The sequence below is a fragment of the Perna viridis genome, chromosome 11, assembly GCF_037379345.1.
Source record: "Perna viridis isolate PV_CMFRI_1.1 ecotype Kerala chromosome 11, ASM3737934v1, whole genome shotgun sequence".
NCBI lineage: Eukaryota > Metazoa > Mollusca > Bivalvia > Mytilida > Mytilidae > Perna > Perna viridis.
In genome coordinates, this window is record NC_142455.1 from 17,927,147 (window position 1) to 18,071,325 (window position 144,179).

The 144,179-nt window shown below is 31.9% G+C and overlaps 9 protein-coding genes across 26 annotated transcripts in view; 5 read left to right on the top strand and 4 right to left on the bottom strand.

The window, feature by feature from the left end:
* Nucleotides 1-6,486: 6,486 nt before the first annotated feature.
* Nucleotides 6,487-12,702, top strand: LOC148603183 (uncharacterized). The gene is made up of 6 exons (XM_088552631.1): nt 6,487-6,609; nt 7,084-7,503; nt 8,458-8,574; nt 9,683-9,838; nt 10,474-10,608; nt 11,260-12,702. Exons 1-6 carry the CDS (start codon nt 6,601-6,603, stop codon nt 11,290-11,292), a joined length of 870 nt encoding a protein of 289 aa, XP_088408757.1. The 5' UTR covers nt 6,487-6,600; the 3' UTR covers nt 11,293-12,702.
* Nucleotides 12,703-13,928: 1,226 nt separating this feature from the next.
* On the bottom strand, nt 13,929-39,637 carry LOC148603184 (uncharacterized). Of its 3 annotated transcripts, none has more exons than XM_088552627.1 (9): nt 39,369-39,635; nt 26,227-26,445; nt 25,158-25,292; nt 24,762-24,791; nt 23,573-23,728; nt 22,350-22,445; nt 18,511-18,646; nt 16,459-16,623; nt 13,929-14,866 (listed from the first exon to the last, which is right to left on the bottom strand). In XM_088552627.1, the coding sequence occupies exons 1-9, from the start codon at nt 39,393-39,395 to the stop codon at nt 14,769-14,771; spliced, it is 1,062 nt and encodes a 353-aa protein (XP_088408753.1). In that variant the 5' UTR covers nt 39,396-39,635; the 3' UTR covers nt 13,929-14,768. The 3 variants fall into 3 exon arrangements, with proteins under 3 accessions (XP_088408753.1, XP_088408755.1, XP_088408756.1); XM_088552629.1 differs by lacking the exon at nt 39,369-39,635 and adding an exon at nt 27,712-27,825; XM_088552630.1 differs by lacking the exon at nt 24,762-24,791 and having other exon boundaries at nt 39,369-39,637.
* A 2,044-nt stretch (nt 39,638-41,681) lies between these two features.
* Nucleotides 41,682-48,834, top strand: LOC148603185 (uncharacterized). Of its 3 annotated transcripts, none has more exons than XM_088552949.1 (7): nt 41,682-41,715; nt 42,062-42,179; nt 43,668-43,824; nt 44,275-44,484; nt 44,757-44,857; nt 45,420-45,575; nt 45,992-48,834. In XM_088552949.1, the coding sequence occupies exons 2-7, from the start codon at nt 42,066-42,068 to the stop codon at nt 46,052-46,054; spliced, it is 801 nt and encodes a 266-aa protein (XP_088409075.1). In that variant the 5' UTR covers nt 41,682-41,715; nt 42,062-42,065; the 3' UTR covers nt 46,055-48,834. The 3 variants fall into 3 exon arrangements, with proteins under 3 accessions (XP_088409075.1, XP_088409073.1, XP_088409074.1); XM_088552947.1 differs by lacking the exon at nt 41,682-41,715 and adding an exon at nt 41,734-41,821; XM_088552948.1 differs by lacking the exon at nt 41,682-41,715 and adding an exon at nt 41,848-41,945.
* Nucleotides 47,582-89,450, bottom strand: LOC148603186 (uncharacterized). Of its 13 annotated transcripts, none has more exons than XM_088552942.1 (22): nt 89,159-89,450; nt 81,237-81,341; nt 80,705-80,747; nt 78,676-78,754; nt 76,104-76,201; nt 75,549-75,669; nt 74,672-74,759; nt 74,066-74,154; nt 73,388-73,457; nt 72,861-73,030; nt 71,409-71,567; nt 70,589-70,851; nt 70,113-70,310; nt 68,801-68,861; nt 66,972-67,073; nt 64,075-64,359; nt 62,770-62,857; nt 62,420-62,446; nt 61,568-61,585; nt 60,780-61,154; nt 55,585-55,635; nt 53,530-53,574 (listed from the first exon to the last, which is right to left on the bottom strand). In XM_088552942.1, the coding sequence occupies exons 1-21, from the start codon at nt 89,300-89,302 to the stop codon at nt 55,591-55,593; spliced, it is 2,628 nt and encodes an 875-aa protein (XP_088409068.1). In that variant the 5' UTR covers nt 89,303-89,450; the 3' UTR covers nt 53,530-53,574; nt 55,585-55,590. The 13 variants fall into 13 exon arrangements, with proteins under 13 accessions (XP_088409066.1, XP_088409059.1, XP_088409063.1 ...); XM_088552939.1 differs by having other exon boundaries at nt 60,585-61,154; XM_088552940.1 differs by lacking the exon at nt 55,585-55,635 and having other exon boundaries at nt 47,582-53,574.
* A 30-nt stretch (nt 89,451-89,480) lies between these two features.
* LOC148603187 (transmembrane protein 177-like) lies at nt 89,481-94,606 on the top strand. The gene is made up of 3 exons (XM_088552952.1): nt 89,481-89,628; nt 92,311-92,508; nt 93,726-94,606. The coding sequence occupies exons 2-3, from the start codon at nt 92,323-92,325 to the stop codon at nt 94,464-94,466; spliced, it is 927 nt and encodes a 308-aa protein (XP_088409078.1). The 5' UTR covers nt 89,481-89,628; nt 92,311-92,322; the 3' UTR covers nt 94,467-94,606.
* A 2,711-nt stretch (nt 94,607-97,317) lies between these two features.
* LOC148603188 (BBSome complex member BBS5-like) lies at nt 97,318-110,413 on the bottom strand. Of its 2 annotated transcripts, none has more exons than XM_088552950.1 (12): nt 110,308-110,413; nt 106,782-106,864; nt 106,166-106,231; nt 105,834-105,883; nt 104,775-104,855; nt 104,400-104,446; nt 102,726-102,861; nt 102,033-102,128; nt 100,881-100,943; nt 99,626-99,760; nt 99,005-99,085; nt 97,318-98,686 (listed from the first exon to the last, which is right to left on the bottom strand). In XM_088552950.1, the coding sequence occupies exons 1-12, from the start codon at nt 110,355-110,357 to the stop codon at nt 98,561-98,563; spliced, it is 1,014 nt and encodes a 337-aa protein (XP_088409076.1). In that variant the 5' UTR covers nt 110,358-110,413; the 3' UTR covers nt 97,318-98,560. The 2 variants fall into 2 exon arrangements, with proteins under 2 accessions (XP_088409076.1, XP_088409077.1); XM_088552951.1 differs by having other exon boundaries at nt 110,283-110,367.
* A 2,118-nt stretch (nt 110,414-112,531) lies between these two features.
* On the top strand, nt 112,532-130,781 carry LOC148603189 (putative ATP-dependent RNA helicase DDX23). The gene is made up of 16 exons (XM_088552400.1): nt 112,532-112,639; nt 117,462-117,631; nt 118,299-118,421; nt 119,265-119,379; nt 120,434-120,575; nt 121,036-121,223; nt 122,448-122,624; nt 123,207-123,286; nt 124,182-124,407; nt 124,882-125,027; nt 125,745-125,922; nt 126,651-126,890; nt 127,378-127,529; nt 128,044-128,152; nt 129,262-129,436; nt 129,941-130,781. The coding sequence occupies exons 2-16, from the start codon at nt 117,465-117,467 to the stop codon at nt 130,165-130,167; spliced, it is 2,445 nt and encodes an 814-aa protein (XP_088408526.1). The 5' UTR covers nt 112,532-112,639; nt 117,462-117,464; the 3' UTR covers nt 130,168-130,781.
* A 1,348-nt stretch (nt 130,782-132,129) lies between these two features.
* Nucleotides 132,130-139,934, bottom strand: LOC148603190 (UMP-CMP kinase 2, mitochondrial-like). The gene is made up of 5 exons (XM_088552717.1): nt 139,203-139,934; nt 135,853-135,985; nt 135,042-135,243; nt 134,219-134,446; nt 132,130-133,282 (listed from the first exon to the last, which is right to left on the bottom strand). The coding sequence occupies exons 1-5, from the start codon at nt 139,815-139,817 to the stop codon at nt 133,159-133,161; spliced, it is 1,302 nt and encodes a 433-aa protein (XP_088408843.1). The 5' UTR covers nt 139,818-139,934; the 3' UTR covers nt 132,130-133,158.
* An 834-nt stretch (nt 139,935-140,768) lies between these two features.
* LOC148603191 (sphingosine-1-phosphate phosphatase 2-like) overlaps nt 140,769-144,179 on the top strand; it is an 8,420-nt gene continuing 5,009 nt past the window's right edge. Inside the window, exons 1-2 of the mRNA XM_088552545.1 lie at nt 140,769-141,513; nt 143,009-144,016. Coding sequence (XP_088408671.1) covers nt 143,384-144,016 — 633 coding nt within the window. The 5' untranslated portion in view covers nt 140,769-141,513; nt 143,009-143,383. The remainder of the gene's footprint in view (nt 141,514-143,008; nt 144,017-144,179) is intronic.

Here is a 144,179-nt window from a genome sequence, read left to right on the forward strand (position 1 = left end):
GTCATTTATAATATAAATCACGGAATAATTTATTTGTTCCTGCATTGCTTCAAAAATCTATCTTGTACAACTTTCAAGTAGCGCATTTGAAGTAAACCACTGAAACGGTAGGAGTGTGTATTAATAGGATCGAAACAGTAACATTTATTGTTGACAATGTAGGGAGCATTTATAAACTGTGTCCAGTGCAGGACATACATAGCATGCAAATGTTATTTAATCACCACCGGTATATTAGCGCCGAAATAGGAAATAGGGAGTTTTGGCGCTCTGTAAAACCTCGATTTAACCCATCATTTCGTTAGAAATTTCTGTACCAAGTCAGGACCATTGCGGTACCAGCTACTATTTTGTCTGATTTATTTTGGATTTGACTTGATTATTGGTCGGATAAGTGTTCGGTAATTGTATTGCTACCCTTATTTTGTATTGTTGTCAAGCAGTTTTTAAATATATTTTTAGCAATAAGAAATACCCCATATGTTTTACTTTTGTTGTAACATCCCTAGGATATGTGAATTTTCAGTGAAACAGGAAAGAGTGTTTTGATGAAATAAGAAAGCCTAAATATTTTTTTCAATTTATCTAACGTTAGCCTGTAAATGACGGAGTCTTAAAAAACTGAACTGACAGATACACAACGAGATCGTTGATTGCACTAGAATCTTACTTAATACTCTCGCATCGATTGGATACATGTATAAGAGTCTTTTTTTCAAAGTAACAATTGGCCATGGCGGATTACTTAAGTATGGTTAAAACTGCTGAATATGTAATTTAAATTAGTTCAATTAAGTCGATCAAATATGTCATACTTGTCTGATTACACAATGTTTTGTTTCATGTTATAATGTGTATCAAATACAAAGACTCGGTAAAGACATCTCAATGATTACACAATAAAAACCTTACTCGTAAGATTTGTGATAGCTTAACAGAAACATTGAAGGACACATTTTAACAGAGTATTTTTTATCTTTTAAAGTTTATCTGATAATACTGTTTTATACAAGTAAATAAATTATTTACACGAACTATGAACCTTATCTTCAAACAAGGAAGAAGTTCTATAATATGACTGGAGTTTAAAAAAAATGATAAGCCAATGAAACCTTTTATAGATACAAGGAAGAGACGTACATTATATCATGACAAAACCACAAACATCAGTACATGCAGGATTCAAATAGATAAAACAGGAAAATTTAAAGGAAGTCTCAAAAGAAATAAGGGTTGAAAAATCAGCATTATGTTATGTTACATATATACTACCACAGACGTCTGTCTTTTAATGATATCAAACGAGGAATACAGACGTGGCTTTGACGAAAGTTTTTGTTTTCGTATTAGAATAAGCATTACTTGAGAGGTCTGAAATGTCAAGTTAAAAATATGCAAACAATGCGACCAACCCTCAGAACACTCCCTACAAAAATTAAATAGGTTGTAAATATGAGTTTAAAATACCGACCACATTGTGACACTATACAGATATATTGGTTTATATGTTTTCGAATTATCTTTCCTTGTATTGATTTATTTCTATTTATGTATTGACATTTTTCAATTTGATCACTGTGATAACCGGTAGTACTCCAGGTAAAAATCATGCAAATTCTGTAATATGTGATACACCCCCCAAAAAGATTACACATTTTTGTTCTTGTTATGAAGTTCCGCTTTAGGTTTATATGATGAAATGTGTTATCATTCATTCTAAACTGTCTGCTCTTCAGAGATAATCCATATGGAAAATCCAACATTTTCTTTTGAATATTAGTCTCATTTACAGAGTAATCTCCCTTAAAGTTGAATGCAACCGTACATTATATATAATTTTTATCTCCTATGAACAAGGTTAATATGAAAAGCCACATGTTAATTTCTGTTTACTACAACATTTTAAACAAGTTATCAAATATTGTAGCCTTTCCAACCACGAATCACATTTTGCATGATTCTTATCTAGAGAGCTATTTATGGTAATTTTGCTTTCGGCACGACATAATCATGTCATAACCAAATAAAACTTCTACTTACCTAGTTATCAATTAAGTATGATTTTTGACTGATTATCACCAATTACCAACTTTTCTTTGCGGGAGATTCAAAAATCGAGGGCCCGGCTATAAACACAGATACTTATGGCAAAAATAGTTTATTTAATATAATGCCACTATAATTTGGAATAATTTGCCAATATCCATTAAAATAATTCTGAGAAATACTAAACAGCAGTAAAACAGCGTTTGCACTTTATGGCAAGTAATATGAATTATGTTTATGCTCTTTCTAATTTCTATTTTTATGATAACAGTTTTGAAATAGGGTATGTAAGTCTCGTTCTAGTTTCATTTTCTCTACCGGAATTTCCGATGTAGAACGTATTGAAAACCGAAGCCCGATCTGTATTTTATTGTTTACTTCCGGGTACTCGAAACTCTCTATAACAATGCAAAATCTTCTAGTTTATGTTTTTTTTTCTTATTACATTTATTATGTAGAAATATTTATTTGTCATTTTTATCGGGATTTTTTACACAGAAAGATTTTTGCCCTTAACACTGAACTCAATGCTCTCTAAATGACAAATCTCCATACTTTTGAATGGTAGAGTAGGACCCATTCTCGCAAAATCACGGGGTCACATGACGAGACTTACATACCCTATATACTTTTATATAAGTAATACGTGACTTTGTAATGAAATTAAGTTTATATAGCATTATTGGTTATTTCAGGCAACCAATGTACTTTTGAAGAGTTACGTAAGAATATACACATGTATATATTTTTATATATGATAGTGTGTATTACATTTTAATAGTTTTAAATTACTGATATATGCTTTATATTGTAATTATGATTGATGTCGCCTAAGTAAATTTGATTAATTGATTACTGAAGGATTTCTAATCAAAAGATATTTGAGTCACTTATCATAAGCTTCTTCCGAGATTTGTACGTCGAATGTAATTATGTTTTTGTTTTGTGTATAATTGCATGCTACAAAAAACGATATTTAAGACATGGGACAAACATGTTGAATATATATATCAGAGATGGTTTTGCATGCTCTTTTGTACCAATAATTAGGAACATATCCTTGCATAAATGAAACAGTGATATTTCTTCTTAACAATTGTGAAACTTTGAATTACTAAAATGCGTTCTTTTCACTTTCACGTTAGAAACAATCCAAATTTACAATACAGATCTAGGCTAGGAAAGAGATTAGATCTTTTGAAAATTATGGAGAATTCCCTGCATTATTTGTTTGCAATTTTCTGTTTCAAAAATGTTCTCACTGATAATTCAACACACTAACTCGTCACCCTTACTTGTGTGACTAAAATATTTTTGGGTAAATTGAACGCATTTCTTTAAAGTAGGAATCGACAAAAGTTGGATTTATAACCATCTATCTTTATAAGAAACACATTAGTGTCGCATTGATAGATGTTTTAGAGAAAAAATATCTTTGCACTTGAATCTGTTAAATCTCAAACTTTTTTTAGTTAATGTAACGCTTTAATTTCTAAGTTAACATTTAGATATTTTAATTTTACACTTACAAATATACAACTTCATCTGTGAATTGTTCGTTTCATACACTAAAATGTACATTTTTATCTCTAAATTTTACACTTTAATTTGCTAAATATTACACTTTAATCGCTTAACATTACACTTTAATTCGCTCAATATTACACTTTGTATCGCTATATTATACACTTTAATCGCTAATTATTACACAATTATTACACTTTAATCGCTAATTATTACACAATTATTACACTTTAATCGCTAACTATTACACTATAATCGCTAATTATTACACTTGAGTCGCTTAATATTACACTTTATAGCTGATCTACCCCGAATGAAGGACATCGTTTAGCTGGATCCTTTTATCTCAGTTTCCGCTATATAGATGACTTATTATGTTTAACAATCTTAACAATCCTAGTTTCGGGGATTTGATACATCGCATCTACCCCAAAGATCTTGAGATAAAGGATACCACAGACACCGTGAAGTCAGCCTCATATCTTGACCTACACTTAGATTTCGATGGTACAGTAAAAAAACAACTATCGACAAAACTTTACGACAAACGTGATGACATTTTCTTTCAGAATTGTCAACTTTCCTTTCAACTGTGGCAACATCCCTTCCGCACCTGCGTATGGAGTGTTCATATCACAACTCATACGTTATGCCAGAGCTTGCCGAAACTACGCAGACTTTTTGTATCGCGCTAGAATTCTAATAAATAGGCTTCTGGAACAGGGTTATGTTGCTACAAGATTGAAGTCATCACTACAGAAGTTTTATGGTTGTCATCATGAACTCGTGGATCGTTACGGTGTATTCATCTGCGCTATGAAAAGTGATTTGTTCAACGTGTCATGATTTTCCTTTCTTCTTCCGTCTACCCGGGACTTAACTTTTTATGAGCGGGTGTTTCTATAAAACCAGAGGACGCTTACCCTAACTGGTCCATACTCCCAGCTTTTAGTGGAGTCCTAGTTGCACATTTGCTTTTCTGGTCTTTGTCCCTGGATTACATTCTTTTGTTTACCGCTATTAATCTTTCAAATTTGTGATGCCCGCACCAATGTAGACCGCCAAATCTCTAGGAATTCTGATACAATAGACAATATTCTCCAGAAAAATAAGATATTATATGGGTCTACATTAGCGCAGATACTTGTATGTCGTGTTTAAAGGGTACTTTACTTCCAGGTTTTGTAAAGTTCAAGAAAACCAATTTTGACCAATGATTATGACTTAAATGTGCAGTACAGATGAGTTGAAAATGTAAATAATTAATCCTAGATTTAACACTATTGTCCATTAAGTCTCAATATCCATTTTCAATAATATAAGGGGTCCAATTTCTCCTGTAAAAGTACCTAAACCTTTCCGCAATGCTATGTTATTTCTATTATTTCCAGGTCCCCATAAGGTTAAATAGATTATAAAATGAATTGTATTCTTGTCCATTCATTACAAATTACAAGGTTTAAACTTTAAAACGTGCAAGTTCTATTTATTGCTGCCTTTGTTGCATAACTTTAAAAACAAAACTAAGACTACGCTTATATATTTATAAAAGATTATAAAACAATCTTAATTTCCAGACGCTGGAAAAAAAGATTGATTTTATATCATGCGGGAAAGTGTCCTGTTTTTCTTTAAGTGTGATTAGATTATTATCTAATGCTTTTAAAGTTAGATTAGATTTGATTGATACAGGATAGAAAATCACCAATGTTAATCTGTCTTTTTATTAGACGGTTCGACTTTCTGATGACTTGCAAAAGAAAGGAATTCTGAAAACCCCCGTAGACGTCGATAAATTTTGGAAAGATTTTGGAAGAAAGAGTATGGACAAAACTGATATTTTCCAGCGAGATCTGTTAGCTGAATGTTAGTAACCACTGAATTGATTTGCATGGAATAACTGGTGTAAACAGAAACAAACTATCTTGTAACATCCCTTCAGCACCTGCGTATGAAGTTTTCATATCACAACTCATATGTTATGACTGACCTTTTATATCGCGCTATACTTCTTACAATTAGGCTCTAGGACAGGGTTATGTTGCTACAAGATTGAAGCCATCACTACAAAAGTTTCATGATCGTCAACATGAACTCGTGGATTGTTACGATGTATCGCATCTGCACCATGAAAACTGATTTGTTCAATGTGTCATAGTTTTCCTTTATCTTTCGTTTACCCAGGACTTGATTTTTTTATGAGCGACTCGACGGGTGTTTCTAGAAAAGCAGAGGACGCTTACTATACCGGTGCATCTGGTCCATGCTCCCAGTTTTTTGTGGAGTCCAAGTTGCTCGTTTACAGTTGTTACTTTGTATGTATTATTTACTTTGTCCCTGGATTGTATTCTTTTGATTTCCGCTAGAATCTTGGTTCTCATGTTTACTCATTTAATGTCTTAACATTACACATTAGTCTGTATAATACACATCGGGATTAGTAAATTTTACATTATATCTATAAAAGTAATAATATCTACTAACAAGTCTTTTTTCAGATTAACACAGACATAGAAAAACGCATAAAAACATTCGGTTAGTTTTGTCAGTAAAATATGATTAAATCTAGCTTGCGATATTTGATGAGTCAGAATAATGCAAAGAGTTTCTTCTTATCCCACCCATGCCTTATGAAATGTTACAACAAAATTAATCGAGAACAATGTCCTCATAGAAAACAAAACTCGTTCAATGATTATGTTTTATAGTAGTAATATGATATATTAATCAGTGAAACGTTAAGACCGACTAGTTCTAATTAATATAAAATGCTGTGTTCATAAAATCAGACTACTGTTTGTTTTTTCCTTCAATTTGAAAAAAAATAATAACCCTGCAAAGTTTGAAGTTATAGTTTAATAAACTTGAAAAAAGGTAAGATTTTTATTGCTTAGAAAGTTAATTAAAAATTCACATCGGCGTTGAAGCAATAGGAAAGGGCCGCAAATATATTTTTCAATCACGTGTAATTAAATACCATGTTTGTTTTAGAGATATTGTATTTATTACCATTTTAATCTACCTTTCAAAATGGACGACGTGAGTAGAATACGTTTATGTTATTTACATAAATACAAAAAAAAACCAACACATTTGCAAGCAATTATTGTACAAAAGAAAAAAATAAACAGTTGCAGAAGGGGGGACAAGAAAAACGTCATGAAACAAAATGAAACATAATAGCATGCAGAACATACGCACCTTAAACAATAAGACAAAATAAGACAAAGCAAGGAACAAGTTCACGGTTTGATATCGCTCTAGAAGCATCTGCCGAGTTGCGTATGACATTCCGATTATTTGTATGAAAGAATTTCATTGTCAGGAGAAAGAAATTGACGTATTATAAAATATAGCTACAATTTACAAGAACAAACAAGCAGTTAAAACAATAATATGAATAATATTGAATATACTGCATCCTAAAAACTTTATACATATAGAATTCATGAGAAACGTTTGTCCTTAATTCATTTCAACAAGGTTTTACACAGGTATGTTATATATTTACAGGAATATGAGTCTGATTTCGACTCGTCTGCTCAATCGTCAACCTTAAGAAATACTCCAACAAGTCGATTGTCATCTTTGCGGACTTCACCAACCACTCGATCTCCATCACAGCGAACTTCACCAACAGCTCGTTCATCATCACAGCGAACTTCACCAACAAATCGATCGTCGCCCCTAAGTAGTTCTCCAATAAGCCGATCATCATCGCTGCGATCGTCTCAAACGAAGTCCATTACCTTACCCTATGGAAGTACTCATCACTGCTTTACTCGCTCTCACCGTGATTTCTTCTCGTCTGTCCGAACAGAATCGTCTACAAGTAGCTTTAATCCTGGAGAAAAGTACCAGCGTTCTTCGTTTCCAAATTTGATAGCAAGTTTAGGAAACAGTTTTAATCAACGACAAAAACAGCAGCAAAATGTAAATGCACTATTTTTTTTTTTTTTTTTTTTTTTTGTAAAAAATTCTATTAATCACTCAAGTCTTTACTTGTTCTCACTGAACTCATGAATACAAATCCTAATAAACTACACAATGTTACCAAATTAAAACTGAAACCTTTGATGAAAGCAGCTCCATAAATGATTTAGTTATAATGTCAAGATTTTAAATCTGCATTTTGATGTTATCAGAATCGTATTATGATCCACTTGCACCACTTTCAGCTAGTTCAGTTGAATTTCGAAGTAAATTTTGTGTGTATATTGACCATGAGAAACTATTAATCTAATGATTGATATTAGTTACAATTTAACTTTACAATGATATAAGGTTTCAATGTACATTTTAGCAAAACAAAAAGTATCTGGTAAAAAAGAGATGGCTTAAGTAGGGGTCAATTTAAAAATCAGACAGAAGGTGTTTTAAGCATGTATAAAACCAACAAATTTCCCTTTTATTTAAATGCAAACATGTGGAATCAACCTGTACCATTTGCATTGTCTGATCTTTTTTTAAATATTAATAATACTTACTTTCACGATAACGTACTGAAAAATAATTGTTAATGTTACCGAAGGGTAGTAGTAAGTGTGAATAAGTAAAACTCTATTTTAATATGCACATTAAATTGCAAAGGACATCGGCTACTTGGTTGACCAATTCAAGGTTGATTAGAATTTCAACAATCTACGTCGCATTGTACCTAAAATGGCAGATGTTTTAGGTTTATAAAAATGTGAACAACTAACGACATTGTGATATTAAAATCGAACCATTTCATGAAGTCAAACAATGAACATTTTTTTTTACCACATGCTTGCAATTAATGTCAGTTTTTATATAATAATCGACATAAATTACAAGTCTTTGAAAACAACTGAGTAACTTGAGTCTCGTTGAAATATTTCTGATTTCGAATATGTTTAATTTCAGAAATACTGTAATAGAAACTCAGATAGAAAATCTGGCGAACCAGAGGAGGACGAGGAAGAAAATGATGAGCCACAAAAGAAACTCAGCTTTGGTGAAGAAATAAGAAAAAGAAATGAAGTATGTATAAATTAAAGTCAAAATAATAAAATGAAATAAATCAAAATATTTTCAGCATAGGTCCAGTAAAGGACTAAACAGATTAACGTAACTACCGATCTGAATATTCTTTGATATACTGCAAATAGGCAAGCAAAATGTCAAATTCTGGAAGAAACAGAATAAAATAATCTCTGAATGTACAAAAAATCATAACTTCATTAATAGTATGATGTTGGTCGGGTTCATCGGTCTGAAAGGCGACTACAATTGACTCGCGAATCGAACTTTTTACACTTTATCAAGAAGGTATGATTCTGTTATAGAAATTTACTTTGAAAAGTCATAAGCTTTTTTGGAATTTTCTGACGATGTGCTGATGTAATCTTTAGTAATAGAGTTAACAGTGTAGTGTGATAATTCATTTCAAAATATCATCCTAACGGTTTTTGTTAAATGAGGAGGAAGGTGATCACATGAGCAACGTTTTTTTAAGAATTTAATTGACCATTCGTTACTCCAATCTGCGAGCATGAAATATAGCAAAGGATGCTTAAAGGCGTCACAATAAAATTTGTAACGTAAAAAGCTTATTATGAGACAGTCCGTTTGCAATTTAAGTACTCCTCCGTCTATGAAACAGGCAAAATATGTATAAAGTGTGGCACCTTAAAGAAAAAAAAGTCACAGAAATTTTATAGCATTAACCAAGTATTTATACGCGATAACATCCAGAAATAAACATCAAAGTGTTTGGAAAATTTGCCTTTTTAATATATTGATAGGTAAAATTTATTTGATATGCAATATGGAAAAATGGCAGGAAAGTTTTCCCGCGCTTTTTCCTTATATAAGCAGCCGAAAAATAACTACGTCACAGATGCTTCAGGATAAATTTAAATTGCTTTTCAGTTGCTTTCTAGATGTATTGAATATATTTAAGACAAAAAAAGACCAAATTGAGAAATATGATGTGCCACTCATTGCCTGATTCTTACACAGAATTGTACTTTAACAACAAAATGTAGTATATTCAGCTAAACCAAGTATAAATTATGACTACCGGATGAAATACATTTCAAAACAAGTAAATTAAATTTAATGATATGTTTGTTGTTTCCTTATATAGCACCAGTGGTCAAGGATAGAAGATGTTGTCAAAGATACAATGGTGAAATATGATGATTATTGTAAAAATCTCGTCATTAAGAATGAATTACAATTAAAAGAAAACCACGAGAGAAACCAAAAGCAAATCAACGAACTTGAGAAAATAGAAAAGAAGGTAAATACATTATTTTGCGATTGACCCCAGTTCTTGAAAGTTTTACGTATTACGTTTTAAACCCACGTGGTGCATTTAAGAATGATATTCAAATCATCACACAAAATTTAACAAAATCACTAGTATAACCCATGAATAAAACTATTTAAAATTGTGAAACCAACAAATTGGAAAAATACACAAAGAAATTACTGAACCGTACTTGCGACACATGATAGTGCAGTAGTTGTTGAGAAGTCGGCGATTTGATGGGTGTGCGCCCTAGCGGACGCAGATTCACAAAGTAGAGGAAAGTTGAGTGTCAGTCTCTCTAAAATTTAGGCATTGAGTTTAACATGATATAAAAACATCATTTTAAAAGTTTATGTTTAAATTATATTGTCAGATCGGTTAGATGTCGAAATTCATGTTTCAGATTGTTTACATTTTGCCTGATTTTTGCAAAAATTTGCACTTAAGCAGTCTGGATATTGTCCACGGTCCACTTTTATAACATCATACTGTCATTTTGAATCTAATAATAAGGACTAACATCGGTGCTTATAAACCTTAGGCTAAAGATTTAAGGATTGTTCAGTGTACTGATCAATGAAAATGACGTCATAAATTGTTTAATATTTTGTTGCCTTCCTTAGAAAAGGGAAGAACACATTAGAAAGTCTTCGTATGCAAGAATCTGGGACCATCATGCCAAAATGAGAGAACTGGCCGAAAGATTGTACCAAGAGAAGGTTGAGAAAAAGAAAGTAAGAACAGACCCTGAGAAGATGGTATGTTCCTGAAAATATAAATATGGGTTCAGTTATTCAAAAGAAATATCGAGGACATACTTGGTCTTATGGTTCGTTCTGACACTTTTTGTAAAAAAAAAACGAGTCGCCCATTTATATTTTGTTCATATTTATATTTTCAAATGCACTTTAATCACATATCTAACAGAAAAAAGTCCTATATAGCGTCTAAATACCCTATTACGTACAAAGTTGTTTTTCAAAAGACATATGCCGATGGATATACTTTTGGTACATACAAAAGTAAAATATCTTAATTAGAATCGAATCAACGAGAGAGTTTCATTATAATAAAAACGTATCTCACGTTATCAATGTACTATTCATTAATACAATACACCAATACCTTCTTTTTTCTACCACATAACGTTTAAAAGGAATAGACATGGTAAAACATAATGCGCCGTCGTATAAACTTGCACAAAAAGAAAATACAGGTAATAACAAAAAGCCTTCAACAAGTGTGAACACAGGTTTAAGTACTTTCTGAAAGGCCCCATTAACAAATATAATAAAATCCACGCTAACAAAACGATGGCGACAATTCTTCAAAATAAACTGAAAAGTCAAATTACGACACGAAGACTAGAACTAGAAAATTAAACATTTGTGTTGTTTTAATATTTACAGAGTGAAGATAAAAGATGGGATGAATATACATAAAAACAATTAACAGCATATTATTTGACTTTTCAAACATGGTATGCGTGATAACTTTCATTATTAAAGACATTATATCAGGCAGCTGTTCATACGTCTTTGATGGTTTGTAAACAATTTGCAAATACAGAGGTTTAATATTATTGCTGCTGGCCAATAAAATGTGGTTTCAAAATATAAAAAAACAATAAATTACCAAGGAAACTATCAAGAAAATTATATCAGCCATAGACATGACATTTTTCCGGTGAACCTATTCCATGATCTTCAGCAACCTGTGCTTGTCATTTACATTAATTAAATAGTTCATGATGCTGAGGGTTATTTGGCAATTTATGGACCCGTTAGTCTTCCCAAAATATAATATGGACTGATGCGTAGCTGAGATCCATTGAATTTTATGGGGCAACCAACCGGTCCATATATTGCCATTTAACCGAAAATGACATGCGTATTTGCTATATTATACTTTTTATATATTGTTTACTCTTAATCGTTAGGAAAATATACACAACTTCTTATATCATGATGAAGTATATACACCTTAAAGTATTAACTATTTTGTATTTAGGTTAAAAACGATGGTGCATTTGTTACGTTTCACCATATCCAGTCTTTTCTAAGTCACTTAATGTATGTTTCGTATGGTTTACGAAACTACAGATCACTGTAGATGTGTCAAACATCAAATATCGTCTTGACCTCGCTTTAACTGTTGATCGTAAAGTATGTTTCGCACTTTCATGACATTTTTACAAGTATTTGCCGTAGTATATTTCAAGTATTCAATGATACAAATATCGTTCAGGAGAGATGTGTTGTTGCTTTGCGTCTTAATGAAAATGTATTTCATTTCACACTGGTTTTAAGGCGGTTAGTCTTTTCTTATTCTACCCACTTTAGTGTGACTGCATTGTTAATTTCCAAATGTAACAATGGCACGCAACCGTATGCAATATTTTGGCGAAGAAGTGATTAAATTCAAATTTTTAGACAACAATTCTAAAGTATTGGCATAAATAAAACACATACGATATCGTAAAGAGTAATCAAGGGACCCGAGGTCGCGCGGTAATCAACAGAATATATTCCAAGGGTAAAGACTAGAAAGAGAAAATAGACAAACACAAAGAAACAAGAAATATCCAATCTAAAAATTCAATTAAAGAAAAGGAAATGAGAAATCTGGACTCAATTCAAAACTTGGAGCACAAAACTAAACTCAACGGCAGGAAAAATGTCCTCTGCTCTTTTCGAAACAGCCACTGACTTACTCATAAAATTCTCATTGAGCAGATGGATACGCCAGAGATAATGTTCCATGAGTTCATGATTATGCGGAATTACTTACTTACTATTATTGGAATATTTGCGATTATACATCAGATATCTACATGATTCTGTTTTAATGATCATTTAACTTGGGAAATATTTCATCAACAAGTAAATTTCATTTAAAAAATCGGCAACACATTCTTACAAATACCTACAGATTTATACCTAGTAATAACATTTCTGCTGTGAAATATACCAATGCCTTCTTGTAGATTGGCATTTCATTATATTTCTGTAAAATGGTTACTCTTATACTACATAACAACACAACTATTTTCAAGTATCAATGAAATCATACATGTTGTAATAAAAAAAAAGCATTTATTATGTGATAAAATATTTGCAACTCACCTCATACCAAAATCAGTTATTGTGAGGTTGCTGTTTTTTAACTTTTTGTGTAAGGGGATAGCGTGGCCCAAATCTAAAAACAATATACCTTGGCCCTGGATGATATCTCGCTGACAGGCCAGTGACAAAACGATTCGGCTATTGAATGTATTCTGTAGTCAAGTCGATTATCTGACAATCTTATGTACTTCCTTAAACATAGGTAGCCCAAATCGACAAACAACTTCTTACGCCACTAGCTAAGACAACTGTCCAGTACTGCATTGGTATTTTGGACGGGGGCTAAATGGTCCCTAAATGGGCTAAAGTTGATATTTGATTTTTTAACATATAAAGTGGTACTTGGCATAATTTTAGAGTAAAAGTCAATATGCTTTATTAAAACCCAATAAACTGTATTTAAAATGTACAATCATAGATCTTGACTTAAGGAATCTTTAATGTGGGAACAATAAAATCAAAATAGTTGAAATTGTCCTCATGCAGTTTCATTCTCGCTTCAAAGCCTTGTTCATATTTTCGTGTTTATTGTAGTCTACAATGCTATATCAAAGATAAACTTGGAGTCACTTTTTATTATGAGTGTTTCTTTCCACTCGAGATGGTAAAAAATAATATTTTCATAATGCAAGCTTTAGAGAGCGTGTAAAAATCATAAATTAAAAAGAGAGAGGGGGCACATTTTAGTAAAGAATAAACATGATGAGAAACTTGAATCAGTCTGTCCCATGAAATCTGTAGAAGACTTTGAAAAAGTAAAACGAAAGGCTCTCATAGAAATTTAAGCATCGCCCGGTGGTAAAACAGTCACGTGCATTTTCTGTCAGAGGCTTAGAATAGGAGGAAGATATGCATTCGCTTGTTATTTAAGTGGTTAATTTAAGGCAATGATTAAACATCTTCAATCAAAGAATACGAATATGTAGATGTATTTTTTTTTATCCAAAATAAGATTTAACTCAAACATTTTATTGAAGAAGACATACTCTATAAGACATTAGATTTATATACATCTGCCATTCCAAAACACACCTCTTTGCCTGAAACAGGAGGGGGACAATTGATTTTTTTCCTACAATCTCAATACGTTTTTTAATTACTAACAATGATCTACTGTAAGTAACTCATAAATATATTGCACATTAATGGACTTATTATCATATCTTCCAACAAGGATATATATATCATACGAAATACGAAAAACACATCGTTCCTTGTTGAAAAAAGATCCAATTATATGAGCAACTAAGTTTTAAGAAACCGCGTAGGATAGAAACAAATCAATGAAAAAAATCTTGTTTGAAGTATTCATTATTCATTTTTCAATCATTAAACCTGAATAGTTGTTTGAAATTATGGCGAATGAGAATACAATAAAATACAAATGATATATATTATCATTTTCAGAACGAATTAAATTAACGTTAAGAAAAAGAAAATGTTAGATTTTACCATGCATGATTTAACCTAAGGTAACATAACTAATTAGAACATATTTTTAAAAGCTAAAACGTTCCTGAATTGAGGCGATATTATTTAAAAAAATAATGTTCAATGGATGATCTACGGTACAATGGTGAAATATCGCTATTTTACAGTGTCTTGTCTTCATGACAATTATCCTTCATCTTATTACAATCAAAAAAGACTTCCTTCTTTTCGAAATGCAAATACTGTTTTAATGAATAAGGATATGACGACAGTTATGGATGCGAAAATGGCAGTTTAATTGTCCTGGGATGGGGTCACGTGATTTCAAATTACACTCAAATCACGTGTCTTTCATTACACGATCAGGTAACTGATGGAGTGTTTGCTAAATCAGATGCGGGACTAGGTCCAGTTCCAAATGTTGCTTTACTTTTGTTTGATCCTTTTGTGCCTGGAATGTCTACAAAAAAAATAATAATGTACAGCTTCGTTTATTCCAAAATGAAATGTCTTCATCATTTACGACCTCCTTGGAACTGTGAATTGTAAAAAGTATGAAATCTACAAATCCGTGTTCATGTTTACCTTTAATTATTTTTTTTTTAATTTTGTATTTCAATTCCATATTCAACTGAAAAATTATGTAATAATGCCATAATTCTGTGTCGTCTTACAAAAAGTACATATAAGTTGTTTATAATATTGAAATTAAATTTGCAATATATGTGATTTTTGTCTGTTTGTTATTTGTACAACACAATCAAACAAGTTATCGTTTCCGGTTGTTCTATGAAATCAGGGGTACATGTCAGGACCTTATCATGCGTGTATAATGTCCTATCAGTACAAAATTACATGCAGATTGCAACTTATCCGCTGATTATATATGTTTTATCTAACATCGGCGCATTTTAAATTGATAAATTGATAAATAAAACATACAGTGTAAAATGTCCACATCGAACCCTGAGTAATCCGAAAAACTGTCTAAAACAAATATTTTTGAAAGTTCCTTTACTCTTAATTTTGACCCATGGTAAACAGGATAAATTTTTAAGTACAAAAATTTGTTCGGTTTAGGCAGGTTTCACTGTATTTTGTTAGTGTGAATGAAGTTAAAGGAAAGAGTTAGTCAAAATCATTTTCTCATTAGTAACATCTTCAAACTCGTTTTTTTCTTTTGACTTACTCTTTGCTTTATATATATACCTACTGTGCTTCACCGTAGTATGTGCAAAATACGGTCTGTCAATGTTACGGATAATTAAAGGCATTAACCAATTTCGATAATACTGAATAAGAAAACAAGTATGCAAGCGGTAACTTAAATTAGCAAATAAGTTGTTTGAAAAGAATACTTTTATTTTTTACTCATGTTTTAGGTTTCATTTCTTCCCAAGCCGAAATGGTTTTAAAGTTTTACTTATGGCTAAATTCAACATGCACTGAAATCTGTTAAGAGCAGATTTTATGATATTGCACATTTTGTTGTACAGGTTAAATTTAACAGTGATTGTTAAGGATGTTCGCTGCTGTACTCAAGAATAACAAGGATTTCAAAGGGTTGTGAAATATTTCAAGATCTTTTATGCAAGAACAATATAAGAGGAAAATAAGATGGATCAGTGTGTTTGTTTTTGAGATGTAAGTATTTGAAACTTTGGTTGGAACAGGATTTCTCTATATTTCTTTTCCATAGGTTTTGTCTTTGTAGTTTTTATCGATTAAATACAGTAACGAAATATCAAGCACCTTATGAAAAACTTCACAAATAACATTTTAAGTCGTGTTTGATGAAATTGTGATTAAAAAATTCCAGGCCACTGATCAAAAATTATAAATGAAATGAAAAACAAACCGAGGAGTCCGAAAATCTCACAGAAATGGCTGAACATGACCAGCGAACATCCTTAAGTTGATAATATTAATGGTAATTGTTAGAAAGCTACAAATTTCAGTGCAGTAAATACCATACATATCACGCAGGGTTATATTAATACACATATTAAAATGAAGCACAAGTAGAAACTCGGTTGTCAAGCATTCGTGTACCCTCTGACGACTTTGCCTTCCTCTGACGTGACTTTCGGGTTGGAATTTCCGGAATAAGACTGCCGTCATGACTCGCGTATATCTTTTTTAACTTCTTTTTCTTCGCTTTGTCATCTAGCGACTGCAATGTTGTCTTCTTACCCATCCATTGTCGTGTATCAGGAACTACAGAAATGAGTGTAGATTTTTTCAAGCTAATGTTAAAACAAATTTTACATTTTTCAATATAATGATATAATAACCTAGTTCAAACTTTGTGAATGTGCATCATTGTTTCTTTATTTCTTGTACAATGTTTTCGTGATGTTCTTTTGTGTAAAGTGTGCTTTGTTTTTTTTCTTAATGTGTGGTAAGCAAGGGTTTTATGCATTTAATTGTCGACCATTGGATATATCATAATATGTTTATATATTCATCTTGATTTTAAACGTTATTTTTCGTACGTTTCGATTTAAAGATAAGGCGCTATCAATAGACAAAAAAAAACATGTTGATTTTGTTCTAGTATCAGTATATTCGTTTGAGGGCATCAGTATCCTATCGTCAAGTTTACTTGTTCAAAAAATGTGCTTTATTCATCGTAAAGTATCAAAGTTGTGCATTATTTAATTGGAATATTAGTCGAAATACGAGGAGCGGGATAACATTGTCATGTTGACCAATTTCATCGTTCATTTCCTTTATCTGTTTATAAACCCGCAACTGATACGTTGATATTGCCATATTTTTTAGATATAATATACTTCATACAAAAATCACAAATTTCTATTGGATAAGCATTATGTGTTATTTTTATCTATTCCTTCCACGCCCCCCCCCTCAAAATCGATAGGTAGCTACTATTTATCACCACGATATATCACCCTGATAAATCACCCTCATCATGATATATCTCCCTACTGACCGGAAATGCCTTTCCGTGTCCGTATGCCTATCCTTTTCATTTTTACTTAAAGTTAAATGAATACTGAAATATTTCATTTTTTGTTATTTGCTATTGTTGATTTTTCCAATGATAATATACTTGTTAAGTAGCACTCCAGCTAAGAATCATTCAAAATGTGATTCATGGGTAAAAAGCCTATATATTTTATATTTGATATTATGTTTGAAGTGCCATAGTAAACAGAAATTTATAGTCAGCCTTTCATATAACCCGTGTTCTTAGATGATAAGAATTAAATACCTAAGAGCAGGAAGATTTGAATGAATAATTACACATTTCATAGTAAAAACCCATAAAACAAATTAATTACAAAAATAAAGATATGTAGCCTTTTTGGAGTGTATCACATTTTTCAGATTTTGCATGATTCTTACAAAGACAGCTACTTAAGTATTGAAACAATTACACTTGGGTTTCTTAAAAGTGTGATGTATTAAAAAGGGTATTCAGTATAATATAAGACATATTGCCCGACTACGTCTTGGGGATATATTTACCTCTTGTGTTATTTCAGCCCCGTGCAACTAAATAGTGCTCAGAACCCTAGCTGGGGGTTAGGGCGCTCTGTCCACAGAGCAACTGGGATGTGTGCCCCAGGCGGTGGAATGGGGTACCCCTGGCGTGTTACATGCTGGGGTTGTCAGGCTATAATACGGAAAACCTGACCGCAAACCATAGTGATGCACCGAGTTGGGAAAGATGCCACGTTCCTCTTACGTTAAAGAACCCTACTGTGGTATTCTCCCGGAGTAGGAACAATAGGGCTCCGCCACAAGAGGCTAAACTGCCCGACCCTACCCACCTCTCCCTATTTCCATTGGTAATCAAAATTTGTCGACCCCATTGTCCTTGTGTCCCATCCCTTTTTCATTTCATCACCATTTCATGTTCATTTTATCATCAATTCCATGTTCATTGTCTGAATATAGCTGAAATATTGCTGCTCGGACGTTAAACCCCAACAAACAACAAACAATGTGTTATTTCAGCATGTCACTTTATCCTACAGGCAATATGTGTATATCATACAAAAATAATTTGTTACATGATATTGTGTTTCTCCTTACACCAGTTACTCCATGCAAATCAATTCAGTGGTCACTAACCTTCAGCTAACGGATCTCGCTTGAAAATATCAGTTCTGTCCATACTCTTTCTTCCAAAATCTTTCCAAAATTTATCGACGTCTAAGGGGGTTTTCAGAATTCCTTTCTTTTGCAAGTCATCGGAAAGTCGAACCATCTAATAAAAAGACAGATTAACATTGGTGATTTTCTTTCCTGTAGCAATCAAATCTAACCTAACTGTAAAAGCATTAGATATTAATCTAATCACACTTAAAAACAGGACACTTTCCCGCATGATATACAATCAATCTTTTTTTTTTCAAGCATCTGGAAATTAAGATTGTTTTATAATCTTTTTATGAATATATAAGCGAAGTCTTAGTTTTGTGTTTACAGTTATGCATCAAAGGCAGCAATAAATAGAACTTGCACGTTTTAAAGTTTAAACCGGATGATTTGTAATGAATGGACAAGAATACAATACTTTTGATAATCTATTTAACCGTATGAGAACTAAGAAATAATAGAAATAACATAGCATTGCGGAAAGGTTTAGGTACTTTTACAGGGGAAATTGGCCCCCTTATATTACTGAAAATTGATATTTGAAACTTAGTGAACAATAGTGTTAAATCTAAGAGTAATTGTTTATATTTTCAACTCATCTGTACTGCACATTTAAGTCATAATCATTGGTCAAAATTGGTTTTCTTGAACTTTACAAAACCTGGAAGTAAATTACCCTTTAAACACGACATACAAGTATCTGCGCTAATGTAGACCCATGTAATATCTTAATTGTCTGGAGAATTTTGTCTATTTTATCAGAATTCCTAAAGATTTGGCGGTCTCCATTGGCGCGGGCATCACAAATTTGAAAGAGTAATCAAGGGAACCAAGGTTATAGCGGTAAACAAAAGAATGTAATCTAGGGACAAAGACCAGAAAAACAAATGTGCAACTAGGACTCCACTAAAAACTGGGAGTATGGACCAGTTAGGGTAAGCGTCCTCTGGTTTTATAGAAACACACGCCGAGTTGCTCGTAAAAAGTTAAGTCCGGGGTAGTCGAAAGAAGAAAGGAAAACCATGACACGTTGAACAAATCAGTTTTCATAGCGCAGATGGATACACCGTAACGATCCACCAGTTCATGATGACGACCATAAAACATCTGTAGTGATGACTTCAATCTTGTAGCAAGTTCCAGAAGTCTATTTATTAGAATTTTGGCGCGATACAAAAAGTCTGCGTAGTTTCGGCAAGCTCTGGCATAACGTATGAGTTGTGATATGAACACTCCATACGCAGGTGCTGAAGGGATGTTGCTACAGATGAAAGGAAAGTTGGGAATTTTGAATGAAAAGTGATCACGTTTGTCGTAAAGTTTGGTCAATAGTTTTCCTTTGCCGTCGATTTCTAAGTGTAGGTCAAGATATGAGGCTGACTTCACAGTGTCTGTAGTATCTTTTATTATCTCAAGATCTTTGGGGTAGATGCGATGTATCAAATCCCAAAATTAGGATTATTATAGATAATACGTCATATATATAGCGGAAACTGAGATTAAATGATCTAACTAAACGATATTTTTTCTTTCGGATCAGATCAGTTATAAAGTCAGCCTCATGGGAGTGAAGAAAAAAGGTCAGCAAGTAGAGGAGCACAATTTGTTCCCGTTGAAATAAATGATCTATTTTGTACCAAATTTTGCAAAAACTTGAGTTTTTAACTATGTTGACATGTCATTTCAAACTTCAAAAAATCTAATATGGTAATGTTGTTGTTCTTCGTTAAGTCCTTCACAAAAATGCAAATTGGTAACATTCTATTGCCATGTTTAGAAATTCAGCTTGGTAGTGGCTAAACACATGCATTAATGTACCATGCCCTTTACGAAAATTTGATTCACTTGAATACATACAAATATTATGTTAGGTACGAAATTTTTCATATTCAGATAAAACAAAATTGACAAAAATATCTTCTTAACATATCAAAGTTGTTAAACTGTTGAAATTTTGTCCACAACATATTTGTTAAGTGTTTGGGGACATGATTTTCAACAGTCGGTGTACTAATAGGAACTTACGGCACTTGCTCAGGTCAACTTTTATTATTATCAGAATAATATAAGGCGAGGAGTGGGTCGGTTCAGCGTAAATGACAATAATTTAAAAAAAAAATGAACAGTAGCCGAATTTATAAGATAAAAGGGAAATTAATACAAATAAAATACATTTTAAAACGTGATAAAACACTAAAACACTGAGTGTCTTATCAGTTTATCTTTTAAATGTGTACACTGTTCACTTTACTTTTCTATTAAGATATAAAACGGTTTCCATATAAAACAAGGCAGCAGGTGGTAAAGGATAAATTTTGTTTTTTAAAATATCATTTATTCCATATCAAAAATACATCCTTTATCACAGTGAAATATTGGGTTTTGATTAACTGCAACGTTTAAAAAAAGATATGAATTACATAGAAAGCATTTAAATTTATTGAAAAAAAGGGAGATAACTCGTTAATTTTAGCAACACTTGGTTGCTTTGTTAAGAAACTTTAAAATCATTTTCTGAGCCACCCACTGCTGATTCAAAAAGAACTTTATATATTTTGACATAAATAAAATATATACATTACTTCGGAATTAAACAATCAGTGGAATATAATTTACCTTTTGCCATTCAAATCATAGGATTTCCACATGGACAGCCTCTTAATTACATTTACTGCTATGAAATCATTGAACAATTTATTCGATTATTTGTTATGCACAGCGTATCTATTCCAAAGAACCTGAGGTAGAAGACACTTAAGACACTGAGTGGTCTATTTCATATCTTGACCAAGGTTAGAGTTTGACAAAGGGCAAAAAGGAACGGATATTGTGAAACACAACAAATGCACCACAGTACAAACTAAATACAAAATTGTAAATACTTTTAGAGATCACTAAAAAAGCCCTTAACAAATGTAAGACTAAATGAAACGACACACGTTGTGGTGTCTTCTAATAAAAGCGATTTTCATTTTGTTTGTGAAAAAATGTCATCTGCTGATGAGTATGAAGTTTTTATATCACAGTATTAACGTTAAATCAGAGTTACCAAAGCTTTTAACTATATATAAGCAAGTCTCGAATGTCACTAACAGAAAAGACATGGTAGTCATCTTTACAAGTGCACTTGGTTCATACTCCAAGTTTTTTTTCTCTTATATATATATATACGTCTCAGAATGAGACGACTCTATTCGCTATACTGCTCCATCGGATCAAATTGATACAGGAGACAGGGAAGGGTCTGAAAAATTCCCAACGATATTAGAACTGTCAAATTTGTGAAGCAATTTTTTGGTCGTTCCCTCCGCGAGACTCGAACTCGTACTGCTGTGACATCTATGACAACACCGCCTTCACAAAGTCCAGCGCCCTAGACCACTCGGCCAACTAGGCTATATAAAAATATAGCTTTCGCTGGCCGGGTCATTCCTCCTCGTAGGATTAATCTAAGGCTGTAACTTAGTACACGATGTATGGTAGTACGGGACAGTTCATTTTAGATGTTATTATGTAGGAGAGAGGATCAAATTAATGATGCATGTCACAAAAAATCAATATTATACAAACGTCTCAGAATCTGACGACTCTATTCGCTACACTACTCCATCGGATAAAATTGATACAGGAAAGATATATAAACGTATAGAAAGGTCTGAAAAATCCTCAACGATGTTAGAACTGTCAAATTTGCGATGTCGATATATATGTATATAAATGTGCTTATAATGTACCTAATTATCTCGAATTTAATTCATTTATTTAAAACCAATACTAAAGTTGATATCATCCAGAGAAGGTTTTCGATTTACCTTAGATAAATTTGATTTTGGTAGATTTCGGACATAATCCCGATCATGAACGAATTCTTCCTTTGGTCTTTTCTTAATTTTCTGCTTACTTTTTCCCTGAAACAAAAAAAAAAACAATGAAATGTATTAGTAATATGTAGATTTGTTTAACAAAACTGGGTCACACATATACAAACCAGCATATATTACAATGCATGAGCATGCGAGAGCAATTTTATACTCTGCGAGGGATAATATTCCCCATAATAACAGCAATTACCCTTGTATTTTATATTCATAAATGTTTCAGACATATGAATAAACATAATGTATTCTTTACTGTTACGTGATATTTATCTCATCTATCAAAGAGGCTGTTTATAATAAAACCATACAAAACTGTCCAAAAGTGATTCTTGCAATTCACATATATCAAGTCCAAAATTAGGAATATAGTCTATTAATGTCCTAATCTAAACCGGTCTTTCAAATTAATGTATTTCAAGACTGTCAAATATAACACAATAAGGGTTCAAGTAATGACCGTGGATGCATTTGAAGACGTTGAATCAGCTAACTTGTTTATAACCAAAAATATATCTGGAAGTTTTAACAACAAAAATAAATGATCGGCACTTGCAATTTTATGTTGACACTTAACAAAAATGTGAAATTATTGGATCAAGTCATTTCGGAACTTTTTTTTTCTCGAAAATGATAATATCACTTCCAGGCAAATGCAAGAAATATTTCACGTTCATTTTCACGGCCTTTTCTATGGAATTAACAAGTCAATATATTTTACCATTTGATAAAATCCCATATTATAAAAGTTCAAATATAGTTTAAAATTATTACATAAGCGATTACAAAAGTCATTTTAAATTCAAACATTAAATTTTGCCTTATCATAAGATGTTTTGTTTTCTATATATTATGAATGTGAGTGACAACTATGCCGCGAAGTACATACATGTATATACTGCACTCGCAATCACCTTCAATGAATGGAATTATGTCCAGCGCATTATTCCTAGTGTTCATGTAATAGCCCTAAAATATGATAATCTGATAGAGGACAAATCATTTTCTGAACATTACATAAATAACTACCGCGAACTCCATTTTATTCACAGTTTCCTTAAATGTTTACTCAGTTTTAATTATCCAATACTGTATTCTCACAAGTATTCCGATAAATGCAAATATGCAGAATGAAGGGAAACGTGTCGAAAAGTGTTTACCTCTTCTTCTAGTTGTTTAAGTCGTTCCTCGAACATTTCGTCCCTTTTCCTCTGACGTTCTCTTTGTTTTTCTACTTTATCATTCAGGTTTTTTATATACGTGTCGTATTTTTCAATTTGCTCTCTTGCTATTGCCTCTATACGTATCGTACGATTCTGAATAAAAGAAAATATAATTCAAATATTGTTTATTCTTCCACAACTGCAAAAATAAAAGGTTCATTACACACATCAAAAACAAATTCTTAAGAAAGTGTTTTATTCTTATACCAATTCATTTGCCAGTGTTATTTTGATTAAATTAATAATTTTTTTTCCAAATGCTACATATTTTTTATATTTTATATTATGTCATAAATTAGATTCATTTTGTATATTTTTCTGGTATTTCATAACGAACCAACGAAATTTAAGGAAAACCTACAAATACTGCAATGTCTACAAATGGTACAAAAAGTAGCTTCAGTGTCGATTATTTACTACAAAATTGAACCAGAATCACTCAAAAATCACACATATTGTCTGCAATATATTCCTTAAATTCCACAGAAAGTGTATTTTTAAGAACAGACACAGGATTAATTCAAGATTCAAATTGACACGGACTAAAAAACTTAAAATTTGTCAAAATATTAATTTCGGGCCTGTTTATATAACAACTAACTACCTACAAGAGACAAGAACAAGTAATATCTATAAAGACTTGATACGACTGTATCTTACATTATGCAGAAATATACGAACTATATTTGTGAGAGTTGAAAAGAAAATTGAAAACACAACAAATAGAATCTGTTGAAGCAAAACAATATAAAAAAAGGTATTAAAGTGAAAAAATGCACTATTCCCTGAAGCATGTTTTTCACAATAGAATTATATAAAATGAGACATAATTATGTCGCTTAAGTGTACTACAAATATTCCACATTGTGGTGATGATAATAGTTCCATAATAGACAGTGCAAAATTGATCCCAATCACAATTTACAAAACGACAGTCTACAATACATGTATTTACTTGGTACACCTTCCCAGGCAGAAAGTGTGACTCAACTACATATACGTGATATAGCATGATTATTTAACAAGCATTGTTTCTAATAAAAAACTTTAATGTTTTCCATCAGCTACAAAACTAAAACAAACATATTCAACTAAAGCGCTAAATGATCCATCAAATTTTACTTACACGCTTAGAGTGCCTATCTAATTCTATTGGCTGCACAAATGATACGGATATTTTCAGACTTATAATATTATATAATATCATATAATATATATAATAAGTACAAAATAGTCCTTTTGTTATATATATATATAGGTGCATGTTACCAGTTAAAATGAACTTTCAATCAAAAAAATATTTCGTAGAAAGCTTCTTAAGGCGTTTTTCATATGACTATAGGAAAAAATGTAAAGGTGGTAGAAATCGTTTTATAGCTGAAACTACTTCAATTTTACGAAATTAAGCAAAAAAAATTAAAATCTTAGACTAAACTTTCCAAACATCAAGGCACTGAAGGCCTCGAATACAAAATGGCACCACTCAAAGTTTTGTTGTAAACCGTAATACAAAGACACCTACCTCCGTTTTAAAGCGATTCTCTACATGATCACCCCACTCTTTAGACTTTGCAAATCTTCTTGGCTTTTTATCCTTCTTCCGCCCAGGTCCTCTGTCAGTAAAAGGCGGTTTTACACGATTACCACCTTCAAGTTTCTACCAACGATAATCGGAACATATTACACTTAACTTTTAATGTTTAAGTAGCACTCCAGATAAGAAGCATGCAAAGTGTAATTCATGGGTAAAAAGCCTACATATTTTATTTCGTTATTTTATTTGAATTGGCATAGTAAACAGAAATTCACATTCAGTTTTTCATATAACCCGTGTTCTCAGGAGATTAAAATTATGTACAATGCACTGTAGATTTCAAAATTGAGGGAGATAACTCTGTAAATGACACGCAAATACAATTGAATCTACTGGAATTTCAATGTTGATTATCTCCTAAGTGCATGCAGATTTGAATGAATAATTACACATTTCATAATAAAGACCCCTAAAACAACTTAATTACAAAAATAAAAATATGTAGCATTTTTGTGGGTGTATCACATTTTTCAGATTTTGCATGATTCTTACAAAGACAGATACTTAATAACATATTATTAGTTTTTTTTTCTTTTATTTTTCACTGAACGTCTTTTAAACATTCATTTTACATACAATGATTACAACACATAAACAAAGTACCACTCCCTTCTTGCATTCAAACTTAATCAGACTTAAGGTCTTTAATAAAATAATGTATATGCTTTGTTATAGGCAGTGTATCATTAGAGTACTAGTAACCATGGGGACCAAAATTCGAGTATAAAATACAATTGATATAGGATCTTTTTAACATTTTTTTTATTATTGAATACAATTAATTTTGATAGTTTTCTTTGTATTTCTTATCATTGTTTTTGTGTTCCATACGTTTTTTGGCAAGATTTATTTGTAGTTTTCTCTTGATATTTTATACATTTTATTATATCTGTTTTTCCTACACATTGTGTTTGTTTGTTCTCCGAACTCAGGAGATAAAATTTTCCAAAACGTATTATTTTCATGACACTTTATAGTCACGCATCGAGAATCTTACCTCTTCCTGAATAGGTTCGTAAAGACCAAGGATACTTGGGAAGCTTGAAGTTGTCCTAACTTTGAAACTAGCTCTGCTTAATCGAGAAAAAGATGTGTATCTGTCTGTAGCTGTAGTAAAGCCAGAGTTAACTGAGAATGTTCCTGACACGGTGCTGGCAACTGTTAATCGTCCGTCCCCATCGTTACCGTTAAAACTATCAGGACCGTGATGCACCGGCTGGAAAGAGAACGTGCATAATATGATACAAGGTTCGATTTCCTTTTATTTTAACTTATCTTGTCTTATAAGTAATCCGTATGAAAGAGGTTTATAGATAGATTGAAGCATGATATCTAGGATATTGCCAGTTGTTTTCAATATAAAGCTTAGGAGAAAGATTTAACAGAATATGTGAGCGATTGTAAAAGATAGTACATCTCATTGTAACTTTGTTACTCAAGTACGAATCATAAGAAATAACTGATCAATTTCAATTTCTTTGAATCATTCTTAAAAACAAAGAAAATAAAAATATGTAAATCTCACATGACAGTTCTATATTAATTTAAGAATAATTGACTTCATTTAAGAAGTAACTTGCCTTCTGATTGAATTATAGGTTGTTTTTTTTTTTTTTGTAGTGTAACTGTGACGTTATCAACCTTTTTATGATATACTTATTAAATTTTGAAAATAAAATTAAATTATGTTGTAAGGAATTACCGTCATATTTTTTCTATCTATTTGAAATAACCTCAAAGCCCGTTGTACTCACTGAATATATGTGCACCACGTGATGAAGGTTATTTATTCATATTCAGAAAAAATGTAACAGTTACAGCCTTAATGTTGATAAAACAAAACAGGTTCCTCAATGATACTACTGTTCCGTTTACCGAGGTACAATTGCTCCTAAAGCTGTAAAAGCAAGAGACGTGACTACTTTGTCTAATTGTTACAAAACTGGATTACGAAGTTGCTTTAACGTATTAAGTAGCACTCCACATAAGAATCATCCAAAATGTGATTCATGGTTGGAAAGCCTACATATTTTTATTTTTGATATCGTGTTTAAAATGTCATATACAGAAAGTAACATGTTTTTCATATAACCCTTGTTCATAGGAGATAAAAATTATATAGAATATACTGTAGAATTCAAAATTAAGGAAGATAACTCTGTAAATGACACTTAAATTAACAGAAACTACTAGAGTTTCCATGTGGATTATCTCCTTAGTGCAGACAGATTGGATAATTATACCTTTCATTATATAGACCCATAAAGCAACTTAATAACAAAAATAAAAGAATGTAAAAAGGTGTATTACATTTTACAGAATTTGCATGATTCTTACAAAGATCGCTACTTAAGTAGTGTTTTCTATAACTACCTTACCATTTTATTGTCAAATTAGAACCGATTAATTAACCTAAAATAGTATTTGAGTAAAGTAAAAAAAATATTACTAGAATTAAAAAAAAAACTTTTACTTAACTTACCATAAGCACTTAAAACCAAAATGTATGTGCAGGTATATTTGCCTTTTTATAAATTTTGCTTTAAGCAACTTTTTAAACATAAACAATAAAAGCTGTCCTTGATCAAAGTGACCGATTTTTTTCCTTCAGTTCTTTTGTACTCTGTATATTAGATTTTTTTGCATGTTTCTATTGACGGGAAAATAATTCCCAATGTGCTTAATAGACTGGCAAATTAAAATAAAATGGCCAATGGAAATTACCATGACACTAATTAGTGCTGCAATAATGAATATGTCACTATGTCTGGTGATGCATTTCAGAACATTCAAGAATGATTGTTATTGTCTTTAAAGTAAAAAAAAAACGGTAAGGTATAACAACCATAGGTATGGTGTATATGTCATAAAGACAACAACCCCCACCAAGTGAATGAACACGTTTGAAAGATAAGACACTTGTGAAAACGTTTCTTTGTTTTAATATGCGCATAATGCACAACGACTTTTTAAGTAGAACTGTCGATATTTGATTCAGTTTTTTATGTGTTTATTTCCTCATCCTGAATTATCTTTTGCCCTTGCGGTCATACTTAAATTATCCGTGCTCAAATAAAAGATTTATTTTGTAATTATAAATTGTATAATTCTTTTTAACAGGTAATACGAAATAACCTAGTTTAAAATAGTGTTAACTGACCCAAACCCGGTCATTTCATGTCATCTGTTCAAAGAGTAAATACGCTCCTTATAACTTAATTTCTATTGAATTTCAGTTCAATATTGGGAATTTATTCGGATTTAAAAAGATGATGTAAATGACGTCACAGTACCGGAGAAGATAACACAAAATAATTAACTAGGTGTTCGCAAAGGAAGCTTGTTAGAAATCAGATTTTCAACAAATGAACTTGTTGGTCATTAAAATTCGGATTGATGTACGATTGTCACGGATATTATACTAAAACAACATTTTTTTGTTCCCAAATTGTTTTTTTACTTAGATTCTGTTTTATGCTTGATATGTTTTCTAAATAGAATTAGGACTAAATGTTATAAAACAAACCACAAAAAAAAAGAATACAACTTTTCACCACATTATTGAGTGAAGGTAATTTAATACTCAAGATTAAGAGTATTTCATTTTTTCTGCATATTGAAAAATTAGTCCGGACTGTACAACCATTATTGATTAACCAGAAACATACCTTGCATGTTACGAAAAAACGCACTGAGTTTCGAATATAGCGATAAAAAACTCATAAAACTGATAAATAAATATAAGTAAAGCCGGGATATCCATTACAGTATAGACCACTTTGAATACACTAAGCATACCGTGTTAACGCACATTGACCAGTTCACATTTGAGGCAAAAAAAAGAAACACATAGTTGAGGCTTTCATTAAGAGTGTATGCGGTTGTGAAAGAGTAACCACCAAAAAGAAGTATTGTAAATACAAGGACACTGCTTCTACGATTCAAGGTGAAAGAGTTGCAGAATACTACTATAATATTTGATGCATTTTTAAGCTGTTGTCGTGATTTGTTTATTTCTTTACCATACAAAAAATTATCACATAATTGCAACGTCAATTGTAAATCATTTTAATATGTAGTTTCTTACAAGACGAATGACGGTACGACTTTATGGTTAAATTTTAACTAATACAAATCAATATCATGAAAAAATCGTTGGCTACGAATCAGTCAGTTAACTTCTTATCAAAATATTAAATCTCAAATTTCATTCATATATGAATTCATTCACAAATAATTATCATTTAAGCGAATTTTTAAACTGAACTGATTAGCCGATATAATCGGACAAGTAATTCGAGATCTTGCTATCGAATGACCTATTCGTACTTTAACCCCTTGAACTGTTATTCAAAACCTTTGGGGGTACGCGATAAAAGACTGTCGTAAACGCATTATGACGCTGCACTTTATATTGTCTCCGGTAAAATTAAAAATGCTGGTTTCAAGACAAAACTTGCAACGATATTTTTCATAGAATACATATGAACAAAGATTTGAATGATTATGCTAGCATTTTTTCAATAAATACATAATTGAAAAATGTAGGAAAAATGAAAATAAACATTATCATAAAATGCTGTCAAAGACATAAATATCTTATTCAATACTACTTATCATAGTGTAAATGTTAATTTCACTTTTACTGTTTGCCTATATATTATAGTTGGTTCCATTTTTTACACATACAATTCAGTTTGAAAGAGTAATCAATGGAACCAAGGTTATAGCGGTAATCAAAAGAATGTAATCCAGGGAAAAAGACCAGACATGGAAAACAGACACACACAACAAAGAACATAAAGTAACTAAAATCATACATACAAAGTAACAAAAGCAAATGAGCAACTCGGACTCCACTAAAACCTGGGAGCATGGGCCAGGTGCACCGGTAGGGTAAGCGTCCTCTGCTTTTCTAGAAACACCCGCCGAGTTGCTCATAAAAAGTCAAGTCCGGGGTAGACAAATGAGGAAAGGAAAACTATGACCCGTTGAATAAATCAGTTTTCATGGTGCTGATGGATACACCATAACGATCCACGAGTTCATGATGACGACCATAAAACTTCTGTAGTGATGACTTCAATCTTGTAGCAACATAACCCTGTTCCAGAAGCCTATTTTGTTAGACTTCTAGCGCGATACAAAAAGTCTGCGTAGTTTCGGCAAGTTCTGGCATAACGTATGAGTTGTGATATGAACACTCCATACGCAGGAGCCGAAGGGATGTTGCCACAGATGAAAGGAAAGTTGACAATTCTGAATGAAAAGTCATCACGTTTGTCGTAAAGTTTGGTCAATAGTTTTCCTTTACCATCGATTTCTGAGTGTAGGTCAAGATATGAGGCTGACTTTACAGTGTCTGTAGTATCCTTTATCTCAGGTTCTTTTGGGTAGATGCGATGTATCAAATCCCCGAAATTAGGATTGTTTAAAGATAATACGTCATCTATATAGCGGAAACTGAGATAGAAGGATCTAGTCAAACGATATTCTTTTTTTCTGATCAAATCAGCTATAAAGTCAGCCTCATAAGAGTGAAGAAATAGGTCAGCAAGTAAAGGAGCACAATTTGTTCCCATTGGAATGCCGACTGTTTGTTGAAAGACACGTCCACCACACTGGACAAATATATTGTCGATTAAAAATTCCAGCATTTTGTAAACATCTTCCTCTGTATATTTGGAAGATGATTTGGAATTATTTCTTACAATGTATGAGGAATCTCTACCACGATCTATATATTTGAATCTAGGTGTACCATCTTTTTTGGAAAAACAACGATGTATAATGTTTTTAAGTCGGGATTTTAACTGAGTATGGGGAATAGAAGTATACAGTGTTGAAAAATCATAGGTTTTAATGCTATTATATTTAGATAATAGTCTTGAACTGATTGTCTCCAAAAGATCTTTCGAATTTTTCAGGATCCACATTGAATTAATACCACTACGGGAGTAACAAGTGTTGTGGTAGGACTGTAGACCCTCTTTGACAGTTGTGAGTATAGAAGTTAAAAGTTTTGAAAGAGGTTTGGTGGTACATTTTGCAGATCCAGCTATGAAACGTCGTGTGTATGGATTCTTGTGAAGTTTAGGAATCCAGTACATAGACGGTAAATCACATTCATCGTCCTTGGTAGAGAGACCAAAAGAGGATAGCACAGATTTATGGTTTTCCACAATCTCTTCTTTGGAGAGAGTGGTAGCAGTATAGGTCTTATTACTGCTATTATTTTCTACGTCTACCTCTGATAATAAACATTGGATATAAAACGTTTTGCAGACAAAAACAATGTTGTTTTGGACTTTGTCTGCTGGTATGACAAAATATTTGTCATGTATAGTGGACTATGTTATTGCTACATCGGGGTCTTTGAAAACTGATGTAGCCTTGGCACTAATTGACCTACTTAAAACTTTCATTCTTTTCAAAATTAAAGACCTCATGGCCTTTAACCAATCTTTTTGTTCTCGTTTTATCCATTTTCTTGCATAGTCCTCGACGACATCCACAAGAACTTTAAAGTTATAATTCCAATTTATGGAGCGTGGTTCACGGTACTTGGGACCTTTAGAAAGGATATTACGGAGAGATTCGTTTTCGATAATGGTTAAATCTCCCGTAATCCATAACGACGTGACCAGAAGGACCATATTTGAATGGAGAGCTTTTGCAAGAACAGTCAGGTGGTTTAGCCTTGAAGTCCTCAATCTCGAGGTTCTGCAATAGCCTTTTATAATTGAAAATTTTGGATGCAATGGGTGAAGTATAGGAATATGAAATAATTGGTATGGATTTGTCTTTGAAATATGGGGGAATTTTGTTGGTAACGTTTTTGTGATGGAGGATATTAGCCAAATTAATTGCATCGACACCTTTGTTGACAAACGGTAGTGGAAGAAATGATCGTTTTTCTTCATCTTGACTTTTCGCACAAACTGGTTTAAAGAGCCTGTGGAAACCAATATCCAAAATGATGGCAACTAGTCTGTATAATGATGAGGTGGGGTCAGAAACAGGAGTGTCAAGACTTGTATTGTAAAGGGAGTGTAGTATAATGAGAGGTATAGAATAAAGTTTGGTTCTAATGTGATGAAGTCCAAGAGGTTTTTGTATGAAAGGAAGGAGACCATCTATGGAGAGACATCATGTAACTTAGGTGACGTATAGTGGAGATGGCCATGACTCCTTTCCTGTCTTGGATTTTTGTAAAATAAATTCATCACATTCATGCTATTGTTATATTGGCTTGAAAGGTTTCATATACTTTTGATGTTGTCATTGCATCCGTAAGGTATTGCAGTACCTAATCCATATATTAAGTTTGTTGATTTGCAACTTAAGTCATCGTGACTTCTTGTATGGAAGGTTTTGTTTGTAAGGGAACTGGAAAAGTAAGGGTCGGTTATAAGAATGTTGCATGTTTTACAATTTTTAATAGCACATTTTGATATGGTACAATGTGGTTCGTCATCGTTGTAGTCAAATATGTCGTTTAAAGTGAACTTCAGCATGAAAATAAAATATTATTGAGGATGGTTGTTTGTGTTTATGGCTGTTTGTGCGTCTTTAACTACGCAATTACCTAATTAGGTAGTGTTTTAGTATATAAGACTTATGTAAACAATACTATAGAAGTTCATTAGACTGAAAACTCTTAACTTTCAGATCATGTTCTACTTGTTTTTTTACTGTAATCTGTTATAGTATTTTTACACATATGAATTTAACAATTTACGTAAAGTACAATATCAATATATGTGTATAGTGCAATCTAAATTAATGTCACTATGCATTATACTGATATTCTTTTCTCTTGATATATGCAAAAATAAACATACACACAAACGAAAACCTTTAAAACATCATGCTGTCAGAACAGTATAAGCTATTTACACTAAGTTTGCGCATTTGTATAATTGTGATCTTTTCTTTCTAAACTACTTTTCATGTATCATCATTTCAGAATAAATGGTAAACCTGAAAATATCGGTATAGACCTGCTTGCGCTTTTTTCTAAGCAGTCTCCGTAGGTACTTACGCGGGGTAATTCCTAATCCTTAAAACCATAACGTTTTTTCAATCAAATTGTATACGCGGAAATTTAACATATTAGAATATCATATACTCGAATTTCACAATATGAAATAAAAAAAGGAAAGGAAAAGCTTCCAGCATATGACAGGTGCATTGGTATGGATTACATGCTCTTTCTATCGAGCTCGAGTTATATTTATCAACATATCGTACTGAACAACAATATATTTTATTTTTTAGACTAGAGGCATCGTACTGCAGTACTATGTGCAGTAGTTCAACACCATTAAAAAGGTATAATTCTGGTAAACTTTGTAATAGTGTTTTAAGGTCGTGTTATAAATTTGGTGTTACACTCAATTATACCACGAACTGTCAGTTATAAAGTATTACATGGCTAGGTCCCATCAGGAATATGTGATTGCATATATTTGATTTGTACATTATGAAAATCACAGATTCGTGGATACCTTAAAGACGTAAAGTACATTCAATACCGCAACATCAATATTGGGTTTTTATTTGTTATTTTTTTATCAAATAAAAAAGAACATTTGTTTAAATTGTTGGTTATTAATAATTTAATTAAAATATCAGATAACTCATCATAAATGAAAGAGAATTTTTAACATGAACCGTTCCTACCTGATTTTATCATGGTAAAATGTAAATGTCAAATATTTTATTTAAACGTTAATTAGTCCTAATGAACACAGACCTAATTTACAGTCATTGACTATGTAGGTCGTTGTATGATCCTATCCATTTCAGGATATAAAACTATGAGCATACCCAACTTGCAAAAAAGTATAAAGTTATAAAGGTGTCCTCTCCCTTTTGTATTTTCGACTTTCGTCAGTTACCAAGAGGGGTGCCCCTCTCATACTCGTTACTCCTCCTATTCCGCTGGGGTGAATTTAATAAAAGTTTCACAGAATCTTTATTCCAATTTTGCGCCATCTATTTTGTACTTTAATCCACATTAATTAGGATATTAAAAGTGCATATTATCAACTAGGAGAGTGGTGTGTTATATTTTCTTGGTTAATGATGTATGAGTTACTCAATAGATAGTTGAACACTTTTCTGTTGCTCTCCATGATTTGTCATTGAATTCTATTCATTTTTTTCATTTGTTTGAATTATGTCATTTGTAATTTATCATCATTTTGTTAGTAAAAATTATTTATACTAAGAGCTTGTTTTTCAGTACCTTGACAAAGTGTGTTCACTGTTCACTGGCGGCGCCAGGGTTTGCTGAAAATGTTAGTGATACTCAGAAATTTTTGTATTTGCTTTTTTTTTTATTTTTTATCTAAATACGTGAATGAAAAACCAAATTATGTACGCAGGACATTCTGTAAGATCAAACAGAAACCATCATATATTTGAAAAGATGTAACAATGATGTTTACGCTCTTGTACGGTATAAATTTCGCATATATACCCCATTACCATTTCCTACAGAAAAAATCCTTATATCCCAGAGAATCCCCATTGCATTTTAAAACTAAATTCATTAATATATAAACCATTGTTTAAATATGATTAAATATTTTTTTCTTTCAAATAACAATTTACAACTTATTTTCCCAAACTCCTCGCTCGTAATCCTCATCCACTTTATGAAATCCTCATACCAAAGTACCCAATATACTATGGAATGGAAAGTGTACCCCTTTTAAGTTATGTATTTGAAAAGAACGCAATCCAGGGACAAAGACCAGAACAATTTAAAACTTATTTCCCAATCTCCCCGCTCGTAATCCTCATCCTGTATACGAAATCCTCATTCCAAGTTACCCCATTTATTATGGAAGGAAAGTTTACGAATTTTTAGTATCGTATTTGAAAAGAACGCAATCAGGGGAAAACTGACACATACAACAAAGAACATAAAATAACCAAAACAATACGTACAAAGAAACAAAAGCAAATGAGCAACCCGAATTCCACAGAATGAATAAATCATTTTCGCATTTAGGTTCGTGACTACTTGATGCTTTAGTGGGCTTATTTCCTTATCTGCACAGCCCACATACAAGTTTACATCTATTGCCTTAAATATTTATTCTACTCTATCTTTAAAAAATAAGTTCCTCATAACTGATTATAAGCACTTTAAAATGTTGTTAGGTATGTACAATTTGTAAGTGTTTTTTCTTCTGAATTGACATCAAACGGTTAATTTTATAGCAAAATAAATGTATTTCAAAGTATTCATATTAGTGTATGAATGATCCATCAAGTCTTTGCTATATCATAACTACAAATATGTATCAACAGGATCGAAATCAGTGTATACGTACATTTTTTAAATTCGTAAGCAAATCTGTAATTATATGATTATAATAACTAACGCAGATTTTATATATTGACCCTAGTTATAGTCATATGAAACGAGTTTGGAGTTACAGAAAGTCTTGTGCTCTTTTTTACTCGATTCTTTACATATGGATGTAAACAAAAACTTTTATATAAATTCAAATAAGAATAAATGTTTCACTCAACACATATTCACGCACGTGCACGATCATGTTTATAGTAAATATACTGGCTAATTGACTTAAATGTTATCCCGATAATAGTCGATAATAGCCGATTTTTGTACCAAAATAAACAACAACAAAACGTCGTGTGTCATCGTAATGTCACACGTGCTACAAGTGGTTTCAGTCGATGATCACTTTTTTATGACAATGCACAAGTTCTTGATGAGTTACAAAATGAAGATCATGACACATAATTTGAATTCCCGTCATGGAAACATTATTTAAATAAATCACAGTTAATAGCTTCTTTCTTTTGGAAAATTAACAACGAATCATTGTAATTTCTTGCTCATATGTTTAAGTGTTTGACATTTCTTCACATTACCTAAAAGCAAAGTAAAAGCCAAATAATTAAAGCAACACCAACTGCGTAAGCATTAATTAAAAATCGTTAGTATGCAATACGATACCGTACACTGAAGTTAACTTTTAGACAATAAAGAATAACATGTATTATTAACATGGGAGAATCTAATGTCTTTACTTTGTTACTTTGTATGTATTATTTTAGTTACTTTACGTTCTTTGTTGCGTATGTCTGTTTTCCATGTCTGGTCGTTGTCCCTGGACTGCATTCTTTTAATTTCCGCTCGGATCCTGGTTTCCTTGATTACTTTTTAAGTAATTTTTTTTCTTGAAAATTTTCTAATTAAACTGCTTAACTTGAATAACTTATCGAGGGTCTCTACCTAGGTGTTATTGCATTAAATTTTTAATTTATTTTTTTTTTATTTTAAACGTAGGTATAGAGGCTTATTCTTTCAAAAACATTGTTCAGTTCAGTTCAGTTCCGACTTTCTCGAATGACAAATAGACCTGCATGGCTGCACTCGATAATCATATGAACATATTGACCAGTCTGCACTTGCTAACTGTCTAAAAAATGTTACGAAATATAACACGGAGTTGACAAGATCTATAATGGAGATATAATATTATCTTTTAAATGAATTAAATGATATGTAGTTCACACTTCAAGGGTGATTTAAGAATTTGTTGACTATTTAAACCTTCATTTATTTACTATTATTGTCTTTATATTATATTGACATACCATAGACAACTCAATGCACCTGAACAGATTTACGACAAACAACGAACGTTGGTTCTCTTTTGTTCTCACTAGTTAATTGGTTGTACCAAATACTTCTCAAGTGAACGTATATAGACGTTTTTTTCATAGATGAGGGGCTGTCTTAAATTAATTTATCATCAGATTCTGTTATATATCTTAAACTAAACAATTATATCTCTACTTATATGTTATGTTATGTTATCCCACTTAATATGTGGGATAACAAGTTTTAAGGGTTTGGGTTTAGTTCAAATATGTACGTCAACCGATTGAAATTGCCTTATATTTTTAACAGTTTTTAATGCGATAAGAATTCTTCCATTGGGAATTATATTTCGATATATGAAATTTTCTCTTGGAAAACAAAGTGTTTTAAGCCAGTTTACATTTACCACATACTCTTATGACCTAGTATTTAAGATCATTTATTGCAGTGTATTAAATGTCTTTTTTTCTCACATTGATATTGAAGAATCGCTCTCTACTTAACCCTTCAATATGTCTTAATATTAATATATATATATATATATATATATGTTTTTAATAATAAACATTGTTATTAATCATATTTTTTATGATTAACAAACATTTGTTGTTACTAAATGGATATATGCTCCCAGTTTTTTGTGGAGTCCGAGTTGCTCATTTGCTTTTGTTAGTTTGTGTATGATTTTAGTTACTTTATGTTCTTTGTTGTATATGTCTGTTCCGTGTCTGGTCTTTGTCCATGGATTACATTCTTATGATTACCGCTATAACCTTGGTTCCCTTGATTACTCTTTCGTATAAGGCAAATTTATTTTAGTATTACAGAAATCCATTTTGGCCTAATTGATTTAAACTTTGGATTTATACTAGATCACATACAATGTATTTATTTAGAATACTAGATTAAAAGATTAACAAGCCTACGCCGTTATTTGTGAAACTTTAATCAGATTTCCTGTTTAAACTTGGCAAACATTGAAAAGAAAAATTACATAAAAATGTTTGATCAATAATTAGCCTACAAACCTCTATACGTTTGATAACCAATAGTAGTTATGCAATAAATTAAAAGTTACGCTGACCTCGTGACCACACAGGCTAACCGTAACATCAGCATATCTCTATGATATTCAGATAGATCAAAAGTGAAGTTTGAAGCAAAGAGACAGAGAATTCATATTGTAACTGTTCTTATTTTGGCAACAGATGATTTCAAACATTATAGCATGAAGTTATATCGAAAATTACCATGTGCCATATTTCAGATATGCATATTTGCTGGTAATTGCTTTAGCGAATAAGAACCGATCTTAAAAGCTTATACTTGCCTAAACAATCAATAACGAACTTGTAAGTAATACCTTTGTCATTAGCCATTAGTATATATATAGAAATTATTTGCCAATTTGTTTTTTTTTAACCAATTCATTGGTGTACACGAAATAGCACGGTTACTCTTGAAAGCGATGACCAAAGTATTTGAAACTTACAACCCATGTGAAGAGCATTTTTTTCCGATATTGACAAGTTATCTTAACATAGTTTTAAGATCTGCCAAGATGTTCTCTCGAAGATCGATATGCATGCACGAAATCAAATTTTGAAACATTATAAAACACGTCAAAATATCATAAACTACATACACACCTTATATTTCTTCTGTACAGTACAATCATAACTAACAAGACTAAAAGGCTTTTTCGTATGTTTGGGATTGACGAAAACTCATTAAAACTTGTAGTTGAATATGATTTTTAAATATGTTTCATTATGAGTTCTTAAATGACAGCATGATGCAAAAAAGACAAACTTTACAATACTATTATGTGGTAAATTTAGTTATATACAATCCCAGTCTTTTTAAGTGAGAAAACAAATCGTTGTATTGCTCAGATCATACGTTTAACTGCACAAGAACTGGCAAAACAAGTTGGAAACGTTTATTTAGTTACACGTTCTAATCGAGAAACCAAGGCATACGGAGTGTAAGATGTTTTGGTTAAGTATATTAATTCACATTTTAAAACAGTTTATACTTACTTTACTTCAATGGTTTAAACAATTTAATTTTAACATTTTTTTTTCAGATTTATGTTTTAAAGAATGCCCATGTAGCATCCATTCACATCCTTTGATGTGGATGGCACAAAGTTAATTTTATCCCATTAGTTTGATAAGTGTGATAAGTTTTTGTTTGTTTGTTTGTTATATGTTTCCAATGTAATATTTAACTCATTATAAAGTCAAAGAACAGGGTTTTTTCTGTATCGAAAGGAGATGACTCAGAATACACGTTCAAAGTTTCTTAACTAATCAGTCTAAATTAAGACCAGATCGAAGACTTATTTCCCAGTTTTCTTAAGTTTCTTTTGCTTTCAATGTAAGTTTTTTTCATTTCTTACAAAATTTGAGTTTGTGATCTTTAATTGACTACAATATTTTGAAGAAAAAAATAATTGGCATAATGTAAATATTACTACTTACCTGTCTTGATACCTCTGCTGCTGACATTTTGAAATGATGTTAGAATCGTTGTATTATACACATGTTTGTCCTTCCGTTAAGTCCATACATACAAAACGGCGCTACAAACAACAACCACGGTCAGGGGGAAAACTAAAAACAATTACATTTGTGCAATACACAAATTAGGATTAAAAGATTTCCAAGATTAATCTGCTTTTCGATAATCCACACCAAAATACAACGTGGAAAGTTCGTTACTAGAGAGTTAAAATATTTATTTGAATGAGAATTATTTCTTTTGTTCTTACACTGCTGATTTAAATATCTTTTAAATTTTCATTATTTGATCGTTCATTTTGTAATTTGATAGGTTCAAAGTTAACAATAAGGTTTTAAACAGATATTAATTAATTTTATTTCACGAGCTTCATCAATAATTTAATATTGTGCAAATATCATATTACACGAAACAACATGATCCTCTTATTCGGTGGACGAAAAACGTTCAAAAGGATTTTTCTGAACATAAATCAGGATTTTCGCGGATCTCATATTAAGCCAACAGTTATACCTGAATTAACGAGTCAGCGTTCTATCCTATTCATATTGTTAACAAAATTTGTGCCACGAAGGGAATACTAAACTGCTGCTCATGTGCTTAGTCCCTCGTGTAATATAAAGGTATTCCATTCAATGTTTCATATTTACGAATGAAACCTACACTCACTGTATGCAGTAAATTATAATAAAAATGAAGCTACAGATTTAATTTTTAGTACTGTTTTTCATGAAACTACCCGGTATAGTATTTAATTAGTAATGATAGTGAAGATTTTCGTGATTATAATGATTATTTTTTACTTAGTATCTCCAATTAAACAAATTGAAATGCAAATATATACTAGTATTTTACTGCAGCTTTAATTTCACCATTGCAAATACATTATACAATGGCATGGCAGAGACCACAACCGATATAAAAATGATTAAAATTCAAATACCATGGGATCATGTTTTATCTAGAAAACTCAGCTTCAAATATTAATCAACTTGCCTATGAACGTATACAATTTATACAAATGGTTCGAGTAAAAACTTCCATGGGCTAACAATTGATTTGTCAATGTTTCGTATATTATCGCAGTCATTATACGGTATACATAGTGATATTATGACTAACGGTCGAGTTTGTGTTTAGGACTTTTTTTACCAGATTGAATACAGGTGTATGTGATAGTTAAGAGATTTCTGCTATTAGTAAATATAAGAACGTTTTGAAAAAAAACTGCTCTAAATGAAATTTTGGTTTTGGTTGGTGTTATTTTTCACTTTCTGAGTATAGCCAAGATTTTAACGGAAATCAAAGAATGTAATCTAGGGACAATACTAGACAGGGAAATCAGACACACAACAAAGAACGTAAAATAACAAAAATACTACATTCAAAGTTACAAAGCTTTTCTAGAAACACCCGCCGAGTTGCTCATAAAAAGTTAAGTCCAGGGTCCAGAGTAGACGAAAGAGGATAGAAAAACTTTGACACGTTGAACAATTCAGTTATCCTGGTGCAGATGGATACAACCTAACAATCCACGAGTTCATGATGATGACTATAAAATTTCTGTAGTGATGACTTCAATATTGTAGCAATATAACCATATTCCAGAAGCCTAATTGTAAGAAATCTGCGTAGTTACCTCAGGCTCTTGCATAACGTATGAGCTGTGCATGAAAACTCCATACGCAGGTGTTGAAAGGATATTGCCACAGATAAAAGGAAAGTTGACAATAGGGAATGACAAATCATCGCATTTGTTGTATAGCTTGGTCAATAGATTTCTTTTACCATCGATCTCAAAGCGTATGTCAAGATATGAGCCCTTCCTTTTGTTGATCACAAAAGGAATTTACTATTTTGTATTTATGCTTTACGCTGTGAATTTTACCTTTCACCATATCCGTTCTTTGTTTTCTATTACACCCTGTACTTAGTGTAAACTATGTAGAATCATTTTGAATTAACGTTTAAGTGTTCGCAACCTCATTTGCTTTCTGTAGATTGTTATAGTGATTATAACTAATATCTTTAAATACAGCTGTTTAAGACCTGATTGGTTCTCAATATTTTACAAAATTTGTAGCCAGGGAAAGACAGTCTGTCTGCTTGACCCTATTTTCCGTTCAAATGTTTTGGTAAATCTCACTTAGCTCAGCTCTAAATATTTAAATGAACCATAGTCACACTAAAGTGGAAAGTTTACGTCAATTAACTCACTTGTACAATGAGAAGCTTAATTTCCTGGACGCCCTATTGAATCAATCGATTTAATGCAAGGACATTTTCTCGTGAAAAGAGATGATTGTTGTAAGTATTGATACACTTCCGCGTTTTAGTGAACGCCTCATTATCAACGCTTAACACAGGAAGTTTTTTTAATTTTTATTTTGGTTCACATTCGATAGCGGTACATGTACGTAATTATTTTAGAGATATTTGTTTTTTCACTTCTTTCAGCATTTTTATTCATTTCGTGGCACTGTATAGTTGCTTTCATTCTTAAACATTGGATTCTGTTATTTCTGTACATATTAAAGGTATATTTTAATTATAGAATTAACTATTCTATTGTTCTAGTAAAAAGGGCTCCAAAATTGTAATGCGATTATTTTTATCTTTTATATGCCTTTTATTTCTAAAGTCTACTTTTCAGTAAAATGTCGGCATATGACCCCGCCTTCGTTGAAATATTGAATCTAAGGCATAATGTGGAAGAGATGGAGTTATCTGACATAAAAACCAAACTAGAACAAATTGAAGAACTGATGAAGGTATTTGACAAGATATGAACCATTAAGGTGGTGCGTTGACTTTCAATGTCAGGGTATCAAATTGACCGTTTTAATGTTAACGCATTCAGAGAAGCTATTTTCATAGAATTGTTTATGCCATGCAATGCCATAGATCTTTTCAGGATCTGTATTAGTATTGCGATAACTGCAATGTATTAGAGGATTTGATGGTATCAATTTTGATTTGCCGTTCGCAAATATAGGTTTGATGTCTCTGCAATCTGGATATCTCAGAAGTATATATGAAATTAAAAGTACATGTATGTCTAATTTTTTGTTAGTAAATGAAGATACAGACTCGTTGGGGGTCATTTATAAGTATACACGTGAACAAAAATATTGATATCTTTACAATTTAGTAAAGGGTTGTATGAGCACCGTAGGTGTGCACAAACATATGTTGTAGTTTATATACACTGAAATCAACACATTTGGCTTCTAAGACTTAAAAATGTATGAAAAATGAATATAATGCGGTTTCCAATCCTAATTTCGGGGATTTGATACATCGCATCTACCCAAAAGAACTTGAGATAAAGGATACTACAGACACTGTGAAGTCAGCCTCATATCTTGACCTACACTTAGAAATCGATGGTAAAGGAAAACTATTGACCAAACTTTACGACAAACGTGATGACTTTTCATTCAAAATTGTCAACTTTCCTTTCATCTGTGGCAACATCCCTTGGGCACCTGCGTATGGAGTGTTCATATCACAACTCATACGTTATGCCAGAGCTTGCCGGAACTACGCAGACTTTTTGTATCGGGCTAGAACTCTAACAAATAGGCTTTTGGAACAGGGTTATGTTGCTGCAAGTCATCACTACAGAAGTTTTATGGTCGTCATCATGAACTCGTGGATCGTTATGTTGTATCCATCTGCACCGTGAAAACTGATTTATTCAACGGGTCATAGTTTTCCTTTTTTTGTCTACCCCGGACTTGACATTTTATGAGCAACTTGGCGGGTGTTTCTAGAAAAGCAGAGGACGCTTAACCTACCGGTGCACCTTGTCCATGCTCCCAGTTTTTAGTGGAGTCCGAGTTGCTCATTTACTTTTATTACTTTGTATGTATGATTTTAGTTACTTTATGTTCTTTGTTGTGCATGTCTGTTTTCCATGTCTGGTTTTTGTCCCTGGATTACATTCTTTTGATTACCGCTATAACCTTGGTTCCCTTGATTACGCTTCCATGTCTGATCTTTGTCCCTGGATTACATACTTTTGATTTCCGCTAGAATCTAGGTTCCCTTGGTTACTCTTTCTTCCATATTTTTCAAAATAATGACAAATCAAAACAATAATAAAGAAGGGTATTTTTGTCAGTGCTACTAGACACACCACTATCACTGTCGTCGATGCCATCTCTACCACAGTCATTATTTTCAGCATGGTCATCATCATCACTTTTATCATTTTCGCCATCATCATCATCATCATTAAAAATCAAACTTTACAGACCAGAGACACATTCTGTCTAAATCACACGACACACAGTTCTCGGGAAGTAGAGGAGCTAACCAAGTTCACTATGAACCACCCCTGGAGCAAACTGTTTGATGAAGGCAAAACAAAATTTAATATGAGACCTTCCATGCTGTCTGGAGGTGTCACAGGTAAACAAATCAAGAGAACTAGAATTCAGCAGTACAATTATCTTCTATTGTTCCTGGTAGTATTTGCATACATTCTTTTTCCAAATCAATTATCTTTGTCATATAAATTTTAATCAATTTGTTTTAACGTTTAACAAACGATTATCGGAATTTTAGAATGATATATGACGTCATATACCATTTAAATTAATACAGCAAAGTATTGTGACGTTTTACGTGAAAATGAGAAAAAGTCATCTCATTAATGAAATATTACAATGCCGCCATCTATATTATTTATAAAAGTTAGTTGCAATGAATAGGTGATCCGACGGATACACAAACGCAAATCAAAAGGTTTATTAAACAGAAATAAACACATCATTTGTTTAACGGCATTAGTTTTACTCAGGATATCCAATGCAATGATTTTTTTTATCAAGGCCGTTTACTCTGGTATATCCATTATAGGGAGTTTCCTTCAGTTCCTTGTTAGCGTATCAGGAGCAAGGTCTATTCTGGAAGTTGGTACCTTCACCGGGTGTAGCGCATTAATGATGGCAGAGGTGCTTCCTGTCGATGGTGAAGTGATTACATGTGATTTTGATCCATATGTAAATGGTCTTGCACAAAACCTGACTGCAAAATCACCTCACGGTTCAAAGATAAATTTTTGTTTGGGTATGTAACATCAAATTACAGTTCCTTATGAAAAAAAAAGAAAAGAAGAGAAAACTAAAACGTTATTATGTGATAATATCATCACGACTGGATGAAACATAAGACGAAATTAAATGAATTGTTCAATATTAATAATACAAAATAAAATCTTAGAGAATACCGAACATTCATATAGCGAAATATTCCATAATTCATTTTGTTCGTCTATTATCAAACTGATATAGCCTGAAATTTCGAAATAAATGACTGATGTTTTAAAAATTCCTTTTCAGGTCGGGCAAATGAAACGTTACTGAAATTTGCAAAGGAGAAACGAACTTTTGATTTAATATTCATTGATGCCGATAAGAAGCGTTATACAGACTATCTTACGGTAAAAACCAATCACGGTCTTCTTGTTTTACGCTTATAGTTAAAGTGAAAATTTAACAAATAGTGGTGTCGCACTTATTTTCATCTATTCATAAAGAAAATAGTGGTGTCGCACATGTTTGCATCTATTCACAGAACACGTAGGGGTGTCGCACATGTTTACATCTATTCACAGAACACGTAGGGGTGTCGCACATGTTTACATCTATTCATAAAGAAAATAGTGGTGTCGCACATGGTTACATCTATTCATAAAGAAAATAGTGGTGTCACACATGGTTACATCTATTCACAGGACAAGTAACAAATAAGTAGGTTATAAAAGGATACAGAATAAATAATGAATAAGTAAAGCTTACGGATATATAGGAACAAGTCACAAACATAAGGAGTTTTAGGAACAAGCAACCAAAAAAGGAATGAGCAACCAATACGAAGTGTGTAATCAACTTTACGAAAAAAAATACGAAAAAAAAAAGAATATCATTATACAAATAAAATGAAATAAACAATGAAACAAACAAATATAATAAAAATTTATAATAGAAATGTTTATATTATAGATTTCCCTAGATTCTTTACTTGCAAAATCTGGGACGATAGTAGTTGACAATGCTATGTTTTACGGGACAGCATACGCTGAACAACCAAGGAAAACATATGGAGATCACACAAGAAAATTTAATGAAGAAGTAAAGCAACGCGATGATATCTTTTATGTAAGTGAGCATTTTATTTTTTAACAAAGTAAAAATGCGTTCGGTAAATCTGAATACGACATCTATAAAAAAAAACCAAAAAAAACACACACACACACACACACACAAAGAACACGAGTGTTCTGTGCAACCTGTCTTATAAATGGTAACACAATCAAATCAAACTGATCTAACCATAATTTGAAAACTTATCATTAATTCAAATGACTCGTGAAATAAAACGTTACCTCACTACCATGAATGTCATATCTTAAGACAGGCGTATTAAATGCTTTTGAGTTAAATCAGAATTTAAAACAATTTCGAATTAAACCTTGTGTGAATGGTTTTTTTTCTCTTTTAGACATAATAAAACAATTCCCTGCTGCTATGGCTTTGTTCTAATAACAGATACAACAGTTTCATTTTTCTCCCAGGTTCTTTTACCAGTTCGAGACGGCATTATGTTGATCAGAAAGAAGTCAGATATGGGGAAATGACGATATAATCTTTTTTCAGTTCCGAACGTAGCATTTTTCCTATATATAAGAGGAACCAATTAATGAATTTATATGTACAATGAGGGGAAAATAGATTGAAAGTGTAAACAACTATTAACATGCAGATTTGATTAACATTAGTAGTATCAAAGACCGAAACTTTTACAGAGTGCGGTTGGATTTTGAATTATACCTTTTAATTTTCTTTTTTATTAAATTAATTGATTTTTGTAACGGCTTTGGATAGAGTAAACGTGGATCTCGAATCCCCCGGACCTACTTAATTTTCAAGATAATTCGGCGCTGCATAAGTAGTAGATCATAACGCTATACCTTATATATAGTTTTAAAAAAAACTTTTGTTTTAGTTAGTTTTTTTTTTTTTTTGCTTATTGTACGGTTTGTCATTTTGTGTTATCACTTTGATATTTGTGGTGTTGTTTTTTTTTTGCCTGAGAATCAGTGTAGATTGTTTTGAAGTTTCCGTCCGAATTTGATTTTTACCGGTTTTTTTTTTTTGGTTTTTTTTTTGTACACGTAACTGTTTTGGATCCCCCCGGTTCTCCAAATGAGGACGATAATATACCAATTTCAGACTGGCCTGATGTGTAAACATCGCAGTTTGGCTCAATTTTACAGATCTTTCATAGTTAAACGTTTTAAGTAGAATTATTATACCTGCACTAGAGAATTAAATCGTTTCAAGAAGTCTTTCCTAGCATCATTCTTGGTGTACAAACCATTGTTAAGCATATGCAAAGATGTATGCCAAAAGGTGTTTCCAAATATGGTTTCAATTGTAACTTTCAATTACCGCAGTCATCTGTTGAGCCATCTGGGCCAAACACAGACTAGATCTTTTCTTGACGGCATTGTCAAAAACTCTTTAATTTCAAACATGACACCTGTGGTTTTAAAGGGATCGTCTTTCACAAAAAAAGTTTCACGCATGTTTAACATATGTAAATCACTTGTTTAACGCAGGTTGAGAAACGGTGAGTTAAGAATCTTTCTTTTAAACTGGTCCACTTAAAAGTAAAAAAATGGGTTTCCAGGCAAGTATTTAAAGCGAGCTTGGTAATTTAGTAGTAATCGAATATTGTACAGTGATCACACTTGGATGCATTTATTTGCAGTTTATAGTTAAACATTTCAAATGGTAGCAAACAAATGTTGACCAAGGCAAAGCCATGGCAACTGTCAATTATTTATGTGTTCCTTTTTGCTTAGCCTTTCTGACAACAGAATAAAAATTTTGTTTTTGCCAACAAAAATGTATGTCCCCCTCTCCCGTTTCTATAGTTCGAAGAAGTATAAATCCCTCATAATTCAGTGGGTGAGATGAACACCATAATCACACAAGTAAGTCCATGTACATAATTATCATGTCATAACTACCTACAACAAAGTTTCAGTAAATCTGCTGTTGTAGTAGTTTTGAGGAAGTGTGACAGACAAACAGACAGGGCGTTAATGATATATCTCCCCACCATAAAGGAAGGAGACCTACTTATTATGAACAAAACAACATACTTTATGATTTATTTGCATGATAAGAAATCATAGCACAAACATAACAAGCGTAATTATACAACATAAGGCAAGGAAGGATATCCATCACATTCTATAGCTAGTGTAGGACACAGGTAAATTCTATCTATTTAATGATCATAGTCGTATTAGGTAATAGGATCCCCCCCAATTTTGGTCAAGATATGAAATTCTCAAGTCCTAATTTTTTAACATATGAAGTCCTATTACTTATAATTTCAGTATAGCTCATACATCTTATTAAGGAGGTGTACCTAGGGTAAGGGACATAACTATTAAAAATCATTGGAACGTTTGTATTCAGCATTTTATATCAATCTTATGTAAGCATCTAATTAACTTGGATTCATTTTATTCTGTGTCAAACGAAAGCTTAAGAGGCTTTGGTGAAATTGAATATAATACAAACATATAACTGATTTCATGAGTTATGTCCCTTACCCTAAGTCTAATACCTCCTTAAACTATGCTGTTAAGAGTATGAAAAATGACTCGACTGGCTGTGGTTGACGTTAATGTTAATATTGGACTTATTAATCTAAAACAGAACATACATACTATTGTGCATATGGAAGAAAGGGAAAACCTGTTAACTATGTTGTTGTAATGTGTATAATATGATTAACATAGTATAGGGTTTTATGTCCAGTATTGAATGATGATTGTAAGAATGGTTTTGCTTATTCCATATACACCACTGAAATTTGTCAGGAAAATCAAATATAAGAAGTTGGCAGCCATATCAGGTAAAAAAGTGTACACGACTTGAAAAAGGTGTAGCAAATGCACATTATAAACTTTAGCCAACAAATTTCATTATTTTTTTTTTACTTTTTAAGACACAGATGAACATCATTTGACAGTACCTGTTTTACATCAAGTATTATATGCTTTGAATTTATCTGATGTACATTAGAATGAAATTTCATGATAATAAATTGTTCACGACAAAAACTATGAATTTGAATGTGAAAGAAGTATATTTTCCACACAACCTAGAAATACAACCACCTTCTTCACAACCAATACGAATAAAATGTTTCCATAAATTCAAAATATAACACTAAAGAAGGCACATATATTTAGAAGGGTATCTCACTACAAATAACATTAAAATCAGAATTTCAAGTAAAATTTAAATAAACAACCTAAAAATAGCATCTGTAAAAACAAATCTTAAAATTTAACAGATTTTACAGAAAAACGCAAGGATACAAATTAGAAAAATATCAATATTGCTATAGTTTACTTAAAATTTATCTTCTACTTTTGTATAATATTACATGCACAGGATAATAAAGTTCAACATATGAAATAAAATATTAGTTACATGAAATACATTGAATATACATTTTATTTTCAGAAAAAAATTGTGATAAAAAGCTGAATTGGGCATCTCAAAAGGTATTCTAAACAACAATTGATTCAAAATTTGCCAACCAACTTTTCTCTTTGTTTCTTTAAAAAAAATTACCATTCATGCAAACTGACAAAATAATTTCATTCTTTGTTACTTATTGTGTTACCTTCTATATGTTGCTTCTTTATCATCCTTCCACTTAATTTTTTATCCAAAGTATACATGTACATTATTGTTAAACAACTTCTTATGTCAAAATATATTCGAAATCTGAAAATGACTCAAGAGGTTGCTCATTTTATCATTGTTTTGACTTTAAAACCACACATCATTAAAAAATCCATTATCAATTTCAATCATAGCAATTATTGTTCTACCAAAATCACTGTGAGTTGACCATTGGTGTTTTGGCCTACCTGTAGCTAGTGTATCATTTCTGCCTTTTATCAAATTCATGTACATGTAGACTGATCCTGTGACAACTCGAGAGGTGAAAATGTTGGACCATACCATGTATAAAAATAAAGGGAGGCAGGGTGATTTTATTATAGTAAAACCGCTCTCCTGTGAAAATTGATGCTTCTACTCAAAACACAATGCAACCCCTTATTTTAACACATATGTCAATATAACATTTGAACTTTTTAAAATGCATATGGAGCAATACCAATTTTCTAGTTTAAATGACTCAGCTGTACAGCTGAATCAATACATTATCTACAGGTAAAATAAAACACACATTGTCAACTCAAAGCAACATTAATATTAGTTACAAGGCAATGAATAACTAAATTTGTGCCATATAAAGCAACATTATATAACACTGGAATTCTGTGTCAAAGAACTAAACACATTCACAATTCTAAAAATCTCAGTAATTATTGTCTGTTTAATTCATTAGTCAGACTTGTATTTGTGTTCAAAATTAAAGGCTTTCTGATTAATTTTCTTGAATAACCTAAAAGACTAGAATTGAACCTATTATTTTGATGCGTAGCTAATGACTAGTTTCCACCTTCTTAAAAGAACCTGGGTTTAAAGTAATGATGTACTGAAAGCAAAAGACCTGCTTTCACCATTGGTAAAGCAGATAAAATAATTTCTACTGATTAAAAGATTTCTTATACACTCTTGAAGTCAGTGATATGTTTGTATCCTATTCAATTTCACCAAAGCTTTCCAAGCTTTCCTATGAATCAGAATGAAATCTGTCCAAGTTACTTTGATGCTGACATGAGATTAATGTAAAATGGTGAATACAAATGTTCCAGTGATTTGTAAGAGTTGTGTCCCTTACCCTAGGTCAACCTCCATAAATAAATTTGATCAAAAGGCTAGTCCTATTATACATTAGATTGAGAATAATATACATCAGTAAATAATCTTCAATTTTCACAATTGAAAGACAAAACAGGATGCAAATAATTTCTCTACATCCTAGTTTCTTTCATTTCTAAAGTATTCAAACTGCTTTAAAAATATCTCAAAAGATATTAAAATCATAATCAAAATACACGGTTTTGATAAAATACTAAAGCACATTTATAAAATTCAAAGAAGTAATGCCTCACAAAAAAAGCAATAACTTTTATCACAACAAAAAACAATAGCTTACAGTGTATCAAAACCCAAAAAATGTGCATCAATTTAACATCAAAATACTAAATCTACTGACTTTTTTCTTGATAAAAATTCATATTGCTGTGACATGAAACCAATTCATACATCCAACTTATCTTTACAGAATTCTCAAGCCTTGAAAATGACTGACAACCATAATTACACACATGTAGTACTTGTAGATACAATAAATGACTTTGTAGTAACTTATTTACAATGAATTACATGGTACAGTGAAACCAGCTTTACCCAAACCATGAACTAGAAATCTGTTATATCTATCTGTGGGAAAAAACGGAGGGGAATTAGACTGCGTTTTGTTAGAGGCTCATAATGAGAGTGTGCACTTTGTATATACATGTACAGTAAATGGCAACAAAAACAAGAAATCTATAAGCAATGGCTCACTAGTGATACCCCAGCTTTCAATCATGACATAAGAAAGTAAACAAACTCCTTGGTAAACAGGAGGTAATTGTTGAATTTATCAGAAAATAGATCCCACCATATGGCATACCTACAGGAAGAACATCTTAGAAATTCAAACTGCTGTGATGAGTAGTTGCTGAGAAAAGTGTGACAAATAAATTTCAACTTGCAAAAAAAAACCAAAAACAAAGACAAGGATAAAAATGTATACCCCTCTCCTTCTAAACAGGGGTATAAAATTTTCAAAATACTACAACTAACAGGTTTCACTGTACAAGTAATATTTCTTTGTTCATGAATAGAATACTGAGAGGTGATATTTACAATGACATTTATGTTTTATATCCAAAGCTACATTAAGGTACAAGTATAAACTTAACAAAAATCACCAAACTATGTATATATATAAATAATATTGTGGAAGAATTATCAATCATCAATTTTTTATGTCAATGTGAAACTTCACTTGATTTGTTAAAGTCATACATTTTTTGGACAGCAAATGAATAAGTTATGAAGAAATATTAATGATTGAGCATAAAAAATCTAAAAGTTTTAATTCTTTCACAATGTCTTGGTTAATGATGAAAATGAAATTGATACATTAAGCCTTATTTACCCCTGCAATTCTACCTTTGATTCCCTAAATATAAATATAAAAACATGCATCCAAAGTTATAACAAAGTCTAAATACTGGATATGAAAAACACCATTGCACATATTGAAACTCACAACCATTGAACAAATTACTTAGATCAGAAAATTTATAAACTTCACATATTTATAAAAAAATAATCATTGTACTTTGCCTTTGATAAACCACATTAATAAAAAAAAATAATATAAAATCGGAAATCGTTACCGCAAAATGCAAATGGCTGATTATTGCAAATAATAAAAACTTGGGCTATTTAACATCTTTTATATATCTGTTGTCTGTTCCACAAAGAAGGTGCAAGTGTAATATAATTAGTTATCTCTTCAAAACACTATTTTCCATTGGGACGTCATCATGCAAGAATAATTTTATCGTGAGATTAACCACTGAATTTTAATCCAGATTTTTTCTCAATATTTAAAAAATCAGCAGCAGTTTTTGTAAAAGTGACAAATATAGCATTTATAACTGGGAAAATATTCTCTTCATTTACAATACTTATATCTAATGTCAATCAAAGTGTCTTTATCTCTGATATTAGTAAAGCCAAGTGATTACCTTCAGTAAAATTTTACTTCTGCTATTTTCTTTATAGGAGACATTTAAGATCTAATAACAAAAGTTACACTAATTCAAGTGACTAACAATGTGAAGTTTTTCAGAACAATCTAAAAATACACTTTTTTCAACAAAATATGTTTTAAAACGGAACTGCCTTTCTAGTACAAAAGTCATCACATGATTTCAACACTGCTCTTTAAGTGTACAGAAACAGTATTCAATATTGCCAACAATAGGACTGGATCACTTTTGACACAATTAAAAATGACTGTTGACGAATTCAGAAAAAAATAGTTGATTCATTAATAATTAATTTTATCTTGTATTTATTATCTGTAACTGTTAAAAAAAATTATAGACTTAAGCTTAAGTGTCATTTCTTTGTGATTATGGTATTGTTCAAATCAAAGAATACTGTTTAATGCACATTCAAGACTGTTAAATACCACAATAGACTTATACCAAGGAATGATATGCAATAGTAAAATCACAACGCTGAAACATGATAAGTTCAAATTGGGTCTAAAAGTAAAATTATCTAAAATTCAAAGGAATGTAACGACACAACTACAGTACCTGTTTACACCAAACCTCCGTGGAACTGATGGAACTTATCGGTTAAAGGAGGAGTTTCTACGGGTTCAAAAAATCAGGTTTAGACAGGTCATCAGTTTACCCAGGGTTTAATATACACAGGTTTTACTGTACTTAACATGGGTATTTTCGACCTGTGATAAAATGGAAGTTACAACCATAAAGGATATTATTGCACTAATGATTGGTATAAACCTTCCTTGTCGAATTATTCCAACACACCCAGACTCAGTGTAGGAGTATCTAAATGTAGCAGTATTTAAATGGCTAGAAGCAATTACTGTCAATACACTTTGATAAATACAATGCTGAAAGTTTACAATAAGGAGATGGACAAGTGTACTATCTTTCTTTCTTCATTTAACTCTCATTCCTAGCTCTACAACTAAATCTACTTTCTCTTTCAAACAAATCCTCAAACTGTCTATCAATTCTTCATACATTTCACTGTGTCCAATCCATTGCTTAAATACATAGAATTTCTTACAAAGATCAGATCATAACGTAATTTTGTATCAGACATCAGTTGTTAATGTTATTTTCCTCTCTACAATCTTAGGTTTAGTAGGTTCATTGGAAGTTACATGCCACGGAGAAAGTTCTTCTCCGTTGACGGAGTTCTTGTGTGAAGATTCTGATTTCCTTGTAACAACAACTTGCGTGACAGTCGTTCTGGCAGGTAAACTTTTTGTACTTGATGTAGATGGATTCCGTGATGAAGACTTTGAACTTGTGTATGATGATTCCTGTAATAATTAAAGAAACAATTCAGACATTTTTTCAGTTTTACTTCGAGACCTTTCTGAAAAGGTTAAAAAAGATTATTCAGACTTGTTAAAATACTTACCCTGCTTGAATTTCATCTGCAAAATTGAAATGTCATGGAAATACTTTATTTTGTTAATAATGCTACCATTTTTATAATAAAAAACAGTATTTAAAAAATCATCCACAAAAGAATCATTTAATTATCCTAATTTCAGTTTATCTCACCCAAGTAAAAATTTTTCAACTTTTCAAATTTTATGTGCTTTTTTATCCATGAAAACTAATACTTGCAACACATCAAACTATACATATGTAAATATATGCTTTCTTTTATCTATAACAAATAACACCTTGTATAATTTTTGCAGCAAGCACCATTGAAGATAGTAAAAAAAATGAATACATATCATGATAGTGTAATATAGACTAGTGAATAATAGTTATCTCCCTTTAACCATGAAATTTTTTGTATAAAAATATAAATAGAAAGTAAGCAGGGCAAGGTTGTTCAAAAGATTTAGCCCTGGACAATGGTTATCCACTGGATAAGTCAAGTGCAATCTATACAAGTAATCTACTGGATAAGCCAAGTACGATCTGTGCAAGTTATTCATTGAATAGGCCATGAACAATCTATTTAAGTTATCCACTGGATAAGCCTAGTACAAGCTATACAAGTTATCCACTGGATAAGCCAAGTAGGATCTATGCAAGTTATCCACAGAATAAGCTATGTACGATCTACAAGTTATCCACTGGATAAACATAATAGCCAGCGCAAAGTGAGCTGAACTGTAATGTGTGTGTAAGTGAAAATATCATTCTTGAGATGGCCCCCAAGTGGTAGCTATCAGCCTAACCTGAATAGTTCCAAACTCAGTAGAAACAGCCTTAAAATGGAATCATAAATTTACACTTATCTGGATCAATTAACAAAAATAGATAAGAATTAATTTTTATCATCGAAAGTATACAGTCGTTATCACTGCATTCCCTTATTTTTGTCCTGTATTATGAAATATTCATGGAAAACTTGGAAAAAGGTTAATGCTAATAAACTATACCAATATATTATGCCACTATATCATAGCCCTGATAAATGTAAGTTAGAATGGAATGGTTAGCACAGTACTGGTTCACATACAAGGTGATTTATCCAATGAAAAATTAATAAATAAATTGAAAAATTACTTCATAAAATAAAACTTTTTGAGGGATGTTGAAGAAGAACATAGTCTTTCTCATAGTTATCTGCATGTCCGTGTTAAGCACTAGCAGGAAGCCACATAGCCAAATGCTAGTTTAGTTTGAATGTGGCTAATATTAATTTTGAGGATGGCCTATTCAAGTACATTAGACATTAGCTAGAACATTTGTTTCAGCCTTTATTTTCATAACAGTATGGCTAGTGCAAGTTTTCTTCTACCACTTACATAGCACCATCTACAACATCTTAAGACCAATCACATTTCCTTTTCTGCATGAAACAAGCATAACAAAGAACACATCTGTGCAAGGATATGGTGAACTTAAAATAACGTTTCTGTATCTTCTAGATCCATCCCAAGCTCTTGGGGAATCACAATTTCAACAGCTTAGACCTGCTGAATTAGACGTGAACATTTTGTATGCATATTGACCTCATCTTTCAACAGGTTGCATCTGCTCCATATGTATTGACTACAATGAGCTACAAATTCTACATTTCTTATCTATTCAGCTGTAAACTACGTTAAACCATAAACTCCTCAAAGTAGGACCATTTCTTAACCTTGGTTCCCTTGATTACTCTTATTAAACAATTAGAGAATAAGTTATTTCCTGTTTATAAAATAAATACATTTTAGATGCCACTATACCAAAAGTGGATATTATAAATTAAAAAAGCCCTCTATTTATATAGAAATCCTCTCCTGTGACTAGACAGTTACTATGACCTTAGCCATACAACATTAAAAGCACGTTAAAACAACACCAAGATACTGTACCAGTGTCTATATGGTCGTTTCTATAGAGATGTGAGGATGATTGGATTTCTCCTGTAAACAAATTAAACTTCCGTGTTGACATCTTGTTATAAGTTATTTATCTGCAACAGTTTCCTTCTTACATTGTTCTGTCTGATATTATCTATCTCAGGCTATTGCCTTCAAACTAACATTGGAAATTTCTATTGAAACTACACCCAACTGACTGTGATGTCGCAGAGAAACAAAAAAAATATCAGTTTTGAATGAATGTCAAGACAGAACATCACATCTTGCTTTATCCGGATCACTGTAATAGGTTCTGTCTCGACTTCAAAACTGCTATTATTCTGTACTTCCTTGTTCCATCTGAATCTTGTCTGATATGGTCAAAATAAACATGAAAAGGTTTTATTCTACCCTATCAGACATGTTATACATGTTTTCAAAAGTATTTGCAATTTTTATCAACCTTCAAAATAACCATAAATCTAAAAAATAAAAAAAATTAAGTTTGAAGTTTTCACAATCCTTTACCAGACATACTATACATGTCTCATACAGTACTTTTATTATTTTTCGAGTCCTCTTACTTGCATTATTTGTTTTAGATCCGATGATAATTCTCTTGTATTTATTCCTTATATTAAAGATACTTTGAGCATATAACTAGAAAAATCATTATTTTATGAATTCGGACTAATTCATACTAATTTGAAGGCCTTTCAAAATCTGAATTCATGGAATTCCCAGTGCTACTTATTTAGGCTCAATTATGTACATTCTAAATTGATGTTAATTTCAAACAACAATAATTGAGGGAAAAAAATTTCAAAGTGAAAACTGCTTAGCCAGCACTCCACAGTATTGTAGAACGGCCTAATTTTGGTCTTGTAATCTGATGCTTTATAACATTTATCACTTTAAAAAATTGTCAAGCATCTGTAAATCTATATATCTAGAAATAGCTCCAGCCAAAGCCTTCAGGATGCAGCAAAAGTTTTCTAGAAAAAATTTCCCACAGCAAATAAGGTTACCATAGAAACCATGCAAAAATATGTGAAAATTTGCAAAAAAGTTCATAAAAGCAGGTTTAAAAATATTAAATTTCCCGCAAAATATCTTAAATTTTTATTTCATCCCCTGAAACTGTCCAAACTTTTTCCTTCGAAAACCCCATCCTCATATGGGCATCGACGGTTAGATTTTGAGCTGTTTCACTTTGTAATCCACTTATTAAATTTTAAAATACTTTGAAAAGTCCCCTTTTTCAGAAACTGTTTTATCAACAATAGATTCTTCATTTTTAATCACTATAGCAACCATCGATTTCCATTAATATCATTTTTCATCCATAGCCAAAAGTGCGAAACTAAACTTAACTGTGGTGTGCTGGCCTTTAGTGTGAGCAACCTCTTATGTATTGAATAATAACACTAATACGGATGTGATATCACAATACAGAATCAGTAAATGCAGTTATATGAATTGCATAGAGGATGAATATCATTTCATATTGACATGTCCTACATTTAGGTCAATTAGATGTCATTTTTTACCTAAATATTATTGTTCATTGCCTAATACTCATTGTTACAAGCAAAATCATGCAGTTTAACAAAAAAACTAAGTCAGTATCTAAATGTGGCTTGGAAACTAAGGGCTCAAACTATATGAAGCTTATTTAGTATTTCCACTATATTTAGATATAATTCATTCATATTACACTACACATTGTTTGTTCTCTGTCATATTTGTCATATATGTATAATATGTTATTTGCTGTAGCATTGCTTTGCTGATGCAATAAAGTATTCATCACAGAGATCCCTACAAATAAAATACTATATCACTATGATCTGAAAAACTGAAATGAAACTGACACATACAAAACATGAAAATCGTGATTAAAATGAATTGATAAAATGATAAAGTGACAGATGAAAACACTTGCTACATCAATACTAAAGATAGCATAAAACAAAATCACATTTTTAACTTAATCAATTTTCATAAAAATTAACCTTCCCACAGTTAGAACTTGAATCTGTAATTATCATGCATATGCATTAAAACATTCTCAAGATGCAGAGATACATGTGGCAGTTAACAACCAGTAATTATTTCGTGCAAATTTTCTCATGCACAGTCTATTCAGGTCCATGAAAACACGAACAGAATCAGAAAACATGCAGAGAAAGTCTAAAATTAGTAACACAGTCACCTAACATGCAGGACTAAACTAAATAAGTCATGGTATAATTGGGAAGAAACAAATATCGTATAACTTGCATCATAAGTTTAAATAACATGAGTCGATAAATTTAACCCAAACTGTTAATCGCTCAATAATTTATGCAGTGGCCAAACCAGCGGGGGACTAGGAATTGGAAACTGCCCCACCCCTTTTTTGAAAACTTATTTAAATTTGTAGAAAGTTTTGCCAAAATTGAAAATCCTTCCTTTCATAATCTCTGGATCAGCCCTGTTATGAAAAATGGACAAGGTCAGAAATATTTCACTCTTTTCCACTCAATACTAAAAATGAGAATTCAAAATACTGGCTTCTAATAAGGATTAAAGCTTGAATTTTTACAAGCACAGAATTCATAGCATTTTTTAATATGAGAATTCATGAAGACATGTTAATTCGTTTAGTATGGGTACATAAAAACATTGAATAAAAACAACACTGCAGATAAGTTACTAAAACTAGACATCTATTCCTTAACATTAGAGATAAAAGTTTATTACATATTTTATACTAATGCAAGCAGTTTTAAACATTTGAACAAATAAAGCATCTAAACGAGCTAAGTATAGAAATAAAATCAAATTTGTTCTGTAACAAGCTTTCTGATTGGCTGGATCTCTTCGAGCAAACCAGGTTAATTTGTATAACCTGTTCAATACTTAGAACCATTCCTTAAGATAAACAATTGTGGCAGTGTTTGTTCCAGAACTCTATTTTATCATTGTTTTACCATTGGTTTGCTATTCATGTCACATAAATTTCAAATTGTATTCTTTCATATCATCTTATTTTGGTTTGATTTTCATATAAGTAGAGGGAAGGTAGAAAAACGGTTCTTCTATACCGAGATGTGCTTTGAAATTTTGATCCTAATTTAGTTTGATAAAAACAGGAAGCCATAAACAACTCTTGCTGAAATTGATTGTACAAAGTGGTTCACAAGACAACAAGTGCAGATCTGGAAGGAATTCTCATAAAAAAAGGGACAGCCTGGTCAACAAAAACACTATCATCTACAAATGACCTAACATCACTCAAGCTGAACTTAGTCTAGGGTTCTTCAGAACACTTTATCCAAAATGGTTTAATCATAATGAAGATGTGAGGACACTTTAAGTGTTGGGACAGATTGATATCTTTTTTGTCCCTGTTCTACTTTGCAACAGGGAAAAATAGATAAAACATCTGCATCCAAGAAAATGGGAAAACATTTACCCGGTACATGATTAAAATGGCACCTGTATTTTAGTAAATAACTACAAAAAAATGGCTCATTGAGTACATTCTTAGTGCTTAACTAAAAAACCCATAACATTTTATTATAGTAGATTCAGTTACATCAGATGTTAATGGTAGTGCTATCAAGTAAGTCAGTGAAAAATCAGTCAAACACTTCGTATACCTCATTTAATCATATAATTGTCTGTCTCCTTACACCAATCCTCCTCTTCAAATGAAAATACAAAATTAAATTGTAATAAATCCCCATAAAGGAAACCACTTACTCTGTAATTGAACCATGACAATTTTCTAAATGACCATTTTTTGTGCACATGGGTAATTTTCATTTAATCTGTTTTAACATAAACTATAAAAACATGTTGGAGGCACCCCACTTTTATAGAAAGTTGAAATCCAATAGCAACCAAAATTGCTTACAATGTACATGTATGCTCCATCTATCTAAAACCGAAGACCAATTATAAAATTGATTCATCCAATGGGAGTCAAGATGATTGCAACAAAATTTGGACAGAAGAACAAAAACTTGGACAGGGTGATTCCAATATATCCTCTCATTGAACAGGGGTATTAGAACTTGCTTGGTCTGCATGTAATCACATGCCCTGGGGTTCATTTCTGTGACATAAAAAAGCAGGTAAAAACAGTAAACCATTCTCCATTGGCACAGTGTTATAACAAATACATAATGGCAAGGTCAAAACTAAGTAAAACGTGCAAAAAAAATAATAGAAATATTACTTTTGGGTATGTCAATCAGGATTTTTTTTATCTTGAAAGAATTGAGATATTTGAGTTTTCCTGCACTATGCATTCATTCTAATGCACTATTGCATCTTTCAAAGAAAAAATAAATATTGCACAATAAAACAAAAAAATGCAAGTTATGCAATCCAATGAGGTTAACACAAAGAGTTAATATCTATTTAATCTGGCAGTTATGATTTCTCTATACTCTAAGATTAAAAGCAATCTAATTTACATGACTAACCCCATGCATACAGCAAGCAAATCAACCATAAAGAACAAACATGCACTAAATAAATAATGGCTAACAAAACATTTAAGATTCTCAAAAATAAGAAAAGACATTTAATATAATCTAACTTCGTAGCATTTTCTTTGCGGTTTTAAAATATTGAACCAAAAAATTACTTTTGACATTACAATATGCTTCATTTACTCTTTTAGTCCACACCATCATATTCAGTTTTCTTTTTCAAGAAAATATTTCAATTCAAACTTTAATTTTTATAAATATAATAAACATATGGAAACCTTTTTCGTTTTGATTTCTGTTTCGCAGGGATGATTTTACAAGGTCAACAAATAAGGTGGAAATTGGCAAATTCTGAAGTAAATATACAGTAAAACAAAGAATCATAAATCCGGATTTGAAATCACGGAATTCTACTAAAAAAGCAGAAAAATATCATGTCTGGTTTTGAGAATCTTAAATATGCTAAACAACACAAGCACAAAGCAAGCAGGAGTAATGGACCTGAACAGAAAGGAGAAAACTTACAACATTAACTTTAGAAGGAATCCCTTTCTCCGGCTTCTTTGTAGTTTTAGGACCTTTCCCAGCCTTAGGTGAAGTAGGGGGTGTGGCCATCTTAACTTTATTTTCCAGATCATCTTTAGCTACTGTTTTGTTTTCTGGTTTTTTATTATCAGATATTTCAGTTTCAATTATTTCAGAATTTTCAGAAGAATTTACCGAAGATATCTTTCTATCTTTTTGTTCTTCTTGTGTTGAATTGTGGGGTTTGGGTGGAATAGCAGGTGCCCCTTCTGAATCTTTCTGAGAATTAGATAACTTGGTTCTTGGTGCAGGCTTGGGTTTGTTGCTTTGCATAGTAGTGCCATCTTCATCCTTTTTAGTTGGAAAATCTATTATTATCTCCCCTTCTTTGTTAGAACTTTGTCTTGGAAGAGTGTTAGCACGGGCAGGAGGGGGAGGGCGTGGAGGGACAATTTTTGGAGAATCAGGAGTTGAAATCTGTATGGCTGGGCTGGAAGGTCTCTGTAAGCCTTTTCCTGAATCAGATGTGTGCTGGGTTGCTGAAGTGCTTGTGAAAGCTTCATCCGTGGTCTGTTCCATAAAAGCAAAGAAACAAACAATGAATGATAAAAATGGAAAGTACAAAGCACTGCACACTTCTTTTTTCTTAAATAGCCCTTATTTTTTACCTTATTAATGTATTCAACCACTTAGAAACATTAACATTCAGAAAAAGATGATTTAAATATCAAAAGTTGATGAACAACCTGACAGGTCATGATTACTAATTTTAAAATTCTCACCAGAAGGTGTTTCTACTGGCAGTATCCCTAAAAATTTTGCTTACTTTTAAAATATATTAATAAAAATGTAAATTCATTTGAAGTGGCATGTTTTAATAATGTAGAATTTGGAAGTTGAATGATATCAATGTGCAGTTTTTTGTACTAATTAAAAATGAAATCAATGGGAGATTATAACAGGAAAAGAAAGAAGACATTTACTCTAGTCCTGCGATGTTTCTACAATGAAATAATGATTCAGAGTAAAAAAAAGCCCTCAAGTTTTGCCAAAAAAAAAATAAAAAAAACAATTTCAGTATATGTTACTATAACAACAAAAATATCAAAGCAAAAATGACCAACCAATTAAAAACAACAGTTAAAAACAATATCAAACCAAGCATGTAAGATCATTCCAACAAAACTTGATCACTGTTCTCACAAATGTCAGGGGTCCTATGTTCACTTGTGTTTGTTTGTTACCTGCCTACTGTCATTTATAATACATACTAAGGCATAAAATAATATTGTGCATAGGTTGTGTCTCCAAGAAGAAAAACTGGATATAAGCAACATTTTTTTTGTTGTTGAAATTTTGACATAACTATGTGAAAATGGAATTGTCGGTAAAATGATTTATCTCTGGTTTTGGTGTCTACCAATTTTTTTTTTAACAACGACATTAAAGAAATCTCCTGATAAGCCACTTGGATCACTTAGGAAATTATTAATCAAACAGAAGCAAACTTTTGATTGGTTATTTCTTTGTATAATAACTAATCTTATATTTCACCTACAGATGTCACTGCTAATTTTTATAAATGGGGCTAGTCCTGGTTCGTAATGAAATAAATGGACACAGGATCCCAACACTGTAAGAATGCTTGGTCATGGACAGACGAATAATATATTGATCACCTACCACCAGTGAAATAAGGTGTAGTATATTCAGTGATGTTTACTATACTACTAAATCATATATACAGGTACATGTATTTCAAAATAAAAGAAAACAAACATAATGTAAGACCCTTCAGAACACATCCGACATTCAGTGAGTAAAATTTTATTTACCATGTTGACTTGATATCCAATATCATCCTACAGTTTATAGAAATTAGATTTTATTCTCAATTCTCTTATTTTTTATTTTTTGCAATTGGTAAATATCAAATAGTAAATCTTCCCTCAGTTAAACATGCTTTTCAAAATTCAAATTTTAAATCTTGATAAGTAATATTGATAAAAATCTCAATATTAAACTTCAATTTGATATAGATGTAGAAAAATTCATACGCAACATTACATATCAAAATATTTATTCTGTTGCTTTCGGATTCCAGATATTGATAGGGCAAGACTGGATAGAACTATATATATGCATAAGAACATTACATAGGAAAAGAAATACAATAACACCTTACCCCGAATGGAGTAGAAGTGGCTGTAGTCAGGAACACTTCATTATGAGCAGTCGATGAACTCAGATTTCTTCTCCTATTATTTTCAATTCTAGACAAATAAATACATAATTACTGATAATAACTGAACAATAAGGATGAATACACATCTTAAATAATATGACAATGTGCTTGGTATGTATTTTTGTATATTTCTTCACAGAAAGGGATTTTCAATTTGAGGTACTGTAAACATATAATTTTTGCAGTTTCTGACAAATCATCATGTTCATGGGTATTAATTTTCATGGTTCATAAATTTTTTCAATAGTGTCGACAGCGTTTGATTCCTCTCTTGATCAGTTATTTTACCATAAATATTTCAAAATAAAATAATGACAGCCGATATTACAACACTAACATAAGTCCACATATATAGTTTCCTATGGCTATTTTAATCTAGCAGTGTATCCTTACATAAATTTAAAAAGAACTCACTTAATTGCCCAAGCTGTAGCTTATTGTAGGGATAAACTTTTGACACTTTAATTGCATGTTCACAGATTAACTTGAAAGTTCTCAGCACAGATAAACTTGAAAGTTCTCAGCGTGTGTATATAATGGTAATCTTTTATCAGTAATTACCTGCAGTGTGTGTTTAACACTTACATTTTGCTATTTTTGTGAATAGAATGTTTGCACAGTATTGATTTCTATTCTTTGAAGTGCCAGGTACTCTATGGCCCCTGATACAAATCATTATATAAACAAGATCATGAATTTAGAAATTATAACCCACATGCTTTTACCTTATACGTTTTTATAATAGACTTAGTATAAGTTCATACTTGATTGCACTGAATGATATGACCCTTACGAAGTTTCCATTCAAAATTGTGGAAACCAAGATTATAACTGTCAAAAGACTTGGTAATGTGAAAACAATTTCATAAGTACTTATTTTCGCTTTCTTGAGGCAACCAAAATAGCAAAATTAGTACACCGTGAAAATTAGTACAATGCAAAAATTAATATGTTTACCGTAATCATTTCACTAATTTTGTATCATATTAGTAAGCTTCAAATTTACTCAAACATTTGTAATTATTGTACCAACTCTGGGTAATAATATCATCTATTCTGTCTTACAGTAGCATTCCTAGGATTTTGTGTTACAATATTAGCACCCTTTAGATATGAACTCACCAATTCTGTCTAATAGTAGTACCCCATGATATAACCTCACCCATAAGGGTGTTTTAGAAGCACCCATAAGATATGTACACATTTAATCCATGTTATAGTAGCACCCCTAAGATATGAACTCACCCATTCTGTGTAACAGTAGCACCTCTAGGTAAAGAGCTGCTATGGACATGACTCTCACTTTGTGAGATCCTATCTCCCATGTCACTCCGATGGGAGACTCGCCTGTCTCCACTGGTAGATACTCTTGCGCTACTATCACTACTATGAGAACTTCGAGAATCACTATGAGAAATTCTAGCATCACTTTGTGAATTACGAGTGTCAGTATGAGAACTCCTTAGTTCAAGGGGCTGTGCGGCTCTCTTTGGAACCGGGGGTCTTTTTATGGCAATGTTCTGGATCATCCTGAAACAAAGTTAGATAGGAATGCATATCTTAATATGTTTTATTATTTTAGAAAACGTCAGTCAAGATGGCATCAATATCAAAACCAAAACCTATGGTTAGGTAAAAAAATTGTCTTGTTTCCAGCTACCAGCAAAAACAGAGGGTAGGCAGGAAGGGATATTATTTTAATTTTTCAAAAACATTTTACATTGAGTTAATGGAGAAACAATCTTCACTGTAACATTGCTAGAGCCATAATGGCCATACAATGTTTAGGGTAGGTAGGGTAGCAGGAAACAGACATATTATTTGTTTTGGCCTAATGGCAACATATGCATAAAACATCAAATAAAAATTAATACACAAACCCAACATCAATTAAGAAAAATCACAAGTAACATGATGTGAGAGAAATTATTTTCTTATTTTCCTGCAATGTTTTCATGCCTTCTTTACAGTAATAAACACTTGATTTGAGTCATTTTGCTGCATAAAAAACGTCCACTTAAATGAAATAAAACTGAAATAGTCCTGTCATCTCTAGTCGGAAAGCATGCCCAAATGCTTAATATTATATATCTTCAGATAAAATTAACTAAATAATTGCATAATTTAAAAATTAACAACAAACATGTGATAATAGGTGCAAGAAGACTCAGTCTCTACATCCATAAATCATAAGTGTGTAAAAAAAGAATTAAGTGCGCTTCACTCAACCTTCTGTTAACACCACATTCCTCCCCAGATAGGCCTGATCCAGATTTATCTTCTATTCTTTTTCCAATATACTAGTTTAAAGATCAACAGAATTGAAAGCCCTATCATAATTCAGGCATTTGGATTAGTCAAAATGCATTTTATGGGCATTTTTACTGGTTTGTGCAATGCAGTTCACAAATAAAGGAGTTTAATTTGTAATTCTATTATCTGCAGACAAATTTTGATGGAAAGCCTAATCATTAATGATTCAGAATAGAAATCAACAATATAAACTTGACAGTCAGTCACATAAAATCGGACAGCTAAAGTATAAGCAAAGTATTTTGCAAAGCCACTAAAAAATTTGAGAGAAATCAAAAGTAAAAAAAATAGTTTTGAAAACTCTTAATTCCTTTATGAAGCAGAAGAAAATTATGTCTGATTTTTACACATGAATTGTGATGTATCCTGTTTTTGTCACCAACTTTATAATTTAAAACCCTGGCTGTGGCATTTTCACTGTATAATATCTGGATCAGTCCTGTTTTCATTAGTTGTTAATCATTACCTTCAGATCTATGCATATATGTTAGATTTTTTACTCAGAAAATCATTTCATACAGTGATATACCCAAATACACTTAATATAATAAAACATCTAAATGAATCCAACCACTCAGTATTTTAATATGATAGACAATAGCTGTTTCTAGATTTTAGTTGTTTTAAATGAAACAAGCAAAAATCAACTGTATTACAGCTTTCTAAGAATTAATTTTTTAGGGCAAAGTTGTATCCGTAACTTGAATCAATCCAAAATTAGTACATGTAAAGAAGTGTAGTACAAAAAAAGTGTTCTTGACTCAAGACAGTATGTGAGCTAAGCAAAGATGATGAATTAAATTTACACAGGGCTTGTGAAAATTTCAGACATGTTTAAAAGTACAATAGAAATTGCATGAGAATAAGTGACCAACTGCTACTCATTGCATTAACAGAAATCTAGGATGGCACAAGATTTAAAGTAGCCCATACCTCCATATAGGACTAACTTGCCTTATAATTATACATGTACTTCATTTACAAGTATTAAAGCTTCCTTCATTCCCAGTTATATAATGTTTGTTTCATGTCCCTCTATAATTGTACTTAAAATGGGTTGTCAACAATTTTAACTATTTTATCAGATTCAAAATTTCTTTTTTAGCACCTTTTTCATGCAAGACAAATACTCTGTCATTAAATAGTAAAATGAGTATATTCTAAAAAAAAAAAATTCTGTTAACAACGAAAATATATATCTATTAAGATGTGCTTTTTGAAAAAAAAAAAAGTAAACAGGAAGTTGGACACATTGTCATGTTAAGTATACCCCACTCATCCAGAAGGCTGATAACAGACAGCAACCGAAATTGTTTGTAATGTACGCACCATCTATATAACCATATACCAAATTTGAAATCAATCCATTCATTAGAAGTTAAGGTTATTTTAAGAAAATAAGAATGGAGGGCTGGAACGATGGAAAGAAGAACGAACAACGTGATTCCAAAATACCACCCACTGAGTGAGAAACTGTGCAATGTGAAAAGTGAACTACATGTATGTAAAATTAAGGGAAAAAAATATATTAAAACAACACTGATGCCAACTTTTTACAATGAAATGATATCTTCATTGGAAAAAAAGCTTTGATGCATGTCAAAACTTGAGATGGAAAACACACGTACAGATGCACACACTGAAAATGAACATGTTCATCATCATCAACTGTGTTAGCTGGGCATAAATAAATACAACAGTATAAATGCAGTGTTGAAATATATTATTTTTAAGCAAAATAAAAATAGAGTTGAGATGCTATAGGCTACAACGTTGGCTTGACCTGTTAGAAGTGTTAGTATGTGTACAGTTACCATGACAACATATACCTTTCTTGCTGTTCATTGGTTGTTTTAAGTTTTTTATCATTCAGATGAACTGTCGGTTTGACCTCAAGGTCATTGGCTTCGTGATCACTCTCAGAGTTTATGCTGTAAGCAAGGCAGTGATAAATGGTATGGATGATACAGGGTTGAGGCCATACTCATAAGTTTTTTTGATTTATAACCAATTTGATTTTTCAATCTTTTAATTTCTAGAAAATTATGGAGTTTGGGACAATTCTTAAATCAGGTATTCCCTGGAATTTTTAAGATTTTGCTTTTCAAAAATAATGCAGAATTTTTATTACATATATATGTAATTAGAATTCTAAATTATGGCTAAATTTTAAACAGCTCCAAGATTAAATAGAGATCCTAAAGTTTTTGAAATATGAATAACCAAAACAAGAAAATATGGAAGGAATTTTTGTTTGGTGTCTCCTAATGCAAATGAAGTATATGTAATATAAGAATATAGCAGTGTAACATTGGTCAGAATAATCTATCAAACAAAAATCAAATTGGTTTAAATATAAAAATACTTTACCAATAAATCAAAACAGCTCACTCATTTTTTTTTTTTGGCAAATCATGACAATGATATTCAGTATTACAGTATGGCCAAATCGCGAGAAATCTTCATGAGATTTTAATTTTCACTACATTCACAAGGTTTGAGGAGTTATGAAAATAAAAGCTCATCAAATTTAAGTCCAGATAATTAATATATAAACTTAATTCCTGGAGACCGGAAAAATTAAGACTATGAAAATTTAAATAATACCCCTATTCATATAGCCAATCGCGAAATTTTACAGCCGCTAAAATTACCCACTCTATTGTAACTTCCTGGTTTTTTTTTTCATGACAGCCAATGGCGAATATTTATTAAGACTTATTGTTCCTCACAACCAGAAAGAAATGGAAATGAGATGTTTGCTTTTACTTTATTGGTGTGGCCTATTGATTGGTGTGGCCTATTCTCAAAAGAACACAAAAAATGGTACAATTTTGTCTTGTCATGCTTAGTTTTTTTTTATTTGGTTAATTAGACTGACACTTGGTAAAAATCATTCCATCTCAAAAAAGGAAATAAATAATAAATACTTCGGATAAAAAGACACTCTTTTATCTATAGAAAAATATTTCCATCAGATCCAAACACCATATTTCAAGTGGTATATGGTGTGTAAACTAAGGAGCCTAAGGATCAAGAAATAATTTTAGGTGGCTTAAATACAGAAATATTGGTATAAATATTTTGGGGTTTTCACATCAGAAAAAAAATCTTTATAGAAATTCCAGTAATATAGATAATCTAAATAAATCTTTTATCAAAGATGATATTTTAAAAGGAGATATACATGTAACCCAATAAAAATACAACTAAAAAATCTAAATACAAATGTTTCATACCATCAAAATTGTACAAGACCCCATTTATAAAGTTAGTCGGACTACCACTTAGAGAATACTTTAAATAAAAAAAACTAATACTAAAAAAAGAAGATTTACTCATAATTCCATCCTTTAATTTGACAGATATAACAATTTATTTATTAATCAATTTCAGTAAAAATATAATTGAGAAAACAATTATTAGGTAAGCAATTCAAGCATGTTATCCTTTCTTAGCAAATAATGTAAAGGTTTATGAAAATATTCAAATTATTTAAACATTTTTTACATGCATATCAAAGTAAAATGCAGCTAAAAATAGAATAAAATTTGAAAAAGCCAGTTTAGAAGAGCTTTCATAAAAGTCACGATTATGGCTTGGCTTAATTTAGCTTAGCAAAATAAGCCACAGGATTACAAAGGGAGATAACTCATACCTATTTCCATCTAAATCATCACTCAGTTCCTCTTCTGATTCCTCTTGTTCATTGAGCAAACCTAACATAGACAAAAAGGAAGTAAAACCAGAATATTGACTAGTCCTTTAATTTTTTATTGCACAAAAGCATGAAAAAGTTGAAATAAGGAAAATAAATATCTAAGATTTTATGCTACAAAAAAAACCTCATTGATATCTTGCAAACAATTTAGATAGGTATCATATTAAGGAGATAGACCTAGGGCAAGGGACACAACTCATACAAATCATTGGAACATTTGTATTCAGCATTTTACATCTTATTCATGTAAGCATCAAAGTAACTGGGACTGATTTCATTGTTTCAAATGAAATCTTGATAGGATTTGGTGAAATTGAATCTGATACAAACATATCACTAATTTCAAGAGTTATGTCCCTTACCCTATGTCTACCTCCTAAAAAATTTGTGGAAACTAAGAAAAAAAAATGTTTAATAGATAGTCTAAACTGTATACTAACACAGTTGCAATTCAAGTCTCATACACACAACATACCAGATTCTTCAGGACCAACAAACACAATAAAGAATAAGCCAAGTCAGAAACATACAGAGTAAAAATAAATGACATCTAAAAAACAGAATTCTGCAAGTCTGATATAAATGTTAAACTATTCGAAATTAAAGAATTATTTTCTAACCCTGCATAGATGTTAACTTTCAAAATTTTTAAAGCAAGAGATCTCTCTTTCAAAATTTTCTCATTACTGGAGATTTGCCGAGTTTTTTTCTATACATTTCTTAACAGTAATTGAAGTAATTTCTAATGAAAATTCAAATAAGACGGGAAGAATTTCCAAAAATACTGCTCACTCTCCCAGTTTGATATGGGGGCATAAGTGGGATAATTCTAAATTTTTCATGTACTATAGGGTATGTAAGTCTTGTCATGTGACTCCACGATTTCATGAAAATGGGTTCTCGTCTACCATTGAAATGCATTGAGATTCATCATTAACATAACACTGAGTTCAACATAAAAAGCAAAATATCTTTCTTTGTAAAAATACTATTAAAAAATGACAAATATTTAGTTATACAAGATAAAAATGTTAAGAAAGGTATAAAAATAGATGATTTTGCATTGTGTTGCAGCGCTTTGATTTCCCGGAAGTAAACAATAAAATGCAGATTGGTCTTCGGATTTCAATACGTTCTAAATCGAAAATTCCGGAAGGGAAACTGAAACTAGAAAGAGACTTACAAACCCTATTGGGAAGCTCCAGCCAAAAGCGGGACCATATGAACATTTTACAATAGTAAATAGTACCTTGTCTTTCCTCCTCCATTTTTGCAGCTTTAAGTATATTGCACTTCATTTGATCAGCTGGTATTGTTCCTGCACCACCAGGATATTTCACCTGATTGTTTTTATTCAGGTTGACATTAACATCAGTCTTTCTGGCAGGTACTTGAGGTGGATTATCCACTAATCCCTTAATTCTTGCCTGAGCAGCTTCTGATGCATCTACAATAAAACAAACATTGCGCTTTTACATATGTTCTGATGTTTGAGTTACAATAAAGTATCATTTGCTAGGGATGTTAGTGTGAAGTTTCGGGATTTTTTTTTAGAATAAAGGCTTATAGTTCAATAATAACAGTTCTCTTAATCAGTGCTTGTTAACTCAATACGTTAACCCAAAACTAAGGAAAGCTTAAAATGATATTTATTTTATCAAAAGTTCGTCTCATCTCTAGCACATATCAACGAACATTAAAGTTTATGATGTACTCAATTCTGACCTTTGAGAGATACATCATTATTAATATTGTGTGATGCAGAAGCTGTGGGTCCATCTCCCTTCACCAAGGTATCCAGTCTATCAACAGCATTAGCTCCTTCTACTGGTACCTTCCCATTAGCCACAGGAGAGTTGGGCACCAGAGGAGTGGTCTTAGCAGTGGGCGAAGATGGAGGCGTCGTCACTGATGAGCTTGAAGGTGGTAGTGGAGCCACTGGTTGTACTGGGACATTAGGATTCACTTCTACAGCTAATCTCTTTTCTCTAAAAGTACATTCATTAAAACATCTTTAATCAAAATGTTTCTATTTCTACTTAAACTTTAATTTAATTTTTACTTTTACAACAAAAAAGGTATTTCTGAGGTTTTTGATGTATGATGTTCAAGTATATAAAAAAAGACACTCTTATTTTTTTTTTTATTTCAGTACATGTACTAATCTTTTTGCACAGTCAAATTAGTAACTGTGTGAGTATTCATGTCTTCACAAGAATTAAGTACTTCTCCATCGAAGAATCAGGCAAAATATGTATAAGGTGCAGCACATGAAGGAAAAAAACACAGAAATTGTATTGCATTAACCAAGAATTTATATCCAATAATCTCCAGAAACAACAAAAGTGTTAGTAAAATTTGCCTTTTTAAGATATTGATAGGTCAAAATTTAGTTAAAATGCACCAGAATGGTACTTACATATAAGAACATGAAATTCATAGACTAGAATAAACAATAACCTAGGATGTTCAGTGTGAACACTTCAAGGACTCCGAATCATTGAATTTAAATTTTAAAGAATTCAAAATAATTGTCTGGACTTACTCCTTCTTCCTTTTTCTTTCAGCATCCCTCCTCATCTTATCCTCACGTTCCTTCTTCTCAAATGAGGGTCTCCTTGAGAATCTCTGGCTAGGTTTCCTCTCAAACCTAACGCTCCTTCGAGCACGGCTCACTGATGATGCCTGGAATTCTGTTCTACCACTAAAACATGAAACTATTTATATTAAATACCAAAATTAAGAAAATTAATCCTCAGCATCGGAATTTTTTGCACAACGAAAACCATAAACAAAGTGATTTGTAAAACACACACAGAAAATTCATAATTTATTAATAATACAAACAAAGCAGATGGGTTTAAACTGCAAAAATTTAACTCTATTTTAACTTTTCCCATAAGAAGTTAGATTTTTCCAAGATCACATTTATCTCTAATACAATGGAACTGACATAATTAATGATCATTAAAATTCTGAACATACAGTATACTTTAACTGAATGATGGAGGAAATAATAGTTTTTATACAGATAGCAGTGATTTTTCGAATGTCACCCTGAGTAAAATTTTTGATAATTCACACTGTGAAATAAATTTGGTAATTACGCTGACTTTCTCCTGCAAAAATGTCATTAAACAGATATCAATCACAATAACATTTCTGTAGAAAATGGTCAACATCAATAATCCAAATAAAATCACTTGTGCCAAGAACACCAAACACTTAAGTAGAAGTCTTTACAAATATCAGAGAGGATGTGATTCATGCATGTCAAAAACCAACCGAATTCAGTTTTATTTCTTGTTCAAAAACTGTTTATAGATCACATAACCAGTCTTAGTTCTTCATTTGGGGGTTGCGCTTTTGAGATAAAATTTATATAGATTGTACATGAAATTTGCACTTTGCAAGAGTTATTGTCTTAATTTTGTTTTATTTGGTTGATTTTAGTGGTAGAAAAATGTATGATATTCTAAAAAGTGCAGATCTGAATGCAGAAATAATTATCATTATGTGAAAGTATAACATATATAGACTGAAAAAAGCATCGTTTGTTTCGTGGGTTTTTCTACTTCACTACTGGCAGTGTCTGAATTTTATGTGGACTGGTATTTAACTCATGCATGGACACTCGTTGAATGTAGGCATTCTTTGGCACACAGAATCATATTATGGTTACTCGCACTTTCTAATCTATTATCCTATCAATCAGAAGACCGGAAATACAGAAACAAATGATGATACTAGACTTGTACTGTGAATCAAACCGATTTTGGACTGAAAGATTTGTTAGGATAAAACAGGTTTTTCAAAAACCATTGGAACTAATATGAAGGGACCATACGATGCCTGGTTTACACAGATTACCGAAGGTCTGGTTCAGGCAGGTTTCACTCAGTATTTTAAAATAGTCCTCTTTGTATTAGTAAAGAGCAAAATTAGTAAACATTTCAATAAGATGTGTTCTGTATGCCTTGACATGAAGACTGTTTACCTATATCTGAATCTGGAGCCCATTCTGAAGAAGTTCTGTCTCCCTGTATGACCTTTGACAGGCCCTTTAAGTCTGAAGAAGGCATGATGTTCTACAGCACATTTCCATAAGTGTTTACATGCCTTCTCACTTGTTAATCTGAACACAAATAAATGCTCCTGCTGGTGACCCTGAAAAATTGATAAAATATGGTCTAAAACTGTCAGAAACTGTTTAATACTGCAATCCAGTCTTCATGTTGTGCTTTTTGTTGGTTTTTTAATACCTCAACACAGTTGCATGGACATTTGTGGTACATGCTTAAACACATTTTACCCATTTCATATGTGATAAGTTACCATTAACATTAATCATCATTCTTGAAAACTAAATAGTTCAATAAAAAAGTCATGGTTTTCTCGGCTGGCAATAAAAATGGAAATCTACAATAGGAAATGTTGAATACAATATAAAAACAAGAGCTGTAAGGTTAAAATTCTGAATCAATAAAGCAGAATTCAAAATGGAATAAAATCAATTAAACACACCTCATCATCATCTTCCACCACTATTAGAGTCAGTTTCTTTCCCTTGAAGTCTAATTTTGTCATCTTAGGCCTGTAAATAAGGTAACAATACCAGTTATTGTGATGTGATTTTTAGATCTGTATACAACAATTCTTTGAGTTTTGTAATATTAAGTGTCAGTCTCTGTAAGAATCAGGCAGTAGGTGAAACATGGTATAAAAAAACCAACATTTTGATAGTGTAATTTGACTCTTTGTACCACCAGAATCAAGGAAAACAGACAATATTTTCCATATCATACTGGACCATTGAATTACAATTTCATTGAAATGCACTGAAAATGAACATTTCAAGGGCAGATAACTCCATCAAAAACCTCATTTTTCAAACATTCTCTTGAAAATTTCTGAGCAAATCCAGTAATGCAGAGATCAAATAATGGTACTTTCAAATTGAGAAAGCATCCTTGAGTGAAATTACACTGTCAAATTGGTGGGATTTGACATGCATGTTTCTGATTTTTCCCATTTTGCCTGATTCTTACAAAGACTTACACTTAAATAACTAGTTTCTCTCCAACAAATAGAGATTATTTTGTTCAGTACAATGCCATATGTTTATTAATTAAATATTGTATATTTTTATAAGCAAATCATGTAAGAATTACACATTCATACATTTATACACGATTAACATACCAGAAGAAGAGTCCAATTTTCTGTGAACCTTCAAACACTAGTACACCTGTTGGCGTCAGTCCCAGTCTATACTCCATACCATCTCTACCCTAAGAATAGAAAAGTTTAATTAAATTTATCCTTTATATAGAAATCTTGATTCTATAAGAAATTTTGTACCACAGAGAAAAAGCAAATAAATGCATCTATTAATAAAGAAGGCTGCAAAGAACTGATGGAGTAGAAACATAAGCAAAATAAATAGTACATTAAATTCAAATGAGATTAAGTTATTTTTTTAATTTCTGATTTCATATTTTTCAGATAAAAATAATTTAGGAATATTTAGCATTTAACTTCACTTTTCAGACACATTTTCAATTTTCAAACTATAATTTAATATTCACAATTAAACATTTTTAAATCTTACATATATTTCAGATCACAAATCTTAAACATTCTTTCCCCATACAATAATGAAAAAATTGATTTTGTTTCATCCAAACTTTTTTTTTTAATATTGTTCAACATAAGTGCTTAGCAGTAATTAAAAAGAAATTGAAAATAAACAGTAATGTTATATTTTCAATATCAAATGTTTTTCATAATTTAATCAAATAATCTCACCATAACAATGTGCATATCCACACCATACATTTCTAAATACTTGGCTTTGTTCAGGTAGTTCAGCTCTGCCTGGGCAGGATTCTGTCCTCTAAAAATGAATAAATATTTGTCAGCCTTTTGACTTACTAAAGGGGGTTTTAACATCCTTGACTATCCTTTAAGGCTTTGTTTAGACAGTGTCAGCATTTGTACTTCTTACTTCTTTCCAAGTTATCAATATACTACCATTAAAACAATATATATTTTAAAGTGTCATAGTCACCAACTAAACTTTTAAATACTGGCTGAACACTTGTATCCAGTATGCAATGAAGACAATTAAACTAGAGAGATTGTGAGCTAGCTCACAAAGAGCAAACCCCTGCTTCAAATGAAGTTTGATACTAAAATAACCCCCAATTGTAGTCCTCTGACAGTAACTATATTCCTTCATAAAAATCTACATATGCCAAACCTTCCTATAAAATTCCATTAAATCCCCCTGATCATTTAACAAGGAGTTGTGCTTACAAGGTTTTTTTTAAAACATTTAAAATCTTTAGGTTGGATTGTCTTCCTTTGGAGTCCTCAGACAGTAACTATATTCCATCATGCATGGTGAGGTTTAACACCATAAAGTTGGATTATCTCCCTTGTGAGTCACCCAACAGTAATTATATTACTTCAGGCAAATGTAAATATCATGTCCAAACTTCTTATCAAGTTTCATCAAAATCCCTTAATGTGTTTAAAAGAAATGTGGACAGACAGACAGGCAGGCATATGTAAATATATATAAAGAAACAACTTCATTGAATGAAAAACAATAAGCTACAAACAGATAAATGCACTGACATTAACATTATACCTTAGCATCACTGTTGTATGGGGTACCTACTTGCACATTTGGTAATTTTCATAAATAGCAATTTCTAAGTCTTCTGACTGATGATGCATAAAACGAAATTCTGATATGTAACCTGGGGTGTGTATCTCTGGTTCATAATCTCCAAGTTCAGCTGAAATAATAAAAGAAACTTTTACAACCAAAGGCTGCTTTGCTACAAAGTTTAAGTATATCAATAGTGCATGTTAATAACCATTCACATTAAATATAATACAACCTCTTTTCCATAATTTTCAGCTATTTCAGTCTAATCACTAATATAGTTTGTTAATATATCTATTTATTGATTTTTACACCAATTTGAATAGTAAGAGAAAATATCAATACTGGAAAATACTTGTTGGGTTTGAGAGTGCTATGCAAGCTATTCATTCAGGATTTTATAATATATGACCAAAAAGTGTTAGACTCAAGACCAGCAAAAAGCAAGAACAAAAGTCACATTTGCCTAGCTTTTTGTCCATATTGAATTACAGGGCAAATATTTGGCAGTGCAAATATTTTCTCTAACTATCCATAATAAATTAAAGTTTTTAAACATCTCACATTGCAAAGCATATGCCGCAAGTTCAACAGCCAAATCATCGGGACAAGGCAGCTTTCCTGACAGGATGTCCTGTTTCAGCTGTAGAAAAAACTGGTACCTGAAAAGAAAACAAAAAAGTGAATAGTGAACAGGTCAAAACCAAACCACTTTTGCACACTGAAATTGACAGATGTTTGTATGATGGGACTTAAAAAAGTGTTTAGACAGGTTTTTAAATTATTCAGGGTTCAGTTTGGACAGGTCGCACTGTATTCAATGATTAAACCTAAGAAGGAAAACAATGATACTTCAGTACTTCTCTGTCTAAGAATCAGGCAAAAGGAGTAAAAGGTATAGCACATGATGTAAAAATACACAGAGATTTTATTGCATTATCCAAGTATTTATACCTCATAACCTCAAAAATTACTGTCAAAGTGTTTGTAAAGTTTGCCTTTTAAGATATCAATAGTTCAAATTTAGTTGAAATGCACTATGAAAAAATGGCAGGAAATTTTCCTGAACTTTTTCCTTATACAAGAAGTCAAAAAATATTTACATCACCAAAGCTTCAGTATAAATTTAAATAGCTTTTCAGCGGTTTTCTAGATGTATCTGAATAAATTTAAGGCAAAAAAGATCAAATTGAGAAAAAGGATGGGCCATTCATTGCCTGATTCTTACACAGAATGGTACTTAAGAACACAAAAGCAGACTCTGTGATATTTACTGTGTAAATAATTCAAATGTTGGTGTAAATTTTTGTGGTTTGGCAAATTCCTTTGATTTTTAGTGTTTTAAACATGTTTATGTCATTGCATTAACTCAGTTGTCAACAAAAATTACATTTAATGATTTGAAATTTGATAACCTGATTTGGGCAAACATTGTTACAAATATCATGAAAATTGGTTCCCTATGAATAAATAATACACTTGTAATTAAATACATTCATGCAGTATATAAGAAATTATGAAAACTCATCTCGCTCCAAAATGAGTATTGAAAAATAATAAAAATGTTAAATAGGTCACTAGCATTCATAGTAGATAAGAAAACATTTGTTTTTTACAGAAGTTTGTCTTAAATTAAGAAATAAAAATCTAAAACGATATCGTCAATACATCCTATGAGAAATTTCTACATCAGTGTTCTAGCCAGGATTTGAAAGTAGAGGGGCGCAGGTAAGAGGGCACTTTAACGCATAGCATGTTTTTTCTTCCAACAAAAAAGGGACATTGATTTTGTATGTATGTGTTAAGTCAGTAATTTGTATTCTTATTGCTTACCTGCCAACTTTTGAAAATGAAGGTCGCATCATAATTTGAAAACTGAGTAAATTTGACTGCATGATTAATATGTGCATGACACCCTTATTATATTGAAAGACCTTTCTCAGACGCTTTTAGAAAACAAATACACTTTATACATGTATAACATCTATATAAAGGTGATTAAGCTGAAAATGTATAACTGAAGCCTTAAGTTCCCCTATGAAAGAGATAAGAATTTTGTTCCAATATGGTCAGGTTGTTGTGTGGACAAAATTTTGTCAAAGTTCTTACAGTGAGGCAGCATGTAAACTCATGGTGGTGATAAGGGCAAGTGATTCTTTACATTTCTGACATACAAGTACTATGAGGCGAAATGAAATGTTACAAATATAAAATATTGCGCCAATTAAATATCAAAATCTTAAGTAAATAGAAGGAAATATTATTTCCTATAACTATTGCAATTACAACTTATGGAAAATATCCTTTCCTGCTGAAGATAGAGAATGTTTTAAAAATATTGAAATTATAAGGGAGGTAACTGACATTTTGAATTAACAAACAAGTGCAATATGTTTACATCAGTAGTTCTTCAAAATTTAGACCTGTTAACTTGAAAATATTTGTAAAATTGATTGTGCAGTAGAAATCAATTATTAACCAAAGATTGGCTGTCCATAAAATTGTTATAGATCCAATTGGGATTCATTTTCTACTTATCATCATTATCCGATAACCCCGGTAAGTTGATTTATCACCGATAATTACCGGAGGGTTAATTACAACAGGATGTAGTTAATGAAGGTGATACTCCTTAATTGGCTTGGGGTAATTTATTAACAAAGAGTGGAAATCTTAAAGGGCCATTCAGACTATTGTAAATGGGCACTAAGGGGGTACTCAATAGGGGCAGTGGGGCACAAGCATGATAGAGACAGGGCGCTGTGCCCTTCCATTTTGCCCTAGCTAGGACACTGTACATATTCAAAAGTTCACTCAAATAGATTTCAAATTTTCTATTAATAATAATTACATGTACAATTGTACATATTGGTAGTATTGTACATGTACTTAAAAAATGAAAGAATAAAAACAACTGAAACATTGTTTAACTAGTACAATATGCTCGTGTTTCAAGTTCATCACGCTTATCAAAATTAACTTCCTTTTGTTTAATCAAGCTGATACAAACATATATCTATCAAAATATTTACATAGACATTCTAATAAAGAAGATGTCAATGTATTATTTTATGGACGTGATAATTTGACGACATATCCTAATCAGTTTGTACCTGTCACCTGTCCCTATAATTACCTGGTCAATTCTTCATGTAAGTTGTTAGGCTCTGATGAATAAAACTTCACTTTAAACCGTAAGGTATAGGGTGGTCCAACTATAACAATAAAAAAAATTGTCATAATGGAGACTTTAGTGTAAACTTCAAAATTGTTGTGACATTTTTATTTTAATAAATGTACTATAATTCATCACAATAATCAAAGATCTAGGTGCAATTGCATGTACAGAACAGAAAGAGAAAAACCATGTCATAGTGGTGTACCACCTTTAGAGTGGCAGTAAATATCTTTTCAGCCTTTGAAGAAATTTTTATGTATTTTTCTGCATTTAAAGTGTTAGAACTTACCACTCACAAATAAAAGAAAGTGACAAAAAATCTGTTACAGAAAAAAAAATATTGAGAACCACTCTAAAGTGGTACACCACTATGTCGGTGTTCAGTCACGGTATATCTCTCTGTACTGTAATCCAAATATCACATTTTGCTCTGAAGTACATGCACAGTGCACATGCAAAATTGCAATGACAAGCACAATCAACAATTACAGTGTCTTGAAATATATGTAACTTTTTGATATTATGTTAATTGAATGTTGCAAGAGTATTCTTTATACCTTATTAGAGGAGTAATAATGAACACGTCCATTTGATCTTCATTTTCCACTCATTTGTTTTAGTTAAGTTGTGTGATGTTTGAGACAAAAATGTGTTTTATATATCTCACTAAGGTTTCTAAAACCTTGTTATCATCAACAAAGCATTCACTTATGGTGTCTAATTATCTTAACAATTAGTTTGCATGTTTTTACAGGGTCATTAAACCAAGCTGTCAATAGAAGATTATTCAGACAGCCTACAGATTTGTACATCATAAAAATAATGTTTGTGCTCTTATAAACAAGATGTTTCAGGCTACTTTGTGCTAAAAAAATCTCCACTTAATCATTTCTATCTCACTAAGTAATACAGTAAGCAGGAAGAAGATAAGCAAAGAACCCGGAAATGGGAGACACCATTCAAGTCACCCATACCAAAATATTTAAGAATTCCCTCTAATAGAAGTTGAAATCTGTTACAAAAAATGGACGGATAAGGTGAGAAGTTGAAATCTGTTACAGAAATGGATGAATAAGGTGATTGCAATTAACCCCGCCCCACCCAAGTGGGGGTAAAATTTCTTTAACATTGTAGTTCCATTTTGTTTACAGAAAATGTTACCAGTATATTAGATATAAATTCAATTTTACGGTTTTTAAAAGTCCTTTCAAAGGATCTTGATAATAAACAATGGTGTGACTATATAAACTCTACTGACAATGATTGTCACATGATGCATATTTATACAACACTTTTACTCCAGTATCTATAGATAACTAAAAATGTACCTGTATAAATGTAAACCATGAATCAGTGACCTCAAAGGTCAAGTGTCAGGTTACAATACTTTGTTTACCTACCTGGAGGAAAATGTAACTCCTACACCTCTGACATATACAGTATGTACAATGTGGTTCTATAATATGATGTATAACAGACTTTCTACTTTATCAATGTAGGGATATTGTGGTGCATGTTACTAGTTTATCTTTTACTATAAATATTGCATCCACTCATTATCTGACCTAGGTTTTATGCTACATTGTACGTACAGGTTTATTTTTATTGATAAGTAAAAAACTGTTTTCGAAAATGAATAAACATTTTCAGCTTTTCTACATTTTAGTTTGAGTCTTTTTATTTAGATGTTTCTTCAAATTTTTATAAAATCTTTCCATAGGAAAAGCATCACTAACATTCTCTGTGTAATAGGAAATATAATTCTATAATGATATGCATCTCAGAATATATAGGTTTTACAATGCAAGTGACCAGAGTTATTTGCTTCTGAGACTGTAAATAGCCAATAACTAGTATATAGATATGATTCTCAATCTAGGCAGGTAAAAGACTGACACAAACGTCCACTGAAATTTGATAAAATGTCTGACATGGGCTGTCAAAATTTCAGGACCCTTGGATATCCTAATGAAAAATATGGACTTACTTTTGACCTGTTTTTTAATTGGCTTTGTCACATCTAACCAATGCTGAAACCAGAAACATTAAATATTGTAATAGATAAAAATGACATAAAAGACAAGAATATACAATAATCTTATTTTATCATTTTGATATTTTATTGTATTTTCTACACAATTTATTACTATAATAATTTTATCCAAGATTTATTACCACCAGTAGCTTCAGTTGGTTTCTTTGGACATGAAGTGAGCTCCCCCATTGAATCCTTAATTTCAAATTATTCCCTCAAATATTCTTTTATTCCTATATTTTTACCCTTAACTTTATGGCACAGATTGCCCATTACTATATTTTTACCCTTCACTTTATGGCAAAGATTGTCCATTACTATAATTTCATCCTATGCTTTATTACAACCAGAAGCTGCAGCAGGATTTTCTTTTTTGACGGAAAATCTGTGTCCTTCCCCTCCTTTTAGAAATTAGATTTTTGGCATCCCATTGAAATTTAAAGGATTTTTCTTCACATTAGAAACATAGATTGCTTGTACCTACATTGACATTATGAGGGTCTGTGTATTGCAGTCCAAAATAGTCCTTTTCTATAATGTCTAAATGATAAAGCACTTGTTCCATAAGGGCACTTCCTAAGGCTCGTTTCTGAAAAGAAATAATAATATACATGTACATAAGGACACTTCCTAAGACTCGTTTCTGAAAAAAAAAGATGCTATGCATGTACAAAACAGCACTTCACAAAGCATGTTTCTGAAAAAAATAACACTATACATATAGAACTGAACCTTATTCAGGCTTGTTTAATGAAACATAAAAATATGCACATGTATTTGAGAATATCAATGAATTTCCCATTTACCGATAGGTCTGGTATACAGTCTATACCAGTGGTAATAAAATGTGCTATAGGGTGTAGCTTGATTCATCAAACCCAAATTTGTAAGGACACTACATGTATGTTTTGGCTTGATACATTTATGAGCTTAGATTGTGAATTTGTGATTAAGACTTTATCACAGGCATCAGACAAATACGAAACAACCAATTACTCAAAGAGTAGCCATACAAGTAAAAATACAGGAAAAATCATGATGTTACAGCTTCAACTTGCTATTTTTTGCAAAATGCTCTATTATACCCACTTTTATATATAAAAAACATAATAAAAAGTGTGTTTTAGGCTTGTTTTGACCTCTTTATTTCCAAAACAGCTGAATCATAAGTTTCTTGAAATTTTTAGACCAGTGTACCACACTTTCAAATTCAAATGGTCATATCAAGCGTCTACATGTACATGTATGAGACTGACAAACACATATTGATTGGGAAGGCATGGGTCCTGATAGCCCTACATGCACTTACAAATAAATGTACATTGTAGCCTTATTTAATAGGAACTGTAATTCTCTCACAGAACAACTGAAATAAATTACTATGTGGTAGATAGTACGTAACACCAGAAAGATCATATATAAATGACCCACATTCTTAAGAAATTAAACCTTGTTTTTTTATGACAACTAATGAACCAATTGACTAATCCAATTGTAAATCTATAGTGTCAATTTCACTCTAACCTTGTAAGATTTCTAAATGAATAGCACTTTTAAACATTTCTCTTTTTCTAAATTTTGAGACAAAAATATGTTGTAAACTCGAATAACTATGTGCATTATTGACAAATAGTAAGTTAATTTTGCTTTATTATGAAGTGGAATCCCACAGTATGATATACATGTACCTATGTGAAGTTTCTCTCAAACTATCAAAGAGCTGTGATTAGTACATTTGTAGGTATAGGGACAACTGCAACTTACATGTAAAAGATGCATACAGTTCTACAGACAGACACTACATGTATGCACAATATACAATGTATATGTATTGCCGGCTAATGGCTTTCAAAATATGAGGTATAACAAGAGGAAAGGCTTTCCAGTCATCAACACTTATTTATTCTATAAGTATGAATACCAGTACCAGTCTTAGTCAGAATTACAATAACACTAGAAATATCAATAATCAAATTTATATCAAAGACTCTAAAGATTTCAGATGTAAATTTGATTTCATCCAAACTTAAGCCGTCTCTACCTACATACATGTGATTACACCATTTCAACCCAATAACTTTCCCATTTATCGTGCCAGTAAGAAGACAAGCCTAAGATTATACTATTTGCTCACACCAACTCAGAAAACTTTATTCAAATTCCTAATTTCAATTAATATAAGTTTTAATATTTTCGGTTTTAAATTTTCCTTTGAGTACTTTATCAGTACTTAAACCATAATAATGTTTGTCTAATCCCATTATTACCCATTACCAGTCACTGACCACAACATAAACATTAAATGGACCACATATAACACCATAGTACTGCTGTGTTCAAAAGCAATGCAGGACCTAGGCATATATATAGGAAATAAAAAATTGCCCAATTTGCAGCGCTAATGAAATAAAAGGACATTGAGACATGTCAAAAGATAAACATTCCAAGATTTTTAAAAGAATAATAATTGTAGTCAAGAGAAGTATATGAATGGGACAAACATTATTTCATTTACTTTAAAAAAAAATAGCAGTATATGGCACAACTGTATACACTGTATACATAAATGTAAGTCAAATTATTTCAATTCAGCAAATGTAACAAATTTTAAAATTTCTTAAACACGTGACATGCAAAATATGCTTCTAAAAAGTTTTGAGCCACCTTGAATATTGAAATGAATAAAAGGTACACATTCTTGACCTTTGTTTTTTAATCTTGATTTAACAGACTTTACACAATTTTCAAAAAAACAGTCTTTTAAATTGACCATCAGCCCGACTGTCATGGCTTGTAAAAATGCTGGTGGGCTTGCAGAATTTGGCTAACATGTCAATGATTAATAAATAACTTCATTAAATTTTTTTAGCTTGTTGTTAGAATTTTATAAGTACATGTATGGCAAAGAATGAATAATACAGATCTTTCATCAAATCCACTTCAATGGAATTTCAGCTTATGCCATACCTATTACATAGCACTACTCCACTGGAAATCTGCCTGACACTTATGCCTGTACCTAAAACCTAGCACTAATAATCTTATTATATGATTATCAATTAGCCACCCCTTTGATCTCACACTGTTTGTTTACCACCTTGTTAAGAGAGCATATCAATTTAAATAAGATGACATAACTTTGGTCATGTCCATTTCACTATTGAAAGTCTGTCAATCACCAGATTGGTAATTGGCAATTTATATGCAATCATATGTAATCATTTCATAATTTTGCTTGTTAAATATATCTTTATTAGATACTTGTGATATCTCAATTTTTGTGCTGATTTACTGAATACTTTCTGATCATACCTATAAACAGAGGGGGGTTCAGGGGGTTAACCAAGCAAAAAGGCCTTAGAAATTGTTATAAACAAGCTTTAAATTGGTTAAGCACTGAAAAAGTCTGAAAAATTTCATCCAAATAACCCCTCTCTGGATTGGCACCCCTCCCACTAAAAGAGTTCTGGCAAAAGGCCTGCTGAGTTTGATTAAATTATAACATACACTGTTGTAATTTAGTAAATGTACACAAAATACAATATCAAAATGCAAATTGACATGTAAATGTACCTCAAATATTGCATAAACAGCTAACTAGTAACACCTGCCCCACAGCTCTATAACATGTTTTTATTCACATACATGGAGTGCATAAATGAAATCATTACATGTACATGTATACTAAAATTTAACATAATACCACATTGATGATCACAATGATAACCATATGTTGGCAGTATATATCTGTAAGGCATCAAATTATGTGACAATTTCTGCTGTTTGGCTCTCTTTTGTTGGATTATTCAACACATATTTTTACATGTGCATGTACATGTATGTAAAAACACTATGCATTCATAAAGTAAGATTTTTTGGCAGGTCTATTTATTTCTTTCTAATTTTTACCATTTTATTTCTATTTCAAGAACCTGTGGTAAAAAATTATCTCAATTCAAAAAAATTGCTTGTTCTTCACCACTGATTGATAGATTTTATATGCTTTATATTTACATGTACATGTATGCTTTCTATGTCCTTAATTATAAGAATTTTTACAGTCATATACAGGTCATTCCAGATGTTTCTTCCCTGGACTCCACTGGGACTACCAAAATGAATTGTATAATCTATTTTCTAGACTAACACTGATTGATGTTTCAATTCTAAAGCTTTAATATCAAACCTTAAAATCTTTTAAAGTTACTGAAACAACAACAAACAAAGATTCCCAGGTGTTGCAAAAAGGATTGTTCTTTTAAACCTGCACTTAAGACCACAAAGAAATAGTATAAAGGGTGTTAATTTTCCCAAATAAACAGATGAACTTGATCTGCATCCTTGCTACACCATGATTGGATATTACAAAGGCAGCCTATCTACCGCTGATAATAAACTGTTCTTTATTGTTTGCAATCCTATACAAAATGTGACTGTACTTCACAAACCACTTACACCACCATGAGGATGTTATTTTTACCATATAAAGCTATCTTTCATATTAACTGCTATTTTGAACAATACTTGAACAAGTATGTATCTATTTTAGTGTTGCTATGGCTTTGAAAAGGGCAGGGTAATCCAGGTTCAAAAACGACAATCTAGCAAGTTGAAGAAAAATTTAAGGCTCATCATGCAAGCATTAATTAGCAGGAGTAGTGAACTGCTGAGCTCAGATGCATTTACAAAGTGAAGTCATGAATACATGTACTTATGAATGTTCTGCAAAAAACTCAAAAGTCAAGGGACAAAGACATTTAAGCAAACAAAATAACAGTAGAAACAAACAAAATGCTGCATGCTACATCATGCTAAGAATACCCCCACTAAACCATTTCAGCTGAAGCTGCAAAAAGGAAGATAATCAACGGAACCAAGTTTATAGCGGTAATCAAAAGAATGTAATTCAGGGACAAAGGCCAGACATGGAAAACAGACATACATAACAAAGAACATAAAGTATCTAAAATCATACATACTTTACAAAGTAACAAAAGCAAATAAGCAACTCTGACTCCACTAAAAACTGGGAGCATGGACCAGGTGCACAGTATAAGTCATAATGAAAAGCAATTAACCAAATATCTAAGCATTTCCTGTAATATAATACATGTACATAAACATTGTAAGCTGGGAAATACATGTATGTTCAGAAAATTTCCATTAATTTTGTACATTTTGTACCACCTGAAAAGGGAAGACACAGTACAAGTCATCATGCAAAAGCAATATATCAAATATCTAATTCCCACCAATAGAAGCTGAGAAATCTTAGAAAAAGTGTAATGGACAGACGGACAATGTAATTGCAATATAGCCCAACTGTTATGACTGAAGGTGTAATAATAATAAAAAAAAATAACCGACATAAAAATAAATAGACATAATTACTGCAGTCAAAAGTTTGATCAGAAACCAGAAATCCAAAATATACACACAAGTGAGTGGAAGAGAAACATACATGCACATGTATATGTACAAGTAGATTCTATAAAAAAAAAGAATAGTAATACATGTTGAAAGTGCACCTCTTTATAAGGTTAAGCAAGCTCTGCCATTTTAGAAAGACTGCTGAGCCCATTAATGTCTGGTTGAAAGGAAGAAATGACATAATCAAACTATCAATGTTGATAAAGATTGAGTGTGCAAGTACAAATGTATATCATGACGACTTTTTTTTGCTAAGTCACTGAGACTTGACATAACTGTCAAATGTCAGCATCTATGGTTTTCATAGGATAAGATTCTCTAAGGTATATCCTCAGATCAATTTCATATAATAGATAGTACACTATATAACTTTAGGCTACCAGCTGTGTATCTCTATTTGAATTTTAAAACTTATAATCACACATGGCAGGCTAACAATGACAATGACTTCAATAACCTTAATTGTTGGTTAACATTTTTCAATATTTAAGATGATCAGGGAAACGACATAGCCACCGACCCAAGTCCCGTTCAGTGACACCGATTTAAAGGGATAATGATATCCAGGCAGTACTTGAGATTTTTCTCAAAAAGCCCATTATCAGAAAAATCTGACATTGGTAAACATTCTATCCATAACAATTTTAAACGCAAGTTCATTATCTGATTGAAATTTTGGGAATGAAATTTTGAAATCTATGTATCTGGTTCAATTGCACTCAATTAAGAAGAAAATGAAACTTTAAAACGGATACTATGTCCCTTGATGGAAATCAGAATTACCAAAACACCATGGACAGAGAAAGGCAATTCTATAAACTATTCAGTCTAAATTAAGGAATCAGGATAGGACTATTGATAAAATTAAAGAATAAATGGCTAATACATTTTTGTATATTGGTGAAACATACAGATAATTTTCATGTACAATACTACATGTACATGTATTTACTTATATGCATTTTTTTCATCAGAATTTAGATGTAAACAAGCACTATATACAACAGGTGAAGATCCTTGCCAGTTAAGTACAACATGATACTTCATTATATAAAATGTATGTACCTTACAAAGCTTAAAGAAATTCAAACAATTTGCATTATGTACATTAAGAGTAAATTTACTTCCAACTTCTGTACTCAATAACATTACATTTGTACATGTACACACTACACAAAACATGTACACTGTAACAATCTAAGTAGATGTACATGTATAAGGTTAAAGGGCATACAATGATACTAATTTGACTCTACATGTATTAAAAGAGATTTGAAACTCCCAATCACAGTGTGGAGTCAAATGGCTTATACAACAGTTTTGTCCTTTTTTGACAATATCAGCAGGATGTCTGCCAAGCTAAGAATATGGACTAATGCATTAAATATTTTTTTCCGAAAATTCAAAAGGCAAATTTAGCCCTAATATATCCTTGTAATGGACAAATCACATTACTTGTTTTTTAGCCTATTAAGTCTTCCTTATTTGTGCTCACTACAGACTGTTTTGAGTGGATGCAGGCAGCCTGTGGCCTGCCCTTTTTGATGGGTTTATAAGTAGCTGTCAACTTTCTCTAAATAGATAATAATCCTCAGATTTAATACATGTATGTGTTTTCAAATTTTTCTCTACTGTACCATGCACGAGAGTTAAGACCTAATCTCTACATCAGTTAAAAGGAGAATTTTAAGTAATTTCTATTTAAAAAATATTTTGTCTATGTAATCAATTAAAGCCACTTCTCCCTGTCCAAGACAAATGCGAGAAATGATCACAAACACGAAGTTTTTGCTCATTTCTCCCTCTAGCAGAGTGTCCTTTTAGACCTGGATTAACATGCCTCCTAACACTGATATCTATTTCTTGTTGATCAATAAGGAAAAAATATGTCTGTTTATGGTTAAATTCTTTAGGTATACATGTATGTACTGGTAGGTCAGCATTTTCATTTCATTTTTTTCCCTGTAATGTTCACCTTTATTTTAACCAAATCATTAGACTCTTAGTGTTGTCTCATGCAGATGTTAATAAAATCTTTGCAAGTACAGTGGATTCCTGTTAAACATATAACCTATTTATAACCTAATATGCAATTAACAGTTATGCTATTAAGTGGAATCAACCATATTATTAATAACTTTTTTGTGGTTGACCATACTACCCAGTCTAGCTTCTGCTTAGACTGGGTCAATCATGAGCATTGAAGAATGCGGAAATGCCATGTTGTCTCAAACACTAAAAGGACTGATAAAACATACTTGTGATTTTCGCTGAAAATTACCTATCATTTATTATTTTATTTTTAGTTAATGGATAAAATGGCTAGGAGGTTGGGGCAAAAAATTGGATTAGTCAGGTACATGTACATGTAACCTCATACTGACATTTCTCTTTCTAGGCCTAACATTGAACACATAGAATTTTCACTGTTGACATGATATATTTAGTCATTATTCTCTTCCACTGTGTCACTCTACATGTATATACATGTAAATGTAACTGAAACGCAATTGCACTTAAAAAATCATTAAATATATTTTGTCATGTACATGTAAGCAGGGAAATTACACTACATATACATGTATAGCATATTAGTGTTGAGATTAGTGTAACTCAAAAACTACCACAGGAGTTAGGTGGCAGAGTGGCTATGGCCCAGTACTTGTAATCACAAGTTTGACACCTCAGTGGAATCGAGTCCCGAATGTGACCAGGTTTCCAGGTATCTACCCCAGACTGGAATATCTGGCTTTCCTCCCCTACAAGCCTGGTGAACATGCAAGAAACTCACACTACCAAAATGGTCATTAATCTGGTTGGCAGTTGAAAAGCTCTACAGAGCCTATGTTAAGATAATGACTGACTTGTACACCTATGTGTATAATTTCACCAAAGTTAAATAAAATACCATCTGAAAATATAAGTGCATGTCAGTTGTTACTACAATATTATCTAGACGACAATGAATTCACTTACAGGCAAATCAATTGTAAAATCAGTTCCATCTAAAAGCATTACTACACATGGTATAACATTTTTCTTCTTGGGGTGTCCGATTTCTGTTCGCTTTATACCCCTGCCTGTCCTTCGACGGGACAAAAATCGGAAGAACTTCGACATTTTCAAGGTGAATGTCAAACCAAAGTTAAAATCATCGTAAAATCATGTCAGTTGCTAAAAGAAGTACACTATGATTCAAAATAATCCATTATTTTGCACAAAATGAGTCATTTCTAGGTTTGTAAACAGTTGCCTTCTTTATATTTTTTTGCCGGAAGTAGTAAATGAATTTAGCCTCGATATCAATTCAAGATGTCTGCGCCCATGTAACATTCTAGTTCTCAGTGAAACGAATTCTAACAAAACAAGTCCTTGTCGATGATGTAGAATGACAACTTATCTAGATCACACAATGTTTATCAAATGACAAGCACAGGGTTTTAAACGTTAGTTTTGAACTTTAATATTTGTCGAAATGACAATTGTGCGAAAGATCTAGCCTTTGGCTTTTCTATATCCCATTTCATAGTTTTGACCTTGCTGAATTTGTACATGGTTTTGAAGATACAGTGTATCTTGTAATATAAGGCAGGTGTTATCTGAAAGAGGACTTAATCATAAGTTAAAAGTTTCCTGTTTATAAGCTGTGACTAAGGAATTTTATAGTAATCTACATGTACTATATAAAGTTTTGAATACATGTACATGAATTCACACTGTCTGTGGCCAGTGTGGGAGACCTGACAGGGTAGTCAAGGACGTTAAAAACCTTTCACTCATCTGAATTCACACTTGTCATCTTGTTTCGAAGGACCCCAGATTTGTTTCCGAATGACCTTCTGACGTCAATGAAACAATGTAATTTTAAATTGCGATCTCATTAATCATTGAGTTGAAGGAGAATTCAGCACAAAAACAATGGGAAAATATATTATTTTAGCCAATGGTGTCCACAAGTGTAAATACATTTATATTTTTTAGTCTCATTGGCATTGCTATCAAATGTGAATTGTTTGGTTTTTGTTTTTGTTTTTTTTTAAATATGAGGAAGGCAATGGCCTTATGTGCAAGCCAAGTGTTGGGCAAGAGTACCAGGTTGCCTTTTCAACTTAGAAGACTTCATGCTATTTATCATTTTGCCAATTTTATTGGAAATTTTCATCAGTAATAAGTGGGAGAGGGCAAAAGGCATTCCAAATATTAGAAAATTATTGGAAGAACTGTTGCAGGCTCCATATAGATTGCAGGGTTTTATCAATATCTGCATTTTAACTACTTCTGAACTTTAATATATTCCGATGTAGTGTTTTGCTTGTGAAAGTTCAGAATGATGAATTTTTATGCTTTTAATAGCAAACTTCACTGGCTTAGAAGACAGTGAAAAAAATCATAATTATGGAAATGAAACATAAATTTGTCTTGGAGCAATCTAACCATAGTCATATATAAAAATGTTGGAGTAGGTGTAAATTTACGATGTACTTTCGGGAAACACACTGTTTTCCCCATCTTGCATTTTTTTCATCCTAAGTATATCAGATTCTATATGTTTATTATTATGATTTTCGGACTTCTCTATCTTTTACTGGTAAATGTACTTATGTTCTGAAAAGACGGATCAAAATTATTGTTTTCAAAAACTTAGTATTATTTGAAGGTTTGCTTATGACTCATAGTATGAGGGACAGGATTATTTATATTGAACCTCATCAATATACACACATTTAAAGTCACATTCAAAACTGGGTATGCACAATTGAAATACACTACATACATGTATATTTGTACTTTAGCATGCATGAAAAGTAAAAGTGACTGGATCTTTCTTTTCTAAACTACTCTCATCATGTTAATAGTTGAAACCCTGAGTGGGAGATTTTGAAATTAGACCTTACAATAGTAGGTTTTTGCAACTACTCATGTTTAAAAATTACATACAACTTTCTAATGAATTTTGTGTGAATTTTTAATCAGCATTATCATCATTGCAACTTTTCTTGAACTATTGAACATAATTCCAGGAAACTTGATTTATAGTAAGGTAGGTCACAATATGCATGATATGTAGTTGTGCAAAATCACCAGGAAATTAAAACCCTCATTTTTTGCTGGAGCTACCCCCTTTAGTTTCCAGAAGTGAAGACTAAAGCTTCTTGTCATAAAAGAGTTTTACAAAAATTGGTACATGTATGTAGTAAGGCCATAATATGTAAATGTGCATATAAAATCCAGGAAAATTTCATGTTAAAATTTAGTGGGAGTTATGTCTGTTTGAACTTAGATTTCAGAAGTACATATACATGACTTAATCATCATGTCATTATAATTCCTTCCAAACTGCAGCTTCATAATAGATTTTCTGGAAACTTGGTACATGTATATATTAAGGCTTCAATAAGTAGTTGTCCATATTACCAGCAAAAAATATTATTCCTCTAATTTTTTCTAAGTTACAAAATATATGCCTCTCTTTGAATTAAACAAAAATAAAGCCCAAAATGTGCTTGTCCACAGTGTATGTGAAATTGGTGTAGAGATTACGGGACTGAATCTCATATTTCATACTTTTCTTCTCTTTGGGCAACAAAAAAAAACAATATGCTGAAGACATTTTCACCAGACATTTTCTGTCGGTATGTGGTATTTCGTTTTCACTGGCCCATAATATTTCAGTGGAAACTTTAAGCTGTCATATCTACTCATTGAGCCACACAAAAAATTCAATCATTTGAAGCATTTAGAAAGGATTTTTAGTTCAACAACTCTATACTAAAAAGTTCTGAAATTTTAGCCATTGTTGTGTTTGAGGAATTAATCTTTAGAAACAGGCAAATCTGAGTTTGAATTACCTTTTGTAGCCATCTTGTTCAATTTAACAGAACCAAAAAGTAGCAGACCTTCATTTTTATTATTATTATTATTATATCATACCTAAGTATAAAAAAAATGTGTCTAAGGAGTTGATCGCAAAATAAATCTTTAATGATGAACGAGCCCTAATGCCAGATGATAACTTAATTTCACACGGACACGTAGTCCAGATGAGCTAATAGGACTTAGTAGAATTTTTTATTATGTAGTACTAAGTTTAGAATTATAGTTTTTAACCAAGTCTTCTTCCTTTGCAGAATTCATAAAACATGTCTGTACTAAAATCTGTACAGAAAGGGTGGTTTATGTATGCTGGAGTAGCAGGCATTTGTGGATATTCTGTCTATACCATAGTTGGCCCTATGTTTCACCTTGGACGTAAGAAATTAGAACTCTGTGACCAAAATGGAACACCCATCCCATTGTCTTATGGCTTATCACGATTGAACATGGAGGTTTGTAATTTGCATAGAAAGTATCTTCAAGAGAGAATTACATTAACTTAGTGACCTTCCATTTTACATAAATCAGATTGTTTACATAATATTGGTCATGTTTTCACTAGATAGACCTGCTTCTGAATATTTCATTCCAGGCAGTTTGCTTTGAGTTTTTGCTTATTTAATTGATGACACCATTTCAACATATGAATCCAGAAATTAAAACAAATAAAAGGTGAAGTTCCTGGCTATTATCTGCTCATCTTTGCTTCAATTTTGCACAAAAATTAACAAAATTTCCTGACAAAGAACAAGTTATTCAAACCATCCCTGGATCTGCCACTGATTCCAAAAGTACTCTTTATCATTTTTATGTGAAAGTACAATGTATATGTAAGAATCAGGCAGAATAGGAAACATCAAAAACATGCATGTTAAAAACCCACATATCTGACGATATACTTTCACTTAATAAGGATGATTTTTTTACATGAAAAGGCCATTATTTGATCTTTGCATCACTGGATTTGTTCAGAAATTTTTCAGTAGAATTTTAGAAAATTGAGATTTTTTGAGTTATCAGTCCTTGAAATGTTCATCAGTTTAATTAATTCAATTTTCTAAAGTGGTATGGAAAATCTTCTCCTATTTCCTTGATTCTGATGGTGCAAAAAGTCAATTTACACTTACAAAATGGTGGTCTTTTCATACCATGTTTCACCCACTGTCTGCTTCTTACAGAGACTGATACTTATAAAGCATGAAGGGTAAGGAAAGATATTGGCTTGTTAGTACTGATGACAAAAAAAATATTTTTTCTCTTACATGTGATAGCAGATTTACTTTATAGGATATTAAGTAGTGCTCTAAAAAAGAATCATGCAAAATGTGATTTTGAAATGTTATAGTTACCAAAAATTAACATGGCTTTAAGCTTTAAGGTCTATATGATGAAATGTAGTATCATTCATTCCAGTTCCACTGGTTTTTCATATCACCTGTGTACTTAGGAGATAAAAAATATATAGAATGTACTGTAGAATTCAAAACTAACACATGTTTTGTTTTGTTTTTTTATTCATTAGTGCACTGTAATGTCCCTTTTCATGACTAGTTTCCTGCCCTTTTTGAAATCCTAGCTGGAACACTAACTTATAGAAGCCATGCCTAGTTTTATCATGGTAGCCATTGAACATAGATTACGTGTACATGTATATGCTTCTTACTTGTAGGTTATACAGAGAATAGACATGGACTCTAAAGTGTTAGCTAATTACAATACATTCATTTGTAAAGGTAATATGCCCACACACATAGGATCATTGCATTCAAGAGGAGGCTGTGTTGTAGGAATTCCACAGACATTTAATTGCCAGTCTCCTAAAGAAGCTGATTGTATTGATGAAATATGTAAACATTACAATACATCATCAGACAAAATTTCAGAAATTCTACCTAAGCTGTCAGAGGCATTGACTTTTAGTGAAAATGCAAAAAAGTTTGCCATTTCAAGAGAACTGTATTCAGCTAACACTTATAAAGGTGTAGCTCATTGTGTGTATTTTGTTGGAACAATACAACTTGGGTATACTGTGTTTTATTACTTGGAAAAATTTGTGAAACCCAACTTTATAATGAGGTTGTCATATTTTTTTGTTATAGGATATGCTTTAATAAGACTTTATTATGAAGTTACTAGAGTTTATAACTATCGCCATGAGAGTAGAATTGATGAAAAATCTGCTAAAATTGGTCCAGACTTTGCTTCAGGTGGTATTGAATTTTATGAAAAATGTGATCAAATTGAGAAACTTTTTTTACCTTATCAAGTAGAAACAAGTCAAAGGGGCAGTTTTATTTCTAGTTTTTTTGGACAAAGTAATACTCATATGTCTCCAGAATCAAGAAAAGCCAAACTTGAAGAGTTTGTGAAAGCTTCTAATGAAGAGTCTTCTGAGAAAAATGATAATTAATTTATACATACCAGTATTTTTTTTCTTTAGTTTCATTATCTGTATGAATACAGAAAAAAAAGTTGTGAGCGTTAATATGAATAATCTAATACAGTATTATTTGCTTGCCTAATGAGAAAATAAAATGATTTTACTGAGAATTGTAATTTTATCTTTTCCTTATTACACGTCATTGTTTAAACTTTCTGGTTGGCAAAGAATCTGTGTTAAGCAATAAACCCTTTAATAGTCTTGAAACTCTAGAACATTCTATATTTGATTATAAATAAATCACCGCTTAAATTTTTAAAGCTGTTTGACAAATGCTGAATTTCTGTGACACATACCTGTTAACATATGAAACAGTTCATGTGGTCTCTACTGCAGATGGATAGTGATTGAATAAATTAATTATAAAAGTACACATATATTAGAGAAATTTGTAGCATGTGTAGATATGTGTTGTATGAACATATTCCTTCTAATCTAAAATACATTTAATAAACAAATCATTCTATAAGAGCACCCAAAATGCATTGATAGTAAATTTACAAATGTATTGATGATATACGGTCACTAACAGTGTGTAACACTTTGGCTCCACCTACTTTCCTATTTCCACACATGAACTATCTGTTTATTGTAGCATGACTATCAGGGGGCCATAATGAAATGTAATAAACACATTGTAAAATAACCAAACTTGATTTTTAAAGTGATTAGATTGCAGAATAAAGACAATGACAGTATATTGACTATAAATAATAAAAAGCTTTGCTGAACACAGCATGATAGGACTACAACCAGTTAACTTGTTCACTTGAAGCAAGTGTGGACACAATATTATTTTTTGACACAATAAAGATAGGGACTTACAGTCCATAATATGGACACAACAACTCATTTGGACACAATATTGCACAATATTTAAAAAATCAATTTCAAAATCAGACCAGAAATAAACAAGCTATAGTCAAGAAATCAGAAAAAAAACTTGTTTCTGGCCCCTTTGTGGCCTCTAATTCTTACTTGGTTCACGTGTCAACCCCAAAAATCAATCCCAGTCTCCCTTTAGTGTACAGCACCTTGTAATACAATTTCAAAAAGATTCATTCAGTAATAGTCAAGTTATTGTGTTGACATCAGGAAAATGCACCCGATTTCTGAAAAGTTCAAGTCTTTACCCCAAAAAATCAATCCAAGTCTATGACCATTGTGGAATTATAGACTATTGAGGAACAATATTGTAGACTTTCGTATGCTTTTATTGGAGTTACATAGTTAAATTCCATGAAATGCTTGTTAAGGCCATCTTTGACCCCCAATTCTAAACCAGTTGGGGCCATAACCCCCCAAAATTCAATATCAACCGTTCTTTTGTGGTTTAGAACCTTGTTATAAAATCTAATGAAGATCAACCAACTAATACTCAAGTTACCGCAAGAAAACCAGGTGTCTATGGACGATCACAGCACCATACCAGTTAACAACAGCAACTTTTTTGCAATCATACAAGGCAATAAACAAAATTGGCACAAACTGGAAAAAATGCTTGGCAAAGGCTCAATTTTTACCCCAATTTTAAGCCTTATATATAAATCGGTTTCACACCAAGTCAATACACTGTTATTAGGTATATAAACATGTACATTTGTATGTGGTACATCTATATAGCAACTAGATTTTAATACTGTGACAAGTAATTAAGTAGCACACCAAATAAGAATCATGCAAAATGTGATTCATGGCTGGGAAGCCTTCATATTTTTATTTTTGATATTTTGTTTAAATTGTCATGATAAAAAGAAAGTAACATAGTGTTTTTCATATAACTCTTGTTCTTAGAAGATGAAAAATATATAGAATGTACCATAGAATTCAAAATTAAGGGAGATAACTCCGTAAATGACACTAAGGTCTCACTAACCACTTCTAACGTTTCCATTACTTTACATGTTAAAAAAGTAATTTTCAAAGTCTCACTGTGAATTCCCAGGACAAATGACATCTTAAAGCTGCATACCGTTGCGAAGCTTGGAAAATAAGGCTTCCAAAATCATTATGCTAATGGTACGATGATAGTAGAAATTCTTCACAAAATTTACTTGAATAAATAATACTGAAAATCCACATTTTTACCTGTTCTGCTAACTGACAGCATGGAGGCATATTACTCACACATGTAAACAATATTCATACACTTTTGTAGTTAATTACATATATGATTTTAAAGTACACATTCTCAGCTTTATTTTGACTACTTTTAATCATAATACACACAAATAATGCACTTACAATGCATATGTCTAGGTTCAGTGTGTTTTTGGTACTACATAGGGGATGGCCATTTGACCCGGAAGTGGTTAGTGAGACCTAAAATACAAAAGAAACTGTTGGATTTTCCATGTTGATTATCTCCTAAAAGGAGAGTGATTGGAATGAATATAATAAAACATTTCATCATATAGACCTATAAAGCGACTTAAAAACAAATAAAAATATATAGCCTTTTTTTAAGTGTATCACATTTTACAGAATTTGCATGATTCTTAAAAAGACTGCTACTTTAATTCAAAGTGATCTTCATGAAATGATGTTTAATCTTCAGGAATTTATTTGTCTATGTAGTGTTTCATTTTTATGTGCACATCTAGAATGGTTTGTATTAATGAAATAAAAGTTTTGATAAAGTTTAACAGTGCATTTTTTTTTAATGGAAAAACAAGAGAATTTTTTTTCTGTTTTATCCTACTGTTGTTGTATTGCTAAAAATCAAACATTTGCTACTAACTGAAAATACTTTAACTACCCAAACTTACGTTTTGTGAAAAATACTTCATCAAACCTTATGTTCCAAATAATAAGGCAATAATAATATATATAATATATTTTAATTGCTCAATAAATATATCATCGACAAGAAAAATAATAAATATTGACGAAACAAAAATATCACAGTCAATGAATTGAATTTCCTTTTAAGTGACAGTTTCTCTTTAGCCACATTAAAATACATGTATTTATTATAATAACAAGTAATGATGATTGTAGTTAGAAATCAAGATTTAATAAACGACTGTACTGAAGCAAGATATATAAAATATCAGGGTATTTTAAAATAAAATACAGTCTATGTGTGTATGAAGCATAAGAACAGGGTATATGGGAAGCCTCACTGAGCATTTTCTACACTCTTCATACAAATGTAGACTTTTTTTTACAATACCCTAATATTATTTTTATCCTGCAATGAAAACACTTTAAAAATGTTTTGATATAGGTAGAGTTTGTTTAGTTATGATGAAACCCTAATGTGCCCAGCCGAATTGATTTCATAGTTACACTTAATGCATGGGGGAACCCTTGCTTCATAGTAAGTTTAGGTAATTATGGGGGTTGCGCATGAAATGTGGGAAAAAATGTGCATGTACAAAATACAGCACAGCTGTATTCATCTCCATGTATTTGTATATAAGGACCATGATTGCAGGATAAATGACAGTCCCCTTTTTTAAGTGTAACTCTGAAATAAAAATTAAAAACCAGATGGAAGTTTCTTTCTATGATATGAAGAAAAATTTTAATACCAAAAAAAGGAAAATTAATCAAAGTATTTTCAGGTTAATGTACAAAGTGTGGAAAGATGGACGGACTACTATATATCATAATATTTCTGTCAAAAGACAGAAAAATTCAAAAAGTAAGTCATGAAGGTAATGAAAAATTGATGACACTGAGTCATTTAGAATAAGTGGAGTTCCAGTAACTAGACTGCTCTTCTCAAAAATTGGATCAATATAATAAAATTTAAAAAAAAAGACTGTAAGGAAACAAACAAATAAAAAAAAAAACAAAAACAAATATCTATTTAGAAAAATGAGAAAACTCAACAAAGATGATGAATTTGTAAAGGAAAAGAATCTATGGATTCTTAGTATGTGAAAAACGGGCTTCCAATAATTTTATATACATATTACATTTCACTTATTTTTAGTTTTCTCCTTATAGCATTTTTTAAAGACAACATTTCATTTTCATTACAACTAAAATACGATATTGAGACAATGTACTCATGGGGCAAAGTTCATTCTGGTAGTATTTTTGACTAAAACAACTCATGCCATTACGTCCCAGAGTCCCTGTAATGTAAATCCATCTCGAAGTTTCTCTACAGCTAGACCAAGTTCTTCTGAATATACTGGATCCCTGTCTTTGTCCTTGTTACCATCAGCAAAGTACGCCTGCAATCACGAAACTAATGTCAGTAGATGGTAGTAAGATTGTGCAAGTGAAATGTCACGAACGAAGATGCACCTAGTGTCATGCTGAGTACATGTATACCCCAACTTCTTAGAATACTTTCCCAAAGGAATCTGATATCAGAAAACAACCAAAATTACTTAAAATGTATGCCCCGTCTACATAAAGCCACAAACCAAATTTGAATCAAATCATTGCTGCAAAACGTATTTGTAGCATAAAGGCTAATAAACACAACACAATGAAATTTTCAGATCTGTGAGTTTACAATAATTTTTTTTACAGTGTCTGTATCTTACAGCAAATGCATCAGAGGATCCACCTGTATCTATCTCTACATCATCTTGTACATTCTCTACTGTCAGATCTTCTCCTTGTAACTGGAATATTATGATATACCATCCTTCATACATAAATCTAAACTTAACTGTGTATTGGAGAGTCAGCATTACCATTCATTATTTTGGTCTATACCCAACTTACTCCACCCCATACACAATAATTACTTGATTTATGAACAATCCAGAGACATTATTCAATATATCACTATACTCTGAATTGTCATCCTCTATCAACGTTATATCACCCTATGGACCAAACTTATTTCTCCACAAATTTATCATTGGTATGAAAGTGTAAAGAAATAAGTAAAACAAAATATGATATGGATGTTTTGGTGATATGACTGTTACAAGGTTATTAAAATCTAATTACCCAACTCATCCTTGATCTAATGCAATGAGTATATACAAATGTTTATATAATTTCTAATTTATTTTAAATTTTAAATTTATCTTAAAGACTAGTTAATGTCATGAATTATGATAAAATACTAACTATAAGGAAAGAATTTGATAATATGAATATAATTATATTACCAGTTTAATGCAGACACAAAATTTGCAATAAAAAATTATTACCCTCTCTTCTGTCTCAAACTCTATACCAAATATAGGACATGAACTGTAGACTCTGTGTAAACTTTGGATCTCTTTCACTGTACCTTGGAGCTTCTCAGCTGGGTCAATTCTAAACCCTAACACATATCCTCCACTCTGTAATATCAAAATATAGTTTTACAACAGGGTTGATATTAGATTTCTTGCAACACATATATCCTCCACTCTGTAATATCGAAGTATAGTTTATAATAGGGTTAATTCCTATCTCTAGCAACAGGTATCCTCCACTATGTAATAATTATCAAAATACAGTTTACAATGGGATCAATTCTAAACCCGAACACATCCTCCTCTCTGTAATATTTATCACAATACAGTTTACTATCGGGTTAATTTAGGTTTCTAGCAACACATATTCTCCACTCTGTAATATCAAAATCATATTCTCCACTCTGTAATATCAAAATATAGTTTACATAAGGTTGATTCAGGTCTCAAGAATATACACCCCTCTTAGCAATATCTTAATACTGATATACATGTATATGTAAATTATCATACATCACATTACAATCCATATCAACCCCCAAGATTAGCATCAAAGCACCTTAGTATTAGATCAGTGTCAATTCTCTGTCAAATACTGAAAGAGTAATCAAGGGAACCAAGATTCTAGCTGAGATCAAAAGAATGTAATCCAGGGACAAAAACAGACATGGAAAACACATATATACAACAAAGAACATAAAATAACCAAAATATTATATACAAAGTAACAAAAGTAACTGAGTAACTCAGACTCCACTAAAAACTGGAAGCATGCACCATGTGGACCGATAGGAAAAGTGTTAAATTTGCTATCATCGTTTATTCAAAATTTATCTGAAAATAAGGTTCTATTATGTCTGGTCCATGATATTTTTATTTGTTTTTCTCCCTTTTTTCTTATAAATTTCAAATTTTGTAATGGTACATTGATCTCTATGGTTCTACCTTCTAGGCTAACATTAACACATGTTTATGCACAGCTACCGTACATTATTTGTATGTATACCAATATTTTGTAAATTGTATTATGTACTTATGTGTCTAAACCAATCATTATATATATATATTATACATGATCAAATAATATAAAGAATAAATTTCCCTTGATTAATCACACAGCAAAAAATGCATATGTCCTTTACTTGGGTATAGCATTGGAATAACTATTTCAATGCTATACCCAACTAAAAGACATATGCATTTTTTGCTGTGTAAATGGACTCACCTGTTGAGAACTTTCTACAACTAATGCCAATCCAAACTTTGAATCCCTGATCTTGACAGTTTTCTGGAAAAAAAACCAAGTGCATATTTAAATTAAACCTATTCTTGTTGCTTAAGTAGCCTAGAGTAATACATCAGTCAATTTAACAAAAAAGGGTCAAACTGATCATAATTTATGCATCCAAATGCATTTTTTGATTGTGACCTCTTTACTAAGAATCAACTTTAAAACATAGGATAACTGCACTATTAGTAGTATTTTACCTAATTAAACAAGAAAATATTTAACAAGATTAAAAAAAAAGAACCTCTCCGTCCCCCACATTGCCAGGGAAAATGATATCTTCAAGGTGCAAAATGCAAAACTTGGATAATAAGGATTTCATAATCATTACATTAATGGTATGATTAGAGGCATTTTTCACAAAATTGACTTGAAAAAATGATACAGAAAATCTTTATTTTTTACTGTTTCTTAGTAATTCACAGCAGTGGCAAATTGCTCCAAAATGTTCATACAGGTTTGTAGTATATGAAAAATATGGTAACGCATTATCAGCTTTTTTACTACTATTGATCAAAATTCTGACTACACAAAGGGTGGGCATTCAACCCAAAAGTAATAAGTGAGAGTGACGGAGACCTAAAGCCTATATTTGGATTATCTTCCCTTGCAGGGACAATGATTATCTTTTTGAATGCACATCTAATTCTACAGATTTAGCCTAGAATTACTAAAAAAATCATTAATATTAATTGTCAGAGCAGTTTAAATATAGATATGTTTTTGAGATATCATTAAACATGTGGATCTATAAGTTTCATTATCTCCCCTTGCATGGATACAACACTAGTGACTAGTTATGTACTCTTAATGCACATCTAGCTTCCATAGAATTTCATAAGAATCCATTGTGTGGATTAGGGGCTGTTGTGCTTACAAAGATGTGTGGACAGAAAAAGAGACAAATGGATGGTTTGAAAATAATATAGACAAGACCATTCCTATATACCCCCAAACTTTGTTGAAAGGGATTGTACAAGATAATAAAGTAATCTATCTTTCTGTTCCATCTTCAATACAATAAAACAAGCAAAATTTATGGCTGAAATATTGTATAAACATTTATCATATGACAGTATGTTTACTTACCATCTGTAGATAAGGTATACTGACATTAAACGATTCATTGATGTTGGCATGCCATACTAATCTCACATTAGTTATAAAGAATGTTCCTAAGTTTCCCTGTAACATGCAAAATATAAATATATATGTCTAAAGAAAGGTTATCTGATACAATAATACAAAAAACTTGCAAAATGAAAACCAAAAAAAATCACTTAGTTAATCGAATAATTTCAGTACATGTAATGACAAATCAATACCTCAATCTAACAAAACTCAGATTGGGCAACAAGTAGTGTTGATGATACCTACAAAATTTGAAAATTAACATGCCAGTCCTTTCCTTCAAAATTCTCAATGACTAGCCCAAATAATAGAGAACTGAATAGAATTCAACTAGCCTGAAACAAGAGATGTACACATCATTTCACTAGCCCGAATCAATTTTTACTTGTCCCAGGCTTTGGGCTAGTGGGTAAAGGCCAGCACTTACATGCTAAATTTTGCGGTAAAATCTGAAAAGGCAGCGTAATGAAATATTTTGCAGTGTTTGGTCTTGACTGCAAGAAACATCAATGATTTTGAATTTGGATCTTTCTGGAGCATTTTTACAAATAGGGTTTTGAGTCAAACTTGACAAAAAAAATTGTTTTAGCAGGACAGTGGTCAAAATTCTTATTTTGAACCCTGATATGGTAGACATGAATCAGTAAATACCTGATCACTTGAAAGATTCCATACTCCATTAACTTTATCATATACTTGTTCCTGTGGTAGAAGACGTAATTGTTTGTTGTGAATCAGTGCTCCTCTTAACTTTAGATCTCTGTATAACTTTGATGTTTCATATGCTCTGTCAATCACAACATTTACAGAAAATACAATTACAAATTACATGTACAAACTGTTCCATTGAAACACAAGAAACAGACAGAGAGGTAATTTTTCAATTTATAGAGGGTAGTTCAGTTGTGGAAACTCTCAATAAATTGAATTAAATATATAGACTCAACTTGAAATTGAGGTACTTTGTTTTCAAATTATAGAGGGTGTCCAGTTGTCATAACTCTCAATAAATTGAATTAAATATATAGACTCAGCTTTAAATTGCTTGGAGTCCCAAGACAAAAATATGCCTTCCACCAGTACCTTACACATGTATGTTTTAATGGAAGTCATAACTTAAACAATAAAATAGGGCATCTAATGGAGCATTAAATGATACTGCCATGTTTTGTTGAATTTAACATCCATGGATACAGGCTAAATTACAAATCATCACATAAGAACAAATTTCAATTCGAACTTCAATGTTTATCAAGACTTCATTATTTCCAAAAAAACTATCTTTCACCTTTTCATTCCAATTACTTGAAAAAAAAATTAACTATTCCTATTCCAAAAAAAGAGAACTTTAACTAATGAAGAAAAAATAAGTGGAGATACAAAAAAAGAATTGAAACATAATACCCAAATAGAACCAACTTTCATAATTCTTTAACATTCAAAGAAAGATAACTCCAATTAATCAAACAAATTTCGAAGGAATAGCCATAACTTTAGTGTAAATGAAATACAAATTTCATATTGATCTGTATTTTATGATACTATATAACTATACAAACTTTGCAAAAGAATAATCAACATCTTCTGAAATTATTATCTAGAAACCCTTCATGTGGCAGGATATAAAAACTAAAGTGCTATTGCATCATTTTTTTTTAAATTTAAGTCTTTTTGGATGTCCAGATTTTAGGATAATGAATTACTTTGACATGTGTATGTCAACCATTTAAGAACCACTACCATTTGTTCATTCTCTATTTATAAAATGATTTTTCTAAGCAATATGTACATTGTGTATACAAGCAAAGAAATGGCCATTTACATATATAGACTGCAATGTGTGATTTTGTTAACTAAAGTCATCAAAGACCTATTGGATTTTTCTAAAAGCCATGATGATGAACTAAAATAAAAATTAAATTTTATTAAAATCAAATGACCATCATCTCTGAATTCTGTGTCAACTACACTATGGGTCAGAGGTTTGGAAAGACAAGTCTAAATTCTGGTGTGAGACCACAATTAATTCCCTTGTGTTTTCATAGTATATGAATATAGAAGGTACCTTCTTCATTTTTTCATGTTTTTACTGGAAACTTATTTGCTGAAGTTTTTTTCATCTGCTCAAATGTGTATATTGAAATGCACTTGAAAATTAATTGTTGTCTCATGCTTTCTAAATCAAAAGTACAGTAACTCTCCATGCTTTGTTTTGCTTTTTTTTCAAGGAGTCTTCATGGTAAGTAGGCCAGTAAATCATTCACACTTTACCAAAATGCATATATGAACCTCAATAGAATAATCAATATAAAGTATGTTTATAACCTGTGGACTGCAATCACTGTGGTGAACAATCGTGGTGAACCAGGGATCTAAAGGTAAAAAATCATTTGATTTTTTTTTAACATATCATGCATTTACCAACAATAAGATACAGTTTTGAATATCAAGATTTTTTCCATAAAACTCAAGTTCATATTGTAAATTTACTTTTCCACTATAAATATATGAGAAAATTAAAAAGGTTTTATAAAGATGCCATGTAATAAGATGAATTTGCATACTGCAATATTGAACATTTCAAAATATTACATAAGATTTAATATTTGTTTTCTTGATGACGTTTGTTCTTCTTTTAGTTGCTGTTAAATTTTCAGAGATTTATTTATGGACTTAACTTTTCACTTATACCTTACTTACTAAATTTGTGAAAATGAATTCAAATCTTGTATTATTGCACTTGGTTAATACATATAATGCTTCAGTAGTCCCTCTTAGTTTCTGCAAGAAAATAGTTTTATTAAACAAAAACTGTGAGAGAATACATGTATATCTTTTAAGGAGGTAGACCTAGTGAAAAAGACACAAACTTACAAATCATTGGACCATTTGTATTCAGCATTTTACATAAGTCTCATGTAACCATCAAAGTAGCTTGGACTGATTTCATTCTGTTTCAAATGAAAGCTTGATAGGCTTTGGCAAAATTGAATATGATACAAACATATCACTGATTTCAAGAGTTATGTCCCTTATTCTAGGTCTACCTCCTTAAATACTTAAACATAATATCAATATAAAATAAATAAGACCACTGACCTATATCCCTGCCTCACAAAAGATACTATGACCATGACCTCAAAATGAATATTTTTTGTGGTGAGTAAAGCCTCTAGCTAATAACAACTTGTGCAAGTTCAATTAAATTCTGTTTAAGCTTTTTTTTTTATAGATAAACCATTCATCATAAAATAGATAATAAAGCCAAATTTTATAGACAAAAACTTAATAACATGCTGGAAGATAAAATGATATCTGTCAGGGAATTAAAAAAACATTTAACGGTATGGGTTATCTCCTATCATACTGTGCTGCATAATCAAGTATTGAATTACAGGTAATAATAATTCATGAATATTGCATATAATTATGCAATATTTTCATTTTAAATGAATTTCACTACATAATTTATTTTTCAGTTGTGGTATTAAAGCCACCACTACATACTGGCATAATAATTAAAAATAAAATTTGCATAAGTACGCAGTTACATGTATCTATGAAAGTGTCATATATTTTTGCACATGATGCAGAATCACACAAAATCAACATGGAATCAAAATTGTCCATTTATCAAAAATACTGTATGGTAATGCCCACCAAGAGAGAACTTTAAAAGGCACATGTATTCAAAATTAAACGTATGTATTGCTTCCTTGCAACCTCAAGTTTTATAGGTTCCTTGTAGTAATTACTTACAGACTGGGCTGCTTTTGATGATATGTTGATGACATTGTTAAAACCAATGGCTGCAAAATGAAATACATGTATGCAAAATTTTCAATGGTTAGCTTTTAATCAATCTGTTTTTAAATGTGATTGTTTATTTGAATATTGACCAAATGTTATGAGAATTGTGTCAATTAGTTATCTTTCAAAAAGAAAATTTGTCACAAAAGTAAAACATTATGAACTTCTATGGTGACAGAACTTGAAGGGCAAGTTGAATAAATTAAACTTTTTCCACTGTGTAATTTGAGCAATAAGTTATTTTCCTTTAATACTTGTCTAGCTATGTAATATAAACTTACACAAGTTCACCCGGGGTAGAGCCATTGAGTGCCAAATTATTCTCAGATTTGTCACTATCAGTCTACCTGAAATAACAAAATCTTATCAATTGTACATGTTGTAAGAGAACATGTTTTTAAAGATAAAAGTCAGCATTATAATTAATCAAGACTAATTACAATGAGCCTATACATAATTGTTTTCACTACAATAATAATATTTCATTAGTCAATGCTGATCTGTGGCACTGCCATGCTGATCTAATATAGGTCCTGAAACTTATCCTGAAACAAATGATGAGATGGAGATACAGAAATCAGGATCACTAAATAATCTAGCTCCTTTAGCAAGATTTATGAGAACTCATTCCCTGAAGGCATCGCCCACTTTGCCAATGAAGTCCAGCACACTAACCATTAAACCACCAGTTATCCCCAAAATCATCAGTTACTGTAGTGATTCAGTGTGCTAGACTTCAGCAGCCAGACGGGTGACATTGTAATCATGGTAAGGGAACGAGTTCGTCCTTGTAAATACATGTATTACACACCATTATTTTCACAGTGAATTGGAAAGATGTCATGCAACAGTAATTTACAGTAGAAAATTTCATGTATTAATGTGATTAAGTTATACCTCTGTCTCCATTGTTCCCTTTAGTGTCTTCTACAGCATTCAGTGAATCAATCAACTTTTCTCCCGCTCTCATCTTCATTTGCCTAAAGTATAAAATAGCTTTTATATATTACTTATGTCAAATATTTCTAAGTCAACAGATAAATATTTTTGACTGACATTATTGTAAAAACTGTTTCAATTGTTTACAGCTTACAGTCATTGGTTAATAAATAAGCAATCATAATTTTAAATACTTTCTTAAATGTCTGTCTAGTATTCCCTGCAGATGGTTTTAGAAGGATGGAAGTGTTTTATATTTATAAGCAAGGAGAACCAATCAGTCTCGGAAAACATTTGCCAGCTTTGATGGTTGAATACTAATCAAATCATTGTTTTTTTCAAGATAGGAAAATGTTCAACAGTATGATGCCCAAATTTTTACTAAAATTGACATTATTAGCCTTATCAATGTTGGACAATTCGGACAACTACAAATTAAGAGAGTGTATAAGGTTAATTTACATAATAAATTAGGCTACTACCAATTTTTATCCTGTTACAGAGATAGAAACTAACCTAAAATTTCAACTAGCCGGCAGGATCAGTAGACTTAAAAATCTACTGGTCCTGATAAAAATGATCATTTATTACCACAACTACATAAAACAATCAATAACACATTCAAGGTCTAATAAACTATGAATATCAAGTTTATCTGTGTCCATATCACTATCATCTTCGTTTTTAACATAAGGAGCCTGACCATAGGTCTCCTTGCTTGTTGTCTTGAAACATTCCCGAGTTCAACAGCACTAGTGGAGTCGAAATGCTTAATGTCTCTGTTGCGAAACATAATAAATAATAGATCAAATAACACATGTTGGCTTAGCTTTGATCTTCAGTCACTTTTTAAAAGTTTCATTTCTGAGAAACCTCTTTCTGTGTTGTTTTCAGGACAACATTCCAGCCAATCATGATTCTTTTGCCATGAAGTTTGAATTTTTTGTTTCTGTTTGTCTGTCTTATTGATCTATTACCTCTTCAGCCTCTCCTCATCGATTATTTTCTGTTTTTTATCCTGTTGTTTCGCCCCTTCCAGATATCTCCATATATTTTCCCATTTGTTAACAAAGACCCTACCTCAGGACATTTAACAATACTATTATCCCCTTCTATTAAGTTCTAAGTAGTAATGACAGGTATCATGCATAACAACTAATTACAGAAGAAGCCACAGGTATAAAGTAAGATTGCATTCCAATTAGCAATGAAATTTCAACAAGCCACCGGATAGTTCGTAGAAAAAAATCTACCATTGGAAATTTACTTGCCTTGGACCAGCATTAATTTCAATCCCTGCCTGTATATTGGAAGTTAAAGGAGACGTGACACAAAAAAATATTTTTTTAAAATTTTTGGTTTGTTTGATTTATAACACATAATATACATAATCAAAACACCCCTTGTACTTCGTCACTTACGTCGTTTAATTGAAGATAAATAGATTCAAAATCAAGGATGACCCAAATCATATGAATTTTAATTAGCCATGTGGTCACATGACCAAGTAAAGTCAATGGTTTTCAATTCATAGATCGAGTGGTTGAAATGCATGGGCCTTCTGCATTTTTTACATGATTTCTACAACTGAGAGTGGAAATACAAAAATGTATTGAAAGTTTTGGTTAACCAGCAAATATATACTCATCAAATAATAATAGTAATTAAACTTTATTTTGAGAGGGTAACACATTTAGTGTACAAGAACTAATCTTCCCTGAGGCCCTCATGCAACACAAATGGAGTCAGAAATTATATACACATAAGTCTGTTTCTAAACATGACAAAATAGTACTAGAACAAAAAAAACAACAAACAAAACAAAACAGAACAAAAGTAACTAATACAAGTATGTATTATTGTTATAAAAAGTAAGTAAGTGTGATTTGTAGACACATAGTTAACTTATCTATAAGAAATTCTGGCGCTAGACCTTTAACTATTGTATGCATAAGCAAATATTTATGATATTTAATCCTATGGTCAACATTCATAACACCAAGTTTTCTGAATAATGGGGCAGAGAATTCAAACCACTTCAAGAAGGAAATGATAAACAATGTCAGAAATATTACACTATTACATGTACAAATGTACGAGGACTAGACTACCCACAGTGAGACAACACCACTTCTGTTTGAAGATTACATAGAAATGTTTCATTATGTTTTGTCATGTAAGATTGAACTTTTCACATAAAGTAAATTAAATTCATATTCTAAAATATAAACTGTTCCAATCTCGATCTTCAATGAAAATACAGGGTTACTCCTGACAAGTGTACCAGTACAAGGGAGTATAATACATGTATAAAGTCCCTGCAGGTACAGAGGATAATACGAACATGTTTATTTTTTTATTGATTTTTGATCATTTTATTTGATAGCCAAAAAGGGTGTCTGGCTGAAGATTCCTCATGTTCTAAATCTTATTTATTAAAATTAAATATTTTAACAGACCTGCAAAAACATATTGTCTGTACCAGAAAAGCTCCCTTAAACTCACCTAGGATCACATTTTATATACTGTGTATTGTGTAAAATTGTAAATTGTTTTATTTAAAAATCTGTAAGACAAAAGAAATTCAATTATATTTCAATTATTATCAAAGTCATACACCTGTGTGTCACCAGTCGCCTCACCATGTAAAGATAAAAGAAGCCACCCACACTATCTCTTGATCATAATTAAGTCTACCAGGCTTGTTTATTAATATAACCCAGTGGCAAAGAATGATACACAGTGTTACTATTTTATTTGTACCCTCCTGTTCAAGTCCTAAAAATAGTGTGCAAAGTAGTTGTGTATTCACCATGCAGGAATGTATGCCTAACGAAAATGAAAAGCTGACAGAAAATGAGAAGAACTTTATTCTTCTTACTTTCTAAACACAATTATTACACCCATACACAGATCAGTCAGATCAGTGTACCACTCTGCAATTTTATCAGGCATTTGTATACATTTTAAATGTCCCCAAATGGAGATTGAAAACCAGTTACGTAGCACTTCCATATATGGTAATTGAACGTTACTTCTGGTTTTCATTTAGGCATATTAATTTAATGTCGTCATGAAAACACAAATAAATCATTCTAACTTCATTTAGCGCTAACCTGATTGGAAAACGCTTGTTACACTCGTATCTAAACATACTATTGTTTTTGTAAATAATAATTAGAAACGTTTAATAATGATATTTTTGTGTTACATCTAATTAAATAGAAGGCAAAGTCCTCATACTGGAAATATCATCCAAATAGGAAATTACACAACCACTGCCATTGGTTAATACTCAGGCCTGTCAGTTATATATATGCATACTGTAGCCTATAACAATATAAGACAAAAGCCGAGACAAAATTGTCACAAAATTATGCATATGCATTTCAGTTATAGAGTTTAATTTGGAAAACGCTGAAAGTTGTGAGGACACTGAAGTATCAGTTCCTTATTAACTTTTATTTTCTTTAAGACTCCTTACGCCGGGTTGACATCGAATCTGACATCTCTATCTTCCCACAGGTCAGCCATTTTGATGCTAAATATTTCTAAGGAAAAAGTCGTTTATTATTTTGGAATTACATTAGAAATGGGTATCTTACAATGCGTACATGGGACTAAGATGGGTACTACTATCTCTCGACTAAAAAAGATCTAGGAAGTCCTGGGACTATAGGGGAAGTCCGAGGACAAATGGGGCGTCTGATTTTTATGTTTTTGCTTTAAAAGATAAATTCGATTATTAGTATGCGACATACAAAGTTTTATTGAAAATAAATTATTTTTTAAAGCACAAATATTACTTTGACTTTTTCACTGATGAAGACCTAACAGTACGGTAATTAACTGAATCAAGTTCGGTTGTGATTTGATTAAATTACGGATGTACAAGATGAGAAAGAAGTTGATTACAAAGACGGTAAAAATAATGTTAATGATAATGTTAATGATATTATTATTAATAATAATAATAACATTAAAAAAAATATTGATAGTAAAAATAATGGAATATTGAAATTTATTATTATTATTATTATTATTATTATTATTATTATTATTGAAAAACTAGACATATGTCTGTTTTTTTTTTTTTTTTTTTTTTTTTTTTTTTTTGTAGAACTTTTCTGGATTATCTTATGTAGTTACCGTAGTTTCTTGGAGCATGTTACTGTAAATGTACATGAATGTGGATTTTTGTAGAACTCTCAACCGTATACGTTTCCGGACCCCATAACGAATAAGTAACCGGAAAAAATCACAGGAAAGAAGGTCACAAGAAAAAATAGTCGCAGGGAAAATATTAATATGTTACAGTGCTTTTTAATTGATATGTCGGAGAAATAAACAGGAAACCACGATTGTCACGACGATGTCATTAACCTGTATCTTGTATATTTAGTTATTTACTTGGGTATGGTGGTCAGATGTTTTTAGAGTATTGTTCTCAAACGCCGTAAAAAGAAACCTGATGTGTTACCCGACTCTATTGAATCATTAAATGTTATAAAATGTATAATCATGGATCATGGATATTGTAACCATTGATTCAAATATGCACAGTATTGTACTCAAATATAAACTTCAATAAAAATTAAGAATTTTATTGTTCAAGATGTAATGGTTTTCCTCAGAGCCCAAGATAAAAACTGTCAACCTTAAATTTTCATCTTGTTTTATGTAAGTGATTTTCAGATGAAAATATCGCCACTTTGACTCCTTGATTCCAACTTAATAATATATATATATATATATATTATTTGTTGTGACATGCATCATGAATTTGATCCTCTATCCTACATAATAACACCTAAATGAACTGTCCCGTACTACCATACATCGTGTATTAAGTTACAGCCCTAGATTAATCCTACGAGTAGGAATCACCTGGCCAGCGAAAGCTATATTTTTATATAGCCTAGCTGGCCGAGTGGTCTAGGGCGCTGGGCTTAGTGCAGGCGGTGTTGCCATAGATGTCACAGCGGTACGAGTTCGAGTCCCGCGAAGGGAACGACCAAAAAATTGCATCGCAAATTTGACAGTTCTAACATCGTTGGGAATTTTTCAGACCTTCTCTCTCTCTATATATATACATATATATATAAGTAGAATGTAACACCAGAACTATGAATGGCTAAAAACTATTCTGACGGAAGTGACGAAATTTGTCGACACGGTTGCGCAAGTGCGGTGCGAGGTTCATCTTTTAATATGATATTGAGCTCCGTCCATCAAAAGCATAGCTTAAAATCATATTATACTTTGTTTATAATGAATTGACCACGTTTTCTCAAAATTTGTCTATAAACAAAATTGAATTGAATCAAATTGCATTAATTTATATGAAATGAGTCGTACGTCAATATTGGACAGGTACTAATTTCTCTGTAATTAGATCTTGCCCCCACCGGAATTTACTTCGGATTTACCGTAATTACCTTTTTTTTTGTGGGTTTATGTGCACCACTAAAATGATTTTTATCTCGGTAAAACTTCGCACATCGTTTTCTAATTAACAAATCTATCATACAAAGCAAAAACAATGGAAATCGGATTTTCCACTTGCCTCCGGACTTCCCCTATAATCCAAGGTCTTCCTAGGTCTTCTCAAGTCTTTAATAAGTACTACAAGTTTCCACGTTTACTGGTCCCCGAATAATGACTGATTACCGTAAGCTCTGTGTTTTAAAGAAATTGGTACTAGTTGACAACATGGCTGCGCCCATGATATTGGAAGAGCGTCACTAAAACGACTAGATACTAACATTGCGAACGAAATCAACGGAGTCAGTACTCGTAGAGGTAGAATATATAAGGTCACTGGCCAAACTCTTCTCAATTTTGATTCCATAGGCCCAGTAACAGTTGTTTTGTGGGGAGATAATTGGGAGACTAGAAAAATTATAACTACAAGGCCTAAAATTACCTCCGCACCCTGGCCATGTTGCGTCGTGAGCTAATTTTACACATAAGCGGGTACCTTTTGACAACAAAAGATAAAATGAAATGAAAATGTTGGAATCACCTGTACTTGCCAATCGCAACTCATGTATACAAGTATTGTCAGCAATTGTTTCACAAGCCGTGACAAGGCTAAATAAATGAGACTAAGTTAAGTTGCAACATTTATTAAAATTTAAAAACTTGCTATGAAAATACATGTAGCAGTGAAAATAAAACAATTTGATAAATGTCTGTAAATGACATGTACCAACTTTGTATGTCTGAAGAGACATTTGTTATGCAAAATAGGCTTGGTCTTTTTAGACCTTAGTCAGAAAAAAACTGATGCCTAACTTGAAGTTGGCTCTTTTGGTAAAAGTACTGCATATCTGTCTGAAAAGATAGATACCTAAGCAGTTGTGGCTCTTGATTAAAAGCACTGCATCTCTTGTCTGAAAAGACAGATATCTAAGGTAAATGGCTTTTGTTATACATATATGTACATGTAACCTTATTAAAATTTAATGTGAAGTAAATTACAGGTAACAATACCTGGAGAACACATATAACACCCAATTTTGTTTCAGTTAGCTATGTAAAAACTGGGATAAAATTGTTCCATTCCTTTTCAATATTTATTCCTGTCAAGTACTAAAATGTAATTGAATTGCTATAACCATTAAATATGCTTTGGTATAAAGACAAGAGCAGTAAACTACAGATAATTTTTGAAATGGTGACTTCACTGTGGAGAATGGAGATACTGTGACCCCACTCGTAATATCTCCACTGTGGAGACTGGATAAATTAACATTTGTTGACAGTAGTGTATGAACAAAAGTAAATGAGCAACCCAGACTCCACTAGAATTTGGACTAGGTGCACTGGTAGGGTAAGCATCCTCTGCTATTCTGGAAACATCTACCAAGTTGCTGATAAAATTCACTTCTGGGGTAGACACTAGAGGAGAAACTATATTAAATGCTCATGGTTCAGATGTCATTCATGTGGTGAAGATTTTTTAGGGGAGGAAAATATGGCAGGACGGTCAACTTACACTGAAGCAAGTACATTGAAACCTGCTGAAACTGAATCTCTTGTTCAGTTAAGAAAGAAGTTCAGTTTACCCAGATTAAAAAAAAATATAAAATTGATGCAGAGACTTCAAAAAGTGTCTAATTTAGACAGGTTTTTGAATTATTCAGGGTTCGGTTTAGACAGGTTTCACTGTAATAGATTTGAATATTCATGCACAAAATGTAGCCAGTTAATTTACTTGGATAAAGGGTCTATTCTTTAGCCCAAACAGTTTGTCACTAATCTGCCACTGAGTGTTCTAGGGTTCCATCCATGATGGGGAAGGTATGATTTTGTGAGGCAAAAATATGCTCTCCTGTTACACAAAATACAAAATTAGGTGAATCAATTCATAGAAAAAAATCTTTTATTCTTCAAATTTAATTTAGGGTCTTATCAAAAATGAGTACTTGCGTTCCCCTCCCATATTGCATGAAGGACAGTGATGAATATTTTAAACTACAAATGATATTTAGAGAGGATTTGAGGCACAGACCATTTTCTTCTCGAGGATTGGGTTGGGGTTTTATATTTGAGCAACAGCCGGAGTCAAAAGATTTTATTTGAAAACCTACATTGTCTCGTTGTCACTTGAGGGGTATTCAATCGTATTTTTTTCTGTCTATGGTTATATGGTTATGTAAAAAAAATTGTTTTTGCTGAAATTTTATATTATTTGATTTATTGAAATATTGAATATTTTGAAATCAGTTCTGTTAAGACAACTGTGGACAGAATACTAGTAAGTTTTTGCAGGCTTACACTACTTTATGGACTCAGTTGTCTGGTTTGGACACAAAGTTGCACAAAATGTTAAGGATCGCTGAGTAATCTTTTATCGAAATATTTTTACTTTACGTATTAGTTTCTGTGACAATCTGCTGTAACAGTCCCATTGTCCTGTACAGATAAAAGTAAGTTACTGGTCTTGTACAGGATTCAGGCATATTCTTTGGTCCTGTTTCTTCAGCAAAATCCTCATGTTCACCATTGTCCATATCCTGTGGTGGGAAAATTTGGAACCATGGTTGTAGATGCTCCGTGGCAGGAATACCATTGACATCTGCATGTAACTCTTCTTCGTCACTACTGTCAACTTCTGTCTCCAAGTCACTGTCCCCTCGAATGCTGTTTGTGTCGGACAAATTGTCCCCCTCAGAATCACTCATAGTCCACCGGTGCTTTTACGCTTTGTGTCCACTTGCTGAAGTAATAAATATGACGTCATTGCCCAAGGACGTTTCCATGACAAAATTCAGTTGTAATTTTCCCTTGATTTCCTGACTATTAATTGGCGTTTTTCTTGTATAGGCTCGGGTATAATGTAGGGATTTTTTTTTAATTTGGCTTATATATATATAATTTGTTTGTAGTTTTCCTTTGTGTTTTCAGACCCATGGCAGGGATGTGTTTTGCTGTTTGTTAAAAGTATCTTTTAAGTTAAGAGGTGCGACAGATATAGCACGAAGAAATAAAAAATTTGTCCTATACGTAGTTATTAAAAACTGCAAGAGAGGGTGCAGGGTTATGAATTGTCTTTCACAGCTACCGTGACATTTTGAGATGATCTATGTTGGTGTCCAACATATTAAGCAGTAGTTTGAGGTTGACATGTATTAAAAATTGGAAACAGAAAGAAGTTTTAAAAATATAAGATTAAACATCAAAAACTTTGGTACAGATAAATCAGTATGTCATGATGACACTTAGTTGCAGCAATAAAACTGTAAGAATTCTGACATTTTATATCCATTTACAACAATCACGCATACAGTAATCGGTCATTGTAGATGAGTAAAACATGCTTTTGGTACTAAGGAAATGTTTTGAAATTTGTTCACGATTATATTCACGATCTTGAAATCCTTTGCCTCTTTCTTCACGATCATAAAAGTGCTATTTTGTCTTATTAATGAAAATTTATTTTAATAAATGAACATTAAGAACTTGTTATCTGAAATGAGAGTGTAAAGTCAGAGTGAATATGTGATTTGCTGATAACCAAAGTAATCATTATTTCTTTGTCATTAAAAAAAATTTGTGGTTTGTTTACATTGGTTTGAACACTTACGTGAATATGTGAAAACTATATGGTTTTGGGCGTTGGCTATTACTTGGAAATATAATATATATAACATCATTCTGATGGATTTCTTATTTTTCAATAACATACACTAAAATACAATTATTATAGTAGGAAAACATAACTGATCCTCCGTGTGATCCATCAATTATTTGTTATTAACGATCGTTAACATCCACCATTCACGACCAAGCTGCAATACTTGACTTATTTTATCGATCAGTTTACGTTCATTTCTTGATACTTTAACAGGGATGATATGCACTCATTGTTATATTTCATTTTTTTTTTAATAAAGTGATCAAAATGTGGCATTTAGAGACCAACCATCCAATCCACTAAAAACAATTCTTAACCCAATTATTGAACTTTTGTCTGAACTAGGCAAATCTATGGGATTTCAGAAATGAGGTTCATATCCGTCATGACTTTTCCGCTACATCTATATGTGATATTAATATCTTCTTCGTATTCTCTATTGTGTTTTTTTTTTTTTGCCTGACCCAAATGGGTAAATAAAATTCATGTATTATATGCTACCTTACTCTAGCATTGCTAGAGCTTGCAAATTGTCTGGCAAGATAATTTCTGAGTTGGTGCCTGTATTGAGAAAAGGAATTTCAAACCTGGCATTCTATTTACACTGGCTAAAAAATCATTTAAGCGGAAAATGTGTTATATGTGTTTATTTCTTTTGTAAGTGCATTTAAGATTTTTTGCCTTGTAAAGGTAAACTTCTTTAGGGTTTTATTTTCCTTTCTGTTGGTTTTTGTGTTAATCGTTCTAATATTGCATATGGCCCTTTTTATTGCACTTCAATCAATTATGGTCAGAAATTAAAATGCGACTACCCTTAACCAGTAACAATGACAATATCTTTTTGCCATCTGGCAATTATTTTTACAACCAGTGTCCTAATACATTATACATGCAAGCCACTATTTTAATACTACAGAATTGATACATGCTTTCTGTGTGAAAACACCAGTACTTGCTTACACTCTCGAATTTCCAGCCTGATTAATATATAAATTGGTATATATGGGCTGCATATGTGAAAGGAAGCAAGCACCTGCATTGAAAACTCCACTTATCTGATATCGCTTTGTGATGTTAGGTCATTGTTAATGTCACTGAAGAAATATTTGAAAGTGAAAAAACAAGCCATGGCACTGAAAAGAAAAAAATGAAATATTTGCTGTGGCACTGAAAGGGTTAAGCATTATGAATCTATTGGATTCATCAAATTTCATATCATTTGGAAAATTAACCAATGAAGCTAGAATGGTTTGGAAGGTATGTGTGATTACTATTGCTATCAATCTCCCTTTTATCTCTTTACACAAGAGCCAGTATTAATGCTGTAGATTGTTTATAGTTCCTGATACTAAGCAGATATGGAAATGCAACTCTTGTAGTTCTTATATTATTTTTTTTTCTTACAAATAGGAGAGAAATCATTTCAGAAAAATGTGGGATTCATGTATTATTTTAAATATGTTTGCTTAAAGTTATAATCTCTTTATCTCTTCAAGGAAATGGAAGTTGAACAAAGAAAAGATGACCGAAAAAGACAGCATTCTCCTGATGCTGAGCTGAAAAAAGATGACAGGAAAAGAGCAAGGTCAAGGTCACCTAAAGATAAGAGGGACAGATCTAGGTCAAGATCACGAGAAAGGAAGCACAAAAAGAAAGATAAAGAAAGGTAAGTATTAAAATAATATTTTCTTTCATTCTATAAGGGAGTTATTAAAATTGCATATGACTTATTAACCAATGGCTGGTAATTAAATTTCTGTGGTAGGTTTCCTGATGTTATGGACTATTCCAGTAATACTTCCCTTAAATGCCATAATTCATAAGGAGTACAACCAAGAGAATTAATTTCATTTTTGCAATGCATTAGATTGTGTTAAATATCAGAAAAAAACCCAACCAAGGTTTAAATATTTATGAGGCTTTCCACCCCTCCAGGAACATTTTACTGACATAACTTCAGATCTTACAGGTTAGACTCATAGTCAATCAGCCGGTCTTAATTTAATATTTTTCACTCTCTATGGTTTAATTTACAGTAGATTTTACCATCTATGATCAAGCTCATATGTTGAATATCTTAATTAATTGACTACATGTATCGCTAATGGAGAAATAATTTGAACTGCATCTAAAGAATAAACTACATTAACATACATGTACATGTATCAATGAACTATTCTTAATTTTTCTTTTTTGAAAAAACATACACATGTACATGTTCATTAAATTTGAAAGGCGTTTGCCAAACTGCCCTAAGAAACTTAATTCCAGAAAATATATGGATGATATGCATGTCACAGTTATTTTAAAGGAGTCATCTGATTTATTTCCAGACACAGATCAAGAAGTAGAGAAAGAAAAAGGAGAAGTAGAAGTAAAGAAAAAGACAAAGAAAGAAAAAGAAGCCGAAGTCGAGAAAGACATAAGAAGAAGGACAAAGATAAGAAGAAAGACAAGTAGGGAAAATTTAATTTATAAAACAGAAATAATGAATTCAATGTGCTTAAGGAGGTAGACCTAGGATAAGGGAAACAACTCTTAAAAATCACTGGAATGTTTGTATTCAGCATTTTGCATCTATCTTATGTAAGCATCTATTTAACTTCAATTCATTTTATTCTGCTTCAAATGAAAGCTTGAGAGGCTTAGGTGAAATTGTGTTTGATGCAAACATATCACTAATTTTTTTAGTTATGTCCCTTATCCTACGTCTACCTCCTTAAGTTTTAAGATATTATTTTTATCATGCAAATTCATTTATCATTTTGTAATTAAAGTAGGTTGTAATTTTTCTATTTTGTTTTTATTGTTTATTTCTTCCTTCCTGAAATCTACCATTAAATTGGTGTGAATTAATTTGATTACAAGTAGCAACATTTAAAAATGTAGATATTGAAAAGTCTTTATGAGTCATATTAAAGTTATCTTTGCAAATGTTTGTTGCTCTTACGTAACTTTTTAGATAATCAGATTGATTTCTACTATTATCCATTGGAATTACCATTTAAAACAAATCTTGTTCAGTTCTTTGAAACAGAGTTTTGAGAAATACCCATTTTTATTGCAAACGTTTTACACTTCCACCTGAGGTTTTGTAAAGAAAAGAATGTTTAGCACCTGCTCATTGCTCTTAATTCTTAATGGAGTCAGAGATGCTTGTTTACTTCTATATCCCTGAATTTTGTTGTGTTTTATTTTGGTCATAACTCCCCTTATCTTATTTTTGTTATTGGTTTTTTGCCTATAACCATTGTTGCCTTTCATTTACTTTCAAATTATATATTTATCCTGTTCTTTAGATCTGATGCCAAGTCAGAAGTAAAAGAAGAAGAAGAAAAAGTGCCAAAGAAGGTTCCCTTGTCTTTAGAGGAACTGTTGGCAAAGAAAAAGGCTGAAGAGGAAGCCCTTAGTAAGGTATGTCAAAGGTCACATTATATTAAGAAACTGTTCTTTTTTTTATGAACATCTCGGCGGATGTTTCTAGAAAAGCAGAGGTCACTTACCCTAAAAGGTGCACCTGGTTCATGGTCTCAGTTTTTAGTGGAGTCTGAGTTGCTCATTTACTTTTGTTACTTTGTATGTATTATTTTAATTACTTTATGTTCTTTGTTGTGTTTGTCTGTTTTTCATGTCTGGTCTTTGTTCTTGGATTACATTCTTTTGATTTCCGCTAGAATCTTGGTTCCCATGATTATTCTTACATAAGTATGAGCTATGGATGAAATCTGCAGTTAATTCTCATGATGCTTATTTGATTTTGGTCATAGATTATTGTAAGAATTATGCATTAAAATTCAAATAAACTGCATTATGGAAGTGATTTTGATAGACAGCCTTGAAATAAAGATTTGTAATTAACCAATAATTTTTTTTAGATAATTTAACTTCTACTTAGTTTTTATTACCGGTAGCAGTTTTTTTTTTTTGTATAAAAAAGCAAATCAGTCAGTGTAAATGATATTTCTTTTGGCTAGAAGGCCTGTAGAGAGTCTGTCCTGTCTTCCTGATTCCAATATGGGCATAGGTTTATGAATACATTATCTCCATGCTTTCAAAAGCATTGGAAATAAGCCATGTGGCTTTCATGGGTTATTCCAATTGAATATCAACATCTTTTGATAGCTATTTTAGGCATTATTCCACTTACTTTAAACATATTTTCTCTACAGTTATCATTATTATATTTAACATATATGATACAATAAGTCTTTTTAAAATTATTGTATATGTTGATATTTAATCAAATAAATCTATCTATCTAAGCTCTGATAATGATAGAATATGTAATAGGTACAAATTCAGTACATTTGCCTTTTTTGTCCTTAAATTTGATATACATACATTTAGTCATGATAACATGTCATATTGTTTTTAAATGGAATTCAACTGTAGTAATGAATGTGTGAAACATTATCATCTGTCATTTCAATCCCATATTATAATTTTTAATTCTTTCTGTCTTTTTTAGCCAAAATTCTTATCAAAAGAAGAAAGAGCTGCAGAGGCATTGAAAAAAAGACAAGAACAGGTTCAGGAACAAAGAAAGAAAATGGAAGAAGAGAAAAAGAAACAGTTGGACTTCCTTAGTGCTAGCCATGGTGGTAAAGAATGTATGAGTCACACAGAATTTTATGACAAAATCTTATCTTTTTGCATTCTACTTTACCGAAACAGCAAGCTCTTTTCAGCAATAAATTATGCAGCTATTTAATACACACCAATTTACAAAATATATTATAGAACAAAAAGGACAGGACAGTCACCAAATACATTCCTTTCTAAGGACTTTTGAATGATTTTAATTATAGTTTACTCATGTCAAACCATGTAAAACTCGCATAAGAAACTGGTTTCATGGAATAGATGACGAAAATATTTGTAATAAGATTAAGATGGTAAAATTAAGATTTTCAACATGCAAGCTTTAGCTTTACATGTATGTGTTTCTTTATATAGATGGGGCATATGCCTTAAGTGATTTTGGTTGCTGTCTTGATATCAACTTCCTGTACCAGTCGGGGTATGCCAAGCACGCCTTAACTTCATCGTCATTTTTTTTAAATACTTCAGGGGGAGTTGATGACAGGAGAGACAGGGACAGATATCGAGACAGAGATCGTGATAGAGACCGAGAAAGGGATAGAGAGAGGGAACGTGAAAGACGAGAAAGAGAAAGGGAGAGAAACAAGGAGGAGGATAAAGATAAGGACAAAGTTATGGAAGAAAAAGAAAAAGATAAAGTCGTTGATGCTATCAAGGTGAGAGCATTTAATATGCTAGAACTTGTTATGTAGTTACTCAGAATCCCCTTGTAGGGATTTAATTAGTTTTTGATAAATTCATGTGTTGCTAGAAAGGAGCTCCTTTTCTTTCATTATATTCTGATTTTTTTTTCTAAACTCTTACTGTACTTACAACATCAAAAAGAGTTGGACTTACATATCATACCATATTTTCTGGACTATAAGTCAATGTGGAGTATAAGTCGAATTACCTAATTTTGACCAAAATCGACGAAAAAAAAACATAGATAAGTCGAGGGTCAGAGTTTGCATTTAATTTATATCGTACATGCCAGTGTAGGTCCTAGTTGAGCGGATGGTTTTCGACAGCATATATATTATTCCAGCCATGTTACTAAGTATAAGATTTCTGAATTAAATTAATATCTGTGTTTTTTTTAAAGTGTACTTTGTCCGCAAGTTCAATTAGTTTATTGAATGGCATGTCAATGACTCTGAAGCCTTAGATCAGGAGTACAAAACCATAAACATGTCAAACATGGACACCCATGTGTGAAATTAGCGGAAATTTTTTTGATGAATTTGTCATAATTACGAGCGGTAATTAGTAAACAATATTACCTGGTATTATGAAATACAATAAAAAATAATTATTACCTGCAAATTTGGTTGCAATTAGCCATTTAGATAACTAATTATAATTTGAGCCACTTGCGAATGTGTCACAACATACAGTAAATGGGTATAAATTTGCATATTAAAGGACCGATAACTCCCAAACACTCGATAATGTTTTCCAAGTTAAAAAGTTTTGTTAACATATCTTCTAGAGTTTGTTTACATATTTTAACGTTTTCAAAGTTTATATTAACATCATGGTATTCATTCATAAAGGGTAGCGGCATTGATCAATAATATTCGAATTCAATCGCCGGTTTGACTGTTTGAGTGATGGCTTTCTTTGATTGCAGTTACCAAAAATTTTGAATTAAAGCGATCAAAATTGAACTAAACAAATCTAATGAAATGCATTGTAGATAAAAAATTTTCTTGAAAAATCCTTAGATAAGTCGAAGTGGACGATAAGTCGAGGCTGACACTTAGCTGAAATAAATATTGACTTATAGTCCGGAAAATATGGTAATTTCATCATTCTCTTTTTTTATTTCCTTGACATATTAACCAATGCTATAACATGTAAAGTTAACAACAAATCATTCTGGTTATATATGTGTTTAGGAGAGATACTTGGGTCTTGTAAAGAAGAAGCGTCGTATCAGGAGATTAAATGACAGGAAGTTTGTATTTGATTGGGACGCAGGTGATGATACATCCACCGATTATAATCCACTTTATAAAGACAAACACCAGGTCCAGTTCTATGGAAGGGGATATGTAGCTGGTATAGATTTAAAAGTATGTATACCAATACTTATAAATTTTAAGGATTTTTAGAAGTAGTTTGTAGGGTATGGTTTTGTACTCATTTTCACATTGGCATAGCTCATGCTACTGGGTGATTTTGCGAAATAGGCAGCCTGGTGTTGCTCACTTGGGCTATGTTTTTATACCAAGCATTAGCTAGGTATAAAATATGAATATTAACACTAGCCTGTGTGAAAATTAGTACAACACCATACCTGACATAAATTATTTTTATTCTAAAATGAAAAACAAATGACTATTATTGCATCGCGATCGTCAAGGGATTGATCATATCAGGTTATATATTGTTTGTAGTTAATTATAGGACATTGTATTAGAATTATGTATATTTTCTCAGTGTACATAAATTTCATCTACGAACTTTGAAATAAAGATGTTGAGCAAGTTAGTGTCCTTGAATTATTTTGCATAGATTTATTTATGGAATTCTGAAAATTCATTGGACTAGTTTGTATAAAGTTGTTTAAAGTGAGTAGATGTCCTGCTTATACTTTATTTTGCCCATGTTGTCCTGAAATCCTATGTTAAATGCTGTTTCCATCCATTTTTCAGTCACAGAAGAAAGAGCAGTCCATGTTTTATGGAGATCTTTTAGAGAAACGAAGAACAGATGCAGAAAAAGAACAGGAGAAGTATGACGTTTTGCAGTTTGTTGTTGGAAATTATTTAAAAATGTACTAGGGTGTACTGAGAACAATGCAGTTTAAAGGTTGAGACAGAAAAAATCTCAGTGAAACCCGATAGGTAGATGTGCTATTAGTTCATCTCTTTGAATTTGAGAATAAAGGAAAAAGTTCATTGATTGCATGTTTCTCTATGGTAGCAAATTTACTCATTGTTTGCAGAAGAGTTTCACAGCAGTTAGTAGAAGCTTTATCAGAGAGGTTAATTTCATAGATTTTGTGTTTCATACATGTATATATCATAAAGACTTGACTTGTAGTAAGTCTACCTGATAGGTCATAGATGTGATGTTTAGTTGAGATGTTAAAATTGATCTCATCAGTTGATTTGATATAGTGTTGGCATGGGAGTTGCTGAAATTTTTTAGTGTCAGGGTAGTAGCTTGAGATAAAAAATGCTTTAAGCCGTGAAATTTTCTCTGCAGTTTCATTTTTGCTATTTTTGTGGTAAGAGCTGTACCGCAAAAACAAACAAAAAACCGTTGTAAATACTTTTTTCGAACAATATTATTCTATGATTTTGGGAAAGATCATGAATTTAAAGCTGCATGAATTTAGATTAATCACAATATCCATGGGGAAAAAAAACAGAGCAAATTTCCCAGTTTACAGTATCAAGCAGTAAGAGCAATGGGAAAATGCATTAATGTCGCTGATTAAAACATATGAGCAAAGCTAAAACAAGACATCATAAGAAATTCCTAAGCTACATAATGAGAATGCATCAATCAGTAAAAATCAGCTACATATGTACCGATATCATATGATGTACATGTAGGAGATCAACCTATTTGATTTTAATTTCAAAATTATTTTTTTATTATTTTTTGTTGTATTATTTTAGGAAAAGATTGAAAAATATTTCAAAGAAAGAAGCCAAGCAAAAATGGGATGATCGTCATTGGAAGGACAAACCATTGTCAGAAATGACAGAGAGAGATTGGAGAATATTCAAAGAAGATTATAACATCTCCTGTAAAGGAGGTAAAATACCTAACCCCTTTCGTGACTGGAATGAGAGTGATCTGCCAAGTGATCTTAAGGAGATTATTGATAGAGTTGGTTATAAGGTGAGTGTCGCTGTCATAGGAAATACAAGACGTTTTTTTGTATCAAGAGTTTTACATTGAATAGCTTGAATTGTTTTTTTATGGGGGTGCCATCTGTCTGTCTCAAGTCTACAATTTTAATTTTACATGAATTAAAGAAAAAAATTGTAGAAGTGAGATGTAAAGTTCAAAACTAAAGAACAATGCAAAAAGAAATTAGAAGAATTTAAGAAAACAAAGACCCAAACAAATCCTAAGATAACCACAGAAAAATAAAAGCAAATAGGATTCAACCAAATATTTTGAACATAGACCAGTTGCACTAGTTGGGTACTTTGTTATACATTCTAAGCTGAAAGGTGAATATATGGATACTTCTTGTCTTCATTACAAATATACCTGAAATCTATGGCATGTAGCGGGTTTTCAAATTCAATCAATTTAGTTAAACTAAAAACAAAATCTTATTTTTAATTGTGATTTTGTTGATTTCAGGAACCCACACCTATCCAGAGGCAGGCTATACCAATAGGTTTACAGAATAGAGATATTATTGGTGTAGCTCAGACTGGGTCCGGTAAAACTGCAGCTTTCTTGTTACCACTGCTCAAGTGGATCCAAAGTTTACCTAAAATAGAAAGGTGAGAAAAGAAACATTTTTATCTGGTACATGTAATTTTATACTTCCATTCAAGGATTTGGTGGTATATTGATTCACCTTGTTGGTCATTCCATACTTCCATCTGTTGTAATTTCAATGCAATTATCTCAACTAATGGATGTATTGATTTCTAATTTTGTGTGTGGTTTATATACTTGGAGATGGGACATATATTGTTAGCAAATTTGGTTGCTATTCAAAAAATCTACTTCCAGTATACTCTTGCTCAACAACCTGTGCAAAATCACTATACTATCAGTAACAGTTATGGCGTAAATTTATTGATATTGGCAAATCTGTCGTATCTTTGATAACTTTGTCTTTATTATACTATAGTTCTTTCAGTCTGTTGTTTGATAGCACATTCAATAACTCAAAACCACTTGGAGGGATTGTTGTTAAATACTTGTTTGACAGTTTAAGTACAAAAAAACAATGTATAATGTTTGTCCTTATGGAAAGATTCTCCCTTTACTTTTTCATTATGTTAACAAGCTTCCTTTCCCTGTTTTGAACTTTTTACACTAGAAAAAGGTGGAGATGAGTATCAGGTGCTCTTGATACAGTCAAAACAGAAAATTTGTGATTTGTATTTATATCAGGTTTTAGTTATTTGGTAGGTTTTGTTTGTTTGGTTTTTTTTTGCTACGTGAATAAGTTGTTATATATGTTTCCATTCTATTGCTTTTCATACCAGGTTAGAAGATGTAGACCAGGGACCATATGCAATCATTCTGTCACCCACCCGTGAGTTAGCTCAGCAGATCGAGGAGGAGACAGTGAAGTTTGCTCTTAGTTTGAGCATCAGAACAGTAGCAGTGATTGGTGGTCTGTCAAGGGAAGAGCAAGGTTTTAAACTACGACAGGGTTGTGAGGTAAACATACACATGTATTATGCTCCCAATACAAGGAAATAAAGAAAACTTTTGAAGGAAACAAACTTGTTTTTTTGGTACACATCCTCCCATAACTAGTATTTTAAAAACATATGATGGAGTTAAATGTAGTTGAAAATTTAGTCAAAATAAAAAAGTTAAATTTTCAGTTTTTTTAATTGAGGAACAGTACTGTTTACACACTTAGCAAAATTTAGTTTAAATTCAGTCAAATTTAGTGGAAGTTACCATGATTATTTTAAATTTCAATCAATTTAGTACACTTTAGATCAGTTCAGTCAAATGTATAGCTGTTTAGACACATATAAAATTCAGTCAAATGTAGCATAAAATCTTAAGCTTATTTGTAACAGTTTAGTTATATTTATAGCCATGAGGCCACATATACTTTAGCAATTTTAGTACAATTTAATAAAGCATATTTTAGGAAAATTTATTTCAATTATCTACACTTAAGATCAGTTTTATAGTCAAACTTGTAGCTGTGTAAACACAATTAGAATTTAGATAAATTTGGTAAAATTAAGCCAAATTTAATGAAATTTAAGACCATGTAGTACTTTTTAGATCAATTTAGTCATATTTATAGCTGTTAAGACACCTTTAAGATTTAATAAAAGAAGTAAAAATAATTTTAAAAAAGAACAAAATTGAGCTCAAACGTTTTAAGGCATATTTTGAACATTTTTACTGCCTGTCTATTACAGATTGTCATAGCAACACCTGGTCGTCTAATTGATGTGTTGGAGAATCGGTACCTTGTTCTGAATCAGTGTACCTATGTTGTCATGGATGAAGCCGACAAGATGTTAAACATGGGTTTTGAACCTGATGTCCAGAAGATTTTAACATACCTACCCACATCCAATCTGAAACCTGACACAGAGGATGCAGAGGACAGTGAAATGTTAATGAAAAATTATAAATCTAAGAAGAAATACAGACAAGTATGATAACCTACATTATAAAGTACAAGTCTTTAATAGAATCTGGCAAAGATAGTTAATCAGGATTCTTAAACATACACTAGTATTCAAAACACACCATCAGCATCAACCTGACAAAGTATTTTTTATTCTGGGTGGTCTCCCTTATTTTATTTTAAAGTTGGGGGCATTAAGGTATTTTGGTTGGGCTGTCTGTCTATCTGTCCAGTCCAGATAGTTATGCATCTAGAATTGTACTTCTAGAACTGAAATTTTTTTTGTGATGTTCATAACTATTTTGATAAAGAAGAGAACACTTTGTCAGTTAAAGGAAAGGTTGATGCATCAAAGATTTTTTATATAACTTTCGATTTTTGTGATTCCATGCTGGATAAGTGATTAATTTTGAATTAAAGCAGAGTTAAGTTTTACTAAAATACCCAATGCATATGTGTTATATAACGTTCTTAAACCCCAAAAATTATATTATTTGTCTTATCTTTTACAGACTGTGATGTTTACGGCTACTATGCCCCCTGCTGTGGAGAGACTGGCAAAGAACTACTTAAGAAGACCAGCTGTGGTTTACATAGGATCAGCTGGAAAACCAACAGAGAAAGTGGAACAAATTGCCTACATGGTTACTGATAGTGAGAAAAGGTACATTATTGTTATTTTAAGGCAGTTTTGAGAAGCAATATATTTTCATGTCATTGTGTATTAACTTTTTAGGTGGAATTGATATTTTTATATGAATCTGAATACTTATATAAAGACTGGTAAAACCTTTTCAATATACTTAAGAGAATGTCAGATTTATTAGTGTAGAGGAAATGTGTTGAAATTAGTTGATTACAAAGTTCATAATCATGAGTTTTAACGTACTACAAACCATTCTGAAGATCGTGCATTAATCAAAGAAAAAGCATGCAGAGCCTACATCTTTTTCAAATTAAACAAAAAAAGTAATTTTGTGCATGGAATCTCAGTTTGTTATTCCAAAGTCCAGTAATTTTATTACTACCACCATTTTTCTGAAATGCTGGAAAAGTTTATATTTGTTTTAAATTTAATATAGTGGATCAACCAACCAATCATCAATGTTAAGAAGTTTTCATTACAGCATATTGGTAACTAACATTTTATACATACTTTCATCACACGTCTTTTACAGGAAGAAGTTATTGGGAATTCTGCAGACCAGATTAGAACCTCCAATTATCATCTTTGTCAATCAGAAGAAAGGTGTGGACGTTCTGGCAAAGTCTCTCGAGAAAATGGGGGTATGTGGCATATTTACTCAGGCCAAAAAAATATATGTATGTTTCCTTTCACCCAACTAACCTTGAAATATTCTGATCGAAATTCCAGAAAAAAACATTCTGGTACCAAGTTTGTGCCAAAATTTCTGGAAAAAACTTATATCTCGTTCATTCACCGGTTGGCTTCATTAACGAAATTGGTGCTCCTAGCCATGCCGTAGCACATGTATAGGAGCTAGCCCAGGTATACTGCAAGTGTATTATGATAATTCTTAATGAATTTATTCATATTAAACAATTTTAATATGACATTTGTCAGAAAAATTAATGAAAGTAGATAAAATCCCAACCTTCCAACCTTGAATTTTTTTTCTGAAGTTTTGACATATATATATTTTTTTTATTGGCCTCAAATAATAAAAAGATATAAACAATTCTTGAATGTCATTTGCTCATCTATGTTTTATATTGTGTTTGATATTTGGAATAAAGGATCAACCAATCCATCTATACGAAAGAAAGCTGACCCTTGAAGAGAAATTTCTTGTTAAGTAGTAGTCTTTATAAGAACCATGCAAATTCTCCAAAATGTGATATACCTAAAAAAAGGCTACACATTTTTATTTTTGATATTAAGTTGATTTATGGGTCTATATTATGAAATGTGTAAATATTCATTCAAATCTGCCTGCTCTTAGGAGATAATCCACATTGAAAATCTAATAGATTCTATTGTATTTGAGTGTCATTTACAGAGTTATCTCCCTTAATTTTTAAATCTACAGTGCATTCTATATTATTTTTATCTCCTAAGAGCATGGGGTATAATATGAAAACCCAATGTTAATTTCTGTTTACTATGGCATTTCAAACAAAATACCAAAAATAAAAATATTTAGGCTTTTTACGCATGAACACATTTTGCATGATTCTTAGCTGGAGTACAACTTAACATTTTTAAATGGTAATACATGTTTATGTAGCGGTATGTGCAACCAAGGATGTTAATTTTATGCATTTTTTTCCTATAAGTGTGATGGATATTACTCGAGTTTCATTTTTTTCCCAGATATTTTTTTTCAATTTTGTACCTCCATTTTTCATTTCTTTGTTTTTTTGTCTATTTTCAGTTCAGTGCTACTACTCTCCATGGTGGTAAGGGACAAGAACAGAGAGAATTTGCCCTAGCCAGTCTGAAGGGAGGTTCTAAGGACATCCTGGTAGCTACTGATGTTGCTGGTCGTGGTATTGATATTAAAGATGTGTCACTTGTAATCAATTACGACATGGCAAAATCTATAGAAGGTTGGTATTTTAGTAGTAAAATAGAATAACAGTTTTGAATAAGAATTAAGTTTAAACAGAGCTCTCATATTTATGGCTTTCTGCTAACTTAAATTTTAAATCTGAATATTATTCATTTTGGTCATAATTTCAATAGTATATGGGCAATATTTTTTTTTAAGTTAATAAAGTTACATTTGAAGTTTCACTAAAATTCATCAAGTGGTTTAAAAGGAGTTTGGGATGCAAAAATCATATCGTCTTTCCCTATTCCAAATAGATAAAACTTTTTCCCATTTGTTTCCCTAATACATGTAACTATGTTGCTTAGCAACCTGAATTGTTTAGTGCAAGCACACATTGTAGTTTTTACAAAATGATGTCAACATACATGTAAGATCAACCTTAGCCAAGTTGTCATGGTGCATTTTCTGTAGGGATAACACATCTTACTTCTTTGTTAATACTGATGACTTTATGTGAAAATGTTAACTGGAGATTGATCAGCTGTTACTGTTGTTTCAGATTACACCCATCGCATAGGTAGAACAGGTCGTGCTGGTAAAGCTGGTGTAGCCATTTCATTCCTGACAAAGGACGATAGTGCCGTGTTCTACGACTTGAAACAATGTCTGTTGAACAGTCCTGTGTCTCATTGTCCACCAGAATTGGCAAGTCATCCCGACGCCCAGCATAAACCAGGAACTGTTGTACAGAAGAAGAGAAAAGATGAGACGATTTTCTTAAGTTAAAAAACTGTACACAAAATCATGGTATTGTGGTTTAATTAAAGAAATTTTTATTAGAAGGATGGATGTTCAAGTGACAGGAACTCAGAATATATCTTTCAATAGATTGAATTTGAGGTTGCTGAAGAGGGACTGATGAATAAAATCTCCATTCAATAAATATAAACATGACTACTTGTATGCAGGTTATTGTCAAGATTTGGACATAATGACTTTAACAAAAAATATTCTCTCTGAAAAAATTATATTAGAGTGGTATACACATTGAATGAGTTAACAATATCAGTACAGGGATATTAACCTGCTACAGTAAGTTTTTTTTTCCAAAACTCATGACAAAATTACATTCATCTGCTGTACTCTAAATGGACATCTTTCAAAAATTTAAGTTATTTATGTTGATCTAGATGAATATACAATGATGTATGCCTGGTATGTTTGGAGATTATTTACAAAATATTAGAAGCCTCGATCAGGAGAGTACAAACTGTTGGATAAATGAAGAGAAATGAAACATATTTTAATGATGACACAGTTTAGAGGAATAGTGCTACCAATCTTTGTCATTGTTAATATTACCTTTGTTTTTATGTGACATTAAATGATACTATATTGTAGTATGTTCGTATTATTATTTCATATTGTAGTTTGCTAGAAAAGCAACCATTCACAATTACTAACATATTAAAAGGTTGAATAATATACAAAAACAAGTTACAAGCCCTGAATTATATTTTAACTCTTTTTTTGTGGAATGACACATTATAGTAAAGTTTTAAAATGATCCATTCACATGTACTCAAGTTACTGTCCCAACATAGACATTGAATTTATCTGGCCCCTTTTTGGCGTCTCATTCCAAAATAGCTCGTCATAACCCAAAAAATCTATTTAAGCCTTCCTTTGGTAGTATGGCCCCTCATTCTTCAATATCATAGAGATCCATTCACTGGAGGTCAAGTTATTGTCTAGATAATACATGTATCAGGAAAATAATTGTTCTTGGTCTCTTTTTGGCCCCTATTTCCAAATGGTTCAAGTCACAACCTCCAAAAATCAATCTCGGGCTTCCTTTTGTGGTATGGCATTTGTGGTGTAATTTCACATTGATTTATACACTTATACTTTGTTTCTTAAGATTTTAAGCACAGGGGAGTATATTTCTACAAATTCACATCCGACTGACTGGTTCAGTATCAAATTGGAAATAATGGACAGAAGTAGACTTCAAATTCAAATATTCTATTTATAAGAGCCGCGGTAAGTACTTGGATACTTCAAAATAACTTATTTTGAACCATTCAGGTTTTTACTGAAGAGAAAATAGTTCAAGTTTCCAAGAAAAAATGTTTAGTGTTTTCCCTTTCCCAATGAGACCCATAACCAGGTTTCTGGGTGTTGGTGGGTAACATCCCTTTGAAAAACTTGCTAAAATGGCTTGTATTCCGTAAATATGAGAAATGACTAATTAGACCTTTTGTGTTTTGACCTACAAGTCAATAAATGAAAATGATGATATACTACTGACAATATTTTATTGTCATGAAAATATCTGGTGATGGAGACATTTTTCTTCGATATAACACCTATAATTTTCTAGTACACACAATATATAAAACTTTCCTTTAAGTTATAATGAACTGAAGTTGTTACAGAATTCAACATTCCAGCAACTTCCCTTACACCCATCTTACTCAATCTTTCTATTTTCTCTTTTAGAATTCCATTTAATTTAATGATGTTCTTCTGCAGTTGTAACACACCAGAGGTGTTTTAAGGAGTGGAATCTCCATTGAAAAATTTTGTTCTGTTTGTGCAAAATGTGGGCAAACACGAGCAAATAGTCTGACAACCCCTGAAAATCACTGGATCTCTACCTGATAATGCTCCATGTTTTAGAATATGATTACTGTCCGACTTGGACTTCATAAATATGAACACATGAATGTACAAAAGTAGCTATAATTTATTTTTTTAAAGTTTTTATTTTTTATATAAAAACACAATAAAAATAACTAATAACTATTGCATAAACATAACAAGGATGAAATACAAAACATATAACATCAGTTACCTTTGTTATACAATTTACTGTTAACTCATCAATCACTAACTCAGTATTGGTACTGTTGGCATGTTTCCAAATTACCTAATTATACCCCCCGCTAAGAAGTTTGGTGGGTACATAGGTTTCACCCTGTTGGTCAGTCTATCTGTCCAAACTATTTTCTTATCAGCTTGCAGTATTATTATGAAACTTTGTGGGATGTAATATAACCACATGGAGATGTGCATACTTTCAGGAATTTAGAAATGGCAGCAAAATTGTGTATCATAAGTGCTTAGTCTATCCACCATAAAAACTGTTTCCAATGTGAATTATGTGTCCACAGGGATATTGCCAATAGGAATCGTATGTCCACATTGGTTCCTAAATTTCAACAGGCTGCCAGTAGTATAAGTCCTATTCAGGGCAATGTCTAGTTTGCTATTGGGGAAATATATGTCACTTTTTTTTGGAAAGTCACAATTGAAAATTGGTTAATTTTCTTTGGAAATTTCTTTTTAGAAAGCCATCTTATATATTTATCATGGGAAACTGTTTTATTTCAGTGCTAATTTAAGGAAAAAATCAATCAGAACTCCTCAGCCTTTCTAGTTACACAGAAGAAATACCTCCGATGCATTAGACAAAAGAATCTACCCAGAATTTGACCAATCTGATCTAAAATTATGGTTTTTACTGTTTGAAATTTTGAAATCTAGAAATGATTACATTTACTGTGCTTATCATTAAAATAAGCTAATACAGGCACACATTTTTTACATGAACACTAAAATGTGCTATATTCAATGTTGTTTCATGCAGATGAAACACCAAATAATGATACATTCTATTCTTAAATGTGAACCCATGTCCTATATATGTATTTAGTTTGTTTGTTATCCATCAATTTTTATGGTTGAACATTACTAAAGTTAAAAATCCACACATTACAAGTGGATATCATGTTTTCTCAAGGCATCTTCAGCAGCACTGACAACTTCATCTTTTGAACCTGAGGCATCTATTTCTAAACATCCTGGATCTGCCATTCTTCTGTAAGCTTCACATAACCTGAAATGAATGTTCAGTTTCACTGATTGTTACAAAATTAATCCAATGAAGGTCAGGGCCTTGTTTCATAAAACAATATTAATTTGAGGATTTTCTTAAATCCTCCCTCAACTGAAATTTTGACCAACCAGAACACATGAAATTGAAGACATGAGGGAACACAAGAAATTGAGAAAACATCTCAACTGATTTTTTTATGAAAGGGCCCAGGCAATATAAAAAAAAAAACTCTATCATTTTCCAAAGTAAAGCTCTGCCCCATAGACTACTCCAAATCAACAAGAGAAAAATAAAGGTTACTAAAAATAGTAACAATGGCCTTGCATCCTTTTTATTAGAGGATAAAGTCTTTATAACAGAAACCTATACAAATTTAACCTAAGACCTTTGAACCATTCCATCTAATTTCCATTTGATAGGAAATAAATCAGCTACATGTAAATGCATAAGACAGGTCACCTTGTTGATATAAAGGCTATAAAGAGCTCAATGTCCTTGTAACCAGTATAATACATGGTTCAAACCTTATTAGTCTTCTGATAGTAACATCACAACCTTCTTTCCCCATCTAAACAAAATGTTCTTAGCATCATTTTGGTTTGCCTGATAACACTTCATCACTTCCAGTGGGAATCATACTCCTACTATGTTTTCACGGACTATTGTCTAAATGAATTTTTTTTTACATTTGCTGTGTACAATATCAATACCTTATATCAGGTTATTTTGGTAGGGTGCTAATTAAAGCAATTTTTGTGGATATATGTAAAAAACAACAAAATAAATTTCACCATATAATTATACATGGCTTAAGTATTTAGTGCATCACTTATCATCCAGAAATAATATATATGCTAAATGTTTTGGTATACCCTTTTGCCTCAAAATCACAAAATTTTAAACCTGCCAAAATAATCCATCATACAGTATACTAACCTTGCCCTAAACAACACGTCTTTGTCCAAATGTTTCTCTTCAAAAGTCTTTTCACCACCTCTTCCCATTATTCTCTGTTTCCTAACTTCCTCTGTGACAGACAGAAATAGGACCAAAGTTGGTTTAATTAGATCAGTAGGCCACTGGTACACCCAATGACCACTTGATGGAAGATCGGATGAGCTTGTTTCATTGGCAATACCATAAGCAGTAGTACTGTGCCAGAATCTGGAAAAATCAAAACTTGTTACTGCTAAAATTCCAATCTAGTTCTTTACTTATTTTGAAATATAACCTTTCGTAATTGTTAGTTTAAGTATCAAATTATTATCATACAAAAAATCTTCAACAGGGAGTTTATATTATAAAGTCCCTGTCCTTGATAAGTTAATAAAGTCCAACTTAACATCTGTCCCAAGGTGACTTAGTGACTGAAGTGATCCTAAGCATGTTGTACTTAACATAATACTTTTTTTTTTGTCAGCTAATCATGATTGTTAAATAAAATGAAAAGCCTGAGGACCCTCAATTTGAAGAGACAGCAGAATGAAGTGTTGCTAGACCCTTCACATAGTGGCTGAAGGGAACAATTAGTAGGTCTAATCTAATTGAAATTAGATTGAAGTCATACACAAGATAAATCTGGGAACAGGATGTATGTAGATAATAAAAGCAAAATATTACTTGACCTCAGCGGTTAGTAGAAGCATTATCAGAAAGGTTAGTTACATAGATTTTCTCATTTGCATGTGTAATGTATATTAATGGTATAAAGAAGGACTTGTATCATTGAAGATTTTGTTTTACTCTAATCATAACTCACCTATCCATGATAACAGCTTTGTTTTGACATTCCTGAGATATCTGTATTGAAACAATATAGTTACCAATACAATAGTATGCTCTCCTGATGATCTCAGGCAATGTGTCAAAAAACTTCCTAAGATGGCTGATTTCTGGGGGAGGAGTGTAATATCTAGTTGCATTTAGTTTCTTCTCAAGAGTTTCTGTCAGAGTTGTCTTCCCTGAAATATGATATAAGTTATATCAATTCAAACTGCTTAACTGAGATTTATCACATTAAAAATCAGAAACTGTGTTTATATCTTTTCTACATAAAAAAAATCCTTGAATTTGTAGGATCTCTTAAGATATTAAAATTAACTCCATTCTCAATGAATATGTACCAGTATTCACTATAAAATTATCTATTTGACTGAAAAAGCCATAAATATGTAAAAAATGCCTAGAATTTTTTATATCAAACTTTGTCCATGTATGAGAAGTAATTGATGTTAAAACCCAAGGATAAACATACTGATCATTGCTATGACAACAGAAAGAGTGCACTATTAGGCCAAAAAAAAATATGTATGTTTAAGGTTACAATGGGTGACAAATAAGGGTAGGTACAATGTAGGTGGTTAAATTTTTTTTTTTAATTATTTCACGTATGGCAGAATTTCTTGACATAAAATTACCAATAAAATGTGCTATGGTAGGTAGGATAACCTTACACAGACAAGTTTTTTCTTGGCCTTACGACTTCCAATGCACATACATATTGTCCTGGTTAGTTTATATCATCTAATACAGTTAAGTTTTTTATCTTGAATTGCCTAAAAGAAAAAAACCTGTTGCATCCAATCCTTCAACAACCACAAATGGATGGGTAATCAGACTCTGAAGATGGTTGACACTAAAGTCTCCAGGAATATGTTTGTCAGCTATGTCCAGCAGAGTGACAACTTCTGGCATATATGTACACTGAAATGGACAGATTTTTCAAATTAATTTATGGCAGCACAGTCTTCAAATGTAATTTTAACCACTGACAAGCCTAGCAGCCAAGGCTAGAAGAAGCAGACAAGCTTGTGACATTTGACAAAACTTTAAGTTACATTACCATAAGTATACATGTACTGGTTAAAATAAAAAAATCATGGGTGAAAAAAAACCATTGTAAATGTCTTGTAAGTAAATTAATTTGATAATAAAAGCATCAAATTGACAGTGTAATCCTTTAATTTTTTTTCTGAATGGTCTCATCCAGTATTACTTTCACACAGAAAATACAACTCCCCCTGTAAAAACTCCAAAAGCATTTCAACCATATGTTTATATGGCAGGATGGATAGGGGATGGGGATACAAGGGTTAAGGGGATGGGAATCAGTGGTTAAAGGGGCATGGAATGGGGGTGGAGGGGGTGGGGAATGCAGAGTGAAGGGGCAGGGAACAGAAAGTGAGAAATACTGGAAGCGGGGCTTATGGTTGGGAACAATAACTAGGGGGGGGGGTAAAATGAAAAGGGTCGGGAAGCGATAGTCAAGAGGGTGGGAGACAATGGTCTAGGGGTAGAAAAGCAAGGATTAAGTATCCCCTATCCATCCCTTCATGTATGGTGCAGTTATCCTGATGAAGTACTGCCGGAGCTTGCTAAAAATTAGCATAAAAAGGTCTGCATATCCAATGCATCATATTGCATGAATATAATATAGTCGGCACATGGCAGCTGCATGGAAACAAGTGCCTGTTCAGAAAACATATATCTAAAGTAATCTAACACCTGAGAATTTTAGAACTACAAGTTCATTTATATTTAACCAGCCACTTTTTTTTCAGGACAATTTCATGGTCATTCAACTTGTGCATTCCTAACTGTCTTTCCTGAATAAGGTTCAGCAATGCCTAAAATTAAACAGCTTTCTGATGTATGAATGGAAGCCTCTGAAAAATATATGTATTAATACATTTTTAATCAGCTGATAGCTGAAATATATTTGACTGTCCTATTTGACTGAACTGGATCATTAGCACCACATTATTTTGACTATCCATGGTCATGCACTAAAAGAGTTTGAACTCTCCAAAATTAAAGAGGAGGCATCAGGCAAATGACTTTTACAGTAGATTTTTTTTTCAAAATTGGAACAGCAGCAATACCTTAATTTTAGCATACCAATAAAAAATAGGAATAACTTAACTAAAATAATAAAAAAAATAACATTCAACCTTATCTATTGAGACTGGTAGATACTTCAAACCCAAAACTTCACAAAATGAAAGACTTTGTAAATTCTATGTTGACCAAGTGGAGGATGAATTGCATTTCTAGTTTAATATCCCTTATTATAATTATTAAGGAAATAAATATGGAATATAAGTTAATTCATAATGGAAGTAATTCAAGACAGGGACCATCCCACTGTCTAGTCAATGTGATATGAATAATGACGACTATAGGTACTCAGTGCTTGATATATAATCATATACATTGAGATTACTTATAAACTGAATATTTATATATGTAGTGTCTATGTAATGTGTTTGGATATCTACTCTTTGTTCTCCTTCCAAAAAAATTTTGAATTGAATTGAAAAAAATTTAATGTGCATGGCCATGGAAAATAAAAAAAATTTAAAAGTCATTACACCAACATTTTGGGGCAATTTTGATGATTTATATGAATTCATGAATTCAATCCCCTGTGATATACAACTGAAGCAAGTAAAAAGAAATTTACTTCAATAGTTCATGAGTTTAAATTCACCAAAACCAGACAAGTTATGATGTTAAGGAGGTAAACCTGGGGTAAGGGCAATTACTCTAGAAATCAGTGATATGATTGTATCATATTCAATTTCACTAAAGCCTATCAAGCTTCCATTTGAAACAGAATGAAATCAGTCCAAGTTACTTTGATGATGTAAAATGCTGAATACAAACGTTCCAATGATTTTTAAGAGTTGTCTTTCTTACCCTAGGTCTACGTACTTAAGGGATGGTCAAGATGACAAAGTGAAAGGAGAAAATGTTGAGGTCAGGACAGGACCAAAATGGGTAGCCAAGAATACAGTAGAAGATGCAGAGAGCCAGTTGGTACATAGAGACATTGTTAGGGTGGTAATAACATCAGGAAGACTTAGTTTTCGGAAAAATCAAGCAACTGTCGTGGCAGTCAGCTGATTCAAGACAAAGACGAGAACTTGTTCAGAAGGAAGTTTGTTGCGCGGAATAAGAAGATCATCAAGTGAAGGCCACAGGTATGAGACAACAAGGCCAATATATGAAGTGGGAATCGGCAAGACCCAGAAAGATTGGCTGGCAAGTGAGGTGTAGAATGGTGGTCAGAAGACAAGCTTTTTACTTCAAGCCGTATACAAAGTACTACCAACTCCCACAAACCTTACCATATGGAAACTGACTGAAGATTCTAGTTGTAAATTGTGTGGACAACACATTTTGTCATCTTGCAGGATGGCCTTAAAGGATGGAAAATACACATGACATCATGACCAAGTACTGTGAGAGATATCAGCAGCCTTAGATAATCAAAGGAGAAAAAAAAACTCAGATACAGAAGGGGCCAAAGTCTATCAACTTCATTAAAAGTGGTGGCGAATCAACTAAAAACACAAATATCAAAGCCAGTGGAATCTTGACAACAGCAAATGACAGGGAAATTCCAGCTGACGTCGGAATGAAGACAACCTTCCAAAGAGAAGTGATCACAACCCTTCGACAAGATATTGTGCTTTGGTCTAGAAAAAGCAGACAGGTAATTCTTGTAGAGTTGACAGTCCCATGGAAATCAAGTCTTGAAGAAGTCCATCAGAGAAAGCTATCTAAGTACCAAGACTTAGGACTCAAGGAAATCCAGGACAAGAAGTGAAAGGCATGGTATTTCACGGTGGAGGTGGGCTGTAGAGGCTTTGTTTCCCAAACTTTAAGGAGAGCACTTGGGTCCCTTGGAATGACTGGGCAATTAAGAAGACAATTAGTTGGAAGAATGGGGAAGTAAGCATAAGAAGCTTCTGGTTGGAAATGTCGACAGAGAGAAGAGCAGTGGAAGAGCTAGCTGGTTATTTGCTGAGCCTGATCAACTCAGTCAACACATCTCCTGAAGATTGTCATGGACAGCACTGAAACAGTCAAGGAGAGGGGATCCACCTGATGATGGAACCAGTTGCACAGTATTCACCTTTTTTAATATTTCTCTTGTGGATTGGTAGTTGTGATAAACTGGACACAAATCTGAAGATGAAAATAATCTAGACTGACAATAGCCAGTCAAAGGACCTTTGTGTTCTGTAAAGCTGTCTGTCAGTCTGTACCATCTGTCTGATAATATGTCCTTGGTTTTTGAATCCTTCTCTAACACTCTAAATCTTCTATCTCTTCCCTGTAATATACATTTTACAGAGAAATGCATCTGATAGCCACTTTCCATTGCAAAGTCAATAATTTCTTCTTCACTAAAATTACTGTTTTGTGACAATCTGTGAACACACACTCCACGTGCAATCTGGTCTCCCAACGTGTGCGTTTTTGAGCCGTACATTAATGACACATCACAATGATATTTAGAAATTGCATCTCTGAAGAATTTCAGAGCTCTGATTGCACTTTTCAGAAAGTTTGGAACCATATCGCAGTCCTCACTTATTACACAGCAGAAAAACAAAATAGTGTCCTGGTCAGAAATGCAATTTGAAAGTGAAAGTACGTTTGATTTTGAATCAACATTTGATGGGTCAGATTCGCATTCTGGATGTAAGTTTAAAGAATCGTCCGGAAACGCAACATGAAATTTCATATCTGTATAAAAGTTATTACAGTTAGAAGTCACATTGAAATGATACACTCGACATAAAAATGTTCTGGCGGTTTTATTTCAAATCCAACTTACTTCCACTTTGAACAGAGTATTTGTACTAAAAACGGGAAGTCGATCCCGAGCGCGTTGTACAATTAACAATGCTTATATTTTCACGCACATGTTAAAATCACTTAACTCAAGAAATTGTCAGAAACAGTAGAATTAAGCAAATAATATTTATCTAGAATCAGATACTATATATTTAATCGTAAACAAAACAATTTTCATTCACGAGCTCGATGAACTCTCATGACACAAGAAATCCGCCCCAAATATTTCTGGTCTGCCACCTGTAGGCACTAATTATCTTTGGTAACGGGATAGTACAGATAAGTTCATTCATGGATTTATTTTCTCAGCATGGTATCTTTTCTGAATCCGGGGCGGTTTGTCTTGTCATGACCAACATTATGTACATGTAGATATGTAATATGGAGTAGGCAATACCTAAAACAGCGAGCACCGTGAGCTTTATCATACATGTACCGTCTGTGCGAGATTCCTAAAAATAATAAAGGACATTACAAAGAGGGTGGGGGGTGGGTCGACACGGATGAAAATTTTTGCTTCGCAAGTGCAATGTTTTTATTTGTCTTCAAGCAGCAACCGAAATCAATATTTTTATTTGAAAATCTATCTTGTTAATTAAGGGGGAGTTTTTTTTCAATAAATGAATAACTTGATTTTTTCCCAAAAAAATCCAACCCCATTCTCCCCTTTTCCCTCGCTCTCAGAATTTAATTTTATATAGCACTTCGCAATACTTTGTATTTTTTATCCCTTAAGGGCATCTCTAGCAACATCCATTTCAGTTTTGGCCGGTCAGATCAATCTGTGCAGTTATCGGAAATATTACAGTTCTCCACGGATGGTGGGAATATTTTACACATATCATGTGACGTAAACAAAATTCAGGAGCAGACGACAGGTGCAAAGAAAATGATTGCCTTTCCTATCTTAGAAAAGCTATGCTTCGATTTGGATAATACAAACGGAGTCATACTTTTTCCAAAGCGGGTTAGGTTCTTGACAACAGCAACAGTGGAACAGCGGAAATAAACGTACGTACATCCACGTGTTTCCCGAAGTTTTTAAAAACATCACATTCACTTCTTTAATTTTAAATAAGAAAAAAAAATGGGAAAAGACTTGAAAAGTATCAGAAAAGAAGAATTTATTTTCACTGAAACGTAATCTTCACCTATATTTTTTTATTTTTTTGATTGAAGGAAATGATGAATTTTCTCCGTAAGGACAGTCACTTTTTGTTACTTCCGGGACATGACCTTTTTTTCGTTAATATATTGGGGAACCTTAAGGGAAATTTGGAAAGTACACGTAATGACCGTAGAGCTCACACCGCGAAGCGGTGTGAGCTATTAATTTAATTGAGGTCGCAAATTCATATGAGAACACACAAAAACACAAGCTTGCATTTCATGTAGCATTTAAATTAACATGTATTGTTGAATTGAGCCACTACGGTAGCGAAAGTTTCTACTGCACATGTGTGCTTCGCAGAACGAAACAGAATTTCATACTGGTGACATTTATGTCTTAAATAAGCAACAACTTTACAACGAATTGAATATATCTTAGACCATCGTACAGTACTTCGATTTATTACCATCTAGTATGCATATAAGTTATTTTTTTTATTATGATAATAATTTTAGGTTTGTAAGTCTCGTTCTAGTTTCAGTTTCCTTTCCGGAATTTTAGATGTAAAACGTATCGAAATCCGAAGACCGGTCTGCATTTTATTGTTTACTTCAGGGAAATTGAAACGCTGTATCACAATGCAAAATATTCTATATTATGCTTTTATGCTTTTCTGTACGTCTTTATCCGGTAGAACAAGATATTTGTCATTTTTTATCAGTATTTTTTCGCAAAGAGATAGTTGGCTTTTAACATTGAACTCAATGCTATGTTAATGACGAATCTCTATGCATGTGAAAGGGAGATGAGGACCCATTCTCACGAAATCACGGAGTCACGTGACGAGACTTACATACCCTATAACAACTGTTTATATTTCATATTAAATCTTTATGTAAAGAGGAAATATAATGGAATGACGTAACGTCAGAACAGTGCCCAGATAATGTTTGAAGTCATAATCCATATCTTCAAAGATTTGTAGAAGTCTGCATTTTTCCGACGCAGTCTGTATAGTTTCGCTCTTTACCCTTTGACCTTAAGGATGCTGTTTCCCGATTGGCCAAATACTGATAACTTAGTGGCGTTCATAAAAACTGTATAGAAAATTTGAAATCGCGTTCGAAAAATTTGAAATTGCGTGCCATGTGTTATTTTCTTGAAAGAAATCAAGGATTTATAAATATTTTCGATAACTCATTGAAGAAATGTAGAAACTTAAAAGTAAAATTTTAATGCGTCTGCTATCTGTTTTTTAAAGATAGTACTTGTTTTCACTTAAATGTACATGGTCACTGGGCTGAAAATCATATGGCAATGGGATGTAAATTTTAAAAATCGTTATAAGAACATGGCAAATTTGAAGACGATTTTGGCGATTTTAGTAACATTTGAACTCGTGAACTCAACCAAGCTACCCTGAGGCCAAACTTTGAAAATCTAAGATATGATATAATACACTGCAATATCGAATGCAACCTTAAGATCTAAAGGTAATATCTCGAAGAAATTCGGATTGTTATTGAACATAAATTTTAGTCGCTTGTAGTTTTATATCAGCAAAAAACAGGACTTTAGCCATGAAGTCCAATACACTTGAAGACAATATTGTATCGACGCATTTCTTTCGTCCATGATTAAAATTTATATATAGCAAATCTCAGGGGCAGATCAAGACACTTTGAAAGGCAGGGGTGCCAGCCGAGGTTCCTCGGAAAGGGGGGTGCTAGGACATTATTTACCATATTTTGTCATTTTTACACATGAAAAATGACAAATTTTCCGATAAGTCAAGAAGGAGGGGTGCCAACTTGGTAATCAATTTTTGTATTTCACCATTGCACTGGTAATTATATTTTTCAAGAATAGAATTAATATTGGTAGATTGTGTAAAAATCATCGTAGCTTTAATGCATAACGTACTTTGAAAATAATTCTTTGAGAGCTTGAATTTGTTTGTATTTTAGAAGGTATCATCACGTGAGTATGTATCTCTAAATATGGAACATACTATCCTTAGATGAGAATAGAACTAATCTTAAAAAAAAGAAAACAATATATGAATCGAAGCAATTGTTTATAATCGGCTTTTGCTTCACCAATCAAATTACATTCCATTTAATACCACCCAACTATAGATTGGTTTATTAGTTGCCAATGTAAATAAAGCCGTGCTATTTATTGGGTCACCTGACTTCAAAGGAATTACAGGTGAGATTCAAGGTACAAGAAGGTAAAACTCAATACACCGTCACGGATTTCAACGAACCGTGCAAGGTAAAAGAAGCCGGTAGTATATGGATTAAATAACAACATTTAGGACGGCAAGAGTCTAGTAAATCATGGGATCGTTCGAAACGTCGAATTGGTTTGAACTGTCTAACCCAAAATACACTGCAAAATTCCAACGCTTGTGTGGGATATACCTCAGAGATGGCGAGACTGATCGGAAAGCGTTACGTGAAAAAGAGAATGTAGAATACCAAAGTTGCAACGATATTCATAAGAGAAACGGGTATATAGAAAGTGAACCGGAATGTGGTAATGATAATCAAAATAAGGAAGTGATAGACACTAAACAAACTTTAACAAACGGGACCAATGAAGTTGGAAGCAACAAGAAATCTGAGATTAATAGGATTTGGCCTCACTTGTCAGCTACACAAAAATGTATTTTCTATTTATTGACGTTAGCCTCATCTTTGGGAAATGAAGTGTTCTACCTCCTATTCTATCCATATGTGGCGTGGAATTTAGACTCTGTGTTAGTAAGACGTACGAGTGTAGTATGGTGCTTGTGTATGTATGCAGGAACGGCGGCTAAGGACTACCTCAGATGGCCCCGTCCTTCCTCACCGCCAGTAGTAAGACTTGAGGCAGATTTTCTACAAGAATTTGCAATGCCATCTACACATGCGATGTCTGCCACTGCCATTCCATTTATGCTAGCATATACAATTATATCCAGATACGAGGTGGGTGTAGCGTACATGGTTTGTGTGTTTTTTTTTTTTTTTTTTGGTTTGTTTTGTTTGTTGTTTTTTTTTTTTTTCACAGCTAATTTTTTGACGTTATTATCATGATATCTACTTAATTTCTTTCACTGTTCCCGGTCTTTGACCTAACATACATGTACCT

Bases quoted from the DNA above. Each gene is read 5' to 3' on its own strand.
- LOC148603185 (XM_088552949.1), top strand. From the start codon at position 42,066: ATGTCGGCATATGACCCCGCCTTCGTTGAAATATTGAATCTAAGGCAT. The intron at 42,180-43,667 runs GTATTTGACAAG...CAAACTTTACAG, and splicing joins AAATTGAAGAACTGATGAAG to ACCAGAGACACATTCTGTCT. The intron at 44,485-44,756 runs GTATGTAACATC...ATTCCTTTTCAG, and splicing joins AAAGATAAATTTTTGTTTGG to GTCGGGCAAATGAAACGTTA.
- LOC148603187 (XM_088552952.1), top strand. From the start codon at position 92,323: ATGTCTGTACTAAAATCTGTACAGAAAGGGTGGTTTATGTATGCTGGA. The intron at 92,509-93,725 runs GTTTGTAATTTG...TCTTACTTGTAG, and splicing joins TATCACGATTGAACATGGAG to GTTATACAGAGAATAGACAT.
- LOC148603190 (XM_088552717.1), bottom strand. From the start codon at position 139,817: ATGAAATTTCATGTTGCGTTTCCGGACGATTCTTTAAACTTACATCCA. The intron at 135,986-139,202 runs GTGAATACTGTG...TGTCCATTTCAG, and splicing joins CAAGAGAAATATTAAAAAAG to TGTACATATATGCCAGAAGT. The intron at 135,244-135,852 runs GTTTTTTTCTTT...ATCATATTTCAG, and splicing joins TGAAGGATTGGATGCAACAG to GGAAGACAACTCTGACAGAA.
- LOC148603184 (XM_088552627.1), bottom strand. From the start codon at position 39,395: ATGTCAGCAGCAGAGGTATCAAGACAG. The intron at 18,647-22,349 runs GTAAATCGAAAA...TCTTTTTATTAG, and splicing joins CAAAATCAAATTTATCTAAG to ATGGTTCGACTTTCCGATGA. The intron at 16,624-18,510 runs GTTAGTGACCAC...TCATTTCTGTAG, and splicing joins GCGAGATCCGTTAGCTGAAG to TTCCTGATACACGACAATGG.
- LOC148603188 (XM_088552950.1), bottom strand. From the start codon at position 110,357: ATGGCTGACCTGTGGGAAGATAGAGATGTCAGATTCGATGTCAACCCG. The intron at 106,865-110,307 runs GTAAGGAGTCTT...TTTATACTTTAG, and splicing joins AGATTCGATGTCAACCCGGC to GCAAATGAAGATGAGAGCGG. The intron at 105,884-106,165 runs GTAAGTTTATAT...TTCATTTTGCAG, and splicing joins TCTACCCCGGGTGAACTTGT to CCATTGGTTTTAACAATGTC.
- LOC148603189 (XM_088552400.1), top strand. From the start codon at position 117,465: ATGGAAGTTGAACAAAGAAAAGATGACCGAAAAAGACAGCATTCTCCT. The intron at 121,224-122,447 runs GTGAGAGCATTT...ATATGTGTTTAG, and splicing joins AAGTCGTTGATGCTATCAAG to GAGAGATACTTGGGTCTTGT. The intron at 122,625-123,206 runs GTATGTATACCA...TCCATTTTTCAG, and splicing joins TAGCTGGTATAGATTTAAAA to TCACAGAAGAAAGAGCAGTC.
- LOC148603183 (XM_088552631.1), top strand. The intron at 7,504-8,457 runs GTAAATGCACTA...GTTTAATTTCAG, and splicing joins GACAAAAACAGCAGCAAAAT to AAATACTGTAATAGAAACTC. The intron at 10,609-11,259 runs GTATGTTCCTGA...TAATATTTACAG, and splicing joins GAACAGACCCTGAGAAGATG to AGTGAAGATAAAAGATGGGA.
- LOC148603186 (XM_088552933.1), bottom strand. From the start codon at position 89,302: ATGTCGAAGTTCTTCCGATTTTTGTCCCGTCGAAGGACAGGCAGGGGT. The intron at 74,760-75,548 runs GTAGGTACCCCA...ATTCATTTTTAG, and splicing joins GAAAATTACCAAATGTGCAA to AGGACAGAATCCTGCCCAGG. The intron at 71,568-72,860 runs GTAAACAGTCTT...TTCATGTTTTAG, and splicing joins GGCTCCAGATTCAGATATAG to TGGTAGAACAGAATTCCAGG.